Source organism: Pleurodeles waltl, chromosome 1_1 (assembly GCF_031143425.1).
Source record: "Pleurodeles waltl isolate 20211129_DDA chromosome 1_1, aPleWal1.hap1.20221129, whole genome shotgun sequence".
Taxonomy (NCBI): domain Eukaryota; kingdom Metazoa; phylum Chordata; class Amphibia; order Caudata; family Salamandridae; genus Pleurodeles; species Pleurodeles waltl.
Window position 1 is genome coordinate 213,518,418 of NC_090436.1, and position 144,179 is coordinate 213,662,596.

Below are 144,179 nucleotides of genomic sequence, written 5' to 3' on the forward strand. Positions count from 1 at the left end.
CGCGCTGGCCTACATTAGTCATCCAGAACACTTGCTGCCCACGTTGCTGGAAATCATGACCACATTCAGTGAGGGCTCTGGGCTGCAAGTCAACCAGTGGAAATCGTTTCTCTTTCCTTTGGCGAGCTTGGTGGAGGTAGATGCTGCAACCCTGCCCCAGACAGGGCTTGAATGGAATGCAGCCATTTTCGCTATTTAGGAATACAGGTGGCCCACACAGAAACTGATAACTATGATTTAACCGGTTCTGTGCCTTGGACGAGGTGACCTCGTCCAAGGCTACAGTTCCAGTGTGCCTTGGACGAGGTCACCTCGTCCAAGGCACAGGAACTGGGGGGAGCGCTAGCACGCCCCCCCCCCTGTGCACCCCACCCACCCCCCCCAAGGCGGGGATGGAAGGGGAAGCCCTTCCCCTTCCACCCCCGACCCCCTCCCACCCCACCTGTGACGTCAGCGCGCGCTGATTTGTCACAGGGTCTCCCCCATCGCGCTGGAAGCTCTGCTTCCAGCGCGATTGAAAGAGAAATGCTCAGCATTTCTCTTTCAATCACGTGGGGGAGGCCCGGAGAGGCTTCAAAGGGAAGGAAATGTATTTCCTTCCCTTTGAAGTCTCTCCCAGGGTTTCAAAAGCCGGATTGCTTGCAATCCGGCTTTTGAAACCCCACTAGACACCAGGTATTTTTCTTTTTTTGTTGGAAATGGACATAAGGGAGCGACCCCTTGGGCAAGGGTCGCTCCCAGGGGGGGCATTGAAACCTCTAGGGCACCAGGGATCTTTTTTTTTTTTTTTCTGTTTGTTTTGTTTTTTGTTTTTTTTAGGTGGCGAGCGACCCCTTAGGCAAGGGTCGCTCCCCTAGGGGGCAAATTATATTTAGGCCATTTCTGCCCCCCTTGGGGGCAGATTGGCCTATTTTGATGAGGCCAATCTGCCCCCAAGGGGGGCAGAAACCACTAGACACCCGGGAGTTTTTTTTGTTTTCATGAATTTCACCCAAGGGGAGCGACCCCTTAGGCAAGGGACGCTCCCCTGGGGGGGGTGAATTATTTTAGGCCATTTCTGCCCCCCTGGGGGGTAGATCAACCTATTTTGATTAGGCTGATCTGCCCCCAAGGGGGGCAGAAACCACTAGGCACCGGGGATTTTTTTTTTTTTTTGTTTTACAGATGAGGAGCGACCCCTTGGACAAGGGTCGATCCCCTGGAGGGGAAAATTGTATTTAGGCCATTTCTGCCCCCTATGGGGGCAGATCGGCCGTTTTTTGCTACGCCAATCTGCCCCCAAGGGGGGCAGAAACCACTAGGCGCCGGGGATTTTATTTTTGGTGCCAATGTCACGCTGGGGGAGCGACCCCGTAGGCAAGGGTTGCTCCCGCCGGGGAGGGAGGGGGTTGGGGCGGCACGTTTATTTTAGGTCATTTCTTCCCCCAGGGGGGGCAGAAACCTCTAGGCGCCAGGGCAATTCTTTTTTTTGTGTTCTTTTTTTTTGGTTTGTTTTTTTTAGAGATGGGGAACGATCCATTAGGCAAGGGCCGCTCCCCTGGGGGCAAATTGTATTTAGACCATTTCTGCCCCCCTTGGGGGCAGATTGGCCGATTTTAGGTCAATCTGCCCCCAAGGGGGCAGAAATCACTAGGCACCGGGGACTTTTTTTTTGGCACCAATGTCACGCAGGGGGAGCGACCCCGTAGGCAAGGGTCGCTCCCGGGCGGGGGGGTTTGGGGGGGGTGGGGGGTCAAATTTATTTTAGGCCATTTCTGCCCCCCCCGGGGCCAGCTTAGCTAGAGGCCAAAATCCACAGGTAGACACTTTGCAAAAAACACCTCTGTTTTCTGTGAAAAAATGTGTTGTGTCCACGTTGTGTTTTGGGCCATTTCCTTTCGTGGGCGCTAGGCCTACCCACAGAAGTGAGGTACCATTTTTATCGAGAGACTTAGGGGAACGCTGGGTGGAAGGAAATATGTGGCTCCTCTCAGATTCCAGAACTTTCTGTCACCGAAATGAGAGGAAAAAGTGTTTTTTTGGCCAAATGTTGATGTTTGCAAAGGATTCTGGGTAACAGAACCTGGTCAGAGCCCCACAAGTCACCCCATCTTGGATTCCCCTGGGTTTTTAGTTTTCAAAAATGCGCTGGTTTGCTAGGTTTCCCCAGGTGCCGGCTGAGCTACAGGCCAAAATCCACATGTAGGCACTGTTTTCTATGAAAAAATGTGATGTGTCCACGTTGTGTTTTGGGCCATTTCCTTTCGTGGGCGCTAGTCCTACCCACACAAGTGAGGTATCATTTTTATCGGGAGACTTGGGGGAACGCTGGGTGGAAGGAAATTTGTGACTCCTCTCTGATTCCAGAACTTTCTGTCACCAAAATGTGAGAATAATTTGTTTTTTTAGCCAAATTTGAGGTTTGCAAAGGATTCTGGGTAACAGAACCTGGTCAGAGCCCCACAAGTCACCCCATCTTGGATTCCCCTAGGTCTCTAGTTTTTATAAATGCACAGGTTTGGTAGGTTTCCCTCGGCGCCGGCTGAGCTAGAGGCCAAAATCTACAGGTAGGCACTTTGCAAAAAAGCACCTCTGTTTTCTTTTAAAAAATGTGATGTGTCCATGTTGCGTTTTGGAGCGTTTCCTGTCGCGGGCGCTAGGCCTACCCACACAAGTGAGGTATCATTTTTATCGGGAGACTTGGGGGAACATAAATTAGCAAAACAAGCGTTATTGCCTCTTGTCTTTCTCTACATTTTTTCCTTCCAAATATAAGAGAGTGTGTAAAAAAGACATCTATTTGAGAAATGCCCTGTAATTCACATGCTAGTATGGGCACCCCGGAATTCAGAGATGTGCAAATAACCACTGCTCCTCAACACCTTATCTTGTACCCATTTTGGAAATACAAAGGTTTTCTTGATAGCTATTTTTGACTCTTTATATTTCAGCAAATGAATTGCTGTATACCCGGTATAGAATGAAAACGCACTGCAGGGTGCAGCTCATGTATTGGCTCTGGGTACCCTGGGTTCTTAATTAACCTTCAAGCCCTATATAGGGTAACGGTATATTGCTTTCGAAAATCTGACATTGCAGGAAAAAGTCACAGAGTAAAACGTAGAGAAAAATTGCTGTTTTTTTCACCTCAATTTCAATATTTTTCTTTTTCAGTTGTTATTTTCAGTAGGAAACCCTTGTAGGATCTACACAAATGACCCCTTGCTGAATTCAGAATTTTGTCTACTTTTCAGAAATGTTTAGGTTTCTGGGATCCAGCATTGGTTTCACACCCATTTCTGTCACTGACTGGAAGGAGGCTGAAAGCACAAAAAATTGTATATATGGGGTATGTCCCAGTAAAATGCCAAATTTGTGTTGAAAAATTGGGTTTTCTGATTCAAGTCTACCTGTTCCTGAAAGCTGGGAAGCTGGTGATTTGAGCACCGCAAACCCTTTGTTGATGCCTTTTTCAGGGAAAAAACCACAAGCCTTCTTCTGCAGCCACTTTTTCTCATTTTTGTCTGTCTGGGTACCTCTAGAAACCCTAGGATGTTGGAAAAAAAGGACACAAATTTGGCTTGGCTAGCTTATGTGGACAAAAAGTTATGAGGGCCTAAGCGCAAACTGCCCCAAATAGCCAAAAAAAGGCTCAGCACTGGAGGGGGAAAAGGCCTGGCAGCGAAGGGGTTAAACATGGGAGCAGTGCTCACATGCCTTGAGACCTCCATCTAATTTTGGAACCATCTCCTGCTCTCCATCATGGAGAGGACGGTACTGAGTAGAATGGGCCTGCTCCCCGTTACCTCCATGTCTTGCAGAATTCCGTGTGCCACATTCCACGGGCATTCCATGGGCTACATTTAGCAAGATAACAGTCTCCTGATATCCCTGATATGGGCGGGCAGCGGAGCAGAGTGAAGTTAGATGTGCTGAAACTAGACATGGAATTAGGGGGCTCAGGTATTCGGGCCTGCAGATGTAATATTTTTCAGGAATCTTATAGTATGCTTCACAATGGTGTGCAGAAGGCCCGACGGGAGAAAAAAAGCCTCCTGGCGGGATGGGGTGGCATAGACGATCTTCCAAGATACCTGATTAGGGGGAGTAGAGTGCCAGTCAGAACCCCTTTTATAGTATGCCAGTTCGCGGAGGTGTGGGAATGTGCAGCCTACGCGAAGCTGCTCCAATGGAAAGGTCGCTGGGCTTTTGGCAAGTACAGGCAACGATGGTCTAATTCCGATGGTGTTCGCCTGGGGTTGCTCTGTGGCTGGAGGCTTGTACCAAAACGAGGTTTTCCTCACTGCAGATGAGGCCCGGGAGTGTTATCAACTACCTCCCAGCCAATTCCTGCAATACCCCAAAATCTCCCGCAAAGTCTGCGGATATGGCCCACCTTCCCCACGGATCCGGAGGAGCGCCATACACTGCAGTTTCTGTTGGACTCAGGCACCACTAAAGGAATCATATCTCACACTTACAAAGCCCTGGAATCGAATCGTAGAGTGGACGTGAAGCTAATCTGTGACAGGTGGTTGGAGGATGTACCACTCCCCCTTACAGACACTGAGTGGAGACCAGCGTTTGCTCAGGTACGAGAAGTGGCAAGCAATGCTTGGTTCAAACTTACACAGTTGCACTATTTACACCACACCTACCTCACTACCCAGAGGCTGCAGGAGATTTACATGATGTGCTTGTCGGGGTCCCCTGATGCGGGGTTAAACCGGCGACCTTGCTTCATATGACTTGGGAATACTGAAACTAAGGAACTACTGGGCCGAAACATTGAGCGTGCTGCACAAGATAACTGGGGTTCAGACTGAGACCTCAATCAAACACTGCCTCCTAAGTGTCTTCCGACACCCAAAAAGGGGACCGCAATGCGGTATAAGTTTGCCCTATTGGGTCTAGTGCTATCTAAACACCACGTTGCAATACATTGGACCCAACCTTGTCCTCACACTTTGGAAAAGTGGATGTCAGACCTACGTAAGTGGGGGATAGCTGAGAAGAGGAGACTAAAAATGGTCTGCACTGACGAGAAACAGAATGTCATCTAGAAATATAGATGATCTAGAGGCAGGGAGCTGCTGCCAACTGCACTAGCTGGGCACTCGCAGGAAACAAATACAGAGGCGACCCAGAGCAGAGACAAGAAAATCGCCTCAGTCCCCTGACAGGTGCGTGCATGAGTAATGGGAGTCGAAACCACGTGCTGATGAACAGAATCGGATGTGTGGCAGAGAAATGAGTGAAAGTAGAACACACACTGCAAGAATTATCCACAACCACCACTGCTAACACACCTCCCACAAACGGCGCTCGCCCCCTCCCCTGCCGCCAGGGGCCCAAGAGTATTTAAATGATCATGGGTGCTGGGGCTTCTGCCCCCAGGGATATATACCGCATCCACCGAATTCCCCGAAAGACAGGAATGCGCCTATAGGGACAAGCAGACAGCCGCCTTTCAGACCTCACACATTCCCCCATCCACACACCTGACCTGTCAACAATAGATATACACCCCATGGCAGACCGCTGCCACGTTTGTTAAAGTAAACAGTTATCTCTTTCACTGATTAATTGAAAAGCTCTGGTGTTTCTGGAAAATTATGTGGTCTTAATACTGTTAATATCCCATGGCCACACTTAAACCTTTAAATGGATCCACCATGTATGCTGTTCTATATGTGATTTGCTGTGAAATCATTCAATAAAGACAAGTTTTTAAAAGACGACTGTAATGTGGCCGATACCTAGCTGCTTCCATTTGTGTGTTTCATGTGAGTTGTAGCGCTGTGAATCCTGACTTTTTAATCCTAAACACTTTGCATGCTGAGACTAGTAGTTTTCTCTTTTCCTATTATAATCTATGGGCACACAAATCCAAGCATACAAAGTACATCTAGGTATAAAAAACAAATGTCTTGTGATCAGTAGAGACTTTTTATTTCAGGTGCTCTGCAGTAGTTTCAGGATCTTTTTTTATGTTTCTCACAGCTCAAAATTGTATAATTTCGAATATTTATCTATTCCTATGGAATTCATTGCTTGGTTTTACTTGTGAGAAAGTGTCACCCTAAGTGTCACACATTTGATCATTGAATGTTACTCTGAAAACTACTGAAACCATAAAAATGTCACGCATAAGCCATCTAAAAACTGACAGCTATGTTAAAATCAATTGGAGGATGAACAAGCCAACATTTGGGGCCAACATTTGGGGACAGGTATGAAGGCAAGATTTAATTTCTCCATCAAAATACCTTGGAGTGAAATATTTTACGTGGATTTATATGTGAATTACATAATGTCTTGCTCCCATTTCATGCCTGTAGCGTCTGGCATGAATGGGAGTGTTGGAGCGTAATCTTTAGTAATGCTTTTCGTGACCCAGATGTCAGCATTAGGTAACATTTATATTTACGTAAGAGCCTAAGATAAAGAAATAGCTGCAGGACACGTATTTTAAGAGTGCTCGCATTTTATTTCATGGTGGACATTGTGCTTACCAGAATTGACAATGAGCTAACAAGACTTAAAATAGTGATGAGTATTTTTTTTATATTGAAGTAACTGTTAGTAGAAATTAATCGGATTTATAATGATTAATATGATTTATTAGTGTACAATCATGTGCGCATTAAAATAAATGCACTTCTTTGTCATACTTAATGTGATGCTTTACCAAAGATTGCATTTATTAATTAAATGTTTTTACATATTCTGATGATATATTATTAATGCAGAACTTATAAGTTTGCATATTATGGCCCTCATTGCAACTTTGGCGGTTTTCCATGAAAACCGCCAAAGCTGCGGGCACCAAGAGATTGCCAGTGCTGGCGGTCTCCCACCCACCATATCACGGGTACTGCCAGATTTCCGGCACACGTTGGGCAGAAATCCAGCAGTAGTCGTGCTGGCGGGCGGAGGCGTTCTGGCGGTTCCACCACCGGCCCCGTCCACCAGTAGGACACCGCCCGGCCATATTATGGGCCATAATACGGCCTGGCAGTGTCCTGCTGGCGGGGTGCTATAAGCGGTGGAAGTGCTCCATCCCGTTCCCTGCTGGATAACCTTCTCTCTGGAATAGGTAAGGTGATTGTCCGATAGGGGAGGGAGGCGGAATGGTGGGGGGTGCTGTGTGTGCGTGAGTGTGTGGTGTCTGCATGTGTGCAGGAATGTGTATATGCGTGTGAGTATGCATGCTTGAAAGCTTGTATGAATGTAGTTGTGAATGCGTGTAAGGATGTTGTGAATGTGTGTAGGGATGCTGTTGTGAATGCATGTATGGATGCGTGTGAGTGGATGCGTGTACCCAAGTGTCAGTGAATGGGTGTATGCATGGTGCGTGTGGGTATCTGTGTGCTGGGGGGCGATGTGGCTGAAGGGGGGAGAGTGGGGCGATGTGTTGAAGGTGGGTTTGGTGAGGTCTAGTGCTTGCTGGAGGGGGTTTGGAGAGCCGTCTACCAGTGACAGGGAAGGAATTCCCTGCCACCGGCAGGCCTTCCGCCATGGTTTTCGTGGCGGTGCTACCGCCGAGGAAACCATGTCGGAAGCCTGGCACCTAATACCACTGGTGGTCTTCTGTGGACCACCGGGTCGGAGATGATCATCTCCGGCCCAGTGGTTCCGACCACCATGGCGGTATGAGTGGACATGTGGCGGGTTGGCAGAGGCTGTCTGTTGGTGGTGGGACCGCCACATTTACCCTGGGTTTCAAAAGACTACCAGGGTCAAAATAACCACCTATGTGTTTTGTTAAAAACAATATTAATGCAACATAGTTCTTGTGTTAGTATAACTAGGCCTGACGACGTCATATTTGCAGTCATATAAAAGTGATGAATCATTTTTTTCCCCCTAACATGAATTTTTTCATTAGGTTGTTTCTAGTGAATAGTAAAGGGTCCTATTGTTCAATATATAAGACTTGTTTCCCAATGACCTTGATTCTGGTATACTGAGACCCAGAGACTGAAAGCTAAAGCAGTTGGTACTGTTCAACTGAACGTTTCTCAACTAAACTCTTGAAATCATCCTACACCATGAGAAAGAATATGGATTGCAACAAGTGATGTACAAAATTGTTAGGCGAGACGACTTCTCACCAAATCTGGGAAATGACTGTCTTGTTGCAAACTTGATTTGCGCTAAGGTCCTAATGGGACATTGCCCCTTTTGCATGATGTGGACTCATCGAACTGACCATTTTTGGAGTATTTCTTGTTAAGGAATGGACTTTGTAAGTTTCAGTCAGAGAGCCCCTTTAGACTCTTGTTCTGTATACTTGCCCCATGGATGTCTCCTGTTTTCCCTGTGCAGCACATGTTCTTTACTTTTCCCTTGATAATGCTTCCGGCGGACTTTGCTGATGATCTACATGCTTTGCTGACCAAACTTAATTGAATGCTGACCCTAGGATAGGTATATTCTATTACAAATGTTATTTTCCCCTGACCCCTTCTTTAGAAGAAGTTAGCATGCTGGTACCTGCCTATTTTATTTTTCTAGTTAGTCTAATATAGCCTGAGATAGATGTTTTTCCAAATTAGTTTTGTCTTTCGTTTTGACTTGTGGCCTCATGTGTTAGCCCGTTCCCACACATGCTTATCCTAATTTGGCTAGAAGTAGGAATAACTTATGTCCAAAATCCTGATGTCTAAATCTTTGTAATCTGATTTGACTAATGTATTCACAGTCTGATTTAAAGAGTATTTCTGTTTTTCAAATTGTGTCTTTATTAATGTGCATTATTCTTCTTGAATGTCTCATGGTGTTGATGTTGAGAAGATTAAACTTGTTTCATAGATTTGGGCAACCTATGGTGTTCATTTACCTTTACAATTTGATTTTGCACACTATTTACGTTACTTTGGCTTTGTGGTTATGAACTAAAGCTTTGAAACTTTTATTGATTGGAGTTTACTTCTGTGGCTAAATGGGTCGTGGTGTTTAAATTTGTTGTTGGGTTTTAAATTGATTGTGTGTGGCTTGCACACTCTTCACTGGGTCCAAAGATCCCATTGACCTCGGGGAAGTGTTTTTGAATCCGGCGAAGGATGAGAAAAATGCGTTAGCAGAATCTGGTAGCAGAGTGACGGTTTTGTCTCATGAGGAGGGGAACCATATATTTGTGGCATGTTAAGACTGACAGATCTGGCAGCAGAGTGATGGTTCTGTCCCAAGAGCAGGGGAATCCTATATATTTGATTAGTGATAACAGTGACAAATTTGATAGTAGAGTGGTGGTTATGTTCCAAATTTCTGAGATCACACTCTAAGTAGTTATATGGCTTGTTGAGAGGTTGATCACATTCCAGCATTGTGCTACAAGTATACAGTGTATGTAAAAGTAGGGCTTTACGCTTGCGGTGATTTTTGCTACAAATTGCGGTGAAATGTGATGTTGTGAGGTGTTTGTGAAGTCCTCGTACTCAAATTGATTGTGGCACTTTATGCTCAAAAATGTCTGCTGTTATTGTTGTTGTTGACGGGTCCGTCGAGGTCTAAGACTCCAGAGTAAAGCACAAGTGTATGGAGACACTTGGTTAATTAATTGCCTGCAGTGAGGTATTGGTCATGAGGCGCCATTGACAGTACCAGTAGTTTTCCTTGAGTGTGTGTGAATTGTTCGTTGGTATTAGGTGAATCCTGAGTGCACAGGGAGGATCCGTATCAACCAGGGTGAGATTTGCTGGTCAAATCTCACGTATATATTTGTGGAAGCCACAGTTGGAAGTGTAGCCCGTACAGCTTAAAAGAATTTGAGTTCCTACCCATAGTAAGCAGATAGGTTTTTTATTAGTACTTGCAATCATTTGCATTTAGTGTATGTGTGAGTAATTGTGTAAGAGAAAATTATGAAGCATTGCAGCTGCTGAGTGAAGTGAATGTGAGGTCAGTTGTACCGTGCTGGGATAAGGTGGTTAGTGAGAAAGCCATGTACATATTGGTGGACAATACTGCATTGCCATTGGTTGAGAACAGTTTGCAAAAAGAATTGTGAGATTGAATTCACTTCCTGCTTTTAGTGAAATCCAGATTATTGATTGAAAATGTTGCAAAAATGAAATTTTTGAAAGCTTTAAGAAGTGTGCAAAGAGGAGATACGTTTATTCCAGTTAAGGAGGGTGACAGATAGCACCCGAGGGAACACCATCATATGAAGTGGCAGAGGCAAGAGGAGTTTTTTCATGCATTTGGGTTAAACAGTGGTGTAAATCACTGAGAAAGAAGGTTCATTGGCTTTTCCATGTTACGGAACCTTTCATCTGAGGATTTTAGAAAATTTGAGGAGAATATTGTGCACATTAAAACCTTCCTCAAGACCCACACAGTTTGAAGCTCTTGCTATTTGGGAACCTGTTGCTAGCCAAAAGGAAACAGCAGAATTTGACAATAGAATAAGGAGAGCAGTAGAGACACTGTTGGAAGCTAGATGGGATGAACAACAGAAAAGGTGGAGAACAGACATATAAGATAAAGTGGGAATGCTTCCAGCTATTACAGAGGAAGGTAATGGTAGTACAAAACCTAAAACGAAAAAGAAACAGATAGAAAATACAGAGCAGACAGCAGATGAGGGTAAAAAGACAGTTACACATGAAAGTGACTCAGAAGATGAGCTTATAAATCATCTTTTAATGAATCGCCCTGTCATATCATTCAGTTGAGAGAGCATTGCAGAATGTAGCCTCAAGTGTGCAGACAGCTCCAATTTCACAAAGCCCGATTCAAGTAGCCCCAAGTACTTCTTTCAGTTCAGTGACACAGGTGCCCATAATGTATCCACCAGTTCCTGTTGTCAGTACAGCACAGCACATTACAAGCCTAGTTATGAATCAGGTAGTGCCAAGTACAAGATGATTCAGATGGAATCTACACCTAACGTGACAGCACCTGTGCACAATTTTATTCAGAACCGGACCATGCCCATGTATACTACAGTGCAGACAACCCCAAGTATTACCCTGAATCAATCAGGGCAGACTTTCAGTACAGTATTAATAGTGATGGGTTGTCAATTCCTCATAGTCCGACAAAATTGATAGGACCTGATGCCCCGACGGTCCCTGTAACCATAGTTCTAGTTGTTCCATTGTATGCTTCAAGTAATTCTGTGAGTAACCTCCAAACTCCAAATCCTGTATATGCAGAGATCAGTATACTGAACTAATTCAGAAATGGAGAGGCTAGATTTGTGTCAAAGAGGAGCAACAGGTACAGTAAACAGTAGTGTCAGAAGAGTCCCCAGAAAGAGACAAAACAGTTAATGTAAACATAGAATTACATGAATTACATGAATTAATTGAGGTAAAACATAGAATTACATGAATTAATTGAGAGAACACTTAAGCTGAAATGATTAGATACATACAATAAAGAATTGCACTTCATGTGCAAAGATGCTACACACTGTGCAGGACTGATATATGAGAAATTAGTAGAATTGGCTGAAAAAATGTGATGTGGATTTCTTTACGATGGAGTTACAGGTTAGAATTTAGTTCCAAAGACATTGCAAACATGAGATCACTCAGCATAAGAATGCACATTAAAGAATTCATTACGAACATTCAAACATGGGGAACATTTGATAAATGGGAAGGAAGATGGGCAAAGAAAAGAGATCAAAAGAAATCAGAGCATAATTTGCCTACAGCTAGAGTAAATCAAGCTGAAGAGAGTGTAAACATTTTACCAACAAGGAAGATTCCGGGTGCAGGTTATGTACATGTCCAGTGGAGCAGAAGTGACATATTGTAATTCACAAATGATTACCCAAGATTGAGGGAGAAACCAGTGGAGTGGTATAAGCAGACAGAGAGGTTTGAGAAACGTTCAAAATGCATGTGGGAATATTTGAATACATTATTTGACCTTGTGATTCCAGTCGATTTATCGGTTGAGTGCAAGCGGAATGTTGAATGGCCAACTCGTGAATCACCAAAGGTTTCAGTAACAGGTGCGCCATCTGAAGAGGTGATGAAAGGGTATTACAAGGTGATTGAGTTTCTGAAAAACAAAGTTTCTCCAAAGATGTTGATTGGCAAAAGTTTGATAGGACAGCACAGGAAACAAAAGAGTTGATTCATGCCTATGGTGTAAGGTTGCTGCTAGCATTGAAACAGCATAGTGGGTCTGAAGTTAGTGAGCCAAAACACATGAGTAATTTTGTGTTTAGATTTGTAAAAGGATTGAACCCTAGAATTGGCAACATGATTCAGCAGCATTTGATTTGCTGGCAGAAAAAAACAAATGATGCAGAACTGCAATATGTTGGATACTGTAGTGATTAAATTGAGTTGAAGCAAAAACAGTAGAAGGAGAAATTGATGATGATGAAAATTAAATCTGCACAGATAGGAACACATAGGCCCTCATTATAACATTGGCAGTAAATACCACCTACCGCTGTGGTGACGGGCGCCAGCATACCGTCACAGCAGCTACCATCCGTCCGCGATATTATGCGCACTGCCTGAAATCCGGCACTGTTCATAGTAGCGGAAGGTGGTAACCTGGCGCTGCTAACACCAGCACTGCCACGCCAGTAGAACACCACCAGATGTATTATGAGCAGTAATACGGCCTGGCAGTGTTCTGCTGGCGGGGCCCTGCTAGTGGTAGCAGTGCCCCTTCCCATTCCCTGCCGGACGACCTACTCGCCGGGCAAGGTAAGTCGGGTGTCTGACAGGGAAGGGGGGGTGAAAGGGTGGGGGGTGCTGTGTGTGTGTGTCTGAGTGTGTGCATGAATGTGTGAGTGTGTGTGTGAATGCGTCTGTGAGGGTTGTGTTGTATGTATGGTTGTATGCGTGTGAGTGAATGCGTGTAAGAATGGTGAAGTGAGAGCGTGTCTGCATGTCAGTGTGATTGTAAGAATGTGTGAGAGTATGTCTGGAAGTATGCGTGTGTGAATGCGTGTATGCCAGGATAAGTGAATGGGTGTATGCGTGGTGCGTGTGGGTGTCTGTGTGCATGTCTGCGGTTGTGTGTGTATGGGGGTGGGGGGGTGTGTGAATTTATCGGAGGGGGTAGGGGGCGAGTGAGTGGATCAGAGAGGGGTGGGGGGTTAGTTTGTATTGGGGGTGGGGTTAGTGTGTGTATGGGGGGCTGAGTTTGGATGTTAGGGGGTGGGGGAGCCACATACCAGTGACAGGGAAGGTATTCCCTGTGACCGGTAGGGCCTACCACCATGGTTTTCGTGACTTTGCTAACGCCACAAAAACCATGGTGGTAGGCCACCTCATAATGCCATGGGCGGTACTATGTCAGCCGCCGGGCTGGAGATAGACATCTCCGGCCCGGTGGCTCATACCGCCTTGGCGGTATGAGTGGGGATGTGGCAGAATGTGGTAGTATGACACATTAACCCTGGTGGTCAGAAGACCGCCAGGTTCATAATGAGGGCCATAGTCCGCAAATGATGGTGAACACTTGTGGAATGCAAGGTGTGCAACAGCAGGTTAACAACATGCCTCAGTTTAGAGGTAGAGGACGTGGTGTTTGGATAATATGGTTGATGTTCAGTCAGTGAAGAATCTGCATCCATGTCATGCATGCAGATGTTTCGGGCACTGGAAGCGTGAGTGTCCATATTGTAATGTGAATAATTTAGTGCTGAATGGTGGTGTTGCTCAGACTATGGACAATAGTCAAGTTCAAACTCAGAGAACCCAAAGACCCCAAATTCAAAATGTGACTGTTCCTACAGGATGACAACAGATGCAGGACCCCAACAGATTCAGAAACAGAGAGAAAACGCAAATGTAAATCATTTGGTAACATAATACCCATTAATTGATTTTAGTGATGAGGAAGTTTAAGAAACATATAACAGTGACAGTTCCGAGTAGGAGGAATGCATGCTAGCAGCATCCTATCCTTAGAGGTGGATCAACGTGGTACCTATGTAAATGCCAATGTTATGGGGCATGATGTTTCCATTCCTGGTTGGCACTGGAGCAACGCATTCCACTGTCAGAACAGCAGAAGTACCAAATGTGTCCTTGTCCCAAAGAAGGGTTCAGGTAGTAGGAGTGGCAAATCAGCAGTTAATCTATCCGATTACAGAACATATCCCAGTCAAAATAGGATCATTTGAGCACCGGCACTAAGTGGTTTGCGATTCAAATCCTGTGAGTTTGTTAGGATGTGACCTATTGTGTAAGCTAAATTGTTCCAATAGCTGCACCCACAACAAAGGAGTAGCTATCAGACAAATAGCGATGATGAAACATCCAGCACAATTGATGAAATGTACCCTCTCATCTCACTGTTCCCAAAGATGACAGTTAAGGATTTGCCCACAAAAGTTATAAGAGAGAGTTATGGCAAGACGACAGGATTTTTCAGGGAAAGATATTGGACTCATAAGAGGAGTTAGCCAGTTGAAATCACAGTGAAGGCAAATGTAGTGTTTCCAAGGATACCGCCCTATAATATGGAATTCCTGGTTGGCACTGGAGCAACGCATTCCACTGTCAGAACAGCAGAAGTACCAAATGTGAATTGTCCCAAAGAAGGGTTCAGGTAGTCGTAGTAGCAAATCAGCCAGTTAACCAATCCGATTAAAGAACATATCCCATTCAAAATAGGGTAATTTGAGGGCCGGCACCAGTTTGTGGCTTGCGATTCAAGTCCTGTGAGCTTGTTAGGACGTGACCTACAGTGCAAGCTAACCTGTTCCATTAGCTGCACCCACAACAAAGGAATAGCTATCAGACAAATAGTGATGATGAAACATCCAGCACAATTGATTAAATATACCCTCTCATCTCACTGTTCCCAATGAAAACAGTTAAGGAATTGGCCACAGAAGTTACAAGAGACAGCTATGGCAAGAGTTGGGAATTTTCAGGGAAAGATATTGGACTCATAAGATGAGTCGAGCCAGTTAAAATCACAGTGAAGGCAAATGTAATGTTCCCAAGGATACTGCCCTATAATATGGCTCCAGAAGTAATCCTGTAACTGAAAGTTATGTTTTGTAAGTTGTCCTGAAAGAAATCATGGGAAGTCTCTGTAATTTCCCTTTTTTAGCTTCTTTGGAATCAGACCGATTTAAAATTTAAATTGTTCTGTGCGGCATTACAAACTGAGCAAAGATTGCACTGCAGTTGCAGACCAGAAACCTCTGGATTGGTCGAGCAGATGAATGGAACTTTAGAGTCTCGACTACCGAAAGTGTGTGCATCTACAACGTTGAAATCGACGGCTGCATTTCCACTTGTTCTAATGAACTTGTGTAGCACACCTGACAGAAAGACAGACCTGTTCCCACACAAAATTCTTATGGGACATGCTATGAGGTTACCAGCTGTGCCTGCTAATGCACTTGTGAACATTTCAGATGGCTTAGTGCTGGATTATAACAAAGGACTAGCTGATGTGGTTCGCTTTTTGTCTATCCAGGTTGAAGCCACTGTTTAGCAAGCACAAGAACAGTGTCACAACTTGAGCCAACGAAATTGGGTTCTGGTGAAGAAACATGTAAGAAAGTCATGCTTAGAGCTGCGCTGGAAAAGGCCATTCCAGGTTATCTTGGTAACCATGACAGCTGTGACGTGTGCTGGTCTTCCCAATTGGGTTAATGTGAGCCATACCCGCAAAGTTCCAAGTCCTCTTGAAGATACAGGCCATGTTCCTCTACGGTCAGAATCAGTGAGTGAAGGGGTCCAGGTTAGCCAAAACTGTGAGGACTGGACAAGTGTCTGTCACAGAACATGCACAGACTGGTGAAAATCTGACCATGTCAATAGCAATTAAAGGTGCAGGAAGGTCAATCCAGAATCATTCGACTCCTGCTAGCTCAGTGAACGTTGAAAACCTAGTTATGCCTGAAACGAGAAGTGTGAATGGAGACCGGTGGCCTACAAAAAGTCCAAACCCAATAGCAGATGTGCCTCCAACTATAGCTGAAGTAACCAAAGAATCTGATCAAAGTGACAGTGAACATTGTGCAGCAAGTAGAGTAAAAAGAAAAAGAGTGCCAGGTCAGCTCCTGAATGGACTTACTTCGCTGCTAATGAATGTGAGAAGGACAATTTAGGTTTAACTGAATATTTTGGAACTTGAAATTGCTTTAGAATTTAACTTTGAGATGTAATTGCTGCTAGATGAGCAGAGATATTATATGCTGGAAGTGCTGATAAGGGATTGCCAGATGGTTTATTACTAGAGACATTTGAACTTTTAGTAGTGATTTTGAACATTTGTAAGTAGAGAAAAACCTGATTAACTTACTAAAAGATCAATAACTTTGTAAATAAGTGCAAAAAGTCTTTGAAGAGATAATTTTGTTTTTGTTTTTTGCTTTGCTCACTTAAACAAAAAAAGAAAAAAGAGAAGTTACACATAATTGAAAGCCGCTTTACATTTTTGTTTTTGATTTTTGAACTTGATAACTTGGTCTGGCTCTATACAAGTCACATGTTTGGAGCGAGGTAAACAGAGTAAATGTAAGTATGTGTGTATAGGATTAGCAATAGTGTTTATAATTGTAAGCATCTTAATAATTGCAGGTTTAAGTGTGTCAGTGAAAGACATAGTTGAGAACCCAATTACATGAGTGTTGGAACAGTCACATACAAAACGAGTTCCCCTGTTTGACTATGAGAGATTGCTTCATCTTGACGACTCAAGAGGAGATTTGTCTTCAAATGTATACTACAGATTACTGTATGAATACATTGAAACTATGGATTTGCATGATTGTTATGTTTGTACTCAGATACCTACTTTAGTGCAGGAAGGAATCACATATCACAGCTTGCCACTAACGTATGGTATTTCTTGTAGTCTTTTACTGACTTGATTGTATAACTAAGCATATATACAATACTTCTATTCTAATGTAGAGTTAGTGTTTTCTTTTGTGTCTATTAATCAACATCTGGGTAGTATTGTTAAAATGAAAAACATTGACATTGTGGGTGTTTTCTTTGAACCAACTCTAACCTTTGGAACTGCACATACATGCAAATAATTTAACTTGCAATCTCATGGCAGTTGAGAAGGATTTAATTAATCAACTGAATGACAGGAGAAAAACAATGAAAACCAGAATAGATAAAAGAGTAGTTTTACAGAATTAGCAAAAGGATGCTACCCAGTGCTTAATTTGAGCCGGTGGTTACTGGTGGGAGGCACCCGCACTTATTTTTGGGGACCAGCACTTATAGCTTCACATCAGACATTTCGCAATGTCAACAAATGGAAAACCAAACAAAATACAAAGACGGAGTACAATAAATACAGAAAATCTGTCCCGTAGGGAGAAAGCAGGCACCTGTAAAAGTGAGATAACGAGGCAGGAAGTGCCTAGTAAAAAATTTAAGAGGCCTGAGGCGGATTCGGGACTGCACACCCTTGCTATTCACACTCTGACCTTTTATAGTGTCAGCCGCGGGTGTCTGAGCAGGGCTTTGGCCACCGGAACTTATTATTTACAAATAAAGCACTGATGCTACCCATCTTGCAAGTGGTGATACACAAGGATGCTTAGCTTTAGATTGGCAACATGTTGGGAAGCCATGTATATACAGGCTGCAGTCAAAGACTGACACAAAATTTGTAGGGACTAGTGAATGTAGATGTACTTTTGTTCAGGAGTGTTTGGAATTTTATGTTAAATGGACAAGACCCTGCCATACCGGGTGTTTATTTAATTTGTGGGAAAAATGCCTATTACAAACTGCTGAAAGGCTGGTATGGTACATGTTATTTGGGGCTATTTTTTACTGAAAATCTACCATGTGGGCAATTATAACAATCCGGTCTGGAAGGAGAGACCAAAATACAGAGAAAAGAGCGGAGCTAGTGCAGCAGAGATTACACGTGATATATTTGGTGCCATTATTCCACCAGTTGGTGTGATCTTGAATGATATCGAGATTAGAAAGTTGTCAGCAATTGGGGACAAGAGGTCTACTGATTATGCTGGAATAATATTGCTAATGGATACGGAGATGGATGCTGTGAGATCAATGGTTTTGCAAAATCATCGTGAGTTGGGCATTTTATTGGTGAAGGAAGGTGAAGTCTGTAAAGTTTTACAGGTGCAACATTGTTGTACGTTTATACCGAGCAATAGTAAGGAGATAAAGAAGTTTATCTCTAACTTGACAAATTTGAAAAATGACTTGAAAGACTTAAAGGAGACAAGTGTCTGGGAGTGTAGGACGTTAGCCTCTTTCTAGCCTTGTTACCCTCACTTTTGGCCTGTTTGTGAGTATATGTCATGGTGTTTTTACTGTCTACCTGGGATCCTGCTAGCCAAGGCCCAGTGCTCATAGTGAAAACCCTATGTTGTCAGTATGTTTGATATGTGTCACTGGGATCCTGCTAGCCAGGACCCCAGTGCTCATAGGTTTGTGGCCTATATGTGTTCCCTTTGTGGTGCCTAACTGTATCACTGAAGCTCTGCTAACCAAGACCTCAGTGTTTATGCTCTTTCTGCTTTTAAAATTGTCACTGCAGGCTAGTGACTAATTTTACCAATTCTGATTGGCACACTGGAACACCCTTATAATTCCCTAGTATATGGTACCTAGGTACCCAGGGTATTGGGGATCCAGGAGATCCCTGTGGGCTGCAGCATTTCTTTTGCCACCCATAGGGAGCTCAGGCAAATCTTACACAGGACTGCCACTGCAGCCTAAGTGAAATAACGTTCACGTTATTTCACAGCCATTTTACACTACACTTATAAGTCACTTAGTGAAGGTGAGGTGCAAAGTTACTTAGTGTGAGGGCACCCTGGCACTAGCCAAGGTGCCCCCACATTGTTCAGGGCAATTTCCCTGGACTTTGTGAGTGCGGGGACACCATTACACGCGTGAACTACATATAGGTCAATACCTATATGTAGCGTCACAATGGTAACTCCGAACATGGCCATGTAACATGTCTAGGATCATGGAGTTGTCACCCCAATACCATTCTGGTATTGGGGGAACAATTACATGCATCCCCGGGGCTCCAGCATAGAGCCCGGGTACTGCCAAACTAGCTCTCCGGGGTTTTCTCTGCAGCTACCGCTGCTGCCAACCCTCAGACAGGTTTCTGCCCCCCTGGGGCCTGGGCAGCCCAGTCCCAGGAAGGCAGAACAAAGGATTTCCTCTGAGAGAGGGTGTATCACCCTCTCCCTTTGGAAATAGGTGTTAAGGGCCTGAGAGGAATAGCCTCTCCTGGCCTCTGGAAATGCTTTGAAGGGCACAGATGGTGCCCTCCTTGCATAAGCCAGTCTACACCGGTTCAGGGATCCCCCAGCCCTGCTCTGGCGCAAAACTGGACAAAGGAAAGGGGAGTGACCACTCCCCTGACCTGCACCTCCCAGGGGAGGTGCCCAGAGCTCCTCCAGTGTGTCCCAGACCTCTGCCATCTTGGAAACAGAGGTTTCTGTGGCACACTGGACTGCTCTGAGTGGCCAGGGCCAGCAGGTGACATCAGAGGCTCCTTCTAATAGGCTCTTACCTCTCTTGGTAGCCAATCCTCCTTCCTAGGTAGCCAAACCTCCTTTTCTGGCTATTTAGGGTCTCTGCTTTGGGGATCTCACCAGATAACAAATGCAAGAGCTCATCAGAGTTCCTCTGCATCTCCCTCTTCACCTTCTGCCAAAGGATCGACCGCTGACTGCTCAGGACGCCTGCAAAACCGCAACAAAGTAGCAAGACGACTACTAGCAACCTTGTATCGCTTCATCCTGCCGGCTTTTTCGACTGTTTCCAGGTGGTGCATGCTCTGGGGGTAGCCTGCCTCCTCCCTGCACCAGGAGCTCTGAAGAAATCTCCCGTGGGTCGACGGAATCTTCCCCCTGCATCCGCAGGCACCCAAAAGACTGCATCACTGGTCCTCTGGGTCCCCTCTCAGCACGACGAGTGTGGTCCCTGGAACTCAGCAACTCTGTCCAAGTGACTCCCACAGTCCAGTGACTCTTCCGTCCAAGTTTGGTGGAGGTAAGTCCTTGGATCCCCACGCTAGACTGCATTGCTGGATACCGCGTGATTTGCACCTGCTCCAGCTCCTGTGCACTCTTCCAGGATTTCCTTCGTGCCCAGCCAAGCCTGGGTCCCCGACACTTCTTCCTGCAGTGCACAACCTTCTGAGTCGTCCGGCCTCCACTGTCCACCAAGGTGATTTGTGCATCATTATTTGGAGGGTGGGATGTAGGTGTGCTTGGCGGTGGCGGGTGGGGTGGGGTGGGGAGGTCCGGGATTTCCGCCAACATGGTCATGGCGGGAGTGGTGGTTTGGTGATTTTTGGCGGGGTTGGAATTTTCATTCATTATATGGCGAGTTTTCATTCACTGCCAATGGCGGGATTCTGTTCACCGCGCCACGGCAGTCAGCGGTGTTTCCCTCCGTGTTCATAATGACCGCCCAAATGTTTTCCACAGTGTAACTCTTCCTTGTTTTTCAAAAATGCCTTCCTCGAGCTGACGTGTTTTTCTCATCTTTCGCAGGATTCGAAAACACTTCCCTTGAGGTCGATGGGATCTTTGGACCCAGTGGAGAGTGTGGTAACCACACACAATCAATTTAAAACCCAACAAAAAATTTAAACACCATGACCCACTTAGTCAAAGAAGTAAACTCCAATCAATAAATGTTTCTAAGCTTTATTTTATAACCACAAGCCAAAGTCACGTAAATAGTTAGCAAAATCAACTTTTCAAGGTAAATGAACACCATAGGTTGACCAGATCTACGAAACAAGTTTAATCTACGCAACATCAACACTTTTAGACATTCAATAAGAATAATGCATATAAATAAAGACACAGTTTGAAAAAACAAATATACCCTTTAAATCAGATTGTGAATACATTAGTCAAATCAGATTACAAAGATTTAGACATCAGGATTTTGGGCATATGTGTACACATTGGCACACTTACCTATGATCCACCCTCTGTCCTCTTGGAGTTGTTCCATCTTCTGTGGCACACTACTGTTACTCAACACAAAGGAATCATGGACTAAACCTGGGAACATGGCATTCACATGTGAGATGTACTGGTTTGCAGTCCATACCAATTGGATGTTCATGGAGTGGGTATGATCGGTATGTGGGTGCCATCAATGGCACCTATAGCATGGGGTATGTTGGCAAAGGCATAGAATTCAGACTTGATGGCAGGGAGGTCAGTACTTTGGGGAAACCTCACATAGGACTACAGATGTCATACAAATGCATTCAGAAATCTTGTCAGTACCATGCTGAACATTGGCTGTGAAAATCCAGCACCCATGCCCACTGTCACTTGAAATGAGCCCATGGCCAGGAAATGGAGTGCGGAGAGCACCTGCACTTCAGTTGGTATGGCATGCTGATTACGATTTCCCGGAGTTAGTGCAGGATCCAGTAAAGCACAAAGTTCCTGAATTGTTGCACGTATAAGTCTGTAAGTGATTATGATCTGATGCTCCACCATGGTCCTCTTATCCACAAGTGGTGTACACCGATGGTGCCCTTCCTCGCCACAAGGGTCGGTACCTACGAGGGGTTTCAAAAAGGTGTGATGAAGACACATACATAGGCACACTTGTCATCATTTGTGCACTGCATTGTTCATTGTAGTGTCTCTACATTAACTGCTACCTGGCAGATATACATGTACATCACAAGGAGGGAACAGTGTATTTCATGTGTGCTATAATACTGAATGGACAGAGGTCTAGGTGCTTCATGTGGCTAGTAGGGTCTGCATTGTGAGAAGTATTTTATTTTAGATGCGTAGGTCATGGCAAAATGTCTGCCCACTGTAATTCTGCCCTTTTGTTGTGGAAGTGACCTCATACCACTAGCGGTTGACGTCACAGCGTAAGGCGATTTTTAACGCCTTTCACACCCTCATTGGTTAACATGGATGCCAATGGGGAATCCTGGCGTACCATGATCACCGCCAGCGGTGACGGTGCACACCGCTGCGGAACGTATGCGCGTTCATCATCGTTTATTCACTTGACTCCCTGATCTCGTGCGGACAGGTACTCCACTGTGTGTACTGCTGTGGCCTGCCTCTGGCAATGGATGTGCCTCATGTTGCAGGGGAAAGGGCCCCGGCCTTCACCCAGGAGGAACTGGAGAAGCTAGTGGACGGGGTCCTGCTCCTGTACGCAAAACTGTACGGACCGCCAGAGGTACAGGTGAGTCTGGGTTTGGGGGGCACTGTGTGTGTGTAGTGGATGGTGTTGATTGGACATATGTGTGCACTTCTGAGCCTGCATGGGCCATGGTACATGGCATGCTGCTTGCGTATGTCCTGTATGTCTGACAGTACTGTCCGTCTCATAGTGGACAATTAGCCAGCTGTTCCTATTGTGCAAGTGCCTGACCTCTGTGTTGCATTTCTGTGTCGCCCTTTTAGGTCAGCGCCCACCAGAAGAGGGCCCTTTGGCATGCCATCGCCAAGGACATGTGGACTTTGGGGGTCTACAACCGGCGGAGAACCCACTGTAGAAAGAGGTGGGAGGACCTGTGGCGCTGAGTGTGTAAAATCAGTGAAGCCCAGCTGGGGAAGTCCTCCCAATGTGGAACGGGTGCCCATCGGGCATTGACCCCCCTCATGCAACGGATCCTGGCGGTGGCGTACCAGACCTGGATGCGCGCTTGAAGGCTGCACAACAGTCACAAGGGGGTGAGTACTCATTTCACATACTTCAGTCTGTAAGGATGTCTGGGTGTGCATTAGGGTTCATGCTGCTTAGAGGCAGGGACTTTGACTGGTGTCCATCTACTTTATGGTCCCCAAAGGGTGTAAGGGTGTCTTTGTCAGGTCTCCCATACGTCGTCTCCTTAGGTATTCCCGGGGATGGGTGTAGAGCAGTACTCTGGTCAGTAGTCGGGGGCATGGCCATGGGCATAGTGAACGATGCTGCCTGTTGGGTGTGTCTTCTGGGTGGGTGTATGTCTGGCCATTATGTACCTCCATTCAGCTATTTACAAGTGTCTCTCCAGTTTTGTCTCCCCATCCCTGTTCTCTTGTGTTGGTTTGGTACATCAACATCTGGCGAGGGAGCTGAGGCACTGGCAAGTGGGAAGGCAGCGGCCCGCGGATCCTCAGAGGCAGAGACAACTGACGCCCAGGGGACCAGTGGGTGGGAGGGTGAGTGGAGTTCCACAGGGGAAGCAACTACCACAGGAGATAGTGACACTGAGACCTCCTCCGATGGGGGCTCCCCGGCGGTGGCGGACCCTAGTGGCCACACCACTACCGTGACATCTTCTGCCACCCCCATTCCATCACCGCCCTCCCTTCTGCTCCCCACCGAGTTGCCCGTGCCCGCCCACCAAGAAAGGTGGGCGTCTTCTTCGCCCCAGGCACCTCCTCCCCTGCCCCAGTCAGCCCTGCTGCCCTCACAGAGGAGGCTATTGACCTCCTGAGAACCATCTCTGTAGGGCAGACAACCATTGTCAATGCCATCCAGGGGCTAGCATCAGAGGTGCAGCAGACAAATGCCTATCTGGATGGCATTCACAGTGCTCTGTCTGCCCTACAGAGATCTTTTCAGGCTCTGGCCTCCTCTCGGACGGCAGCCAGTTTCCCTGGCCATTCCGTCCCCCCTCCAACCTCCTCTACCCCTTTCAGCCATCCAAGGCACACATTCAGACACGCAGTCAAGCGCTTCAACACACAAGAAACACACTTCAAAACCCAAGCACCACACCTCCCACTACAAGCATTTACACAGCCAACAGACACATGCTCACAGAACAACATCCACTTACCCCAGTGTGTCCACCTCTTCCGCCTTCCTGTCTGTCCCCTCTACATCCACACCCTCATGCACTGCACCTTCAGTCACTGTTGCTGCTCCTCTTACTGCACTCACCACAATAGCAGACATCCATACATGCACCCCATACACCACACCTGCACTCACCACAACTACTGTAGTTGACACATGCACAACACTCACCAGACTTGCAGATACCCACACAACATACATCCACACTAGCTGTCTGTCTTCTCCAACTGTGTCCACCCTCCCTCCTCCCAAAACACACAAACGCACAAAGACACCCACCCATCAGACATCCACCACACCACAGCATACTGTCCAGTCATCTGCACCCACTACACGCACCCCTACACCACATACATCCAGTGCCTCTGCCTCCACTCCCACGCCCTCATCCAGGACCACCACAATTGCTCCGAAGAAACTTTTCCTCTCCCGTTCTCACCTCTTCCAACCCACTGGCCCACACCGTCTTGTCCCCAAACGTGCTCACCTCCTTGCCCTTTCCACTCCTTCCACATCACAGCCCACCCCTGTCAAACCCTTCACATTCCTGTGCCCCTTCCCCAGATTAAAAAAAAAGGGCCAGACTGAGCCGAGTCCATCTAGCTCCACCAGATCTAAACAGCCCCCACCCCCTTCAAAGGACAAACCCACCCCCGCCTTCCAAACGAAAGCCCAAGGCCCACCCCCGTCGCAAATCCCCACCCCACCACCCCCCACCCCCGTTCCATGAGGTGCCTGGATGCCCATATGTTGCCCCATTAGGTGGAGTACCATGCACTTGTGGGAGTCAGGTTGGGTCCATTGTGGCCCATGGCAATTGTAGCCATACGGACTGGCCATTGACCCTGTTTGGACTGTTTGGCTCTGTGAGCTTCACATTAAAGTTTCTGTGTCGCCTGTGTTTTGGCGGCACGCTGTCGAACCCTGGTCTTTAGTTTCATTGTTAATGGGTGTGGGACATTTGTATGTACTATGGTCAAGTTGGATTAGCCTTGTGTCGGGTAAGTACCTCTTGCTGTGGGGTGTATGACGGGTGCTGATGTGAAGGGTTGGGGGGGCATAGCATGGTGGGTGTGTATGTGACGGTGCCCTTTTTTTCCCTTGTTCAGTAAGTTGCGGTGCTTAGCGTCGTCGTCTTCGTCTGCGGTTTCTGTCATGGAGGTATATGGCAAGGATCAGGGCTGGCATGATCTGCAGCTCTCTATCCATGTCTGCTTCGGCGCGTTGTGTGGCCCTCCATTGAGTGTTTCCTTATATTTGGTTAATTTCCGCCTGGCTTTGCCACGGAACTGGCGGCGGACTGGTGGTTCATTATTTGATGGGCGGGTTAGGCCTCTCTGTCGGCCTGTGGGTGGACTCTGCTGTCATCATCGCCACTCCTCTGCTGGCGGTGGGTGGTTTGCGGTATGCCTGTCTTTCATTTGGTTCATTATTTGGCGGTCCGGCCCGCTCCTTTGTTGGCGGTTTCTACCTCCGGCGGCGCGGAACGGACCGCCATGTTCATAATGAGGACCCTGGTGTCTAGAAGACAATAGATACAAAGCTCCCAGTTCCCAGGTTTATGCGTAAACAACTCATTCAGATCAGATTTTCTCTTTTCATTTTGGGAATGGAGAATACATGCCAATAGACCCGCTTCTGGTGATGGACTCCCGATTCTTTAAGCCAAAAATCACTTTATTTGAGCTGTCTCCCTACTGTAATTGAATCTGCTTCAATAGAAATTAATGGGGAAAACTGATTTCCCCAATTTCTTTTTTCAAAATCTCTCACTTTATTCTTCTAAAATGGTGGCATGTGTGAATTGAGTCTTCTATATTTGGATAAAGTGAACTACAAGTTCCAAAAAGCAAAGACAACTTTTGGTGGATAAAATCCTCAATGTGTCTCTGTTAGCGCGTCTGACCTTAATAAGTAAACTTACAAGGGGACGCGAATAGGTTGATGAATCTTTTGACTCGCAATTAAGATGTTCTTACCATAGCTCCAGTACGTAATCAATGATCAATACACAATAAGCAATAATCAACATCAATCAATAACATCAATAATCAATGGAGTCAGTAACTATCACACACGATGACCTTTCAGTCATGAATAACCACACCTTTTAGTAAAAATTAGAATATTTATTTCCCTATATTAACAATTCTAAGGTCATGTAGATTAATCTCAATATCAAATGAAACACATACAGAAACAATACTGGCTGTCCAAAGCGGCGGATGAAACGTAATCTAATCAAAGCTTGAACTACAACTACAACATATTCTAAGGTTATGGTGCAAATCAGTAACAGAGTCAACTGCGTCAAAGTTATTACATACATCAAGTTTAGCAGAGAAATTCATCAAGCATTAATTCTTATTAGCGTGATTTGTAAGGTTCCTTAACTAACACCAGATTAGCATCAGCATGTTGGGCTTCATGCAAAACAATTTAGTAACACAAATTTGGAAAAAAATCTAACTATGGCTCTATCAAAACAATGCAGTTGGTACCTAGAAAGAAAAAGCAAATATGCATAATAATCAACAGTTTAGGTCATAATACCTATCCTCAGTGTGGATCAGCAAAGCAGAGTAAGTCTTCATCTTCAGGACATCAGTCAATCAGCAAGGCATCAGGATTCATCATCAAAGTTCAGAAAACGCAAAGCCTCTAAGCATTAAAGTTAAGCACATCTCTTGTCAAGTCACATAGGGAAATATTGACCGTTCGGAGAGCAAGAAAATGGGCAATGAATTGTCTTCTCTCAGTGCAGTCCCTTTAAGTCAAAACTACTAAAACTACTTCTCAAATCCCTATTGGTCAGTTAATCGCATGTTCACACTTTGTCCAATAAAACTAAAATTCCAAATCTATGAATTTTACTATTACTCCATTCACATGTCATTGATTTGTTTGTCTTGCAATGTCCTCATCATCCGGCTTGTCAGGTAACAATATTGTTGCAGCTTCTACTCCAGTCAGTATCTCCATTGTTCTTCTCCTGAGAAAGTCGGTCTCACACACATTACACACAAAATATTAACTTAATAGAAACATCATCCGCTAACAGTCGGTTCTCATGAGAAGCAAGCTTCAGATACAAGCACATAATGTAAAATGGAAAATCACAGTTTAACTCTCTTGGACACCTATTTTATCAAACGTTAAGAAATACAGCTTTTACATGAGGCCTGGCAAGTAGGCCATGACATTTGCTAAATTAAGGCCTACAATTAATAAAGCTAAAGCATACTGCATAACCCTTAATATGTCATAGCACTACATTAGTCAAACATATACTCAACATTTCACAATATTAAATCATTAATACATTTCGTTAACATTGGTGGCCATTCTTCATAATCACATTTTGAAATGTGTGCATTTTTTTTCTGTTATTTTATTTTCTACACAAACTTATTATTAAGAATACATGAACGCTCATTAATAATTATTATTAAAACACCTGCACTAGCAGCCCTATGAAACTCGACAGCTCTACAAACCAGAGCACGTAAAGAAATATGTGTTAGTAGTAAAATGACCCCACTGAAGAAACGCAATAAGAGATTAAGGAATTGTATAAATGAACTAAGCTGTACTGTGCCAAAGAATGATGATGATATCAGGTGAAATATAAAAAGATGGATGTGTTTTACAATGTAAACAACCTAGTTTATCTGATTTATTATGCCGAACTCTTGCCCATTGCAAGATGGCCGCAGAAAAAGCCTATAAAGGTGATTAACACCCTCACTTCAATGTAAACGTTTCTTCACGCGGCAATCATTATCACGTCAATCATGCGCCGAGGACCTCCTAGTAAACATTAAAAGGAAAAAACACATGCATTGCTGGCGTTTTGTTGTTGTTATAATTGCAGTTCAACTCTTACAATGTGATCGAGAAATCTAAGTACATGCAGGCTGCCATTTTGCAAACCTGTATACAACATGTTTTCATCGGAATCGTTCACCTGCGTTAGAGAAAATACGACCTGCAGCATTGTAAGATGGCCGCCGTGTTGTTCCAGACTTTAAAGACTGTATAGCCTAGTCTAAGGCGTACGTCACGTTTGCGTGCGCGGGCGAGTTGGATCTGTGCTAGTTTGTTTCATTCTGGAGCGGGAAGGGAAATTGTAGGTTGTACAAGCGCGATCGGGCGTCGGAAAGATGCAAAGGTAAAGGCGGACTCGAGAAGGCGGGAGCAGTGTGTGTGCATGTTCCAATCCCGCCATTAACTTTTGTCGGAGATCTTTAATATTCCTAAACTACTGTCCGCGGGCGTTGGTTTCCTTGATATTACGCGGGCGATCTCTATGGGACGGGGCGATTGCATCTTATAAATACAGTGCATGTAGCAACTTGTGTTACGTGGCATAATCTGCAGAAAACTAGGTTATTTAATTTACATGGGGTGATAAAACATAATTTATTACTGTTGTCTAGGAAGACGTTCTTTGCATGGAGTGATCAGCTGGGAATGGGATGATCTAGTATTAGGCGCGAGGATGTGCTTGGAGGGAACATTCCTTATTACTCGGGGCACTTAATTGCAGATTGGGTTTTTAGGTCATCATGATGTTATCTAATGGGAGCATATAATGTTTCTTTTATACATCCGCCGATGAACCGGATATCCATAATATTTCAAGCTTTGCACTTCTGTGTGCAGTGCTGTTTGTGTCTACGACTCTTGGTGATGGGGCTGTAATTATGCTTTTTGGGACAGTACTTTCTAAAATTAGGGTGACCAGAGGCCAAACAAAAGTAGAGGTAAAGGGTGACAATGAAAATTGAAAATCCATATAGGAAAGTACTGTGTGTATATGCGTTTTTCAAATATGTATAGTTAGGTATGCATAAGCCACAGTTTCCATCCGAATAGTGTTTTTGTGTAGAAAAGTACTCCCTTTTTGCCCTGGTCACCCCCACACTTTTTGGACAGGTAATGGTGGTTACGGACTCTTGGCTGTGCCCTGGGTACTGCTTACCAGTCCCAGGGCCAGTACTCTGTGTAAAGTGGCTATGCAAATTAGGCTAATTATAATTGGCTAAGTCAGCCTAACTATAAGTCCTTAGCATATGGTAGGGAATGTAGGTTTAGGGACCACAGCATAGGTAGTGCACCCATAGGTGCACTGCTGAGGTACCCAGTGTCATTTTAAAGGCAGGCCTGCCTTGCAGGCTGCTTTTAAATTAAAGTTATATGCAAATTCGACTTTGGAATTAAAAGTAGTTCCAAAGTCTTAAACTACCTTATATTTACATATACGTCACCCCTAAGGTGTGCCCCTAGGGCTGGAGGCTATGTAACTATAAGCAGGGACCATATAAAAATAGTTTTATAAGCCCTGGTGAGGTAAAAACAGCCACATTTGTTTTTCCCTCATTGTAGTGAATGGCCTTCATAGGCTAGAATGGGGAGACTTTTTATTTTAATTTTAAAAGTCCCCTAAAGTGACAGATACAAAGAGTTTGGTAATTATTTGTTATAATCCCACAACTTCCAGTTGTTGGATTTAATGTAACTTGTTCAGGTAAAGAGTTTTAAACTTTACCTGAAAAGTTGCCAACTTCAGCCCTGCATTGTTTTTGCTCCTGTACTCTGGGTGGCCAGCCTCTGGCAGCCTGGCCAGGCTGTCTTGATGAGGTGTGAAGTGGCCTGGCTTCACACAAAGAGATGTGCCTGTGGGAGGAGATCTCCCCTCAGCAGATGGTGAGGCAGGAAGGGGGAGGGCTGCCAAACTGGTCTTCAAAGGCAGAGAAGGACTTTCGGAGCAACCCAGCAACACCCCCGCATCCTGCAACCCCAGACAACTAGGTGCCCCCTTGATTAGATTAGGAGAGGGGTGTGTTTATGATTTTTAGCCACACCAGTGGGTGGGTTCAGCCAGATGTAACCTCCAAAAACCACTTTCAGCCACAATGGATTTTTGAAGAATGTTGCCTCCTGGGATTGATTTTTGCCACAGTTCCCAGGAAGTGGTAATCACAGGGGGAAGGACCCTGCACCTGATTGGAGAATCAGGACCCCCTTGTTTTTCACCCAGGAGCAAGGATAAAACTGGCAGACCTGCACCCACACCTCAGATCCCCATCAGTTTTCAACAAGGAAGAACCAAAGGAGGACTGCCTTGCTGGACCCCTGTCCTGCACATGGAAACTGCACTCTGAAGGACTGCATCAGGTGCACACTTGGGCTTCACCGCAAGAAGGACTTTGCCTGGCTTCAACTGGTTCAAGGAGGGACTCCCTGTTTGCTACAGGTGAACAATTGCTAACCAGAGTCCCCTGCACCAACTCCTGAAGAAATCAACCAGCTGACCACTGTCCAGTGGCCAAAAAGGAGTTTGCGCCAGGTGCATTCTGGGAGTTGTAGTCCACACCCCCAAGGATAATCGCAGAGCTTCTGGAACCTTGGGGTGAGCTGTGGACCCCAAAAGAACCTTAAAGGAACATCTGGGAGAAAATCGAGGAGTTTGGAGAACTTTTGAAAAAAAAGCTTCATAGAGGGACTTACCCGCCGCGGCAACTAGCAGGCTTGCCTTAACCGCGACCTGGCCTGATTTGCAGGTTCATCCCGGTGAAGAAAATCTCAAAAAAAGAGATTACGTCCGAACGTAGAAAGTTGACCGGGATCTCCCAGCCAGCGTATCTGAGGAGGGCTTTACCCATAAATCGTGTTTTGTGATTGGTGTTAATCTGGTCAGATGTCTTTTGAGAAAGTAAGGGTGAAAAATAGGACTATCTGTTTTTTGTTTTTAAAAAAAGTTTTTAGATTGGCTTTTGAGCCCCTCCCCGTCGGCCTAGTTGGTACTGGAGGGCCCAGCGGTTCCAGGGTACCAAGGAGTCCGTCTGATCGACGGGTCGCACCATGAAGAAAAAAATGTTGCAGCCCCCCATTATAGAACACACTGACCGGGTCCCAGTTTCCTTAAGTAATTTTTCAAAGAGCACATGAGTGGGCAGGATAGGGGCACTCTGACCTGGTTGCCTTTGTTGGGGTGAGAGGACTGGCAGCCAGCCGTGCGTGGCTGACCGGTTGACTGGCTACAACGGAGAGTTGGCTACAGCCATGTGGTTATAAGATCTTACCTTTTTGTAAAAAAAAAAAATAAATAAAAAACAGAAATTCACTGGAAAAAAGGTGAAAGTGGAGTTGTACATACATAAGTAAAGTAGTAAAACTTTAATTTATGTAGAGGGAAAAAAGCTCTTGAAGTTTTTTTTCTTAAAAAAATGACTGATGTATATGTAGGTGTTGAAAATGACCCTTTCAGCAGAGTTATCCCCTTCTTCCTCCTATCCCTTTTTTTTTTTTTTTAAACCTTTTTGTTGGCTCTAGGACTCTGGGCACTTTACCACTGCTAATCAGTGCTGAAGTGTATGTGCTGTCTCTCCTAAAACATGGTATGGTTGGTTTTGACACGTTTGGCATATTTAATTTACTTATAAGCCACTTGTAAAGTGGTATACCATATACCCAGGGCCTGTAAATTAAATGCTAATAGTGGGCCTGCAGCGCTGATTGCACCCCCCCCCCCAGAAGTAGACTTTCAAACCTGTGTGCGCAGTGTACTGCTACCCTGACGTGGCATTTAAAACTACTTGCCAAGGGCATGCACCTTTAGGTTTTCCATGCCCTAATAGTGACAAACAGCCCATTTCGTTTTTCACTACTGTGAGGGCTGCTTCTCTCGTAGGTTAGCATTGGAAATTCTCTTATGTACTCTTAAGTGATAATTTCTGATCTGAAAGGAGTGGCGTTGCCCTGTTTGGACTGGAAGTGAGAAATCCTGCTTATTGGTGTAATTTTGATTTTACATTACTATTTTAGAAAGTGGCTATTTCTCTGTGCTTATAACTCTGTGCTTTGCAGCCTGACTCCAATCCACATCTAGGGCTAAGTGACAGTTGCACTTTGTGCATAATTTCCAGACAGTCACACCACAGGAAGGGCTGGATGTGACGGGGGTACTTTTGCATTCATCTACATACTGATAGATTTCCTGGGCAGGGAGAGGTTGTTCACACCTTACAGGTCAATAGGTTGTGTCCTGTCCTCGCACGAAGGGCTGATATACTCCCAACTGATGTCTGGAGCCAGGACTGGTTTGAAAGGGGGACCTGCGCACTTCAGAAGGATCATTTGAAGTCACCCCCTTGTCAAGGCACTTTTTTAGTATAAGTACTGTGGCTCTGACCCCACTGTAAAAAAAAAAAAAAGGTGCCTTTTTTGGCCCGAAAGAAACTCTGCTGGAGTAAAGGCTGCTGTGCTGAAAGGATTGCCACTTTTCTGTGCCTGACAGTTCCCATGTACTGCTGCCCTGAGGCCTGCTGACCTCTACCCTGCCAAAAGGGGAACCAAGGACTACCCCCAGAGTGACTCAGAGGGCTTGCTGGCTTTTCCCCTGTTCTTCCCTGAGGTCTCAGTGACATAAAAGACCCAGTGAGTGGCTTAAACCGAACTTGCCACATCATTCATCATGTACTGCTCTCTGCTTTGGGAGAGCATTCCTGACTGATCAGCTGGAGTACAGCGCATAATTGCCCCTCTTCGGGAGAAGCAGACCTTCCCTTCTTTTGTGATTCTTCTGGTGAGTGCGGGGCTTCACTGCATCCTGCACCCGACGAGACCGTCTGGTCTATGAGAACCACTCTGATGTGTTGGGTGCTCCTTTGCTGATCTCCATGCGTGCTGCTGGATGTGCACTTCCTGGTTGCCCTGGCAACTGCGACGTGCTGTATGCACCTGCGCCTCAGCCTGACACTGCTCTCCAAGTTGATGCTGCTTTAACCAGGTACTTTATTTGGTCCAGCCCACAGCGGTGCAATTCCTTGTTTTAACGTAGACCTGAGAGGTCCTGGCGTCGTTATGCAGCGCTCCTCGCCACAGGGGATACCTACATGTTACACATATCTGCAATACCGCCCCAATAGGGCTGTAGTTGACTTCCATGCATCGATCTTCAAAACAGCAATACTTAAGGCTTTCACCAAATTACCATAAATACTCTGAGTCCCAGCGAAAGCACTGCATTTGAAATCTTGAAAAGTGAATAGCCCTTATTTTAGTAAATTGGATCTTTGTTGTTTTGGTCTTATACAACTCAGATAAATATCCTCTATTTTTCCAGTCCTGTGTGGAGTCCTTTTTTTGTGGTGTTCAGTAGGTTGCTATCTTTGTGTGCTGCACAAATACTTTAGACATTGCCTCTTAAGTTAAGCCTGCCTGCTCTGCACCAAGCTACAAGAGGGAGAGCACAGGTTAATTTGAAGTGTGTGTATCTGACTTACCCTGGCTAGGATTGTGGTCAGGGTGCATGCCTCAGCCAACTCAAGACCAAATTTCTAACAGTAGGTCTCCAAATATAAACACTTAACGTTTAAAAACAAAAAAAGCTGACATTCCCCAAGTTACATTTAACTGACCTAAATATAACTTGCACTGCTTACGGTCTCCCACATTACATCACTGATAACATGTGACATCTATGCTGTGCAAGTTATACTTAGGTCATTTCTGTATAACTGGTTGATTTCAGTGTTTTTTTTAAAAACATTTTTTTTGGAGGCCTCTACCTAACTCCACTTTAACCTATGTTTTTTTTCAAGTGAATACACACACACACACACACACACGTGTGTGTGTGTATACACACATACAATCTGTGGCAGTGACCATAAAACACCCTGAAAGCTGTTCTGAAGGGTACAGTTCAAAACCATTTTTCACAGACTAAAGCTCAGCTATTTTTTTTTACATTTAAGCTGCCTTTATCCAGAGAATACGCTTAACCCCTTGATAAGTAAAGTTTTATGAATGAGGTGTATCCAGCTTAGCTGTGCCCAGCGCAGACTCGTTCTGAAAGTTTAATACTTTTGTTCCTTTCAAGCATTAATTTACAAAAAGGCTTCATTTTTTAAGTATGCACTATTGCAGCATGGCATTACCCCCTCCATGCCCACCAGTCCCCTTCTCTGCTGGGAGCATGAACTGTAGCTCCAGCTATCCACCAGCTGCATTCCCTGACACAAAAATTGTTACTTGAGTTGTTCCAGTCTTCAAAAGGTGTCCGTGAAAGTGAGGACAAATTCACAGTTGCAGTGCTGTTGCTTGGGATCACTCAACCTTCTTCCTAAAACCAGTACTTGTATTTAAAATTAAGAAAAGTGTCAAGGCGCTGGGCAGACCTTTGAAAACAGTGAGAGACAGTGGAAATCCAGGGCATCTGGTGCCCCTTCCTAAAGTATTACTAGGATTCTCTTCTAAATGTCGGAACCCATAAGGTTGCATAGGCGGTAAGCTTTGAATAGGGCTTCTTTAACATTGGTGTTCTGTTGTGGATGAGGTCTCTCAATATTATACTGAGTGATGGCTGGCGAAAGCGCAATCTGTTACATTGTCGTTTGCCCCTCTCCTTTTCATGGAGATCCATACTAGTTTTTTTTTTTCTCAATATGTTGCCTGGTGTCCTTACCATGATGAAATATCCCTAATGTTTTCAGCCGTGCTGTTCTGTAGAACAACACTTTAACACTATTGGCCCTTCCAGTCACTCATTGACTATCTTTGCCTTTGACACTGTATAATACTCTGCCTCCCTTGACTAGGATCACACTTTACAAGTACCACATACACATATTATATAAAGGCGTACCCTAGAGGTGAGGATCCTCAACCACATGGGGTAGTCTGCTTTGGACATGACACCTTCATTTCACCAGATGCTTTGTTTATGTTGGGCTCCCTTATATTACATGTTTGGGTGGCAAATAATGTAGATTTGTACATTTAAATGAGCAAGTTTGTGGGTAGAGGCATTTTCCTTTGTATTGTGCTCCTCAGTCATACACAGTATGATCTGCTAAGGCTTTTTAACAGTTCAGTGTTCCTGCCCTTGTGACAATATCTGCCTCGGGGACTTCTTACTGGATTGGTGCTAATCAATATTGCATTGGGAGCTCTGCTTGAGACATGATTTGTATGTTTTCAGGGGCACTGTTCTGGGGATATGGGGTCGATGCCAATTTTAACATTATTGGGAGACTGCTCTTTTTCAGTGTATGCCTCCTGAACATTACATGTGATGCTCTGCTGGGAAATTTCTTTTTAGTGTGTTTATTTTTAAAGCACCATGTTCCCCGTTGCAGTATGGAAAAAGGGATTTGTAACTTTGCTGTCCATCGTCATAGATCAATGAATCACTCAAGAATAGTTTGAGTGCTGCAATGTGATTATAATTGTTTATTTCTGGATTTTATAATGCATTACCTTTTGCTAATAGCCTGTGTGATGTGATTTTAAGGTCTTGAGAGATTGAGTTGAAGATCCTGAGAAAGGAAGATAGACCGGTGCAGTCTTGCCGGCTGATTGTCAGGGTACAGGGACTAAACTTGGTGTGAGAGTAGTCTGCAGAGGCGCCTGACTAGCTTTAGGGTCTTTATCAATCACATGGGGTTAGGGCATTAGGATGGCGTTGGTGGTAGCCTTTATGAGGTGTATATTTCAAATCCCTCACAGGCATGCCTTGGGCACCTGACAAGCAAGGTGAGGGAGAAAATCAAGGGTTGTGAGGATTTGGAGATGTGTGGATATTGTATTATCTGGGATTAGGGCTCATGTGATTCAGGTTGGCCTAGTGAAGGCGAAAAGACAGCAAGACAATATGTTTAGAGGGCTGTCTCTATTTATGAAATAGATGCTGTCTGACGAGGTTTGGGTGCCACAACAGCCAGTTAAATGGATAGAGTGAATGGGAGAATGTAGAGGCTGGACCACTGTAACTCGGTAGGGTCTTCATGTCCTAGTACGAAACAACAGCAAACTTCATGTTTGTTGTGCCATTCAGGGACTCAGTCTTGGATAGGAGGCACCTTATTCAGAGATGGCTTGCAGTTCTGTTTAGGCAGCGGGTTTAAAACTGCTATGCTGATGTGCAGACCTGCCTAATCATAAATTGCCAGGCAGATGAAAAGCCCCCCCCTTGTGCAGGGGTGTTTCATGTGGGTCAAGTGTAAATTGGTGCAGCACTCCATCGGATGCTAGAATATGAAGGCAATTTGGAGAGATGTGGTTGCCCTACTGATTTAGGCCATAATATTATATTTCATGATGGGTTGTTGGAATCATGAGCAGAATGTTTGTCTTCTGTCATTTTCCAGAACTACATCACGAAAGTCCAGCAGTGGTGGAATTCTTTTCAGCTTGGCTCTAAATAAAACTGAGAGCCATGCAATTTAGATATATGTTGCTTTATTCCAGTATACCCAACGTCCACTAACAAGATAAATCATTATTTTTTCATTCCTGGGAACTGATTGGCGGGGATCACAATAGTTTCCTTCCACACACAGGCACCAGAAATTGCATTAGGGTCTCAATATTGTTCTGGACAACATTGACATATTACCAGAACTATCTGCCTTGGTCCTTATTGGACTTTGAAAAAGCTTTTGATACAGTGGCCTGGTCGTTCCTATTCCAGATCATAGGACGTATGAACTTTAGACCCATATTTCGGGCCTACTTACATCCATTATACCCCAGAGCCCTGACCCGAGTCCAAGTCAGTAGAGTGCTTTCTCTCCCCTTCTCCATCACTAAAGGCAGTTGGCAGGGCTGCCCCTCTCTCCCTTGCTTTTCTCCTTGGTCATGAAACGCTTGGCTCAGTGAATAAGATTAGACATGCGTGTATGGAGTGTTGATTGAAGAGGGGGATGGAAGACAGAATTTAGCTATATGCTGACAATGTCCCTGCTATATGAGCAAAAGCCCCAGGACTCTTTCCTGAGATTAATTCACATTCTTGGTATTTGCAGTGGGGACTGGCGTCCGAGGGGAAAATTGGGATAAATGGAGTATTATCCCCCACACAAACATAGCCCATTTTCCACTGCAGACCTCTTCTACTTTACAGTTCAAGCCTGAGGCATTTAAATACTTTGGAATCCGTATTTATTTCAGTCTAGAAGAAGACTGGAATTTGAAAATCCGGCTTAGATTGTGCAAACTAAAAACCCAAATGGAAGCCTGGGGAATTCTGCCACTTTCCATAATGGGCAGGGTTTTTTTAAATATAAAATGATCTCCCTCCCTCAACTCCTGTATGTAATAAGGCATTACCCAAAAGACACTAAAATCCACCCCATCTCTTATCTGTGGAAATAGGGGCCCTCTGAGAGTGGCCTGCAATAAATGTGTGCAGTCAACATACGCAAGGGGATGGTCATTCTGGACCTTCAACCCTACTAGAGGGCTGCCGAGATGCTTCCATTTAATGACTGGCTATTTGGGGACCAAGATGCCCCGACTTTCTGGCTCAAGCTGAGGAGCATGCGGAGCAGGGAATCCTGGCCCAGTGATACATCAGTGCAGTTCTCTGCTGTCAATATTGTGGTACCAGATGCTGACTGAGGAGACTCCTCTATGGGCAAGCGATTGGATCCTGGTGTTGAACGGACTGACAGACTTCCGACAATGAGTTGCCATTAGAGTGTCCACAGACATCTTGGCCACGTCCCCTATGAAATCCTGTACGAACTTGCCTGCAGAATATGACCCATTCAAGTCCCAGTTCTTTAGATTCCTGCAACTACAGCATGCTCTGGACAGCTACAAATATAGGCTGATTCCTCTCACAGACTTTAGCCCCCTAGAGGCGAAACTGAATGAGACAAAGATCGATAATAAGGGCATCGCTGGGCTGTATCAAGCACTGGTGGATAATGCTCCAGGCCCTCTTCGAGCCAAATGGATGAAGGGCATGGGGGGGTACACAACAATTTGCAAGATTCAAAAAGAACTGCATGTGAATTTGTTAGCATGACTGCGGCTCATACAGTTTAAATATTTTCATAGTGTAATTCTCTCCCACCAGATTTTATCATATGGTGGGATCCTTATCCCCAACGGTACAAGGTGTGGCCGGGCATCGGGCTCTTTTTGTCACATGATCTAGGAATTTCCCGTCTTGGGTGAGGTTGTGGATATCTCTGAGGAGGAATTTCTCATGTGGGGGGGAGGGCGGGGGGGAGTGTCCTTCTGGGGATTTAGGCAGGGCAGGATGGCAACAAGGTAGACAAGACCCTGATCGCTTTGGGCCTCTTGGTGGGTAAGTGGAAAGTGGCCTGTCATTGGAGGGACTGGTAGTCCCATCTTTGTTGGAATGGATTAGAGGGAAGGCACCTCTACTGTGACAGTGGAACCAGCCTATAAGACCAGGGGATGTGCAAAGAAATTTACCAAGAAATGGAGGAAATGACAGGATTATTTTTAAACCACTTGAAGATTCTCAGGTTACTGGGGCCCACGCCTTTCAGTTGTCTGGGAACCTGGCTCTGTAATTTTCATGCCCCTTTATGGCAGGGAATCATCTTGTACCTCCTCATATTGTGTCTGTGATGCTTATTGTTACTAGCTTTTGATAGAGTTCAGTTTTGGTTGTTTTTATTAGGAAATAAAATAAAAGCTTTTAAAAAATAGATTTATATAAACTAATAGCAGTTTATCATATGCCAATATTTTGTTTTCTTAGGTGGTCAAATAGCACTTTATGGGCCAGAGCTTTAAAAAGTTAATATCTTGTATATTTGTACTGTGGCAGCAAGGAGCTCTTTGCAAATTAGTTCTTATTGGGTTCCTGAGAAAGACACTTTGAAACTAACTGAGCCAAAGCTGGAACAAGATTTTGGGATCTAATCTTTATTCTTTATTACATAAGGGACTCTATCTCGGTTAAAGCAACATTTAATTTTACACTGGGTACTCTTTAGTGATGGCGCTACTTCCTATTGCATTGGTGCCTCTGTTGGGGGGGGGGGGGGGAGTTTATTATCAAGTGGTAATTGGCTTCTGGTGCAGCGAAATAATGAGTTAGTGGGTGTATGTTGGGGTATTGGTCTTCCTTTTTTGTAACAATTATTATTATTTTTGTAATCTTATAAATCATCATCAATTATGCTTACATAGCATTAAAGCCGGCAGAGAATGTTGGACTCCAAAAGCTGACATTGGACCTGCAGTTGAATGTAATAAAACATGTTTGCATGTCCCTAATGGGGGTATGTTCATTCCAGTCTAACAAAATACTGCTTCTAAAGTATGGCTAAAAGAAGATCTAGTCTAAGTGATCCTAGTCCCAATTTTTTATTCAGGTAGGGGATATGTTAAAGTACGACGTGGCAAATTCTACACACGTTGATACACGTCGAAGGGCTGAGAAGTGGAAGGTAGGTAGAGAGGGATAGTTAGGATGGGTCAAAACAGAAGAAATAAGTAAGGGAAATCAACTGTAATTTGAAAAACGTAAAAGGATATATGGAAAAGGAAAGTGCTGTTGACACTGTCGTGGTCATGACCTGCCCCGTGATAGTCTTGGCAGTATGTGATCGCTTTTGTGGGTGTGTCACAGTTTGTGGCAGAAATCCAGAAAATGGATCAGGATCCAGTCAGATTTGACTGACTCAATGTTTACCTGCACTGCCAATAGAGATGTAGTGTTCAGTTGCTTCCACTGGTTGTAAACCTCTTTAGTCTTTCAGAGGTTGTATGGTACTGCCAGTCTTATGTTTCTCTTGAAGCAGTTACCACTTATGCCCCTCATTCCAGTTCACACCTCAAAATATTGGCACAGCCACAGTCCATAGATAATGTTGCAGTCTGTTTATTATAACAAAAGCTGCAGGTGGTATTATTTAGAAAACTAATTTCAGTCGGACAACAAAATAGTGAATCGGACAAGAAAGAAAGAAATCGTGCCAGTGCGTATGTTGTAAATGTTTTATTCCCATAAACAAACTTTAAATGAGACATTTTGAAATGCTAAAAATTATTCATAAGGTATTGGTGCTGAGTGCTCCTGTGATCACTCCGTGAACTCTCAAAGTGAAAAATTGTGTGTAACCTCGCATATATAAAGAGCAATCCTGCTCAATACAGCAAGACTTAGTTCATTTAATTTGCCATATGTTCATATTGTCAGTGGTGTTTTTGATTCCAAAGTGAATAGGGGATCATTAGAAGGGCTAAAGTTCATGGACTGTTGCCAGCCAGTCCAACATGTTGAAGCGCAAAATCAAATCTAGCAATGGTTCAAAAGTTCAAGAGTTTCATGAGTATGCTGAGGCAAGGAACAGAGAGGAACAGTACAATCATTTGAAACAGCAGCTGTTTCAAATGTCAGCAAAAAGAGCCCAGGCCATGGATACTGAACGAGCAGTTGAAATGTGTATACAACAAGAGTATGTTGGAAAGATCCAAGAGAACTTTGTGTTGTTGAGTGTGGGGCAACAACAGTATGATAGATTGAGGTGCAAAACCACTGCAGGGTGGCGATGTAGGCAGGCTTTCCGGTATCAGTTGCCAATCGCAGTCTGCAGATGAAAGCAGGAGAGCTACTAAGAGTGTTACTTCCAGAACTCTGTAACAGACTGTAATCCGCTTTATGTAGCCACATAAAAAGCTAAGTGAGTGTTCTCTCATTGTTCCTTGGGAAGCTGCTGTGGACAAAACCTGCGTAAAGTCACACATCTAGCAGTCTCAGTGCTTATAAAATACTGCTAAACTAGGCACAGTCATTCGCGTGGTAAGTCTTTTGTTTCTGGAGGTCAGTGAGCCTGTGGTTCCTGGAGGCTGGTGGAATCGGTTACTAATCCAATTGATGCCTCAGTAATACTAATGGAATGAAAGAGAGGGATTTTTGGGACCCAGTCATTCATGTATTCTGCTATGAGACTGGTAAGCGGGAAAACCTAAAATCTATTCAGCTTCTGTTTTCCTGGTATCACATAGAGGGCTGGCAGGACTGGGGAAATACCAGATGAATCAGATGAGTTCCTCTGAAATAGAGTTGTGCTAGAATCCATTCAGCTGGATGATGGGCCAGGGCCAGAATGTTGCTGCCTCTGCATCTGCAAAGGTAAATGGAGAGAGTTGGAAATGTAACAGTTGGGGATAATAATTATTCATGAAGCTGCAATACTTATTCAGTCCACTTCTCGGTGTTCTCTTAAATTAATTAATCTGCTATTCAGTTTCTATTTTATTAGTTTGGGAGTGCCAGAATATTTAGACTTTGGGAGCTGTGGTAGGGTCCTGAAAAAATGTTCTTTCACCAAACTGTACTAGAGTTTCTTGAGGTGGTGGGTGGTTTGTTTGTTCATGCAGTTCTAGCTTTGTGTAACCTACACACAAGAAACCATTGGGGCAATTCACACACATGATTAAGCCACATTTCTGGAGATGCATAGGAAACGTATGTATTTTGTAACCCTTTCCGGTTTGTGGTATCTTGAGTGTGTTCGAAGTCTGGAAGTGCTGGCAGGTTAAAACATCCTATTTGAATAGGTTAGGTAATTTGCATTGTACTGTAATTCCTTTAAAATTGTGTAGTTGCCTGAAGTTGAGGATGGGCTTGTGTGGGAAGAATTGTTTCAGTTCATTCTGCTGTTGAATTAACAGCAATCTTCCGTAGTCTTTCTACTCTGTATGTGACAGCATATAATACCTGATCTTGGGCCTTTATTTTTTGACTTGTGTTCCAAGAGGTTGCTTTTTTGTGCATCTAGTTATCCACAGTTCTTCGTGTTTACTCAGTGGTTTATAAAGTCAGATCCCACAGCCTTTATGATGTCCTCCTGATCTGCGGTATTTCAGCATATCCACTTACAGCTGAATGTTGTTACGCAGGTGGAAACCGTGACTCTTTAGATATCTAGCTTGGTTTCTTGATTTGCAGTAGACTGGTTAGTAGCTGGTCAGTTTTTGTTGCATCAGGGAAATGTATTCTTGATGTTTGGGTGAAATGCATTATGTCTTTTGTTGTCTTAAGCAGTAATTCAGAAGGATCTCATCAACGTTACATAGGTATCCTAATGGTATGTGGTCATAGGTGGCAATGAAATCACTTTCAGGCTGGACCTTGAAGTAGCCTGTCATGGTGGTAGTACCAGCCACTTTGAGATCTATCATTTTCAAAAGTGTGATAGTTGTGGGTGAATGTGTCTCTCTTTGCTACTGTGTCAAACAATGGTTTCTTAGCTCCTCTGGCTCCTTTACCTGCCAGTCAAATCTGTGTCTGGGATATTTATGTACAGCAACTCCATTAACTTCCATGAGGTTTCCAGCATTGTTACTGTTGGAAAGATAGAACCAATAGTCTCGGTGTTGTTTAGTGGTGTTTTGGATCTAACCGGGAGTGCATCTTTTTGGCACAGCCACAGTACATCAGCAATAAAAAAAATTGTAATGTACACCCTTTGTGGTGCGTTCTCTGGCGTGGTCTAATTGTTTTTCTGTAGTCCTGCTGATTTCTCTTTTGTATTGCTTAGATCTTCCTTCAGCTTCTCATAATTCCTTTTTCTAGAAAATTGGCTGCTTGCTTCCTTCTCGTATTCACTGGTGTTCATTATGACAGCTGCTGTCATCTGCTAGTTTAATTATTTATATGCTCCATTTTAGTGTGGCTAATATTTATAGTCCCATTATCTACAGCAGCACACCTATAGTCATAAAGTATTTACTGTGGACATATGTCACATATTTTGATGAACTTCTCTAGGATCTGGAGCAGTAGCTCTGTTTTTCCTTGAACTCGAGGAAAATAGTGCACCCGCCGATTACTGACCCCGGGCAATCCAACGATTTTGGACCACAGCATTTTCTGCTTTGAAATATATTTTTGTATTATTCCCACTGTGTGTAGGAGGCTAGAAAGTGGAGTATGTCACCTTATAAAAACAAGAAATGTTACATTTTTTCAAAGGTCTGCTTGTTAGAAAGGGTGGGTGGAATTGCAGCTATATTAGCCCTCTTTCCCCCCCTAAATTTCATGTTTGGGATGCCCTTAATTGTTTATTGGAAGCGAGGACAACTTTTCAAATGGTTTATTCATAACCATGACTTACTGTATTCTCATTTCCACCCCACCCTGGTACCTCCATTTGGTGTGTAAAAGCATCTGCATTGAAAAGAGACTATTTTCTCTGATGTATTTTTTTTTCCTTCTAGACGACATCTTCAGGATATTTCTGCTTCCAGCAGCAACATTACCAACTTTACATGGGCCTGGGATTCAAGCAAGACAACAGAGCTGCTCACTGGGATGGGGGTGTCACTTATCGACAAGGAGCAGCTGGACACAGAAAACACACCCCAGGAGCAGATCCTGTGTTCATCACCACCTCAGAAAAGGAAGCGCCTTGCTGAAAAGGATAGTGATCAGTGCTTTGTGATTGCACGGAGGCCCAGGCAGATCCGGGAGATAAGTCGTGGTATGTGTCATTTTTGCACTTAACAAGACTAGAACTGGGGCTGATAACATTAAATGGAATCGGTGGCTGTGACTTGTATACATATATCCTGTAGAAGTGCAAAAACTAAGATGCGCATTAACTGAAACATCTCCATAGAACATTCTGGGATAAATCTGCATCCTTGTTTACGTCTTGCTTACAGACAGCTTTTGGCTGCATGTTTTCAAAAAGACCTATTGTGGATAATACCAAAACATACAGTGAGCGTTGCTAAAGCCCAGTGATTGGCTTTCTTGTTGGTCTCGTTTGCTTGCTTCTTGTTTGGTGGATTTCTTTCCTATTTTCTTCTTTGCCATCCTTTTGATTGGATAACATGTGTATTTTCACTATTCACATGCACATTCAGGGAACTACTTTTTAGGTCGAGTGTGCTTTGACCTGTTGTAAGTATTGTGGGATTTTAACCACGCCCATCTCATACCCATCACTTTCACTCGTTTCTGGGCTTGCCTTTCAAAAATCACTCGATGTCATTGGTAAATGCTTTACGTTTGTCCTGCCTTGAGGCTGTTTTGTCACTCCTTCCAGACTTCCACGTTACATGGATTATTTCATGATTGCCAATATACTTCAGTGTGGGCGAACAATTTTCTTCTTTTGTCTCTCCCCTTCGTGCTGCATCACAGCCATGGCGCTCACAGTGCTAACAGGCATAATGGTGTGAACTTGATTGGCAGTATTGTAGCGCTGCTCACCTTGTTCACAGTTACCTAATCAAAGTAATTTCTTGTGGCTCTCCCTTAAAAGACTTGAAATTGGCAAATGCTTTACGTAAAACAGAAATCCTCAAGAAAGTCACTCCGGGCAAAGCAGAAGAGCCAATACTGCAACATTCACTTCACTCGAGGAAACTTGACCCAAAATACTTAGCAGGGCATTGCTTTTACAACACAGTTTTGCTCATAACTCAGCCTCTAGTGGTCCAAGGACAATAGGACCACCTACAAAACGTTCAGCACAACTTACTCTTTCTGTCTACATCCTCTATGGGTCCCCACATTAGGTTAGTGGGGACCCCAAAATAATAACCCCTCCCACCATTCAGTGTCTTTTAAGCGCTCTCATGGCTGGAACCTTTGATTTACATCTGGGATTAGCTTGTGTTTTAAAGGCCTTGTTTTTTATATCATTGCTGGAGGCCTGCTGTCCCTGAAAATGTTTAATGCAGTATGCCCTGTAGGGCTTAAATATATGGTTACACTGCATTATTTCATTCCATTTTATTTTTGTGTGGTTATGCCATACTTCTTACAAATGCTGTTTTCATTGTGGTGTCCTCTAGGGGCTGTTCTAAGCATTACAGTCATATCAACATTTTAAAATATTCATGGCACAAACTTGCCCCATAATGCTTTTCAGGGCATTACTTTTACAAAACATTTTTGCTCATAACTCAGCCTGTGGTAGTCGTAGGACAATGGGACCACCTTCAAAACATTGACCACTATGTGCCCTTCCTGCCTACATCAGCTGTGGGTCCACACTATGTTAGTGGGGACTCCAAAATAATAACCCCTACCTTTTGTGGGGACTCCAAAATAATAACCCATCCCACCATTCAGTGTCTTTTAAACTTACTCCTGGCCAGAACCTTGTTTTAACAGCTGGGAGAAGTTTTGTTTTAAAGGCCTTGTTTGCAATATCATTGCAGTAGGACAGCTACACCCTCTAAGTGCTAAGTATATGGTTACACCACATTGCTTCCTCCTGTTTTTTCATGAGGTTATGCCCTCTAGGGGCCAACAATATGGTTACATGACCTTGTTTCTTACAAATACTTTGTTATAGTGACTACTAGGGGCTGTTGTGCGCATTACAGTCTAATGCTAAAAGTTTATTTCTGATAAAGGTTTGTTAATTGTATGTTTTAATAACACTCCGTATAACAGTTATGACCATATTTCTGACCAACTTAACATCCTTTTTACACTATGACTGAGCACTCTTGATATGTCTGGGTGACCCCTCTAGTTTATTTCTCCTCTGTGGCTGTCTTGTGCCTATTACATTTCAGATGCTTGTTTTCTATTTCCTTGAGCACTCTGTGGGAGTGCATGTGTTGTCTTGCTGTTTGCCCATGTGCTGCTCATTTCCCCCCCCTCCCCCCGTCAACACCCCTTCCCCCCCATCAAATGCTGATTTATTTATTTATTTATTTATTTTGTTATTTTGTTCCTTTTCTCCAAGGACTACATGAGAAAAAAATTCATAGGGTTGAAAGGTCAAACACATTGCTCAAATACATTGTTTATTATATATTCATTGATACCATTTCATTCATATATAGATTTTTATCATCATTCTTTTGTGTATACATGATCATTTTAGTTTCCGTATGAATGTCCGCCCTGCAGTTTCTTTCATGGGCAGTGCAAGAGCACCTTTCCAGGCGACTTCATGACTGCCACTTTTTTTGTTTGTTTCTGAAAATAGTCTCTATTCCTAAAATACTTCAATGACCTGTTTACCAAGGGCCAGTATCTCTCACTAGCTGATTCATTCTCCTTTTGCAGTGCTTCTTCCCCAAGTGCAGACACTAAGAGTGCAAATTATAGTTACGTAAGCAAAGCTCATCAGCTATGTCTGGAAGTTGTGGAAACAAAGCCAGTAGTGTTGTTTGCTCCAAAATGCGTTTAGCTTTCAGTAATGCTTGTTGTTCTACCTGTGGAACTGTATATTTTTGACATACGACGTGAACCTTGAGGTGACCTGGCATTCTCCTGCTACTTCAAGCATTATGTAACTCAGTAAAATAAACTGTGCTGCAGAGAGCCTTCAAGACAGTATCAAATCACTCTTCTCCAATCTGAAGTCAATAAAAAAAAAAAAAAAAAAGTATACTGAAGTCAACAACTGAGTCTTTCAGCAAGAGTAGAGCCAGACTGCACAAATAAACTGTGAGGGAGCACACGGCAGAGGTGTCACATTATGTGTTGATTATTGCATGTATGTCAGTGGGTCAAGGTGCCTCACGTAAGTTAATTCTCCGAACAGTTCTTGTGGTGGAGGTTCACGTTTGGGTAGGAACTGTATCCAGATGCTTTTCAGTGACTTTAAACATTTGTTAAGTTCGGCACAGCCTTTTCTCTTGATTAGCTACTTTCTGTAGGCACCATTCATTCACATGTTTGCACTCTGTTGTCTGGCTTTGTTGGCCCCTAGAGCCTCTCTCCCCACCCCACATGCACACAGCACCCCCATTCTCGTGCACAAGTCTGGTGCTTGTAACTGCAAGCTGTCTCCCCAGATCCAGGTCTGAGTTACAAAACAAAAAGCTTCTGACTGGTCCTTTGTTTTGTAACGTACTTTAATTCCCCTCCTGCTTGTACTTGAGCTTCAACATATTTAATGCATGCTTGGTGCTCTGGAGACAGCTTGATAGAACAGTCGATTGAACTCCTCCTGCTGCAGAGATCTGTTTGCTACTTTCAGGTCTCTGGTTTGATTCCTGATGGGGAGGGAGGGGCACTTAGCCTTCCATCCTTCTGTAGTTGATAAACGTTTGCAACATAAGTCTAAGCCTGGTTTAAATTATGACACCACCTGGCACTTAATCACCTGGGTAAAGTTTTGTGGGTTGTACGATATACACTTTCACGTTAACTGAGTGGGTTCAATGATTGCTTCAAATCTGTGTTTAAACTGCATACGTAATCCCTCCAAAGTCAATGAAATAAGTACAGTGGAATCGGATAATTAAAATCCGTATCTCTGGCTTGCTGTGCTGCTAAGGGTTGCTATGTGTCTCAACCGCATCTCTCAGCCCTGAGCCTTCAGTGTCACCAGGGTCTCGCAGACCTGGCTCATCTTCCTGCCTCAAGGCTATCTCCAGCATCTACCAGCCTGAACCGGTGGCTAGCTTGGCGATCTGGTTTTGTCCTCAGCAAGAGGTATTGAGTCACTCCTCTAGAGTTCGCACCCTGAGATGATTTAAATATGTGTTTCACCACTAATGCACCTAAAAACTAGTAACTAAAGTAAAACCTGCATAAGCTATGCTGTTAACCCTCAGCCTGGCCTTGAGGAATGTAGTAGCTAACAGAGGCAGCACTACTGTCATGTGCTGCAGAGAACACAAAGCCTCCTTATGTACAAGAGCAGAGTGACCACCTCCTCCCAAAGACACTTTCCAGCCCTTGATTTTTGTGTAATACTCTAATAATTCTGGGTGGTGTTGGTCTTGTTAACTTCCATTTAACAAGACTATAAGAAACTGGGCTCTTTGCAGACGCTCCCAACTTTTGCCCCATTTAGACTACTGATCCTGTAGTTTCTGATCTGAAATCAGATCTCGTGCCAGTACTATTTTTCTTAAATGGTACTGTGGTTTGGTAAACCCAACTGGCAAGGACTTTACCACCGCTGTGGGGCCATAGTAAATGATACCAGTGGTAACCAGGACAGGGATGGTAAAGCGGTCACCAGGGCTGCAGCACTGATTGTGTCACCCTGCTAGGCCCGAGTAAAAGCAAAGCCTGCAGAGCTGCCATATCAGCTTGCATGAGCAGCTTGTCTGCTAGAGTTTGACTCTGCCCTCACCAGGAACAGTCCCTTCACTGCCCATAGTACAGGTCAGTCATCATCCCTAAGGCAGGCTTCCTATAGCACAGCAGGCAGGGTGCACTGTAATGAATGAGGGCATATATACATGAGCATTCCATGTGATAGCATTTAAAACTTGATGCTACAAGTGACCAGCAGGCCATAGAATAAAATGGGCTGGCACCTAGGCAAACCCCAAATGTTCATCTCCATGATGACCTGACTGATTTCCCCTGTGTTTGGTGACAAACACTGCTTTTTAACCCTGAGCATTATTCTTGTGCCCAGGATTAGCTAGCATGTACCCTGGTGGCATCCTTAGAGGATGCACACCAAGTTGCCAGCTTTCTCTTGCCTTGGCGTGCTCCCCAGAGCCATTTGCTGCCAAGACTAGTCTGCCCTCCTGCTGGTTGTACTAATACTTCCCCCAGCACAGAGACAAAAGACCTGGACTGGGAGGAGGTTACACCTCTACCCTCCCAGGATGGCTAGTGATTACAGTAATTAAGGAGGTGAGCCTCAAAGGCTTTCACCGCCCTTGATATGTAATCCCTTGTCCCCTATTTAAAGACAAAGCCCTTCTCACTCTGTCCAGGCTGACAGGTTAAAAAATTAGTTATTAAGGAGGCGTATTCCTCCAAGAGGCTAGTCATACCTTTAGGATGGGCTAGGAGGTCTGTACAGCTGAGGAAAGGTGCTGCCACGTTGGCAAACCTTGAATTTAGAGGGTTCTCGGAAAAAAAAATCTATCAATCAGGATTTATAAAGCGTGACTAAGCATCCTGGAGCTTGCAGGTCCCGGATACTTATTCGAACAGCAAGGTTTCGAGGGCCTTTCAGAATTCTGAAAGTGACATGTTCCCACAGAAAGTAGTCACCTTAGAGGCAGCCTAGCCGCCGGGACCAGTAGCCCATTGGCCACTGTCCCTCACACCCTTAATGCCCTCTAAACTAGGGTTTAAAGGGCTCCCCCGGCAGCTGAACCAGAGTTCTGACATTGAATCCGAGAGGAGGCACAGAGAAGACACTGTCATTGTCAGCAGGACTTTGGGCACCACCGCAGCGCTAAGAGAGGACACTTAAGCGCCCTGGGGAGACAATATACTGGAACTGTATGTTCGACGTGTGCCTGTGGCAAAAGCTTGTTGCTCCCAGTAAGAGGGACTCAAACCAGTCACCTGCAACCTGCAGAAGAATCGTGGTGCTGTCACAAGAAGTGTAATCTGTCGGGCCCTTCTTGAGTGAGCCCAAAGAAAATCAGTGGCCTGTGTTGCATTCCCATTCCAATAAGTTACAAAAAATTCTAAAAGTATAGTGCGGCTCTCAACAAATTTCAAGTCGCTACACCAGTCCTGTCGACCTCCAGCCAACAAAGTAATCGTGGATTACTTTTGCAACTCCCAAGGCTTGTTGGTCATCAGCCCGGTAACTGACCCGTCCACGGACGTCACCAACTCCAGAGCAACTCCCAGCAATAGTGTTTGACGTTGGCAACGACCCCATTGCTGATATCCTGCATCTTGAATAAGGCGACTTCAGCTAAGTGGCAAAGCATTTTTGGCGCAACCCTCCGGTGACTGACAGCTGCAAGGGTTTCTATGCACCTAGAGCCTCCGGTTGTGGTGGCGGAGTGCCAGCTGTGGAATCCAGGTCCTGGGGCCCAAAAACCTCTACTGTCCGAGGGCAGAGTATAACTCCATCTCCAAGTATGGTTTTGCAGAGTGCTGCATCTTTGACAGCAATTGCGGTTCCCAGTCTTTTCTAAGGAGAGCAAGGCTACCTCTTTACCTGGACTCCGTGGGCAAAGTAAAAAGGTACCGTGTATAGAAATTTTGTCTAGGGACTCCTGAAAACTTAACTCCAGGTGGGTTCCGTGGAACTCACCCCACAAGTGACTGATTGCACACTGTACTTTTCCCCCATTGACTTCAGTGGCATTGGTTTGACAACTAAAAGTGCATCTATTTTTAAATGCTTTAAAAAAAAAAAACACAACTCTGGCTGTTTTGTAAGATGCAGAGTTTGTTTTGGTGTCTAAATTAAGATAAACATCTGCTTTATTTTTCTACATTGGTGTTTGGTTTCTTTTGAGAAGTGTGATTACTTATCCATGTTGGTGTTGTGAAATGCTTTACACATGTTCTTCTAAGTAGCCTGAATGCTCTGTCACTCTACCAGAACAGAGCTACGGTTTACTGGTGTGAACCAGAGGTCCACTTCCAGGTAATGTTAGTATTACATGGCTAGACAGCCCCCCCCCCGCATACCACACAATACTGCCACAGTGCTACATTGACTAACACCAGAGAATTATGATTAGTAGACGAAGAGTTCCAGACTGAAGAGAATGCCTGTGACACCTGGATTGAGGTTGTCCTAATGTAAAGAAGTGTGCTTTTTTTTGTTTTTTTGTTTTTAGAAATAAAACTGTTGCAGTTTTCGGAGTGGAAATAAGTAGATGCATGGCACTAGGAAACCAGTAAATATAACATTTAAAAAAAGTTCAGCCTGTTTGCACTATATACGGACAGTGAATATGAGGACGACTCTTTCAACACAAGAACCGTCTGTGAATAGTCACTGAGCATATTGTAAATTTAGTAAAGATTCACCATCTTACAGGGTGCATATTCATTAAAACATGTTTTTCGTCTGCTTCGTTTTAGAGTTGAGCGCCTGTGGACATAACAGTAATTTCTACCTATGAATTATTCAACTAATTGCAAATGTTCAATTAGATCATGTGCATCTTGCGTACCAACCACGTTTTAATTGGGGATACTTTATCCCTTATATAATAAGACTGAGGCAATGCCAGTGTGACTTCACCTCGTGCACTAGGAGGGTGCATCATGTATTTTGTAGGTAGTCTTTTATGCTTACTATACATAAGGATCTGAACATGGAGTTACAGTTGTGGTGGTCAGGCTTTCAGCGCACAGCTGGTGCTCGTACGTGCAAAGGCTGCTTGCTTGATGTCACACCAAACTAGTAAGCCCAGAATTGGCATTTCTGTTTATAGTTGCAGTGCAAACTGTATTTAGATATGTCTGTTATCTGCAAGTTTAACATTTACTACTCGTATGTCAAGTACTTTTGACACTTCCTGTCAGAATGGCGAGATGTGTGACATTCCGGTCCTATTCCAGCAGGAACATAGATGTTTATTTCACTGTGTGCATGTGCAGGCTATTTGTTTGTATCTGTGCATTACTTCTGCATCCACCATAGAAATATCTAACCTATTTGCTTTCTCAATATTTGTTCTTCTTTTTTCAACTGCTCAACAGCATTGTCAAAAAGGTATTGGCAAAGTCCTTAGGCCTGAATTGGTAAAGCCTAAAGGTAAGGTGTGTTAACTTTGCCAGTGCATCCTTAGGTTTGGTTTTATGATTGCACCTTTCAGCATTATCAAGGCCAAATCTATGAAAAATGTGGGTGATGGATTTCCTGTTGGTTGCATGCAAGCAAAATGCAAAAATCCAACAATTGTAGTTCAGCTCTATGCTTGGGTGGAGTTCCCCGAGTTCTACTATGGAATTCTGTGGAGTTAGAAAAAAAAAAACTCTGGAGTTCTACATGTGGGGCAGAGAGCTCCCTGCTCTACTCACCTTGGCGTTGAATTCGCCTGATCTCAGAAGTGCTAAGCAGGGTCGAGTCTGCTTAGCGCTTCTGAGATCGGGCGCATTCAGGCACCTTGTGTAGACACAGCCCACCGACCTGGAACCTGCTGCTCTCAACCACACCTGCACATTTCCCGTCACCAGCTGCCCTCCTTCACAAACTTCCTGCAGAGGGCCAAGCACCAGCCTTTTCAGGCACTTCCACTGCACTTATGCACAGCCCTGGACCATCTTTTCTTTACGGCCCAGCATTAGCAGCAGCAAACCAGCTCACCCCAAGCAGCCTGATGCTCCCCTGGTCTCCAGCTCTGCCTGCTGGCCTCAGCACCATACCCCATAACACCACTTCCTTTCCCAGGGACACTGGGGAGACAGGTTATTTTCAAGGGGAACTCTCACGGTAAGTTTCCTTTTTCCCAGCACAGACACCGCCCACCCTTATGCAAATACTGTCCATGCCCCGTGCTGTCCCCCATGTGCACATGGAAGTGAAAGGGTTAAGAAAAATGATGAGGACTTACCTGGGTCCAGATGGGTCCCTGTTGCAAGCGGCCTGGCTCTCTGCCTCCCTCTGCCCCTGCCCTGCTCCCGGGTGGAGGACAGTGAAAGGAGGGGGCTCTGGATTAGATGCTGGCACCGGTGAAGCCACTCAGCAGCAGCACCATACCTGGCCGCCGCCGACGTCTTCTTCGAACCAAGTGTGCACTGCAGGCCAGTTATGGTAGGCCACATGGTGGGCTGTAATGCGCACATAGTGAGCTCCGCTGCTGGTTCTAGCGGAGTTTTTGGCCGAACTCCAAGCGGAGCGTGAAGTGCCAGAAACTCTGTTAACTCCGCTGGCGGAGCAGAGGTCACCGCCGACCCCTATTCAGCTAATTTGCTAATGAGACATGTTTTGTGTCCATTTGGGCACTCGCTGCAAAAAAAATCCAGTTCTGTCAAACCATTGAAGCCAGGTATTCTCTTTAGAAGTCAGACTTTTTAAACTTATTGCATAGAACCCGTTACATTTCCATTGGAACGTAACATGTTATTGATAACGTTACAAGTGTGAATGTGGAAGTCAAATTAATTAGGGCCAGACATACAAAGCTTTTTTTGTAACCGCAGTAGAACGTTTGCAATGTACCAACCCCATTTTGCTATTCAGGAACAGGTAACTGAAACGCAAAAGCGGTTTAAAAGGGCATAACGATTTGTTGTGGTACGACCATGTTTTGCAGATGAAATCCAGTCACAAACAAAACAAAAAATTTGACTCCTAAGATGGGATGGTAATCCATTGCCAAAAGGAAACGGGGCCCAAGTGTGCCTTTGTGAAATATTAAAGGGGTGGTAGTAGGTATGGGACCACTGTCTCACTCTTGTTTTTCTTTTCCTACAGCTCATTTTCCTTTATGGAAAAAAGGCAGCAATAAAGAATATACATAATATAATCACTTGTTTGCTCCTCTGCCAATTAGTACAAAGTCAGCCCTAAATGAGTTGAGTTTCAAGTATGACTTTAGCATCCTGCTTGGATAGTGGTGAGGCAGTCTTTCTGGTGATTGACTCTGACTCTGATGGAAGCTTTACAGTAGAGCTGAATATAGTCCATGATTGATGTATTTTGATGTTTTTGCTGGAGGGGGGAACATAGAGGGTGACATCAAGGAAAATTGGAATATCCTGCAGGTCATGGGGTTGAATAAGCACTTGATGAGTTCATATGGACTGGTTGGAATTTGTTGTTTCTGCAAGAAGCACACTAGTATAGAATGGTGCAGTCAAAAACCATTCTTATGGTGAGAACTTTGGGGATGATCTGATGGTCGGCATTTTGGAGCACAGCTTATAAGCAGAGGAGACTGGAGATGCCATTGGATGTGATCTGGTAGATGTTGAGGAGAGGGTTGAGGTTTTGGGATAAATAGAGGCCATTCACGCTGGCATGTGTCTGCATTAGTTGCTGTTAACTGATATCGCTGTCCAAAGATTATCTTGCAGCCCCTTGATTATATGCTGTTGTACAAGTCTAATAGTGAATTGTAAACCAAAAGAGCAGCCTAACAAATCAATATGCATTTGCCACTTTTTACCCTGATGCATGACTGGAGTTTTTGGGTAGTCTTCTTCTTGAGGTCATTGTATGTTTGGAGCATGACCACTTTCTGTGAATTACAGGTAGTTGGTGTATCTGCCTGAATTCTATTTCTGTAGGCTTGCAACATGAGATTTACCCATACACACATCTCTGCAAAGTATCCTTGTTTGCATTTTCTTGATGGTATGAATGTTCTTTTGTAAAAGTTGCTTTTGATTGCTGGACAAAACTAATGTCATTTGTCTTCCTCTTAGGGGTCTCTTGGGAAGCGCTCCCTGATGAGCTTTTCCTCAGCATTTTTTCCTACTTACCGCTGACTACCCTTCTGAAAGTTTCACGGGTCTGCAAAAGGTGGCATCGTCTCTCGTGAGTATTTGCATCCCTCCATACAAACGTTTGCAGAAGGAACTTTACCTTTTTTTCTTTAAAATAAAAAATAAAAAAAGACAAACATTAGAAAACAAGGAAATCTACAAAAAAAACTAGATTATACAAAAACACTGGGGGAAAAAAATCATGAAAAAATCTATTATGTATGCTTTTGGTAACTGATGGGGTTGGGGATTCTTAAGGGTTTGGTTTAGGTTATTGTTTTAAATCTATGATTAGAATAAAGTCAATGAATCCTCTCACTAATAATGAAACCCAGTGATCTCGCCAAGTATCAGCTTATTTCTCACCTATCCTTCATTGGCAAGATCTTTGAAAAAACAGTCTTCACTCAACTCCAACATTACATCAGTGTTAACTATCACCTGCACAACTACCAATTTTTCTTCAGATCATGCTGCAGAATGGAGACATCTACCTTACACAACATAGATGAAGGCCTCTCCGGATCACAGACAAAGGTGATCCCTGTCCCCTGATATTGCTGGACCTCTCAAATGCCTTCGACAGTCTCACATTCAACCATCACACACCCGTCCATACCCTGCAGCCCCAAATGGGATTTACTGGCAATGTCCTTCACTGGTTCCCATCCATCTTTCCAACCATCACCAGTTCACAGAGGACACCCTTAGATCCCCAAAGATCCTCATCAGTTGAGGAGTTCCACTAAGTGCTCTATTGTCCCCTGTCATCTTTAACCTCTACATGAAGCCCCTTTCGGCTCTACTCTTTGATAACTGCATCGAAATGCACTAATATGCCAACAACATGCAACTTTGCTTCAAACTCTATTCTGCTTCAGTCATCCAGCACCTCACACTGCCTGCACGTTATCCAGACCTGGATATCCATTGAATACCTGAAGATCTACCCCACCAAAACAGAAGTCCTGTTTTTTACCAAGATCAACAAGCAAGAAATAAATTCTGGCCCTTTGATGCAAACTGTGACTGCTTTGAACCCAAAGTTTTACCGAATGCCACGTTAATTAGAGTTCTCCAGGACACTAACATCTTCCTCAAGGAAAACATTGCCAAGAGAAGAAAGACTGCCTGGTTCCAGCCATCTCTTCTGAAAAAAGTGAAGCTGTTCTAGAAAGATTTAAGAACTTCTTTTCAAATCCTTATACTCCTAACTGAATAGTGGTAATTCCTTGCTCCGTTACTTGCTAGACCCCCCACATAAACTGCCCTCTTTAAGGGCATATTACATACTATAGCACATCTCATCCATGGCCTGATGAAATATGATCTTATCACCACCATAGTGATGGAACTCCTTTGTCTCCATTTGCCGGTCCGCGCCACCTTCAAAACCAGTTGCATCATTTTCAGAGCCATTACATCCGGTACCCCTGCCTATTTTCCAGGCATGCTCAAAATCTCTGGTGGCGCTCAGCAGACCTTCTGCCAAGGCACCATCAGACTGCTTAATGAGAATTATTTTAAAAAAAAAACAAGGTAGAAGGTCTCTTCTATCTATTGCCCTGAGAATATGGAACAGCATCCCTTTATCTATTAGGGCTGTCCCCAACAGAGTATGGTTTAGAGTTAGAATAATGATTGATATAAGGAAAAATGTTTTGGTTAAGGTCGGGTTTAATGTGAGGATATCAGAAATCAGCCTAAAGATTGATATTTTGTTGTGTACAATTCACAAATTTAGTGGTAAAAATTTAACTTTTCTACCTTTTTTTTTGTTTTTGTATTTTCCTCAGACATGCATGTTGGCCACAACTTTGACTTGTAATTTAGTAAAATCTACTCTTTTTGTTTTATTTACAATCTGAGTGCGCCCCTATTATATCAGATCTGTTATGTCCCGAAATACTACATCGGAAATAAGTTAAGTGTGGGGTTATTTTAATTAAATAAGGTAAACAAATAACATGGCTAAATAAGAATTGGCAAAACCACTAGGACTGGCTTGCATTTTGAGGCCTGCATAGCACGCATTAAAGAACAGCTGCATTGAAAAACAAAACAACAAAAAAATTACACTCTATATACAGTGCATCTGTGAGACCACCATGTGTGAATTTGGTGTAGTTTTGAGATGTTAAATAGACCCTCATTCATTACAGTAGAAGCACTCCATAGGAAGAATGATACACCAAACAAATATAGAAATACTCCTGGGTTGAGCCAAAGCCCACTCTATGTATATTGTAATATATTGATAATAGGTCTTGTGGACAGCTGTGCTATCAAGCCAGGACTAATAAAAAATTGAAGTGTGGTGTGCTGTTCTTCCTTCTCCCAACTTCTGGGGTCCCAGGATGTAATGGGGCGGTTTCAGTTTTTTTTTTTTTTAACACTAAGACCAAAATCAGTAGCTCTTTCCATTGCCACATTTGATCTGGATTGGCGCTACAGCTAGGATACACACTAAGTTGCAATTTTGCAGTTTCCTTACAACTACCTTTCCATTTTTTTACATGTTATTTTATATCAAGACTCCTGTTTTCTCGCCCTTTTCTAGCACTTAGCTGACTTCTGATTTCCTCCTTGGCTTTCCAGTCTCTTATTATAGTTTTTAGGTTACTTCTCAGCCACGTTATTTAGCTCAGTCTAGATATTCCGGTCTTGTGCTTTCCTACACTTACTTATGTTTGGAATCTGTAAGTGCTTGGAAACAAATCACTTCAGTGTAAGATGAGCAAAACAATACATCATGTTTGTGTGATTCTTGCATGAACACTGTTAAGAGGTTGTGACGCTCGTGAACATTATGTACATTTTCGTTTTCATTTGATGATCTTATGTTCCTTTCTGGCTAGGTTTGATGAGTCACTTTGGCACAGTCTCGATCTGACTGGTAAAAGCCTACTTCCAGGAGCTATTGGTCAGGTGCTTTCTGCTGGCATTGTTGCTTTTCGTTGCCCACGAGCCTGTGTTGCAGAGCCATTGTTTAAAAACTTCAGGTAAGGACACCAGGATTGTGGAACCATGAATCTTCAATTCATCTTTTGTGCTGTTTTGTTTTTGTTCGTTATAATTTACTGAGTAGGTAATCACTTTGTAGAGTTAAAGGCCTGTTGTAACGCACATATTGAAAATATATTTAGAAGTATGGCTCATCCAGTTTGAACTTGTTAGTATCTATCTCATCACAACGTTGTGACTCTCGGTCTTTGCTTGTGCTGGAAATAATCCGCTTCACAATGGTATGGTAGTAAACACAGGAATTTGGAATTTGATGGAAGCCAAAATAAAACCCTGCAACATTTTTCAGTCACCGTCTTCTGTGGTTGACCGTTGAAGGCAACCTTCCAAAGGGATTACCAATTTTCATTTATTTTCTCCTGAAACTTGGATGTCAAGAGTTTCTGAATTTGTGTTTGCCTCTTTCCTTATGAAATAAGACACTGTTTTTGATGCCCAAGGATCTCTGAATTATTTTCCGTCCTACTCTGAATTGATTGTTTAAGGACTTTCTGGTGTGGGTCATGCATTTATGATTTGTTGAAACATTTTGCTTGTTTATCATTCAATTACATTACACTTGGTTAGTTTTATGTTGTAGCAACCTGCAGGTCTAACTAAGCATACTATTTTATTCAAATGAAAGGGTGGTAATTGATTAAGGAGCCACATGAGTATGTATGAGGTAGAGGATAGATATCTCCTTTGTCAGATTTGGGGCTGTGTCACAAAATTACCACTTGGGTACTAAGTTAACTCTATCTCTGCCACTGTTATGGGCTGACAGTTGTCGTAAAAAGCACAAGAGCTGCAACAGCAGTATCTTACCTCCATAGGCAGTGGTAAATGGATGCTTGTCACAGGAACTATAAAGGCTTGTGCTGCTTTTGGCTTGAAATGTACCACGAAACCATGTAACACAATAAAAAACACAAATCACCATAGCAACACAGTTAAAACATGACCAGAGTACAATACAACAAAAGTGAAAATGGGGTGCAACACAACCACCACATTACAATATATTAACATTGCATTACAATAATGCAGCACAAAAACCAATAAGCACAAATATACATCTCCATCACAGCAAAATGCCTTGCAACAAGTATTTACACACTAAACTTTTATTCCACCTTTCTGCTGGGGAATGCTGGCTATTCCCTTGATTTCTGAGGTTAGTCTGATTGACTTGTATTTTTCGTTGAATGGTGGACCCGGGAAGATGGCATTCCTGGGCCAGAAGTTTGTTCAGGGTTTAGCCGGCTTTTAACTTTGACCACGTTGTCCTAACCTTGCTGATCCTGGGCTCATATTGCTCTCTCTGTCCGTCCACCATGAGCATTTTCTTTGGGCCTCCTGCTTTTCATGGGAAGCTTGATTTTTCTTGTGCTCTTCTCCTGCTTGAAGGGGGGGTCTTGTGCCGGCCTTCCGCAGACAGCCAACAAAGCACCCTCCCTGCCACATTCCCCAGGGCCTTCCAGCTGCCTTAAGGGCACCTCTCTGTCAGTTGAGTCAAAAGCCATTAAACAGAAATACTAAAGGAACCCTCCAGTGTCCCCCAGCAGATATACTTCCACCAACTGTTCCTCAGTTGCATAACGTAATCGGCACCACTGGCCCATCATAGTCCTGGGCCTCAGCTGTAGTCTGAGCCCCAAAGGCCATATGATGGCATTTCCTTCCAGCTGGGCATTCTTTTGGTAGGTCCAGTGTCTCTTAATTTCTTTTCCTGGTGCATGGGTTTTTAAATGGGGGTGGGAAGTTCTAGAAGCCAGGCAACTCTAGCCAATCATAGGGTGCCACATCATCACTAAACCCCTTTCTAAATCCTCCTGTACAGAATTCAGGAACAATCCAGTATGGTGGCATCTGCCTGATCATTTCCTCCAAAACTCAGTTATTTGCTCCATAGGTCTGGCCCTCCTCCTTTGTTTCTGTGAACAAGGGCTGTCCCAGCCCAGGTACAGAGCAACACACTAATTAACAGATGCAGATTCTCTAAGCAATACTATAGTCTTGCACTTGTAGGCCGCACATCTTGAAAGGCAGACACTGGAAGTTAGCACTGTCATTCCATTTACCTTTAGTGAGGCTCGGGTGGCGGGACTGGCTCAGAGTAAAGGTGGAAAAACTGGGAAGTCCAGTGTGAAAAGTCCAAAGGGACTAAATGGGCAGAGCCCATTTGCTACAGAAAAAGACAGCTGTCAAAAGCTGAAGTGTTTTAATTTCTCATTTACCCCGTCACCGTTTTCCTCTGTCCCTTGTTTCTCAGCTGCCCCCAATTGACCTATGGTTGTACAGTGCCTATCTCCTCCTCTCTTGTCTTTAGCCACATTTTTCATACTTGGTTGCCAAATACGTAGTATTGAGGTACTGAAGCAGTTAGCCTTGGTACCTAGCAACTACTGGGGTACCCAAGGTGCAACGAGGTAATGCTGTCTGTATTCTCTGCTCTGTCTCCATTTACTTGTGTGTACTTAGTACTGTTGACACATCTTGTGGCAGGTCATAAAGAAAAGGTCACCTCTGTGCACCCAGAGCCTGGGTTGTCTATGCAGGGGGGGCCAGCGTACCTCTTTTTTCCTGCATCTGGCACTTCTCTTTCTCTGAGGTGAATACGTGTGCTTTCAGTGATGCTTTTTAGTGAATATGCTTGATTAATTGAGTGTTCCTTTTATTCAATACAGAAGGACGGGTATCTGTGCGCTCTGTCATTTTAAAATTAAATGTTATCAAAGCTCCAGGGTCAGTCCATGTGCTAGGTTGAGTTTCCCCTAGATACATTTTATATTTGCGAGTGTTTTTTTTTTTTTCTTTTTCTGTTTAACGTTTTGGTGAGTGACTTGTGTGCTCCTACAAAACATTTTGCGGCTGTAAAGCGCTTGTTCTGAGGTATGCACAAAGTTGAAAAATTGGTTAAGACTAATTTTTGTTCTCCGTTTTCACTTTGTGCCTATTATAGATCAAACAAATTGTGCTCACTTTGAATGAATTACGTCCGTACCTCTTGCCCACCAAATAACTGCCATAGATACCTGCTTTGCTGACTTTGTAGCAGGCCTCAACAGGCCTTTGTGTCTTTAAAAGAAGTGATTATCTTTTTTTTTTTTTTTTTAAGCTGGATTCAAGATTCAATTTGTATGCAGCTGGCCTATTTTCAGCATTTAATTACTAAGTGTGTGTATATATTTCTACACATTCTAGGCAGATGTCTAAAGCATGTTGCTTAACCCACACATATGTTAGCTGCAGGCTTTTATTTTCTATTAATGTAATCATTTGTTGCAGGTTAACTATTTTGTACCTTAATGATTGTTGAAGTCTCTCTTTTCTTCCTTAGCCCTCTGCGCATTCAACACATGGATCTTTCTAACTGCACAATAAGTGTCGCTGCTCTGCACAGTATCCTTTGCCGTTGTCATAAAATGCAAAACCTGAGCTTGGAGGGACTGGTGCTGTCTGATGAAATTCTACGGTGAGAGGCCTTTTAGCATATTTTAAGGTGTTGCAACGGTTGCATTTCAAATATAATGTAGTTGGGATCTAAAATAAGGAATCCGTTCTCTCCTAGGTAACAAACATTGGCTGCATTAAAGCCAAACAACTTAAAGACTGGAAGTACAAGCTATACTGAAAGATCCCTTTTCTTTTTTACTGATCTGCTTTTGCTTCTGTATGAAATGATGGTCAGATGGCAGAGGAGCCTTCATTGTAGTCCTTAGTTTCTTTCAGTGTCATGGAAAAACAATAGGAGAACCAGGCTTCATCCTCACCCAACATTTATTTCACATAGAAAGGACTATAATAAGGGCAAGTGATCTTTATTTATCAACTTTACTTTTCGTTACACCAATAAGAGGGCGCTGTAAGGAACTGGTAGTGACGCTCAGGGAAGAATGAAAGTGAGAAAAGAAAGGTGTGCGCATGAAGGACAAGCGACACTGAAAACGAGGAGAGATAGACAGGGAAAAGACCGGTGTGGCAAGAAAGAATGAGACCGGGGAAGGGGTTTTTTTTGGGAGGGGGAGGGGGGCATCTCATACCTAAAATGATGTGGCGAGCAAGAACTTTACCGTATACGCAAGCAAAGCTTGCAGCACATTATGCTTCTGAAACCCCTTGAGCAAACCTGTTTTTGGAGGAGTCTGCATTCACACCTGTGCGAATTTGAGAGTAAAAGACCAAGTATGTACTGAGGCATGAAGATTTGGGGTGGTAAGTCCAAAAATCTGTATATTATTCTCGTTTTTGGTTGCGAAAAAATCCTATTTATCATTCCAGGGCACTCATAACTAGGCCCTTAGTCTATCTGTTCCATACATTGCTAGCCTGTTAGGATAAACAGACACGCCGAAGCTGCCGGATTATGTTGGCCCCTGTGTAGTATATTGAATAAAAATCTTCTTTCTTGTTCCAGATGCTATATATGCTCAGCATATGACTTTTTAATAAAATAATGTAGTGCCTTTGACAAAAGCTTGCATCCATGAACCTTATATACATAGTCTTACAAACCAGTTGTAGTGTCAGCAAGCCTTGGGTCTGTTTGATCATTCTGCTTGCAGTGCAGATTTTATTCTGTCCTTTGTGTGTAGGATGTCGGGCCCGTTTTTTTTTTTCTCCCTTTTTTTTTAATCTAATTAAAATAAATCTTTTACCGAGCTGTCAATACTCTTTTATTACGAGTTTATACAAAGGAGATTTTTGTGCAAACGTGCAAAAAATTAACCTCCCCCCCCCCCCCAAATAAGAAATGTTTGTGCAGATAAATAAACTGGCGCCATTTGTCTCCTGCTGACCACACTGTGCAGTTTGAGGGGCGAGTGGTTATGGGTTTTGACAAGTCAACACCTGCATCAATCCTATGCCATATAAGGGGGACAGTTAGATTTTGCTTCTAGAAAGAGAAGACAAATATGGGCTAGTCCTTAGTAAAAACACGCTGTTTCTCGAAGCCGGCCACTGAAAGATCATCAAGCTTGGAGGGTAGGACACATGAATGTGCATAGTTTTGGTTACTTGCAAAACCTTTTGTTAACGTTTGAATAGTTAGGCTAAAGTGAGATGCAGAAGGATCTGTGTATTTCATCATTTGTGTTATCTAAAATATATAATGAGAATCCTTAAACACTCGGGGGGGAAAAAATAATTATTTGTTCTTCTTTTAGATCAATCGCACAGAATACTGATCTGGTTCGTTTAAACCTTTCTGGTTGTTCTGGTTTCTCTGCGGAAACACTGGAGGAGGTGCTAATCAAATGTTCTCGGTAAGGCTTTACACATGTGGAAGCTCACTTACTTGTATTCTTTTGGACTTATGCTATTGGATATCTCCATTGTCACAACATTAGAAGCGCACACTTTATAGTAGCACACTTTTCTGTCTATAACTACTGCGCCTAACAACCGTCCAAAACCAAGTTGATGGTGGTTAATTTTGTGGAATTGTGAAACACTGTTTTTATTGTATCATCTTTGGACACAACTTAAGAAGGTGGTTCTCTTCTTTGGCAGGTCACTTTCCTGCATCCTCTTGTACCCTCTTGCTTTACATTGTGTTTGATTCATGATGTTGTTGACATTTAATTTTGTTTGTACTTTATCTGTGTGTGCTCTGGGCTTGCACATTCCTTATTTTGACATCACCTTTCAGTCTGTTTCTGAGTCGTAGTTAATAGTAGGATAAGAGTTCTCCTACATAGCAACTGCTACCCTTTCGTTTCTGACAACATGTCAACAGTAGTTCCACTCCTCTCAACTTGTTGCCCACTCCAGTTTTGCTTGTGTTAAAGCTTCCTACCTGTCTGCCTCTTCCTGTCTGAACATCTAAAATCTCTCTACTGAGGAGATCAATTTATTTGAAGAGGTTACTAGTGCTACCTACACCAACTGAAGCCCTTGAATGTCTTAGCATATTTCTGTAAGGTGGGTGCTTACTGGTGCCCACTTTTTTAAAATTAATTTTATTAAGTGTTTGAAGTATAAATAAAGATACTGAGGCATGAAGATTTGGGGCGGTAAATCCAAAAATCTGTATATTATTCTCCTTTTTGGTTGCGAAAAAATCCTATTTATCATTCCAGGGCACTCATAACTAGGCCCTTAGTCTATCTGTTCCATACATTGCTAGCCTGTTAGGATAAACCGACACGCCGAAGCTGCCGGATTATGTTGGCCCATGTGTAGTATATTGAATAAAAATCTTCTTTCTTGTTCCAGATGCTATATATGCTCAGCATATTACTTTTTAATAAAATAATGTAGTGCCTTTGCCAAAAGCTTGCATCCATGAACCTTATATACATAGTCTTACAAACCAGTTGTAGTGTCATCAAGCCTTGGGTCTGTTTGATCATTCTGCTTGAAGTGCAGATTTTATTCTGTCCTTTGTGTGTAGGATAACGTCAGGCCCGTTTTTTTTTTTTCTCCTTATTTATTCTAATTAGATTTTTAAAAAAAACTTTTACCGAGCTGTCAATACTCTTTTATTACAAGTTTATACAAAGGAGATTTTTGTGCAAACGTGCGAAAAATTTACCTTCCCCCCCCCCCCCCCCCCCCCCCCCCCCCCCCCCCCCCCCCCAAATAAGAAATGTTTGTGCAGATAAATAACTAACTTCCCACTTTTTTAAAATTAATTTTATTAAGTGTTTGAAGTATATATAAAGATTGATATTACATTCGGATCTTTGAGTTACATAGGCAATGTGCTTTTTTTTTTTTTTTTTAAATGTATGCATATGTACATCATTTATATAAGGCAGGAGTCTGTTCATTTAAGACTGAACATCAAAGAAACTCTGAAGTGAGTGCAGGTACAATAAATCATATTATAGCCATTAGTCCACTATGTAGTACTTTGTTTACATTCCCCAACACTATAGTTACCCTTACTTCCGTAGAACATGTCAGGGGGGGACCTTGGACAATATTTGTGGAGCAGTCCAAGTTGTTGGACCATATGTCCATGTATTGAGGACACATGGGGAAACCCAGTGGTTCTGCAGCCTACCAGTAGGTCAAGATCTATAAAGCGATTGGGCATCTTTGCCCTTTTTGGGTGTTTAAAAATGCAGAGCAGGGCACCTTCAGTGGTGTAGAGGTCTGTCTGTTCCGTTAGGTCTTTAATGGCTTTGGCAATGCCAGTACAGAAATGGGCAGGACCAAAACATGTGGGCTAGATCGGCGGTGGGGCTCCAACATCTGGGACATTACAGAGAGGAACCGAACATTTTATGCAGGCACCTTGGTGTAAGATAGGCCCCGTGCAATTTGTTGTGCTGAATGTATTGAAATGTCGCATACTGTGGAACTTTTCCTTATTTATGAACTCCCTGCCACTGTCATGTTCTCAGCTCCAACTAGTTTATAGTAAGGGATCAGGGGTAGTGTGTGCCAGTGCTTGGATGAACCAAGTGATCAGGCGACGACTACCACCTATAATGTGAAATGTGTGAATTAAAGGATGTTGTTCAGGTTCTGTGTCCGTGATGTGCCATAGATCAGTTAAGGCAGCTGGTAGCCTGCTGTGTGCTAGGAAATGCCAGGCTGATATGCCCCAGTCCATATGCAGTTGATCGAAGGGTAGAAGTGCTCCACTGTGAAACAGGGCTCCCAGGGTACTTATCCCTGCTACTTCCCAGTGTTGGAGGCCTGCCTGTCCTAGAATAACGTGGAACGTGTTGATAGTGGTGAGCCTAATTTCAGGAGAGTATTGTGGGGCAGGAGGTCATTAGTCTAAGTGTGCACTTATAACTATCATGTGCAACTTTTAATAGATTGCTGGAATGACAGGGTGGTGTGGCTTGGGGGAGGAATATTTCACGTACCATTCGTTACACACAATTAAGTGGGGTTTGTCCCACTTCCTTCAGTAAGCGTCTCGCCAACCATCATGCAAGTCCCTGAAGCTGGGCAGCCAAATAGTAGTGTTTGAAATTGGGCCTTTTCCAACTGGCAGTTGCAGGTTGCGTAGCACTATGCGGGTGCTACCCAGTGCAGCATGGAGATTATGGAAGACATGGATGTGTACAGGGAGATTATGCAAATAAAATAATAGGTAAGGGAGCATAACCATTTTAGACAAGGAAATCCTACCCTGTATTGTGAGCGGGAGTGTGCCCCAAAATGCCATCTGGGGCGGAGGGAAGCAATAGCCCTAGTGAGGTTACTGTCTATAATGTCCTGGGTGTCATGGTAGATGTGTATTCCTAAGTATCAAAAGATACAAGGTTCCCAACGCAGTACATGAGTCTCTATTAGGAAGTGCTACAGTGAACAGTCAGGATGCAGTGAGAACAGTCATGATTTAGTCCAATTGACTCCCAGGCCTGAAACTGATTGGAATTCTGAGAGGATAGCCATTATATCACCAGTGCCCTGCTTAATGTCCTGTATGTATATTAGAATATTGTCGGCATACAGGGAGACCACATCTGTTACTCCGTCTAATGGTATGCGCCACTCACTAGCTTGTTGGCATAATGCGCTAGGGACTTCATAGCCAGGGGGGTGAAGGCCAGCTCTGGGTGTCCCCCTTATCGCTGGAAATGAGGAGAAATGCATTGACCAGTCTTCACCCAGGATGTGGGGCCTGTGTATAAGAGGCATATAAGTCCTTTGTAAGTGACCCCTGATTCCCAGCGTAGTGAAGGTGGAAAACATGTATTCCCAGTCCAGTGTGTTAAAAGCTTTTTCTGAATCCAACACCATGCAGGCGGCGTATGGCCACTGTGCAGGCGAGTGTTCAATGATCTTGTGTAATTGTCGGATGTTGAGCGTAGTGAACCTGCCTGGAATGAAGCCATTCTGGCCTGAGTGTGCCGGGTATGGGCATATGCTGTAGGAGGCGGAAGGCTAATTTTTTGTTCAGTATTTTATAAATGCATCCGAGCTATGATTGCACCACGTATTTCTTGTTTCATGATGGGCATATTGAGTTCCTCCCATATCTGGTGGCCCCAAAACAGGCAACATGGCCTCTTGAAGGAAGGCGTTTATATTCTGCCTTCTAGTTTCAGGGGAAGGGATGTATAAAGTACGATAGTACACAACGCATTCACTGTGCATGTCCGTTTGATTTGTGAGTATGCCCTTGGAAGTATGTCTTATTACTGTGATAGGGTAAGTGGGAGTTAAGCTGCGCAGGAGCCACGCCATCAGTCAACCTAGGCAGCGTAGTTGTTTCACTAGGTGGGCGTGTATCTCTGGCCCTAGATAGCTGCTGGCGCCTCTCGTGTGGGTTGTCATTGTGGGAATTGATCTCCAATTGTCTAAACTTGTGTTCAGTTTGAAGTAGATCTCTGTGTAGTGCCTGTTAGAAATTGGGTCTTTGGTTGGCAGTCAGGTTACACCCTGTCCAAGCAAGGACCTCACTCTAGTCAGGGTAAGTCGCACACAATTCAAGTTATCCTGTGCCCACCCTCTGGTAGCTTGTAAATCATGCAATAACACCGTAGAACACCACAAAAATACACCACACAGTGTTTAGAAAAGTATGATATTTATCTGGATAAATGCAGGTCAAAACGATTAAGGTGCAATAAGTATATGTTGAGATATCACTGTAAAAATTATAGTGTCTTTAGTCTCTTAAAAGCAATAAATGACTCTTGCAAGCATAAAGTATCTGGTTTGCATTCAAAATCTCTGCCAAGAACCGCAGCGGAGGAGATGCGTGGAAAACAGGGAGGTGCGCATCGATTTTCTCGGGCCGCACTTGGCGATGCGTCCATTTTTCACACAGGGAAGGCTTTGCGTCGATTTCCTGCGCTCGTTCTCAGATCTTCTTCGGGTTGCGGGGTTTTCGGACTGCATTGAAATCCGGTGCTGACAAGACGAAGGCACAGGGGCTGCATCGATCCTGTGGCCATTGCATGCAAATTTCTACTGCATGGCAGACGCTGCATCGGTTCCTCTCTGGAAGTCAGGCTGTGTCGTTTGGGCTCAGCTGTGTGTCGAACCAGTGGGCCATGTGTCAAATTTCCGGTCACTACGCTGGCGCTGCGTCGATCTTCTCGTTGCAAAGCTGGGCTGCGTCGTTCCGGTTCGGCGTGCAGTGAATTTTTTGCCGCGCTGCAGGCTGTGCGACGTTTCTGGCTGGCTGTGTCGATTTTCGCCGCACAAGGTCCTGAGACTTCAGGGAACAGGAGGCAAGCTCTAGCCAAGCCCTCGGAGAGCACTTCTCAGCACAGCCATAGAGCAGCAAGGCAGCAGTCCTTCGGGCAGCCAGGCAGTTCTTCTTGGCAGGTTGCAGGTTCTGGTTCTGGTTCTGGTTCACTTCTCCAGGAAGTATCTGTGTTGGTAGGGGTAGAGGCTCTGTTTAAATACCCAAATGTGTCTTTGGAGTGGGGGAGACTTCAAAGAGTGGCTTAGAAGTGCACAAGGTCCCCTTTCAGTTCAATCCTGTCTAGATAGAGACTGCATCCTGTCTGTCAGGGTCCCAGTAGGGGGTGTGGCAGTCCATTGTGTGAGGACAGGCTACTGTCCTTTAACAAGTAAGTGTCAGGCCCTCCACCCTCACAGCCCAGGAAGACCCATTCAAAATGCAGATGTATGAAAGTGAGGCTGGGCATCCTGTGTTTGGGGTTTGTCTGAGTGAATGCACAAGGGAGCTGTCAACTGAACCTAGCCAGACGTGGATTGTAAGGCACAGAAGGATTTAACTGCAGAGAAATGCTCACTTTCTAAAAGTGGTATTTCTAAAATAGTATATTAAATCCAACTTCACCAGTTAGCAGGATTTTGTATTACCATTCTGGGCACACTAAATATGACCTTCCTACTCCTTTCAGATCAGCAGCTGCCACTCACAGTATATGAGGGTAGCCCTAATGTTATCCTATGAAAGGAGCAGGCCTCACAGCAGTGCAAAAACGAACTTAGGAGTTTTACACTACCATGACATGTAAACTACACAGGTACATGACTTCCCTTTTGTCTACCCAGCACCCTGCCCTGTGGATTACCTAGGGCCTTCCTGAGGGGTGACTTATATGTAGATAAAGGGGAGTTGTAGGCTTGGCAAGTACTATTTAAATGCCAAGTCGAATTGGCAGTGAAACTGCACACACATGCCTTGCAATGGCAGGCCTGAGACATGGTTACGGGGCTACTTAAGTGGGTGGCACAGTCAGTGCTGCAGGCCCACTAGTAGCATTTAATCTACAGGCCCTGTGCACATATAGTGCACTTTACTAGGGACTTCTAAGTAAATTAAATGATCCAATGTCATAATGTTTAAAGGGAGAGAGCATATGCACTTTAGCACTGGTTAGCAGTGGCAAAGTGTGCAGAGTCCTAAAACCAGCAAAAACAGCATTCAAAAAGTGGAGGGAGGCAGGCAAAAAGTTACAGGTGACTACCCTAAGGCTGTCCGGTCTAACAGTATCCCTCTAACCCCAACGGTCGTTTGGATGCAGTGACCCCGTAGCTCCTCCTTTAGAGCCTCCCTTTCCACCGCCGGGGATGTTGCAGTGCTCCAATTTTCTGTTAAAAAATTTGTTAATGCCTCTTTTGTGGACTCCCTGAACACCTGGTCCTCTAGTGCTACAGGTTGCAGTCGCCAACAGACTACCCCCCTAATCATAGTAAGAGTGCGGGTTGTGATCGGAGAAAATTTTTCCTAAATACTCAGCTGAGGTGACTTGTAGTTGAAGGCAATTATGGCAAAGTATATGATCTAATCTAACATGCAGTTTGTGCGGGAGTGACTAATGGGAATATTCCTTAACATCCAGATGCAGTTTGCGCCAGCTGTCCAATAGTGACCAGTGCGTTAGCCATTGAGCAAAATGAGCAGCTGTCGTCACAATGGGAGAGAGCTTTGAGGGGGTGACTTTTGGTCAGTGAGCGATCTAATTGCAAATCGAGTGCACTGTTAAAGATTCAAGGGATGTGTGCCCACTTGGTTTGGACAGTCAACAGGTGGTTAAAGAAGGCTAATTTCTCCACATTGGGAGTATAAATACTGCCCAGGACAAGGGCTTTACCATCGAGAATCCCTTCCGTAGAAACATAGCGTCCCTCTGAGTCAATTTCTACGGTGATGTGACAGAATGGAACTCTGGGTCGGATCCAGATGAGGGCTTCTCTGGCAATGCCAGAGTATGTAGTGCAGTAACATTGATCCCACCAGCGCCGCTTCACTTTAAAGTCTTCCCCTCGTTCTATATGAGTTTCCTACAGAAATGTTAGTTGTGCTTTTCTATGCCTAATGTATTTTTGTACTGCATGTCACTTATGGGTGGTTCCCAGGCCTTGGACATTCCACGTGAAGACTCTTATCCTCGCCATGTTTTTCTAAGGCAGCAGTTGGTGCAGATTGGGGTGGTCAAGTACATGATGGGCATGTTAGAAGGGAATGCAAGTTACAGTGAAAGACTACCATAGATTTACAAAAACAGTAAAGACCCTCAACCCCAAACCCAGGGTCATCCCGAAGCTCAAAACCGCCCAAACAATGAACATACAATCCCAAATGCAGGGTACTCCTATTTGCTCTGCAGAACAAACTGTGGCCGCCCAGGAGTGGGGACAGGGGTGGACAGCATTATGGGGCCAAACTAATGCAGTTAGTGTTGTTCAGGCAGCTTGTACAGTGTGTGTGCTACGAAACCCACAATGTCATCATAGCTGAGGAGTCCGGGCTCATGGGCAGTGGTGGTCGACGGGCTAATTAGGCTGCGGCTGGCAAGCATACGTAACGGAGAATGAGAGCACCCGTGACTGACCCAGCAGACTGTCATATCAACGAGTAAGCATGTTTGTGGGGTTACATCTGATAAAATCTCTGATGGGACAGCGCTATTAGAAGTGTTTGATTCATGATGTGAGGGTTGATCATAGCTAGCATGGGCGGAGAGCATCAGTCTATCCACAATGTGTATGCAGCTGACAATGCATGCATCTGCTCCTTTCTTGGTTGTGCTGGTGTGGGAGCACTTAGTATCTTGGCAGTTTCTGCACCCTGATTATTGCTTCTTCCCTGACTTTTCTTCTTGTCTTGGCGGGGGAGGGCGATGATGGGGTTGAGGCTTCTTACCTACCCTGGTCCACCAAGTCCCAGGCATCTGCTGTCTCAGTCAAGAAATAGCTAGTAGCGTTGACAGTGACCTTCAGTTTAGCCGGGAAGAGCAGAGAGTATTTCAAGCCTGCCTGTCACAGACTCTTCTTGACCCTCAAAAAGGAAGCTCTGTGGTACTGTATTGCTAGGGTACATAAAAACACAAGCATTTTCATATGTGAGTGGCTTGGCCGCACACGTTGCCCGAAATATAGCCTCCTTGTTCCTATAATTAAGGAGTCGGACTACTACTGGTCTTGGGGGTGCCCCGTAGGAGATTTCTCCATGTCCTTCACCGTGACAGTCTTGATTTGCCCCACTAGATTGGCTGGGTGGTTGTAATTTTGCTGTACGTTTACATAACCTGAGCGGATAGTTTGTTTTGATCATCCCTCAGGAGCACCACCTCGATAGCTACGGCATCAACACAGTTGCGTAAGTCGTGCCGGGTATCAGCAATGGCATTGAGGATCCTATCCAGGTTCACATCAGGGGGGGAGGACATTGGGGCATCTACGGGTGGCTGTGGTATTGGCAAGTTTGTATTGTCAGTAGGTCGCTCTGGTGGCACAGGGCCTACGCCTCCTTCCCTACCCGTGCTGGAGTTTCTGTGAGCAGTAGATTGTTGGGCAGCAGCAAGACAACCTATGTCCAGTGATGCACAGTCCTTTATTGCAGCCTACCGGCCGCCACACCTCCTTGTCACCTCCTGAAAGTGGGTGATGGGGGTGGCACGAGCAGTCACCGTTGGAGTTGGGCTTCAGGTTGGTGCATTGCTCTCGATGGCTGCAGGGAGTTTCATTGCCTAAACCCTAGGTGGTTTGTACTTTGGTCCTCCTCTTCCCTCAGTCAATGTAATCCAGGAGTCAAGGGGGACCTGAGCAGCCCAGGGTTTTTGTCAGAAAAGTTAATGCCACTGGCATTAAATCCCTGCCAATGTCAATAGCAGCTTGTTGTCCTGGGGGGCAGGTGTAGCCACCCTTTTGTTTAGGTTTGATAAGGGGGGAGGGGTTGATGATGTGTAACTAGTGTGCACTCTAATGGGTAGACCCCCCAGGACATGGCAGTTTCCTCAACTCTCAATGATATCATCAAGAGATTGGTGGAGGATCCTCTGTGGGCCAGGTGCCACTCACCGATGTCTGCTGCTGTGCGAGCCGCCATCAGGCCAATTCCTTGTGTCCTCGGCCCAAGTGATACAGTGCATCAGTGTGTGGTCCAGGAGGGAGAGCAGCTCTCGTGCTGCTGGGTTCAGAGCGGGTGGCCGCCTCCCACTTCACCCCCACACACAAGCTGGGTACACAATGACGTGGGCCCTGCATCCTGGCCACAGCTTGTAGGCCTCGAGCTAGACTGTGCGAGGTCCCACTGAGTACCCGGCAGAAGTCGGGCCGAGCCCGGATGGCGCTGAAATCCTTTGCCACCTTGCTATGAGACCCAGGATCCAATCTTGACTCTCAATGGCTTGCCCCTGTTTAGTGATTCTAAAATCCTGTCAGGTGCCGGAGTGTGATGGGTCTTATCACCAGATCTCGCTTTTAAACAGAGGTCATGGTGTGGCCCAAGACGCTGGCTAATAGATATAATCTTGATTAGTCTGACTTGGTTGACCCTAACCAATCTGGTTTCATGCCAGGCCGCACTACGAGTCATAACATAAAATGGATGTGGAATGCAATTGCCCTCTCGCAATCACCATGCCGAAAGTTCGCCCTTGCAAGTGTACTTCTGCAAACCTTTTGATTCAGTTGCTTGGCCATTTTTGTTCTCCCTGTTGACTAGGTTAAATTTCAGACTCCAATTTATTGGCTATGTTAAACTTCTTTACATTGAGCTGTTCGCTCAGGCCAGAGTGGTTGGGGCTAGGGGTGCCCCCTCTCTCTGCTTCCTTTTGCTTTATCCATCGAACCTTTGGCACGTTGGGTCTGTATCGACACACAGCTGCGCAGGTTTGAATGCGGGCTGGGATGCAGGAGAGGATTGCGTTATATGCTGATGACGTGCTCCTCTTCCTGGTGACCTTTGTTACTCAGGGTCGTGGGTACTCTGGATCCTTGACATCCGTAGTGGGGGTTTCAGGGCTCTGGGTTTACCCAGTGAGCAGGGGCGGTGGGGCTGTGCTGGTTGTCGGTCCTCCCCCAGGTTTTTTGTTGTTTGAGATCATCTCACTGTGGCCAAGGCCTGGGTGTGGGCCCTAAACATACAACCACAGTCCGGCGGATGGCTGATTTGAAACACTGTCCCTCTCTCTTCCTGGTAGATCGGCCATCTTTAAGATTGTTGCCCTTCCTTGGCTTTTGTACCACCTCTAAAGTTTCCTGTGCCCACGCCCCTCTTCTTCCACATTGATTCACTTTTGCAGGGCTTTTTATGAGATTCTGGTCCGTCACAAGTTGCCCTCTCCAAGTGCTATAAATCTACCTATCATAGAGGCATTGCCACTCCGGATGTGAATTCCTACTATAGGGCGGTGCAGTTGACTGTCTTGAATGAATGGTGGTTTGGGGGCTTCAGTGATCCTGCCTATATGTCCGAGGGATGGGTGCTGGACACGCAGACTGTTGCATCTGCTGTATGGGAGTCTGGTTCATAGGGATCTCCCCTGACGACTCAGGCTGTCTTTATAACGTGGAAGGTGGTGGGTCGGTCCATGGTGTGGGGTAATCGCCTCACCTGGGAGACCCCCTTCGCCACCCTTCAAGATGAGTTTCAACTTCAGCAGACCCAATTTTACAAATACCTGCAGCTCTACCATGTGCTTAAGCCTTATTTAGCTACATGGAGGATATCCCAGGTTTCTGTCCCCTGGAGGCCAAAATATCATTGACCAACATTCCACAACACACAATTTCAGTCATTTACCATTCCCTGGTGATCAGTGTCATGGACACTAGGAGGAGGACTAACACAAGGGAAAGGTTGTAGAAGAGAGCACTTATTACATCCGCCAATTGTTTGCACTATCAGACGGAGCAGGGAGATTTTCTGCCTACAGACTGATGCAGTACGATTCTTGCACCCTTTTGGAGCAGAGTCTTCCATTGTTTGGAGAAGGTGGTGTAATGCTTCTCTCTGCCACGATCTCTGAAGTGTACCTTATTGCACATCTCGTACGGCATAGATAGGAACAGATACCGAAGACAATCACTTTTGTAGGCGACTGCATGGGGTAGGGCCAGGTAGCCCTTCTTTTTTTTTTTTTTTTTTTTTTTTTTTTTTTAAACACAAGAATTAGTCCTATGCTTGTGGATGATCTTAAGCTTCCACCACTTCTCCTGGATTGAATTTTGGGGGAAATTTAAGAGGGAGATTATTTCTGAATTTGGCATGTGATATGGGTTATAAAATCCTATGGTTGTTATATTAGGGACACTGCCAACTGTTTGGGGAGGCCAGGGGTGTTTTTATCCCCACATTTGTTGAATAAAAGGGAGGGCAGTTGGAGCAAGAGTTCTTGATACTTGCATCAGCTGCTAGGGAGGCAAAGGAACTTGAGAAACCATCTTTGAGAGTTTTTATTTTTTATTTTTATGTATAAAGCATGTAAGGGTATTGAACCTTACCTTTCCTAAGTTCACAATGTTTGGGAAAGATCACTCTTGACCAGGTTCCGACTGGGCTCGTATCAGATGCAATCTGTGTTTCCCTTTGGGTCAGTATGACACAAAATGTATACTTGTGTGTCCTTAAAATGGTACCTCCCTTTAACCACTGATTAACATTACACTTAATTTTTTTGTTGTTGTAAATATTTGAAACCTTTTAGACACATTTTTCTATTACCTATTTTAAAAGCTTTGGGCTTTCGACAATGCAGGCCTGCATTTTACTATCTTTGTATGGTAGCCGATCCTGCTGTGGGAGATTTTTTTTTTTTTTTTTTTTTTTTAATGCATTACATTGGCATAATTTGGTGAACGTCTAATATTATTGTGTGTGGTTTTTTTTTGTTATTTTTATTCACCTATTTGATGTTCACTGTTTTATACGTGATGATTGTTATTTTACAATTATTTTTAATGATGGAATAAAGATAAAAGAATTGAAATGAAGTTGCACTATGCATAGCCCTGGATCCAGGTTCCAGCTAACTTTAGGAAGAAATATGTCTTGTTGCCTGATGTAAATTAATATGTACTCTGGTGGTCTGCTTACATGCTTGGACAGTGCTCAGGAACCTGAAGTGTTTGTTCAGACTCCAGACGTAGGTTATTTATCTGAATAAATATCTTTCTTGAACTGTCTTGCCTGGTTTAGACTTTGATTTGTGCAAGTACTTACATATTGTACCATGCTCTACTCTCAATGCTAACGATTGTAGTTTTGTAGAATAAAACCTGAGCTAAGGTTAACCAAGATGTAAGTATTTTGGTTGCATCATTGGCGTACAGGTAAAATGATATGTCCCTAGCTTGGGAAGCTGACCAGTATCCAGCAGACCCCTTTGGGAATCGTGCATCGTTGAGTAGTCCCTTCGTTGGAAGTGTAATATATCTAGTTCAGATGAGGTCCCTGAAAGTGTGTGAGCATTCTCGGCCAAGAGAAAGTAGAAATTTAGAAGGTACAGTCTACCATTTGTAATGTATATGCTACTTCATATTATAAAGTATTCTAGTTGTTGCCTGCTTCGTAAAATTGCCCTACTTTTCCCTTTTCTACTGAAAGTACTCTGTTTTTATGGCTGCGTATTGTGTTCTTTAAACAGGTTGGAAGAGCTAAACGTATCTTGGTGCGACTTCACTGCAGATCACATTAAAGCCTTGATGAACCACATTCCTCCAAGCGTGACACAGCTAAATGTCAGCGGATATAGACAAAATCTGCAGATAGCTGGTAATTAGATACATTCTCTATTAAAAGCAACACATGCGTAATTTCCTGACACTATGTGATTCCCTACAGAGCACTCCCAGATGATGGACGGTAGTCTTTTGCATTAGACTTTTAGATAAATATTTATTAGATCTGGAAACGCTCTCAACCTCCTACTAGATCTGCCATTTATCATACCAGACTGTGTGAAACTAGTTAGCACGAAAACATGTAGCTGCATGTTTGTTTTATTTATTTTTTGTTTAATTTTAAGTGTCTCTTTGCAACTGTATAATCTGCCAATATAAAAGACTGGGTTCCACCAAGTTGCTCTGATAAACGTTACATTATTTTCCACAAATAAGGAGAGCTGCATGTGTTCATGGCGTCTCTGAATAGCAATAGTCATCCGTTCTATCACCAGTACAACTTTTCTGTGTATTTTTGTTCAAATGCATCCAAGCACAGAGGTGCAAAGGGGCTTTTACAAAATGCTTGTATTAATAAAACAGTACAATATATCATGAGGTATTTACCACACTGAAATACTTCTAATAGTTAATCAGGACAAGGACAAACCGAAAAAGACCAATGCCATATTGAGTATCTTTGTTGCTGTTGTTGTTGTTAAAGAAAAGCACTACGATGGCCCTCGCTCTGGAGGGATTAACGTTCCAAGATGTGACAGCGTCAAAAAAGCAGTAGTGCTTTGTATTTAACATCCCTTTTACACCATCAAAGAACTTCAACTTGGTGGCCAAATTTGGTGTTGGAGTAGCATGAGGGCCCCTGAAGAGAGATAGGTGATCTCCAGTGGCAGGCTAGCTAAAAGAGTCGGCTAGTATCAGGGGCACACCAGTTTGACCACATCGGCCAAATACTAGTCTGCACTGACCGTTTTCATTTCTGTTTCCTCTGTAATGGCCCATTCCATCATGTCCTTCTCCCAGGGTTTCAAGTTTGTTCTTTGTGCCCCCAGCCGTTTAATTGCTGTTTGCCTTTTCATTACCACCAGTCCTAGTAGTACAAATTTATGTTGTATTCTCTTCCTCTTGGGTGGCAGCAGAAAACAAGTAGTGGCATGCGGACAGGTTGCTAGACAATCCAGTAACTCTGGTAATTTTACAACAGCTGCCTGCCAGTAGCCCTGTAGTTATCTTCATGTTCTACTGGATCTTCATTGTTGGTGATTTATCAGTTAAATAAACCTTGTTTTGTCCCCTCATTTCTGCAGATATCAAGTCGTTGGTTGAGCGCTGTCCTAATATCACCAACTTGGATCTAAGGTAGGTAAATTACCTTGCTGGATTAGCTAGTGTATAGCATATTAATGTTTTGCATATTTTATCTTCGTTTCTCCCTGCCTACCCCATAATCCCCCACCAAAAACAAAAAAAAAACTGAGTGAGCAAATGTATTTATTCAAAGGCCTTATAGTGTTGGCCTCCAAAATCTGTATGGACAGTATTGGGAAAAAATATAGCAAAACATACCAAAGCTGTCATTAAAGATCATAGTGCCTGGTGGGTTCTAGAAAAGGCCCAACAGGTGAGTAAGGAAACAAGCAAGAGGAGCATATGCTGACAGAAAACTGATGAAACAAGGCAGCAGAACAAGGGATCTTGAACGGCCCACGAATAGACAAAGGAGAACAAAGATAAGAAAGGACTAAAGTGTGACTATATTTGAGCACAAAAGAAAAATGCTTAGTAAAAATAAAGAACTGAAGATAACTAGTTTGAATCGTGTGGCACCCCAAATAATAGATGCTCCTGTGAGTTTTTACTGACAAGATATGGTAAATGCCATGGTTTGGGAAAGCCAGCATTCATAGATCAACAGTAATTCAAAGAACTAGAAATCTGAAGGTGTTTCTGCAAGAAATCTCTTTAATAAACTTTGACAATTGCAAGAAAGAAGTTTGAATGTAGTTCATGGATGAACTGAAAGCACAGATTACAAGAAGCTGTGAAAGAAAACCAGTGAAAATGCGTAATGGGGAGGGAGTGACACAAGCAAAAATATTAACTGGGGCAGAGTAAAACTGTGTTCTTTATCGGGAGGGAAAAGAGAATAAACTATAGTATTATCAAAAGGTGGAAAAGATGTAATTTGTCTAAAAGTGCACATGAACGCTAAATGATGGAAAAAAGAGTAGTAATAGAAATAGCAGGAAAACGCCATAATAAGTACATAGCCCTGCCAGATACTTTCACGAAAAGAGTTTCGCAACAGAATGTGACTCGGAGGTAGGAGCACATTTATTTCCACAAAAGTATTAAAATACCCACAGAAGAAGGCACAGCAATAAGAGTACATTTCTTCTTCTTAAAACATTCAGACTTTAGGAAGGGTGGCCGGGAGCTTCAAATGATCACATTTTTTATTTATTTTTTTAACGGAGAAAGGCTACTGCTTAATAAGGAAAACATTGGCAAAGCCAATATGTATCACCTTTTTGAACGTTCGACTTTGCTAATGCTTTTTAGTGATCCTGTGCAACATTGTTAAAGAGGAAACCAGAAAAAAGGTGCTATGCCACAGCAGCCATGTCATTTTGTAAACGTACCACACATGCACAGACCTACAAAATGAGCGTGCATAGTATTTTTATATCCAAATCAAAGTTGAATAGGTAAATTTGAAGGGGGGAAAAAAGTGTAGCAGCAAAGATTTTTTTGGGGGGGGAGGCGGGGAATCAAGGAAAGCAAGAAGCAGAGGTGGAAGCAACATTAAGGGTGCGGGTGAGGCAAATTATCACTAAGGACGGGGGGGTCGGAAGCAGCATAGAGGACATCATTAGTCCATAACATAGTCAAGAGAGCAATGTGGAGCAAAAGGAAAAAGAAGCACATGGGAAGCAGTGTGGAACAGGGAGGAGCACAAAGATGAAAAAGCAATGCGGGGAGAAGCACGGAAGTGCAATCATAACATGGTAATGTGTGGGGGAGAAGCACGTGGGCAAGATCAACATGGAGCATGTGGGGGGGCAAAGAGTAGTACACAAGAGGAAACAGTTGGATAGCACATGCACTCTCATAGAATGCTTGATTAAAAAGAAAAAAAGGAGTGTGAGAAGTAAGCTGTGGAAGGACTCCAATGCTCCAAGGGAGGTACAAATGCAAGAAGGATAGCCCACACAACCAGTATTCGAAGCAGGATTGACTGCGTAAAAGTGTGTGTGTGTGTGTATGTGTGTGTATATATATATATATAATACACGTATGTGAGAATGTTCTTCAATCTTTGATATGCCTTAGCTTTACTGGATACTTCGATGCATAATTTCAGTCGGGAACAAATTACTGCAAAGTTAACAAATGTAAACATAGGCCACAACTTTCCATGAAAACAACAATCAGGTAATAAGTTGAAAATTATTGTTTAAAAATGAAGAGCTTCTGCAGAAATTAAGAGCCATTTTTAGTGAAAGGAGGTGGTGGTGGTGGTAAGGCTGGCGTTGGTAGTAGTAGGTTAGTGGTGATGGTGATGGGAGGGTGGTGAAGGTGGTTAGGTTGTAGGTAGTTCAGGGTAGGTTTGGTGTGGATAGGCTGGTTGTACACCAGCCTGACTGCTGTTCAGCATGGCTAAAAGTTAGTTCCTTAGAGGAGAGTGGCTTGGAGTGCAACAGAGTGGTGTAGAGTAAGGTGGTGTATTGTGGGAGTAGAGGGGCACAGAGTGGAGAAGCATGGTGTGGAGTACAGCATCATAAAGTCTTGGAGTAGAGTGGTGTCGTATAGTAGAATGTCATGGAGGTTACTGGAGTGGTGTAGAGTGGAGGGGTACGGAGTGCAGTGCCTTAGAGTCTCATAGTGGAGTGTCAAAGAGGGGGAGGTCGTAGATGGCCAAAGAGTGGAGTGTCGTAGAGTGGCCTAGAGTGCAGTGTCGTAGAGTGAAGTTGGGTGGAGTATGCATGGTGTGGTGGAGCATTGCCATTACAGACAACACATTTTCAATTGAAATGACCATTACATTTGCAAAGATATCCAGTTTAACTGATAAAACTATACAGCACATGAAAAATGTATGGAAATGGCATCATCAAGTTTATTGATTTATTTTGATCGTATTAAAATATTTGTTTCCTCCATACTTCAGAATTACCAAAAAAAATTGCTTATCTAATTCAGATCTATTCTGAAATATTTGCACAGTTCATTTACAGACTTTAAAATGTTGTGTGCTAGACAAAATATCCTCCTACAGCCTTTCCTCCAACATGGGTAGTCTGCAGATTTGTCGCATTTTATCTCAGTCGTTTAATGCAGAGCAGATGTGTCCAGATAAAGGCCAGTTTGCAGAGAGCAAGATCTCATGGGAGTATACAGGAAGGGATGGTGAACAGGCCATGCGCCAAGGGAGGTACTAGCTCAAGCTGGACAGCCTAAACTAACGAGCTGATTACTAGGTAGCTCAATGACAGGCTGCTGCTGGTGTTGAAAATGCATGCTTGACTGCATGTCAGAATAATGTATTGAAGTGGTTGAGGAAGATAACTTGGGAACTCATACAAATTGTGACACTGTTTTAGCTTTCTAGAGCACTAACCACAATTTCTATGGCAAAGAAACCTTTAATTTACTGAACCCTTCATTTATTGCAGTGTACTCTGCAATAATTGCTTTCAGTTTAACAGATTTGATTCCATCAACATGGCGTTCAGATGTTTCACATGTTTTATTCAGAATGTTAGCACTCTAGTGATTCATTGGAACTTTATGGTAAAGCTGCAGTAAACTGACAGGTTGCTGCTGGTGTTGAAAATGCAAGTTTCAATCAGCATGTCAAAATTGCTCCTGAAATGGAGGAGGAGAATATTTAAGAACTCAAATGTATCCTTAGTCCTTAGTTAGCTTTCTAGAGCACTAACCACAATTTATAAGAACCCCTGCCCCATCTTGTTCATTTCTAAACAAAAAGCTTTAACTTTTACACCTTTTTTTTTTTTTTTTTTTTTTTCATTTTTTTTTTTCAAGGTGGCTTTAGGTGTGCCACAGTTTTGTTATCCATGTAGAATGTAAGCAGCCTAGTTGTTTAGTAGAAAACTAGCAGGCTGCAGTAGAATGCTTGGGAATTACCTGGCAGGCTGGTGTTGGTGTTGAAAGTACGTTTCAAACTGCATGCCAGTTTTAGCTTAGTACAAACCATAATTTCTATGACCGAATGTACCCTCATTTTGTTAATTTCTAACAATATTCTTCAAGTTTTACAGCTTTGTTCCTCGAGATAGCTTCAGGTGTACTGCAGGTTTGTCATAAATACCGAATGTTAGCACTCTAGTGCTTCATCAGAAAGCTGCTCTTGAACACTGAGGAATAGGCTGACCGCCTACTACTGGTGGTAGTACATCTTGTATTGAGAACATTATCTCTTATTCTCACTTGGCTGAGGAAGATAGTGTGAGTGTGAACTTACTCAAAAAAAAGTGCTCTCGTTTTCAGTCCTAGAGCACCTTCCATAACCTCTGAGACAATTGAGGGAAAGCAGTTTCCTCTCAAACATGATTCCTTAAATCCCAGTGGAGAGTCAGCATTTTTTCACATGGTAAAACCACCAAAATCTCTAAAATTAGTATATATAACCAATAAATTATTTCTATTGTGAGTAAACCCTGTTTTGATCCCACGGCTTCTTGTTTTGTCCATTCGCTACAATGCATTTAAATGAGAACCGTGTGCCTGAGTCCTGTGGGATCAGTGATAGTTCAGGTTATGGCCAGCCAATCAGGACTGATTAGTCCCATTTAAAGTGACCAGTGAGAGCATATATAGACACCAACAGTCTAGGTAGAACTATTATGTAATCCCTTCATGCCCAGCCTGGGCCTGTCTCTAAATGCTAGTTTCTCAAACAGCCTGATTTGTATACTTTCAGAGGAGAGTTCTAACTTTCTCCCAAATTTGGTTTAATTCTGTTCAGTCAGTTTTGTTGTAGCGCTTCCCAAAATATCATATGGTAATTAACATGGGAACTTGGTGTTCTACCACCCCCTTTTTTTTTTCTTGGCCCCCGCTTCACCCCGAAACCTTTCATGAAGAAACAGAGGTAAAAGAACCTTTTTTGAAGTTTCATGCAGATTAATCAAATGGTGCCAAAGTCATTAGTGAAACAAACACTCTTCCTAATGAATCCCTGCCCTATCTATTACACAGTGGTAACTGTCAATGTGTAGTTATGTTTCAGCTTCACGTTTCATTTAAATGCATTTTTTTTTATGTGCCTATGTTGGTCACATGGATGGATTTGGCAATCACCTTGTAATGGTGTAGTCAGCGAAGGTCTGGCATGCCAATTTTAATGAATATCCGTGCAGAGGAAAAAAGCTAAGAGGGAGGGGTTGAAATAATTGTTTTCCCCCATTTTAGCGCTCAGGTAATTTTTGGTATCCAGTAGGAACTGGATAACAGATATACACCAAACTTTTCATAAACATAGAATTGTGATCAAACTATTCTTTGTGGTTTGGTGTGTTTTTGGAGATACAAATTTTTAAAAACGTTGCAGGGTTGGTATTAAAGGGTTAACACTTTTGTATACTTGTGCTGTTGAAAATTGTGATTCCTGTCAATCACATTCCATTTTTTTTTTTTTTTTTTGGCATATGTGATTAGTGTGGGAGAAGGACTATGTAGCATTATTTTTGACACTTCCACAATTTTGTTTATGGCACTGTAGAAAAAAAAATCAACAGATTGAGTTGCAGGAGAAGTGCTTGGCCCCAGAGAGGTGTACGGAGGCAGAGGTATGGACAAATGCACCAAAAAAAGTAAAACGTTTGATAGGGCTAAAATCATGATAAAATTACAATACCACAGCTGCCATTTTGTGAATAGCAAAAAAGACACCACTTTGTGCTGAACGTCTCACTTTTCCTTAAAATCACAAATTCTCACTGAAATTAAACCATGTGAATACAGGGGAAAATAATTGTCAATTTTTTTTTTTTTTTTTAAGTACAGTTTTTTTAAAATAAAATTTTGAGGGGAATGAAAAACAGCCGAAGGACGTGCATAACAAGGTATAGCTGCTAGCGCTGGCAATCATTGGGGGAACGGCTGCCCAGTGGAAAGTGAGGGTGCACAACCAAAGGCCATGCATAGGTGGGGTTGGCCACCAGTGGCGGGTTAGGAGCAAGTCAGAGAGGGTTGGCCGCCAGCAGAGTGTTTAAGGGTCAGGAATGTGCTTAACCCCCAGTGGTGTAGACACAGATCTGGCAGAAGGCCTTTTTGCAGCATGAATGGCCACCCTTGGCAGGTTGGCACAGAGCCTGCAGCCAACCCCTAGAGGGCATTTCTGCATGGCATGCACGGGGTAAGAGGGGGAGAGAGTGGAAAGCAGCTCCTGCTCTGACAAGTGAAAAGTTCACATCTTGTTTGGTGTCATGATTTGACGATGAGCCCCGCACCTGGTTGATCTCCAAAGTTTAGCTACTTATGACCTAGAAGCATTATAGTCACAGTGTGATCTGTGCAGCCTGAGCCTTTAATTTGTGAAACCCGAGCTATAGTGCCTTTGTTAACAAGCATTTGCAATGCAATGGGTCTCGCATTTGCTCGGGTTAGAGCTATTAGTGTTTTAAACTCCTAACTGGACTTTTCCTGGTACATAAACTAAGTAAAATAGTTTTACAGAAGCGAGCGGACGGCTGCTATGAGTCCAAAACAAACACACAAAAGTAAACAGAAGTTTGCTTGCAATGAGACGTATCAGCAGAAGTGCAATTATACATGTAACCGCAATTATCCATGTAACCGGCAGAAGTGCAAATATCCATGTAACAGGGTCGATGTCATGCAAAGCGCTCTACTACTGCCCAGCGAGATCGCGCTGCCTACGAAATAGAGAAAAGGTAGTGCAGTGTATGTTTTCAGTAGTTGGCCGGTGCGCTCGAGGCGGGCTAAACACCAGAAAAGGCATGACAAATGCATGTCTTTCGGTAATTAAATCAAGCGAATTTTGAAAGGCAAGCCCACAAACCAACCAAACTGATGGGCTTGACGTGGGCGTGGGTAAAAGCCCACAGAGATTACATGAGGGACCGAGCGCTTTGCGCTTGACCCTAAATTATGAAGGCCTGCAGGATCTCATTAACCTAGGGGACATCTCTGCTGCTTAATGCTATTCCCAGAAAGAAATAATGAAATGTACCATTTCATTATATAGATGTTACTGTTTTGTTTTACTTGCAATAAAGTGCCACCCCTAGCGTCACACATATAATACTGAAATACCACACATAAGCATATTGGAAACGTCTAAATGTCACACATAGGCAAGCAGAAAACCTGGCAGCTATGAGCACGGCTGCACAGATAAGTTGTTTAAAACCGTTCTGTGGTCCCCAGTGGAAACAATTTTATTTTGTCATGAAACATGGCACTTGACTGTGAACAATGGGATTGCTGCATTTTATGGGAGTATGGGTATACCAAGGTTAGCGGGCTTGGAAGAAAAGTAAATTGTAAACCAATAATGTGCTTTGAGTATATTAACATAGTCTTCAAAAGGAGGGAGAGGTTATTGGACTTTTAGCTTACATGTAGATCGCATTGAGACTTTTCTGTTGACAATGGTCCTCTGTTGGATAGATACATAGATTAAAGTATTGTAAACAACTTGTTCTTTTTGACAGAACGTTTTGCATCCAAAAGTTAGTTTTTTAACCATGCATATTTTTATGTTTCTAGCGACAGCGTAATGCTGACATCAGAGTGTTTTCCAGACTTTCACCAGCTCTCTTACCTCAGTAACCTGTCGCTCAGTCGATGTTACCAGATTTCACCTGCCACGTTACTGTAAGTTACACGGATCCTTTACTTCCAGTTGCACAATTTGCTGCTGCATTTAACCTTTGGGTAGCAGTTTGTAAGAACCTTTGCTGCAGATACATGAAGTTTGCACATTGGTTTGTGGAATTCCGTATACATACTGTTATATTCAAAAGGAAGTGGTTTACTGATTTTTCTATACATGTAGATATATGCACTAGTTGGTTCATGAGTATTTGTATGTAGTCAGACAAACTCTTAAGGGGACTGGGGGCATGTATACCTTCAGGGGATTGTGTTACGATTAGGCTGTAGAATTATGGGCAGGAACATGGAACGTTTACAATAGAATGGACCTTGTAGGTTCCAGGAGAGACAGTTGGGACTGAAGGGCAGAGTTGAGGTGGCTGGTGGTTCCGGTTACTTCTGGACAATAAAATATCATTGTGGCAAAGAAACTGGAGTGTCCTGTGCTTCATCATAAGAGAGGTAGGAGGGAATGCCTTAGAAATCAACCTGTCGTCTTTGGTTGGAGATTATCTCCTATATCCTGGGTTTGAATGACAACAGAAGTTCTTTCTTTTTGCTTCATGCATGCTGTGAAAAGCTGTGGTGTGGCTTTCTTTCTTATTGACAGTCAGTTCCATAGTTGGTGCCTTTGGTTGGCCTGGCACTTGCCCCTGGTTCGGGGTATAGGTTCTTGTGGCAAATGCAATGTTTCCTCTAAAACTGTCTTAACTCATCCCCATCCACACACCCAGCAATTCTTCTCTGACTATCCTGGACCTTTCCACACAACCTTCAGCTCGACAGACATTCAATTCAAGATAGCTTGGCCAGAGAACCTTTCTCACCCTGCGGATTAAACATTTAAATGGATGTTTAAAATAAAATTAAAAGCCAAATAAGCGTTTGTATACGTGAAGAGGATTTTGGTGACTGCTGGAAAGTCCAAAAACAACCCTTGAGGGAAGGTTGTCTAATCAAATTGCCACACTTCTTCTCAAATAGTGAGTTTCTCAAGATTTGTAATAGTCACTTTTGTAGACAGTCCACATAAGTGCACACAGAAATAGCCGCCTAGAAGTGCTTTTAAGTGTTTATTCAGCATATGACTTTTCTATTTCATTCTTTTCTGATACATAAGAGTGAACTAGAGCATTTTAGCTAAGCTATTTTCCTTTTCCTCAATGGGCCCCATTACAAGTTGCCAGGAGCGTTGTCCTGGGGGGAAATACCGCTCAGGGCATCTGGTGTTCTCACCTACAATTATGCAGTCCACAAACTCCAGACTTGATAACTTCAGGCTCAGAGACCATAGGCCCAGACTTCCCTGCAGAGCTGTGGGAAGCTGCTGCACCCAGCTCCCACCTGCTGCATCCTTTGGCTGGGGGAGCAGAAGAAGTCTCTCCCCCCCCCCCCCCCCCCCCTCCATCTGATGTAAAAAGGAACCTTCCCTCATGCGGCCCCTGTCTCCCATTCCACCTCCCCACAGGCAAAAGAATACGAATAAGCCCCTGCAGCACTTTCACTATATAGGCAGGTGGGCAAATTCTTGCAGATTGAGTCCTTATTTTTGCGAGAAGGGTGAAAACGTGCAGAATTGGAACACGTATTACTTGGTCCGCCTGTTTTTCCATATTCTGGGTAAAATAATTTGGAATTTGTGCGAAGTCATGGGACATTGCTGCCCAATCTGATTAATTCCAGCCACAGAATCATCCAGCAGAGAGAACTCACAATGGTACCCATTGTGGTCTGCTGTGTGTGATTTTTGTATTAAATACATTTTTGTAGAGGAAAAAATGCCTGCTAAGAACAAACTTTTCAAGCCTATTGACTGTCTGTTGCCTTTGTAATAAATAGTGCACTGAAGCTCACAGAATTCTTTTAAAATGACAAAGCCAATAGGCCTTTTCTTGGCAAGATGATAAACTGGCTATTTATAATGTGAGCTTATGACTCTGAAGCATTTTTTCCCTTTTTTACTTCTTGTCTAAGCCTGGTACCTTAGGCTTGCAATAAACGTTTTAAATTTGAAGAAATTAAATATCACATTAAAAATTCAGTAGAACATAACAGGTGGTTCCTGTGGGCAAGGTGTACTTGAAACAGGTATAGAACCCTTTTTAGCTTTAATGCTAATCGCAGAAAATATCATTCTTATTCGATTAAAAAGTGTTGGCAAAGTGAAGTAATGGCCAAAAATCTTTGGAAGTAAAGTGCACTTTTTAGGCAGCTGCGCCCATTTAATCAGGACAAATACACCCACTTGCAGTACAAGAGAGCCAATGGCTCATAGCCATAATGTATGCTGTGCTGGACGGAGGCAAAATAAGGAAAGGGAGTAAACAAATGGATGAAGAGGCCTCATCCAGAGCCCCACTATGTATGTATAAATATGTGTATGTTTATATTTACAAAAACTCTCCCCCACACACACACACAACTATATCATTATTGTTTTGTTATTATTTTACTGATGAGGAACCTAAGGTGTAAACTTTAAGCAAATATTATACTACTTCATTTTCCCTTCCTGTTGTACACGTGGCTTTAAATGTTATTCTTTAGTATTCTGCTCTCAATGAAATACCTATGATCGGACAGTAAAAAGGCAGACGTCTTGCACATGCTGTGGCTTGCCAGATCATAAGTGATAGTGGGAAAAGATTGCATCGTTACTTACTAAAGTGACTGAGGAGGCTCACTTCCACACAGTTGAGACAAATCTAATACAAAATAAAGCAGAGACCTAAAAGCCAGAAGGCAGTGTATAGATTTGGCTAGAAGAGGCGTGGCCATTAGCTGGACATTTGCTGCAGCGCCAAGAAATCCTAGCTATTACTTCAAACTAAATAGTGGATTTCACGCCTTAGGCCAATGGATCGACGCAGCATCGGTTTGAGGGGATGTCAATGATGAATGTCATAGTAATCAATAATAATCAAGATAATCTAATCACTACACAATAACCGCACCAGTTTATTAAGAAGCATTACACATTTATTTCCCTATATTAACAATGCTAATATCACAAAAATAACTCTGAAACATAAATAAGCATATAGAATCAATAACTGCTGATTAGAGCGTCTTATAGATCTGAGTTTAATCAAAGCAAGCAAATTATCTCAAGTATCATAACATTGATTAACAACACCAATATTTGCAACAATGATATATTATACATTAGGGCAAAAGATCAAAGAATATAAATCATGAATATGTAAAGATAAATTCCCTCTCTAACCACTAATTAGCATTAACATGTTGGGCTTCATGTAAAAAGAATTTAGAAACACAAATTTAGAAAACCATACTAACTTGGGTTATAATAAAAATTATCATTATGCAGCAATTTATCTATAAGTTGCAGCTGGTATCTGTAAAGCAAAAGACACATATAACAATACGGTTTCATACATTACCCATAGAACAACAACATGCATTCTACTTCAGCAAGGGGACACCATCAGGTAAGTTTTCATAGGGTCTGGTCTACGTCGACAGCTAGCCCCACGTCGCTAATATGACTCGAACCTCCACTAAGAACTCCTTCAATCCGAAACTTCGACAGAAGTACTCAGGATAATAACAAGGGAAGATTGCAATAACAACTTCAACAACACCAACCATATCCACACCCAGAAGAATAGGTGACAGATCATTGTATTTTGTAAAAAGCTCATAATTGGTCAGTACAGTAGGGTGTTACACAATTCAGCCAATAAAACTACTATTAGATAACAATAAATTTGCTGACAACATTATTAGCTTAACACAATTATAACCGTTTTTTCTCTTCTTCCATCTCGCCTGCGGTTCCATTGTTCCATTTCATCAAAACTTCTCTTCTCAGGAAGAAACGTCTTACTAAGTATCATCTACTTCTATCCTCGAGGAAGAACCACACGTTAGCAACAATTTTAAACAATAGAACAGTCAAACTTGTGTAATGGCCTAATAAATCTGACCTTGTAAAGCCTAACGCAGCAACCCACTAGGATAGCTGTTTACACATCTATAAACTATTAATCACACTCTTTTAGGTAAGCATTGAGCAACAGAAAATAATTTCGATTTTAGCTGAAGTTTTGCTTAAACAGAACAAAATGAATTATGGTGACCATTTACGAAAGTCACCCGTTTTCCACATGTTAGTTCAATGATCAGTACATTATTGATTAATAAAGAAATCCTTAAAAATGTCCACTCCTGCACATTCACAAATGATGGAAAGGAGTAATTTTGTGGGCCCTACAGGAAAGCACTATATTTCACTTGAATAGAAAGAGAGGCCTAGGATCTGAAGAATTTCCCAGATATGGGGCATACTACTGTACTACTGGTGGAGCTTGAAGACCATTTGGGCACAAAGCAAGACAGACAAGAGGAAACTGTAATGGCATGACAAGCCTTGATGGGAGATGAAAATGGTGATCACAAAACTAACAATATCCTGTGTGACAGCATTTGGTACTAAGGTGAATAACCTCTTCAAAGATACCCCAAAAATGAATAAATTTAGAGACATCAGTCATAGAATAGAAAATAATTAGACACAAAAAGGCATTGAAGGAGACTGAAAATTTGGTGGAATAGCTTTAGTTTAGTGGCTAAGCATGTTTTATCATTAATGACTAGAAGGACTATACAGGGTGACCAAAGAATGGAAGGTTCCTGGAAAAGCATTATTCTTCTGTACTCTTATTTTGCTGTCTTAGAAAGTCTTTAAAAACTAATTACTATTTGTGTTTTTTTTTATTTAGTGAACTTGGAAAACTTCCCACATTAAAGACACTCTGTGTCTTTGGAATTGTGACTGACAGCTCACTCCAGCTCCTCAAAGAAACACTGCCTCACCTGAGTATAAACTGCACCCATTTTACTACCATTGCAAGACCAACTGTGGGCAACAAAAGGAACCGGGACATCTGGGGTGTGAAATGCAGGCTGACATTTCGACAAAATGATGGCTTGTGAATTGGAAATGTTGATAGTGTAAGTGGGGGATGATGTGGTCAGGATGGAACTTGTACTTTGAGCCTTCAAAATAAGGCCTCATCACCAGCTTGCCGTTTCTCAATTCTAATCCACTGATGTCCACTAATGTGGACTCCGCTCTCCATAAATGTTGCCCATATGCTGGCTTTCAGTAATGGCTGATACGCAGGTGCTTGTTCCTTGACTTTACCCATCAGGTAATAGAAGACTTACAGCCTCGCTAAACAGCTGGCACATGAATGGACTTGTTTCACATTTAGGCAATTGAAAGGTGCCAACGGTGCTTCTAAGCATTCTTAATTTCAGCGTAGGTAACTGAGGTAGATGGATGCAATATTAAGTTAGATTCATTGTTCTATGAGTAAAAACCTGGTGTCTCATCCAAAAATCCATGAGAGAAAATGGAAAGTTAAGTTAAATTACAAAACCCCAATTCCATACCAAACACCTTGCAAATTTTATAAACACATTCTCACGCCAGCATCTCACTCACAAATTTGATTCTCCTACTTCACGTCACTCATTAAACTGACACTTAAATCTCTGTGGCCTAGCACCTTTGGTGCATCACAAACTGCCGTGTAGATAAGTGAAATAGTTTCATTGTGAACCAATTTTAAAGTTTCAGCAGCTAAGAAAGAAGGCAATCAAGGAGCCCTAGTTGGACACCGGAGTGAAGTACAATGCTGGATGACATCTGGTTTACTGAAAGGTGATTCCAGTTTCATAGGCTCAGTATTCCCCTGTATAACCATATCCACAAAGGTTGGATTTTAAGATCTGCAAAGGGTGAGGGAAAGGGGTAATTTAGCCCTGTATTTAATCATTATCAGGAGAATGGGGAGGCAGGTGATGTAGCAAGGCTTTGAGATTAATGGTCATACCAAAGGTGACTAATCAGCAAGCAGGTAAGTCGTGCTTGTATAAATCAAATCTGTCACACAGCTAAAAACCTGGATTCTGTGTAAAGCCTAAAGGATCCTGCATAAAGACATGTCGGTAACAAAAGTCTACTAATCAAGGAAAACTGAATTTTGGTTTTCATATCTTTGCAAACTGTGCTGTCCAAGGTAGTAATTGTGAAATGTTAAGTTGGCCATTCTTGTATGCTCTCATTTGCTCTGAGATAAAGATGTCCTGTACCAGTCGTCAAAGCGGAATTTGATATCCTCTACTAATGAAGTCAATCTACATTCTTTAAAAAGGGAGAAAAAAAACGTAACAATTGTGCGGGAAATTGGATGTTGACGGTTTTAATAGTTATCAACAATATTCATCAGTTTTAGATCAAGGTTTTATTTGTGCATTTTTATCTAAAAGTGGAACACATTTTAAAATGGAAGTGAATGAAGTACATGCAACTTTGAGAAGCCTATTTTACCAGCTTTCTGAAATGTCTAAAAGAACAATGTTAAAAATGGTTCTGTGTTTCAAAAAAAACTTTATTGCAGGGGCAGACTTTTCAAAGAAAAAACGTTTGCACCTCTGTTGCCGTCTGACATGTGATGCATTTTTTATGGACCTTTGATAAGTAAACTGGCAGATGCAGTGTTTGCAAACACATCGATTTCATGTCTCTAAATCAAGGTTTATTATTCCTGTTTATTAATACACGCAGTCTGCATAATGTGCTTGAGTAGAATGTGCCTAGCTTGAAGGCTTCGGAGTTTCTTGTAGAGCACAATGTGATTTGAATCATTTAAGGTTGCATCAAAAAAGCCTACAGGAAGAAACTAGCATGACTGGTATGGAATCAAAACAAACCTGTTCAACGTTTTTTTTCTTTTTCTAAGGCATAGGAACGAATATGACCTATATACTAGTAAGCAGGTTCAGGGCAGCATCATGAAATAGTCTGCCTGCTAGGAGTGAGACTTCAATGTGCCTCATATTTGACTAAACTAAACCCAACAGTGAAAGCTTTATGTGGTGGCATCCACATAATCCACGCAGGAGAGACCTTCACAGATGTAAGGATACGTTTATTCTCCTTTACAGTGTCTATCCACAGCAGCACCTCTTCCCACAGCAACGTCTTCTCCAACTACCACCCCACATTCCACCCTCATACATTAACCTCACTGGATCCTTCCTCACTGCTGATTCCACATTCCAGACACTCCAGGACACCACACATCTCCCTCCTTATTTTACACTCAGTAATACTATTATATATATCTATGAAAGTCAACAACATAGAACAAACATCATTCCAAAACTATTACATGACAAAATCGTCAAATTTTGTGGGGGAATTTATTTCCTCTCGTCATCTTTCAAACGTGTTCCTTCCTTTAATGCTTCTCTGTCCACATCATTGTACTTATTGTTTCCTTTCTGTTTAATCCTTATCTGTTGCTCTCGCTTTTTGCACTCACCTTTCTTAACTCCTTCTATTTCTCCATACCAACTCTGTTTATGTTCCAAAGGCGCCCATCCTCCGTTTTTATGGCATTTGTAAATATCTTCACAGCTCTCATGGGCATGCTAAATTTCGAATTAACACTGAGTCACAGGAGCTTTAACTTCCACAATGTCCCCCACTGACACTTTCACAAGTTTGGCAAATGTCCTTTTATCCACATATTTTTTCATTTTCATGATCTTGCGATTTACTCTCATTCCAATTCTCATCAGTTTTCTCGTCTAGTGTTGCACTGCACAGCTTTATCCATGCAGGTGACAAAGTAGAGTTCACACACGTTCCTCCGAACAATTCAAATGGTGGTTTCCCCGTAGTGGCATGAGGTGTCACTCTATGTATTTTCCACACATTTATTTAAATTGTTAAACCAATCTTTACCAGAATTTTTCACTAACTATATGGTTTCTTTTATTGTTCATACCATCCTCTCTGTGGTACCATTTGTTTCAGGATGATACAGAGCAGATTGTTTTTAATGAACTGTTCCCCTATTTCTTAAAATGTAATCCATTTCTTTAGAAACAAATTGAACACCATTGTCAGTCAACATAGACTCAGGCAGCCCCTCTCTTGAAAAAACTTGTGTTAAAAATTCCATGACTTTCTTTTAAGTAATCCCATTTACTACCTTTATTTCCAGCCACCTGGAGTACAAGTCCTCCAGTACTATGATGAATCTTCCAAGTCCATGACCTTCCAGAGGACCTGTAATATCCAATCGACACTTCACTCCAAACACTTTTGGGTAACCCCCTTTCTTCCATGGGCTGCTCCCTTGTTTTACATATTTTGTTGCTCACGCTACACTCATTACATTCTCTCACTACTCTGTCTCTGTCCATTGCTGGCCACCAATAATCCACCCACAGTCGTTCTTTGCACCTCAAAATCCCTTGATGCCCCTCATGTGCAACACTGAGCAATCTTTTCCTAACTGCTTTGGGAGAATCATTCTCATACCCCTGTGAACAATACCATCATTACATGATGGCTCCTCCTTGACCTTAACCTCCATGCCTGAGTCCTGTTACTCCCCAGCCAGTCTTCCCAAGCATCGCTTCCTGCAACACTTTTTTCCTCCTGCATTTCTCTTTTCCACTCTTCCATACTCACAATACCTCCATTTATAGCACACACCTTTCATTTTTCCCCACCAATTCCTCTTCATCCACTCTCACTTTAACCATTCTTGATAAGCAGTCAGAAACAATGTTGCTTTTCCCAGGAATATACTCTACTGTGAACTCAAATTCTTGTAACACCACAACCCATTGTGCTATCCTTCCCGATACATTGTCAATAGATTTTCTTTTCATAAAAACCTCCCTCAAAGGTTTATGATCTGTCCTTATGGTGAATCTTTTTCGTCATAGAAAACATTTAAGTTTCTTCACTGCCCAAAATATGGCATGAGCTTTATGGTCTGTCACAGAATATCTACCTTCTGCCTTTCTCAATGATCACGATATAAAAGTAATTGTTCTTTCAGTGTCATCATGCTTCTGAATATCGGGTGCCTCTAAGCTTTTCACACTAGAATCTATGAAAATAAAATGTTCTTGACCAGGACAATAACTTTTCAGATTGTGGACACTTTGCAATTCTTTTTTCCAACTCACAGCTTCCTCTTCACACTTTTTGTTCCAGTGAAACACCACCTTCTTTTTCAACAATCACTGTAGATTGAAGGTTTTCTTGGCAAAAGTCTCCACAAATTTACTATGAAACTCCTCAAGCACCAAAAATAAAGCTAACTCATCCTTATTCTCTGGCGCACAATTCCACTATACTTTGTACTAGATCTCTTGGGTTACAAACCATCTGCCAGCAAGGTATATCCCAGAAAATCTAACTCCTTATGAAATTTACAGTTCTCCACATTTAATCAGAATCCCGTTTCACTCTTCAACACAGAGTACACTCTAGTATCATGTTCTTTCAGGGTGTTTCAATAAATTAAGATATCGTCTTTATATACTTTGACCTCAGCCAGACCTCCTAGAATATTTTCCATGGCCCTTTGGAAAACAAATGACACAGATACCAACCCCAAAGGCATTCTTTTAAACCGATAAGTACTGATAAATGTTACTAATGCGATGAGATCCATAGATTCATCTTGTAACTCAATTTAATGGTACGCCGAAAATAGATTGAAGGTGGAAAACCATTACGCATCACCTAACGTACAAACCAAATCATGTACACTCGGAATTGGAAAGTCCTCCACAATCACTGCCTTATTCAAATTCCTCCATTTTGCTTCCTCGCTATCACGACTGGAGATTATCATTCAGTCCCTTCCACTTTCTCAATCACACCATCCTTTTCCGATTAATCCAACTCTTATACTACCACTTCTCTAATCTCAGCTGGAACCTTCCTTCCCTTACCCACTACTGGTTCAGACCCCTCCTTCATTTTTATATTGTGCACATGTCCCTTCAAACGTCCCAGATACCTTTTGAATACTTTTGGAAATTCCTCACAAAATGTACTTCTTTCTACACTCTTTACATACTTCCTGATCATCGCACTATTTTTTTTTTTTTTTTTTTTTTTTTTGCAACTGTCACCATCTTGACACCCAGATTTTCTCTTAACTGAATTGGGGGATCAGAGTTGGGGCCTAAAATCATTCCTAGGTCACGTTGGTTGTACCAGCTTATCACGGTGTCCTCTTTTGCTGCAACATAGATTTTCCGACTGTTATTCTTCCCAAATATTCTAACATCCCTTGAAAATACCCCACTGTATCCTGTGGGTCTGTCAGATTTACACAGACACACCTTATGATTTCTACTTTTGGAGAGACCTTCACAGGTTTAAGGATGGGTTTATTCTCATTTACATGCTGTATTCACAGCAACGTCTTCACTCCAACTGTCGGCCCACGTTCCACACTCGTACAATAAATCTCGCTGGACTTTTCCTCAATGCTGATGCCACATTCCAGTAACCTCTCAAGGATATCACACTTTAGTTTTAGAAGAAAAAAAAAACAGGTGGTTTCCTCTTTTAGTGTAAAATATTTGAAAGTTTTGTAGGCTTGTATGGACTGCTCCGTGACTAAAATATGCTTGTGAATTGGCTTCAAAATAAAGATGAAGAGTTGGAGCCATACCTTGCATTTATCACACTTTTGGAGATATCATTAATAGTCACTTTAATTTCAGATTTTTCTGAGTAGTTAAATAATAAAAGGCAATATTTAATGTTTCTTGTAGATGTACATATACTGTCTTGTATGTCTGCAGTGCCCTTAGTTAATGGGTTTGCAAGGGTGCAGGCCAGTTCTGCTCTGAACGCATTGGGCTAGAGCTCAGTGCTTTAAAATGTCAAACACTACAAATGTTGAGTTCTAAAAAGTTGGTCGGGTGGTGGTAGTGCTGGGTGCATTTTATAGGTTGTGCCCTTTCCAGACCCAAGGTTATGTGGTGACACTGATTGTTAAGAATTTCTACTGTGTTAGTATACATAATTTAACTAATATCTCTCACATGAAATGCCAAAGTAATTTAATGTAAAACTCCTGTTGTCTGATTTGTGAAGCTTTTTTTTTACCTCCTTTTTTTTAAAATTAATTTTCAAGACAGATAGCAACAGGAACTTGCACAAATCACAGCTGACTGAACAAGAACAGCATGGAAAATACAGAACAGATTAGTGAGGGTGGCCCCAACAGTCCCACAGGGAGCTTCCCTGCTAAACAAAAATACCCAGCCATCAGTTCCAGGTTCCAGACAGTACAGCTCCATGCAGAGTCCTAAGTCCCCATAGCCAAGAGTACCTCCTCCTGAAGCTTCTAGCTTTAAAAACAACCTCTTCAGCACCATAACATTGGTCCATACTTCTGAGCCACTCATTAAGAGTTGTTGAATCACTTATTTGCCTTCTATGGGCGATGTAACCCTAGGCCACCAGAAACCCAACTCCTGCTAGTGTCCATGAGACCTCACCTTTGTTTTATCCATCCATCATGCCCGGTATTACCACCTTGGAGTCTTGGATCATATGGAAACCCAATACTTTGGCTTTAAATTTACAAATCCTCTTCCAATAGTTACTCAATTCTGGGACACTCTTATATGACGTTAAAAAAAAAAAATTAAAAAAAAAGAACCTGTGGGGTGGTGGCATCTCAGTTGAGGAGGGCTTGACACTGTCCCCATACTCGAGTCTGAAATGGTGATAATAAACTCTTTGGAGATTTTGTGAAGCTTTTATAGAAGACTGAGAAGAATGGTGATTGATCTCTGCAGTTCCTTTTGCAATGGCATAGAGATGTATATTATGTATGTCCTACTTTTCTAAATTCAGAATTGGAAAGTAGACTTAATTATTATTTAATGAAATTGCTTCATAAGTCATTTGTTCTTGTCTCGTCAGTGGGATGGCAGATTGTGATTGGGTGAAGGGTCTGAGGCACAGTTAAGTTTAGCTTAAACAGACTGTAGTTTGATTAGTGAAAGCAGTCTCTTTACAAATTGCACCCATGTGCTCTAAAATAGCTGACGCCTCTTTTCCTGCACAACTTTCTCTGCTGGTAGGTGGTAATTCCTCACGTGAGGGCTGGAAGACTGCTGTGTTGTAACTTTAATATTCAGTTAATAGAAAAAAATGTTTATGCACTGTTCTTCTGATTTTTTGTTTTGTTTTGTTTTGTTTGTTTTTGTTTTTTTATTTATTTAATTATTATTTTTCTTTTCGCCAGTGGTGTAATTCTGCAAAAAATTGGCATTGACTTCAGGTTTTGCCTACTTCGAGGTACAAATGCAATTGTGGCGTGGTTATAGACCTTTTTTTCCATTTGTATGTGGTTACTCCCGCTCTGTAAGAGGAAATACACTACACAGCACAACAAAGGGTATTGTTAAAAATATTTGGTTTGAAGTTCGACCACCTACTCTGTGGGTCAAGAATATATGGGTTGATGTGCAGTTCAGGTAGCTGTGGTAAAAGTGTGAACTCCGATTAAAGGGTCACAAGGGTCAGCACTTGCTGTTGCTAGCCATGTGCATTCCAGTGCAAGCTGCCTCACTGTTAACCCAGGCAATGAATGTGAAAAAAGTTCACAAATGAACTTCATAAACTAGTGGGTATTTTAAGATCTTGCTTTGACTTTGTTCAAATGAAATAGTTTCCTGTGAAATTTGTTTAAAATTTAATGAATTGTCTTCTTTCGTAATGTCCTGCTTATTAGGTTGTAACTGCTGCCTGTCTCTCTTTTTTTGGGGGACTTTTGGAAAAAAACAACCACCAGGAAAGCAGTGATTCTCAATGAGATCTCATTTTTAGGTTTGACCTGCACAGGGCTTGCGTTGTGCCTGTGAAATCTATTGTATTTAATATAAATCTTAAATGGGGCTTACATCCATTTTGAACCCCCCCACCCCTTTGCTTATTGGTTTCTGTGCTTTCCACTTACTTTGCCTCATTTTCTATTGGCTCAGGCACTATTTCCTTACGTTTACACATGCTTGTTCAAAGTGACTTTGCTCTTATCAGTGTCCTGAACCCCATGTCCTGTGCTCATCCGCTTTGGTTTTGAAGTTTCCTTTCTTTTTTGATTTGCTACTTTACACATACCATGAACCCCAAAGATAGTATCTGCGTGCTTCGCAGGCACAGAGAGATTAGGGGCATCATTACAAGTGTGGCGGTCTGGGAACCGCCACACTTGGGGTGACGGTCAGACTGCTGCAACCACCACATTACAACCCTGGTGGGCGGACCTGCCAGGAGACTGCCATCACTGCCAGAAACACTGTTCCCGACAGGCTGACGCCATGCTGATTACAACTCTGCTTTCTGCCAGCCTTGCCATTGCGGTCATCCCACTACATTCTCCCTCTCCCTGCTCCTCTACAATGTGCATTCCGTTGGTGCTGGTGTGCTACAGTATTGATCTCGGCTACCTTAAGGAGCAGATACTGATACCATACCCATGTCCACATGAGGCCCTAAGCGATTTGCACAGAAACGCTCAAACTGAGACTCTGCACTCACCAGTCCCAGAATAGGTCCCCAGTAGATTTGGTCTCTACTTAAATCTATTGTGTTTTTCAAATATATATATATATATATATATATATATATATATATATTTAAACTTAAACTTGAATACATTCTGCAATTAGTGCTGCTGTGTGACATGTCTAAAAACATTGACAAAACCAATAGATTTCGTAGAGGTGAAACCTGTTGGCTGTGCCGATGCTTGGCGTTTATGTGCCTCTATGTCCTAGAGAATAGTTATCTGAAACCTAGTAATTGGTAGCATAAAAGTTAAATTTCAAAACATTGTCTCATAAAGTATCAGTTTAACATGCAATATTGTTTTTTTTTTTTCTTGATAATTGTATGGAGTGTGGTTTTCTACTGGTAAGTCTTATCTATTGTCACCTGTTGTGTAGTTCTGTCAACTTTATGAAAGGTTCTGCCTGTCCTCAAATTGACTAAGAAGTAGTTCTGTTCTTTTGGTCTGGCTACAGAGGAAATGTTGTCACCAACACATTTCGCTTTTGGTACAGCATGAAGTGGGGAAGTGCAACATATTGCAAATCCAGTCAATTGAGATTTAACTGTTAGTCACCAGGTGCTGTGTGTTGTTAGACTATTCGTAATCCAAGAACATGACAGAAGCCAGTGCTCCATGTTTTATTTCTTGATATTAGAGTATGCTTTCCCACAGCTGTTTACCTATTGTATTGATGCTAAAATCAAAACATTTAAATAAAATGCCACATATCAAAAAACCTTACAAAATAGTTTTCACCTTTAGCGGCTGGTTTCTCGTTCTGGGGATTATATATCCGCTTATTTATTTAGATTGTTCATAAAACTCAACAGACTAGGACGAGTGTAGCACACCACTTTACAAAGGCAAGGCATAGAAGCACAGTGAGACAAGCAAAGAGCGTGTCCGAAAACATAAAATCTAGGTCTTCAACCAGAATGGATTGTCTTTGTGGTACAGGATTTGAAAAAAATAATTGTCATGGGTGGGTAGAGATTACAAAAGGGTTTTTAAATTAAAAAAAAAAAAAAAACTTTTTTGGGGGGGGGGCCCCTTTTAAAAGCGGAGATTAATGGAGCCTTTCTAAAGTATGACTGTCAGGGTGCAAGATGTTTGGAATATGGGGGGTGTCCAGCTTGATGGGGGCTTTGGTTCCTAAATACTTATTCTCAACAATGTTAGCTCTTTAGTAGAAAAATAACTTTAAGTATGTTCAAATTCATCACCTTGTATGAAATGCATGCAGCCTTAAGGCAGAGAGATGGTGCTTGAGAAGCCATGTGTTGTAATCTGTTACGCAGTTGAATCGGTCACTGAAGCATAAGATTAACTTTCTCTGTTCTACTGTTATATATCTATTGAGTGTTCAATTACCCCCTATATATCTTGACCAAATAGTGGTCTGTTGCTCCTTACCTGCCCATTCTCTTTTCCTTGGGACCCTCCCAGGGCCCCTCGCCCCTTTGTGACCTGGACCACTTCGAAGGCTTCTTTAGAATGTTGAGAGTGCAGAGCTTAGTGGAAGTGTGAGGAACTGGTGGCGGATGAGGAGTCCTGCCTATGAATAAAGGTTGTGCTACACTGCATTTCTTCTCATCCTATTTACCCACCTCTTTTTGTGAGGAGGATGGGATATGCTTTGCACAGGGGGCAGTGATGGACTCCTTACCCCTGTGATATATGGCTCACCTTATTCCACCTCTCTACATCGAATTCGGACTATAAGGTACTCTGGCTCGCAGTCGCACTGTCATTTTAAATCGCTTACCTTACAAAATTATCCGGAAGCAGCTTATAGAGACTGTGGTTCTAGCGTGCAAAAGTTGCACGTAGGACATGCTTTTCTTAGTTTCTTTGCTGTTCGTGGCTACTGGTATAGAACATAGTGTGAATGGAGATCAACAAATTGGCTGTGGCGTGGTCATTGAGCTAGTGTAGTTTGTAGGAGCTTTTGCACCACCTTTACTAAATAACAACTGTGCAATTTATATGAGGGGGTGCTGCCTGGCCAAATGCCAATCGTCAAGGCTCGGGACTTTGTAATTCCCGTAGCCCCTTTCCTCAGTAAAACAAGTATAGTGTGTGGAGTGGGCCGAGAGCACTCACACATGTCCAGTCTCTCCGCAAAAAGTTGCGAGTGGATATTTGGAGCTGTCGGCATCACAGGCGATGTCTAACGGCGAGGAGCAGAGCTGGGGGCAACGTCGGGCACCCATTCGACAAAAAGCTGGGAGCAGCAACAGGTGTCTTTCCTACGTTTGCACTGTTTGGTCGAAGGCGCGAGAGCATCAAAGGAACCAGCCCTAAAGCGGCTTCATCGAAAGAGCCTGGCCGCCTGATGTGCTGTGTCCAGGAGAACCAAGGAGCGTGGATCCCAGGCAACGTTTTCTCAGGAGAGGCTTCGCATCATGACATACAAAAGGGAGGTTCAGCTGCAATGAAAAATCTAGTCTAAATGGTGGCGCTATTAACTCTAATCCTCCATCCCTCTTCAAGGAAACGTTGTACTGGAGACTTTCTTAAAGGGTATAGTTGATTTATGGTGGCAGAGGGGTTCCATGTATATTGGTTAATCATGTTTCTTTCAATTAATTTATTCCTTTTAATGTGGAAGCTGGGTTCTATTTATGTTGTAATGCATGTTTCTGTCAATTGATGATTCTATTCCACATAATCCCTTCTTACTGTTGTTACTCCTATAAGGTTTAATTCAAAAGAGTTTACCAGCAACACTATTGTATTCAGTCAAGTGCGGATAAGGAACAGAATATTATGATGGCTGTGGCCAGCATGTTACAGCTACCACCTTCCCTTAATGACATAGGAGAGCCCACTCTCCCCTGGAAAGAATGGGCAAAGGTATTTGAATCATACTTAATCGCAATTGGAGGGGGGAGGGGGGGAATTTTCTCCGGTCAGGAAACCGTATATTCTGTTACATAATTTGGGCCTACATGGAAGGTCTATGAAAGCTTAACAGAATTAGGGTCAGATCTAGACAAAGTAGATGACGAAGGACACTCCAGATGCTTTATCATAAGACCTTCCTCAAGGTGAAAGAACATTTTGGACAAAATGTAAATGTTTTATTCGAAAGAGACAAATGCTTTAGCAGAATACAAGGAAAAAATGAAAAATTAACTAGCTATATAGCTAGTTTAAAAGGGTTGGCAAACACATGTGAATTAGGACTCCTAAATGGTTCTTTAATAAGAGGCCAGTTGCTATGCTGCACCAATAATCCTTGTATACAGGAGAAACTCTTAGCATGCAATCCGGATTTAAAGGAAACCATAGACATTGCCAAGAGTGTGGAGCATACGGCAGAATGAAATTAAACACAGATTCAGACACTAGTATGGCAATTGGCAATGTGAGAGGTCTAGAAGACCCCACACTTGATAAGGACATGGAACACAAATTACTTGAAGTACGCAACAAATAGAACCTTATTGTTGACAGAGGAATCAAAGGCAAAATGTTATCGCTATGGAAGTGGTACTCAATGGGCCAATAACGGCAACTGTCCGGCAAGGCAATGTGAATGCAGGAAGTATCACAAAAAAGGGCACTATGCTCAAGTGTGTAAGAATACAAAGACTGAAAGAAAAAAAAAAACTGTACAAGTGGTTGAGGATGTGAACTATGACGAGTGAATTTGTGTTTCAAGTGGGTGACAGTGGGGAAGGCACGGCATATCCTACCTTTGAAATTGCTCAAGATGGAATTAAGATTTCAGCATTTGCTGACTCGTGTTCTCCCTACACCTTCATTAATCAAGAAGTATTTGAGGATAAATTTGTAGATACAAAGAGCAGACATACAATCTGGGGGATAGAAGAAGGACCCCATACCTTTAATAGGATTGGTTACTTTTAAAGATCGCCACACTGTAGGCAAATTATATATAATGTAAAAAGGGTCATACTTGTCGGTTTGGAAGCACCACGAGGCACTGGGAATAAAGTTAGACCCTAATGATGCTGAACAAGTCTTCATTGTGGAAAAGTACTTTAAAGGGAAGCAGATTTGCAGGGAGTTCCCTAATCTAGTTAAAGAAGTCTAGGGCTTCTAAAAACAATTTCCAACATAGCATCAAGTTAATTGAAGGAGCTGTACCTGTGGTGCACAAAGCCCTATACTGTACTTATTACAAGAACCTTTGACGACCAAATTTGAAAAGTTAGTTGACCAAGAAGTCATAGAACAGATTGAGAACTCTTTGTGGTTGGCCCCTATTGTAGTAACCAGGAAACAGAGTGGGTGTAGATTTGAGGGACCGTAATACCAACATATGGGTTAATCGTTTCCCCCCTTCCTAAAATAAACAAAATGATCAGTATGATAGGGGAGGCCAGTTGGTTTTAGTGTAATAGATTTGTCATCGGCCTACCACCAAATAGGATTGTATCCGAAGCCCAAAGCCCTCACATCCTTTATAACTCCTTTTGGTGCGTACCGGTTTTGCAGGATGACCTTTGGATTAGCCTTGGCACCAGCAATTTTCCCTGGGAGGTATAGAACGTGATGGTTTTCCAAGATGATATTTTGTTCTATGGGGGTGGGGAACCCTCACATAACCACAAATGAAGAAAAGTTTTTAAAGTTCTGGATGAGTCAGGATTAACTCTAAAGTTGGATAAATGTCAAATAGGAGTAGGGTCTGTAGAGTACCTCGGCCATACTATTTCAAAAGATGGAGTCAAACCCAAGTTAGATCTTGTGGTAGCGATATGGGATGCTCCAGCACCCACCAACAAAGAGGAACTTAAATCCTTTTTGGAATTAGCAGAATTCATGTCCAAGTTCGTTAAAAACTTCTCTGATACTTCAGAACCCATGAGATCTTTGCTAAAAAAAAAAAAAAGAAATTTACATAGGACTCAACGTGCCAAATGTCTTTCGTTAATATCAAATCTGCCTTAGAAGATGCTCCCAATCTAGAAAATTTCGACAGCAAAAGAAAGACCATCCCTACTACCAATGCAAGTGGGAAAGGGCTTGGTGCAACCTTGTCACAAGTAGTAGAGAGAAAAGAAAAAATAGCTTTGCTTCAATGGCCCTCGAAGTGGCTGAATGCAATTATTCTACAGTTGCAATTATTCTACAGCATTAACCTTAGCCTGCTATTCGCCAATGTCGCACTTTAAAATCTTCCTTTGGGCTTTGCCACAAAACTCTCACTTACTTATTCTCTCCAAAAACAGCCACAATGGTGTCTGTTGAATCCCCGCATTTTTTTGTGATACTTCCTGCATTCACATTGCCTTGCCGGACAGTTGGAGTTATTGGCCCAATGAGTACCACTTCCATAGCGATAACATTTTGTCTTTGAATTCCCGCATTTCTAAATGGTTATTAGGTCTCAATGGTTTCAATTTTAAAATTGAATATGTTCCTGGTAAGAAAAATCTGGTGGCAGATTGACAAAGGGGATCTGAGGAGCCAGGTTCCAATATATTGGGTGGAAATGCCAAACCTGCTAAATGAGGATTGGGTTAAAAAGGCTAGCGAATATCCTGTTTACGATTTACTCATAGAAGATAGTCAAGGGCTGGCCATTACAAAGAAAATGTTACAAGAGAAACTCGGGGGCTATAGGAATATACGCTTGGAATTGAGTAATAGTTGCAATTATATTGTGAGAGGCGAAAGAGTAATACCACCTAAAGCAATGTGGGACAGACTAGTAGACATAGCCCAGGAGGGACACATGGGTAGGAGAATCACCAAGTCCAGACTTAAAGACAAATACCGGTCTGCCATGGATCACATGGTGGAGACTAAGGTAAAGGAATCCGTGCATTGTGCTATGAGTGACAAAGCGAAAAACATCCACAAGACACCCATATCACCTGTCAATGTGCCACTCAAACCTTGGGACAAATTGGGCCTGGATATAATTGGCACATTGAATATTTCCACTTGGGTGGGTAAGTACATGTTCATTTTGGTAGATCACCATTCTCACTGGATTGTCAGGAAAATAGTGAACTGCGCAAAATCTGATTTCCATCTAGTCTAACTCATTCACAACTGAGGGGATACCTATTGTGTTAATTATCGATAATAGGGTACAGGTCACCTCTGACCCCATGAAAACTTTGTTGAGGAATTTATCTATTCAACATCTTAGAGCAGCTCTATATTGTCTTAGAGACAACGGTCTAGTAGAGAGGATAAACCGGATAATAAAGGAGTGTTTACATCTAGCTTTTACTTCGGGTGATCCTTTAGAGCTAGCATTGAAAGAAATGCAATGGGTGTACCAAACGCCTCCAAACACAATCACAGGAATTTCCCTCTTCTTGTCTCTGAATGGAAGAATCCCCTGTACAAAACGAAATCACAGTTGGTTGAAAGGGGAGGGGAGGAGGGGGGAAGAACCTAAATGGGTGGTAAGAGAGCAGGCCAGAGACAAAATCCTACAGCATCAGGGAAAATGTGTTGAAAGATACAACTAGAAACATGGTCAAGGAAGGAAGGTTCAAGGTGGAACAGTGGGTGGTAGTTAAGTTAACTGGGCCATGCCAAAGGGAGGATAGCAAGTACTCCAAACCACTAAATATAATAGATGTTCGTAAGAATGTGGTCAGGGGCTGTCGAAGTGGAATTTTCCCCCACCACCCAACTCTCCGATTGAGCGTTCTGATTCCCTGGACACTTCTAACATAGAACAACCAACCAAGCTAGTAAGGCACCATAATCACCCAATCTGGCACAAGGATTATAAATTTCCTTAAGGTAAAGGTGGAGGAAGTGTTGTAATCTGTTATGTAATTGAACTGGTCATTGAAGCGTAAGATTAACTTTCTCTGTATTACAGTTATATATTTGAGTGTTTAATTGATATACCACTATATGGCCAATATATATATATATATATATATATGTTACTTGACTGCCCCTTCTCTCTTCCTTGCGCCCAACCCCCTGCCACTTTGTTACCTGGAACACTCCAAAGGCTGCTGCAGAATGTTGAGAGTGCAGAGTTTGGTGGAATTGTGAGGAACTGGCAGCTGATGAAGAGTCCTGTTATGAATAAAGGTTGTTCTACACTGGATTTTTTCGCATCCTTATTTACCACACCATCATAATGAGGAAATGACTAGTGTGATGCACTGAGGTCTCTGTGGCAGAGATCATACAGGATGCTGAGGGGGAAGACTGCTTGGATGGGAGCTAGGTGACATTTTTTATGCAGCTGCACGTTTCTGGAGTCTATATGTGAGATGGCATTGGTTTGGACAGCCAGCTTGAGGTCTTATTTTGGAAGGAAAGGTATGAGGCTACAAGAATCTTTAGTTTGATTCAGGCATTCTTGTCCATCTCTTTGATACGTAGCTCAAGGTGGAGTAGTTAAGCCTTGCGCCAAGTAACTTAGCTGAGATGATCGTCTTTGCTGTTAGGCCGATATCCTTGTGTTTGCTTGACAATTCAGCTGGAAATCCCTTTTCTTTGTGTAGGGAGAGAAAGAGAAATTCAATATTTAAGGTTTCAATTTAAATTTGATGTTTAATATGCAGGTCTGTATATCCAGAAGGGAGGAGGTAAGAGTTGTGTTCCTGCAGCATTGATTATCAGCAAGTTACAAAACAGAGATATTGTTTTGCTAGCATATCGCCTAGTGATTTTATCGAAGATCAAGTAAGAGAGACTGGAGCCGTGAGAGCCGCCAAAAGGGACTTTGATAGGGCTAGAGAGTTGCCTATTTAGGTGCTTGATGTTCTGCCAAAGAGTGTTGGGCGTTGAACCACTGTTTATTCTTCTCCCATTCTGTTTCTGATATCTAAAGGCACCGAATTTTCTTCATCAAAGAAATGTAGAGCACTATCCCCAATTATGATTGGGGGGGGGGGGGGGGGGGGTCAGTGCACAGAACCCAGATCGGATGTTGTCTTGTAGATAGTTGATTGGTGTATTCTAGCTGACTGGTTACACATCTGTCAATAATATTTGAGACTGAAGGTATGCCTGCGATAGGTTTGTAGTTTTCAAGCACATCCTGATCTGTTCTTGAATTCATAAGCAGGGGAATTGATGTGTCCTATTTTGAGGAATCTGGGAGAGAGAGATAGAGACTATGTTTAGAGAGTATAGGAAAGTGCTCCTTTTGACATGGTCACTCCTTTTTTTTTTTTTTTTTTTTTTTTTTTTTTTTGCTGTTGGTGCTGAGGTTTTAAGACTGAAGGTGCACTGGGTTCCTGCTTAACAGGTCGTCAGTTCTCTTTCCTTAAAATATGGTAAAAGGCCTAATTGTGTACAGTTGGCACACACATCAGTAAGTCCCTAGTAAACCCCTGGCACCTAGGGCCCGGATACTAGAGAGGATCCCTTTAGGGCTGCAGCATGCCCCCCTATGGGACCACCCGCCCCCAAACAATATTACACACAGTCTGCCATTACAGACTGCGTGTAATGGTGCAAGCCATAAGAGGCCCTTACCAATAGTTTGGTCAGACCACTATCTAATCCCCTTCTCAATCCTGTAATAGGAAAGCAGGGCTCCAGTATTAAACATTCTAAAGTCTCACGACAATGGTCTAAATTAGATTTTTTTTTTTTTTTAAATTAGCTTGGAGCAGGCATTAGCTAAGACAACCTCAAGTTACACCAAAGATGATGATGCCGCTACTCTATGGGTGGTTCAAAAGAGTAGGTTAAAAAGAACTTAGACAAGTTAGTTACCTTGCATACTGATTAGAAAGGGTCATCGCGGAAGAAGAGGGATTTTTTGGTTCCCACCAGATCTAAAACATCTAAAAATAAATTGTAAAAAACCTGAAAGGAAATGGAGAGCTGGAAATGATGAAACAAAATATTACCATCAAATTCAGAAGGCTCAGGAAAATGATATAGAAAAGATTAAACAATTAGGGAACTCCTCCAGAGAGGTATAGAAAATAATAAATGTGTTTCTGGAACATGAAGTTCCAAAATCTGGGGCCACAGCATCAGTGGAACAATGCAAAGCTCTAGCATGTAATTTTCTTGGGAAAGTGAGCGGCAATAAATCTAATCTAGACCCAGAGGCAATTGGAAACTATAGACCTGTCTCCTTACTGCCAGAAATTAGCAAAATTCTAGAGAAAATAATCAATAAGAAGATTACTAATCATCTAGAAGCTAAAAATAATCTCCACCCTACCCAAATGGGTTTTCGAACAGGATATAGTACAGAAGCGGCTCTTTTAAGAGCCACAGAGGACCTGCAAATGACTATGTATCATGGTGGATCAGCAGCATTAACCCTCTTGGATTAAAGCACCGCCTTTGACACTGTCACATACTTCACCCTCTATCAGCTCAATAGAGTAGGCATTTCAGGGAAGGCCCAAAGTTGGCATGTTTCATTGTTGGAAAATCGTACTTTTTTCAAGTCAGCTAAGGAGCTGAATTCTCATCTAGTTATTAGCTGAAGTGTGACATACCACAGGGCTCTTCTCTAAGCCCTATCCTTTTTAATATCTATATGCGCCCACTTGGAGATATCTGTTCATTTGGATTTAAGATAGTATCCTACGCAGATGACACTCAGATGGTTGTTACATTATCATCAGATACTGACTCACTCTTTAAGATTGAACTGCTGCCTGTAAAGGATGTTTGAATGGGTGAAAGCTAGCTGCCTAAGGCTTAATGGGGGAGGAAACGGAGGTGATTGTGCTGGAACACAATACCATTCTCTGGGAGAAGATTGTATGGCGAACCTACCTCGGGAGTGACCATCCCCCAAGGAAGAAGTAAAGAGTCTATAAATGACTGGATAAACATCTGTCTATGGCCCCAAACGTGAAGGTGTCCAGTTGTTGTTTCGGCCTTTTGAGAGCACTTAGGAGGGTGTTGAAGTGGCTCCCAATGGAATCCCACAGAGCGGTGATCGAAAAAGTGATCTTGTTGTGCCTTGAATACAGGAATGCTCTCTATTTAGGGAATCCTAAAGCAGTAATAAACAGGCTACAGATTATCCAGAACGCTGCGGCTCATATGACTAGGAATACCGAAAGCACAGTTGGCAACCACTGCACTAAAAATACTTCATTGGCTGCCGATAAAGTGCAGAGTACCATTTAAGGCACTATGCATTCTACACCGGGCAAAGCATAGAATAGGCCCGGCTCTCCTGCAACATATGGCGACGCCCTATAATGCATATAGGGACCTGAGATCCAACAACCAGGGGCTGTTGGTGGTTCCCAAAATCCAAAGAGCAAGAAGTGGTGGGGAGGTCCTTTACATACCTGGCACCTAAAATATGGAATGCATTACATGGAAGTCTGCGAGGAGACAATGACCACCTGAGTTTTAGAAAAAAAATAGACCTTCCCTTTTCCTGAATCTTCTGGTTAGGCTCTTCACTTCATCCAGTCGAACAGTGCTGGGAAACCTGAAATGCAGGTAGCCATGCGCTCTACAAATGGTTTAGAATGAGTGAAAACGCAACATGGCACACTCAGGGTGTGCCATGCCCCCAATCACTGAATATGTAAGTCACCTTTACTGCAGGCCTTAGAGCCCTTAGCAGGGTGCATTACATTTGATGTGAAGACATACCTGCATGAGCAGATATGCCCCTGTGATGTCTACTTGGATTACTAGATGTTACAAGTGAGCAGGGAAGCCATCTTAAGGTATGTGCTGGATACTTGTCACTACCAGTTACCCAGCTACAAAACCTATAGGGTCATATTTATACTCTGTTTGGGCCGAATGTGCAGCAAAAATGAGGAAGCACATTCGGTGCAAACCGTGCACCATATATAAACTTTGACACCTGAGCCCACGGATGTCAAAATTCCTCTGTGTGTGTCATTTTTTGGATCCAGGCAACTGCCTTGCGTTAATGACATGCAAGATAGGCGTTCCTGCCCAAAAAAAGACTAAGGCCTGTGTGCCTTATTTATACTCCTGCGTCATTTTGACGCACAGGAGGGGGCGGGCCTTAAAAAATGGTGCACAGCCTGATGTGCGCCATTTTTTAGTGCCTGGTTGAGGGCAGGCGTTAAGGGACCTGTGGGCTCACTTTCATGGTCTCTGACACCCCCTGCCACCCTCGCACACCCCTGGAGGACACCCATGGTTGGGTGGGGGGGGGGGTGGGAAAGTAAGGTAAGTACAGGTAAGTTGGGGTATTTAAAATAAATACATTTTAAAGTGGCATGGGGGGGGGGGGGGGGGACTAATTTGGTCCCCTCTACATGCCACTGTGCCCAATGACCATGCCCAGGAGACAGAAGTCCCCTGGACAATGGGGGCATGACTCCTGTGTTTGCTAAGACAAGAGTCATTTCAATGGGGGTTTTGCGTCAAAAAATGGCGCAAGTCCGGTTTGAGGCATGATTTTTGCCTCAAACCTGACTTGCACCATTTTTTGACGCACAACCCCCATTTTCCCCTACGCCGGCACTGCCTGGTTTGAGTATTTTTCTTTTTTTTTTTTTCACTCTGACCAGTCCGCAGCACCGGCTAACGTTATTCCTTAAATAAGGTGCTCGCATGGTGCATAGGAATGGCGTTAGCCGGCGGTAAAATTTTTGCTGCAAACCAGCGCTGATGCTGGATGTAGCGGGCCTTCCTCCATCAGAGGATGGCCAACTGAATGAACGCCTCTGTGAGTTAAATTGGACTACTTTGGGGGTATTGGTTTCTGGAGGAGATGTTTGTCTCCTTGGAGAGCGCACTAGGAGCCTTCTGTGACACTGCACTCTACCGATTCTTCTTCTTTAGGATCAGGGCCATGCTGTGAGTGTGGTACTCCTGCTTTCCCGCAGTGCCCACGGTGTGTTGAGTACTAGAAATAGTAATTACTCATCACAAATCTATATGTTTGTATGCAGCATATGGGGCCTTCTGTTAAGTCTACAGTCATGGTTCATTGGGAGGCGGATCTGGGTGTGTCCATTCCGGATAAGATATGGTGATACTGCTGCGTGCAGATGTGGGAGCTCTTCCCCAATTACAGATTGCACCTTATTAATTTAAACTTTTTACACCGCCTGTACTATATGCTGAGCAGATTAAAGAAAATGGGCCTTAGAGCGGACACTAGATGCGAACGTTGTTCTGACCCTGAAGTGGACTTTCTACATCTGGCGTGAGACTGTGGGGCACTACGGGGCTACTGGTCTGCGGTGTTGCGAGCGCTTGAAGCGATAACTGAGCTTGTGCTACTGCGTATCCCTGAGGTTGCCCTCTTGGGATACGGTGAGGCTGTCCCCGCTGCATGCAGAGGGTTAGTGGGACTGCTGTTGCTGCTGGCTAAGTGTAGGGTGGATCTGTGCTGGGGGAGGAAATGGACTCACCGGTGTGATGAATGGCTGAGGATGCCGCGTACTGCCAAGAACAACCAGTGATTTACTGGGAACCGATGCCTGAGGGTTCCCGCAGGTGAAATATATAGGCCCCCCTGAGATCCTTCCTCAAGACCAGAACACAAGGAGGTGAATAGCTGTTTTTCGCATTTCCCTTGGTTATGGAGTTGTAGCTGTCCCCCCTCCGGGGTAACAAGTTATTGCTCCCCTTATATGGGATATAGGATAGCTGCGCTGACCCCTTCTCCCCCCCTTTCTTCCTCTCCCCTCCCCCCGTTCTGTTTCCAATGTTCAATTGCGACTTGTAAGCATGGTTCTCCTATAGTGAGTCAACCTATTTCACTGATTGCTTTTAAGCTTGATCGTTTGTTGTTATCAATATGAGGCCTATTACCTGACTATGTTTACTGCATTGTATGTGACGTATGGAGCTCTACTCTGGCGGTGTTAACAAATGCGATAAAATAAGTAAATACATACAAATATATATATATATATCTTTTAAGTGCAGTTTCCCATTGGGAGCAGATCGAGATTTGGAGTTTGGGGTCTCTAAACTCACAATTTAAAAATACATCTTTTGGTAGAGTTGGTTTTCAGATTGTCTGTTTGAAATTGCCATTGTTAGAAAGTGGGCATTTTCTTACTTAACCATTCTGTGCCTCTGCCTGCCTGTGGAATCCACGTCTGAGTCAGACTGACAGTTGTGCTGTTTGTGAATTCCCCCTAGGCAATGACAAAGGGAGCTGAGGAGTGTCCTGTATATCCTGATGAGCCTCCTGGGCTAGAGTGGGGAGAGAGGAGCTGACACACCTGTGCCTGTCCTCACACAATGTAGACTCCAACCCCCTGGAGTGTGTCTGGGCCAGGCCTGGGCAAGGCATGATCTTGTGAACAACAAATACTTTCCTTTGAAGTTTGCCTACTCCAGAGGCAGAAAGGAGTATAAGTAGTGGACCCAAAACCCCAGACTTCAGAATACGTATGGATCAAGAGAAACTTCTGCCAAGGAGAAGAGCTTGATGCTTGAGGACCTGCCAAGTTGCTTTGCTGTGCTGGCCTGCTGCTGCCTCAAAGGGAAAGGACTGGACTTTGCTTTCTAAAATCCTGCTTGTGAAGTTTCTCCAAGGGCCTGGACTGAGCTTGCCAGAAGAGACTTCACCTGCCAGCACCTGGGTACTCCTGCGGAGGACCCTGACTAGCCAAGTGGTACCAATCCAGTTCCTGGGCCCTTGGAAGTGAGTTCTGGTGAACAAGAAGATCCAGGCACATTGACTCAGGACAACTGCAGAAACGGCACCACTGCATGACTCTCTGCCGCAACCCGAAGCCGTGGTCCCTGCTGGAGTGCAATTACCCCAACCGACGCCGCCTTGCTGAAATTCCTTGACTCCGTGAGTCCCCGAAGTACTGTGTCAGCAACACCCGTGTCACCTGACTCTGCTGCTGCGCCAGCAGCCCCATGGTGTGGCCGCGGCCCGTGAGGTTGCCCAACACGTCTTTACCACTGAATTCATTGAGCCTGCCGGATCATCGGGAACCAATGCCTTGCACTGATGCCGCATTGCCTCCCCTGCTCTGCAGTAAGGAACCGACGCCGCACCAGATCCAGCGACATCACATCTCCCTGACTCCGTGCTCTGGCTTGTTTCCTCGTTTACCAAAGGTACTGTACCTGGGGGTCCGTGCAATTCTGCGACCAGCACCATTGGTGTCGTATTGATTTGGTGTTATCACGGCATTGTGACTGAGTCATTCCCAACAGTCCATTTGTGTTTCTAAGTGCTATATTGAAGTTTAATCTTTAACATTCATAACTTTGCTTTGTTTGATTTTTTTCATTTTAGTCAGATAAATATTGGCTAATTTTCTAAACTGGTGTTGAGTAATTTTGTGGTGTTTTCACTGTTACTGTGTGTGTGTTTGTACAAATACTTTACACATTGCTTCTGAGATAACACGGACTCCTTGTGCCAAGTTACCCAAAGGGGTGAGCAGGGGTTATCCTAGATGTGTATGTCCTTTACCTTGACTAGAGTGAGGGTCCCTACTTGGACAGGGTGTAAACTGACTGCCAACTAGAGGCCCCATTTCTAACATTTGGTGATCAGTGGTGAGGATAGGACTTGTATTTGTACTTGACATACAGTGATTTTTGTACACTGCTGTTTTATTGCAGACCATTACACAACCACATACTGTTTTTCTCTGGGATTTTCAGCTTTTCCTTTTTGGGGGGATTTCCCTTGCCTTCTGAAACTCTGCACCTTTATTAAGCTTATTCACAATCATGTCTCAATCTGGTGAGCCATTAGTTGGAGCTGCAAAAGTAGTGTTTGAGCAGGAGAGGCTAGAGACCTATGTGGTGCCTCAGCTCAAAACGTTGTGTAGAGAATTAAAGTGTCCTAAAAACAAACACTAAAAAAAGAGGAGCTGCAAAAGGCGCCAAGGGCCTGTCTGGCAGCCCATCAAGTTATTTTCCTGTGGTCAGGAAGGGCACATCAGAGGGAGTCCCAAGCGGGCACAGCCCCCCACCATTGGGCAGTCACTTGGGTCATCTAGTGTCTCAAGAGCAGGTAATCCCCAATGTGGTCCACCAACTTGTAGCAGTAGACAACAGTGAGTGCCAATGCATGGTAGCTCAGGCTCGCTTTTGAATGGGGGTGTGGTCTCCGGTTCCTTGAGGGTAGCTGTGAGTCCATCCATGCCTGTTGACTGACTGCTAGGGAATGACCTAGAGCATACTGCCTTGGAAGGAAGTGGAGCTCGGATCCCATTTGGAAATGTTGGGATTCCCAGAGTGGGCATGCATGACCACACTGTCCATGGCCGCCAGAGAGGGTGATCAAGAGGACCTGGAGACTGAAACAGTGGCCCAGGTGGCTGCCAGGAGAGGAAGGGGTAAGGGGCGCGGGAAACCCACTACTGAAACTCTTACAGTCCGGGAGGACGCTGAACCTGAGGGGGACGCGCCGGAATATACAGGGAAAGAAGTGGCTAAACGTGGGGACCTGTCTGAGCTGACCAATTGGCAGCAGGAAGGAGGCCCTACCAGGGAAGAGTTCTGTGCAGTGCAGAAAGGATGTCCCACCCTTGAGGGTCTTTGGAAACAGGCCAAGGCCCAGGCAGCTGGTGACCCCTCTAGAACTCACCTGGTTTACTGGGAGAATGATCTCCTGTTTAGTGAACCTAAGGTTGCTGAACCTGGGGAGCAGCCTGTGTGCTAGTGGTACCCCACTATTTCAGAGCCTTCCTACTGGGTCTGGCTTATGATGTGCCACTGGCAGGTCATTTGGGGCAGGGCTAGAACATGGACAGGCTTGTCACCCGCTTTTACTGGCCTAAAATGAGAAAGAACTTAGATGCATTCTGCAGGACTTGTCAAACCTGCCAGGCAAGTGGCAAATCTGGGAAGAGCTGCATGGCTCCTTTTCAACCCTTTCCTGTTGTGAGTACCCCTTGTGAGAGGGTGGGCATTAAAATTGAGGGGCCTCTGGATCCCAAGACAGCCATGGGCAACAGGTGTATCCTGGTTTTGGTGGACCATGCCACCCAGTACTCAGAAGCTATATCTCCCCGAGGACAGTGACTGCACCCACAGTGTCCAGAGCACTGATGGAGATCTTTACCCATGTGGGTTTCTTCAGAGGTGGTATCTGACCAGGGTACTAATTTCATGTCACTGTACATGAAGGCCAGGTGAAAGGCATGTGGTGAAGAGGCACAAAGCACCACTCATGGTTATCTGGTTTGCTGGACTGGGCAGAAGTAACAAGTTCAAGGTGACCATGATGGAGTGCGGGTCAGATGCAGAGGCCAGATTAGTCTTGCTGTAGAGTTACCTTCAAGTCTGGCATGAAGATTTCTGTTCACAGAAGTGGCCATAAGGAGGAAACCTTCTGCTCAATAAGCTGGTGAAACGTTGCGGGCAGCCAGTGCTGTAGCACGAAGAGCCGATCATCACTGGAAAGTAGTGTTGCTTGATCACCATGTATGGTCACTGTCAGCGTGAGGTATGGATCTTTCATTTACCTTCTCTGTTGGTGCAAAGAGCAGGGCCCGCTAGGGATTTGCCTTGGTGGGGAAATGCAGGTGGTCTATTCACGGGGCTAAACGACTACGGCACAGTTGTAAGGAGCCCAAACCTCAGGTTTTCACCTTTTTCTAGAGGAGAAGTTCTCACTGATACCAGCCAAGGAGCCATGACCTGTTGGCACCTCTTGGGGATTAGGATTCGCGCCAGCAGTAGGGCTCCGGCTCGTCCAGTTGAAGCTGGTTAGTTGCAGGGAGGCCTCTGGAAGCTTGTGGCCCTGTAGCTCACACAGGGAGTCAGCCAGCTTACCTTTGGATTCACTCGGGAATCAAGGCAAGTATGTCCAATCTTCTTTCTTCAGAAAGCAAGCCAGTCCTTCAACCATCAGGGCAGAACTTCTTCTGAATCATCCACAGATCTGGCAGTGTTCTGATACGTGGTTCTGAAAGTACTATTTTTATACATGGTGCCAACCTTTGTGTAGGGGGAATTCCTTGACCTATTCCCAAAACTGGCTCTGGTCAATTTTTCCCCTGGTCCTGGCTCCAAACTGTCTAGGGTAACAAAGGCAAGGGAACGCCTGGCATCAGGTTCCTTTGTGTGTGGTGTAGACAGGGCCCTTTGAAATGAACTCAGAGCAGGGTACAGCTCCTCCCTACCCATCCTGTCAGGAAGACCCTTCCCCTCACAACTATTCTTCCTTTGTGTCACTTTTTGGAAGCAACCCACAACAGTAGAGCCATTCACAGTCATGGCAGAATGGCACATTTGATATGGAAAAGGAAAGGCCACCTTTCTAAAAGTACCATTTTCAAAATTGTAACTTAAACTCTGACTTTGTCATGGAAGAGGATTTTAATAATTCATTCTAGTGTAAACAGACAATCTCTTCCTAATCTGGAGTTAGCGCTTATTTAAATGTAATAAGGTAACCTAGTGTTAGGCTATGGGAGAGATAGACCCTACAAAAGTGAAAACTACTTTTTCACTGTCAGTACATTTAAAAACCTAAAACCACATAGCCCACTTTTTAAAACACTATGCATTCTTCCCTATAACGTCTACCTAAGTGTGACTTATAAGTATTAAAAAGGAAGGTTTAGGCCTGGCAAAAAGGATTATTGGGTCGAAATAGAATTTTAATAACTGGACTAAAGGCAGGCCTGAGACATGTTTTACAGTGCTACTTTAGCAGGTGGCACAGTGAGCGCATCTGCCCACTAGTAGCGTTTAATCTAAAGGCCATGGGTACAGGAAGTACCAGCTCCTAGGGACTTACAAGTAAATTAAATATGCAAATTAGGTGTAAACCAATTTGACCATGTTAAAGGAGAGCTTGTACACACTTGTTAACAGGGATAATGTGCAGTCCTAATGCCACCAAACATAAGTTCAGTAAGTTAAGGGAATAATGCCAAAAGGTTTGGTGTAATATCACCCCAAGGATGTTGGTTCTAACTGCACCCCTATCTATTTCACTGCAAGCTCACCACCTCTGCCCTGGCTGCTAGTAAATCCAGAGCTACCAAAGTTAGATTGCAGAAGTGGTGCATAAAAGAAAAACAATGAAGCCAAATTAGCCTTTCCCATCTATGTAATCAGAATTGGGAACAACATTTCTCAATCCATCAGGCTTATGCTCTTTAAATGGCACATACATACAAAGACTGTTTTGTGGTCTTATACATTGTAACATGCTAAGGAATGCACCCATAGTGAAACACAAGACATTCAACGCTGACCAAAAAACCCACCCTTATGGTGGGAAAAAGAGGGAGTTTGGTGGGGACAGGATTCAGGTTTTCAGATGGGTGGTGTCATGTACATAGCACAGATTTATTGGCACACACTACAGGTTCAGCCTCCTGCCATTAGTCAGTGTGAACCCTAGTTAAGCAACAGCCATAATCCCTTGCAGGGTGAACCTCAAAAAGTCACTAAATTAACTTGAGCTTAAACCTGAGTAGGTTGGCACAAAAAGCAGCCTGGCTTAACTTGGAGGCAACGTGAAAAGTATTTATGAGGCACACAAACAGTAATAAAGTGAAAACACAACACAATAAAAATCCCAAACCAATTTTGCAACAGAGAGAATTTTAATAAATTCGTTGTCACCAAGACAACAAAAATGTAATCAGAAGTAGCAGAGTTATGAATTTATAACCATTTTAGTGAAAACTAGTGCATAAAAGATCAAAGCACCAACCACAGACATCTAATCCCACAGGGCCGGTAGCAATTCGCGACCAATTGTGAATGGCTACAATCACGGGGATGGTGGCCTGCTGGGGTCAGCAGACCACCATGTCTGTGATTGGTTTTTCAATAAAGCATTTTTTTTTTTTAAATGCTGCCCGTTATCTTTAAAGGAAAATGGGATGCATTTAAAAAACAAAAATGAAAAGTTTCCTTTTCATTTTTTCAGAGTAGGCAGTGGACTGTGGGGCCACTGCCTGCTCTGCAAAAATGTTTGCACCCTCATTCACAAAGGGGAAGGGATCCCTTGGGACCCTTCCCATTTGCAAATTGGTTACCACCAATTTGAAATTGGTAGAAACTATGATTGTTTTGCGACCTTATTCCCATTTGCGACCTTATTCCCAGTCTCATAACAATCATACATTCACCTGTGAATCACTATTAGGAAGGGATGCCCTTGGCACGCTCCTTTCTAATAACTAGTTACAACCCCTATTTTGAGAGTCGGTAACAGGTTACTGACTCACAAAATTGGGATGGTACATGCTACAAGGCCATTTTGCAATTGCAAAAGTCAAATTGCCATCGTTACTGCAGAGAACATCATAATGGGAGAAGCCTCAAATTCAATTCAACTAGCAATGCACCTGAGGCAGACAGGCAAGCAGATTGGTCCCAGTCTCCTCCTGCTTCTCAGAGCAGATTTTAAGTCTTCAATTTTGGGGAGTGGCCATCTGGGAAGCTTTTGCACCTTAACCCAGGGTCCAGGACTGGTGGGCCACTTCTCGGAGGTTCAGGATCCACTCAGGCTGGGTCCAGGTATGAGCTCAAGATGGTAAGGGCCTTTTATGTCCCAGTGGCTCTGAACAGGCAGCCAGCAAATTGGAGTCACTTGGTAGTCCTGGGTGCAGACAAAAATGTAGGGCTCAATAGCATGGCTGGCCTCTGAGGTTCAAGGCAGGCTCCACACAGCAAAGCAGCCCTTTGAGGTACAGCAGCAGTCTGGCAGACTGCACAGCAGGTTACAGCAGCAGGCAGTCCACAGAGTCCTTCTGCAGGTCCAGTAGTAAACTAAGTCCTATTTTTTATACCTTGTTGCCTTTTTTCTGGAAGGTGGGAGAAACTTCTGAAAAGGTTCTTTGAAGTGCATGGAACTTCCTGGCTCCCCCTGCCCTGGCTGCTCCAAGCTGTCTGCAGTGACAATGCAGGTTCATTAGGCCTTTTGTGTGAAGGCAGAGCATAGGTTATTCAGTGCTCAGCTCTGCCTCCCTCATCCTGCCAGCAGATGTCCCATTGTGTCTGGGAGTAATTCACAAAGTCTAACTGCCACCTGCACCCAGTCATGAAACCCAAGACAGGCTGCAGGCACAGAGGGCAGGAAAATGCCAAGTTTCTAAAAGTGCCATATTCAAAATTGTCTTGAAAAATCAGACTTTACCATTAAGAGTTTATCATTACAATGTCCTAGATACCAAACATGATATAGCCATCAGTTCCCAATTGGAAGTCACAGCTTAATAAATGTAATAAGGAATCCCCAATGTTATCCTGTGGGAGGGGTAGGCCTCACAGTAGTAACAAACTAATTGTTTTCACTACCAGGATATGTAAAACTTAAAAGTAAATGTCCAACCTTTCAATTACACAGCACCATGCTCTATGGGCTACCTAGTGCCTGTCTTAGGAGTGACATGTAATACAAGGGGAGTTTAAGGCTTGATAAGGGGGTTTCAATGCCATATCAACACACAAGTTTAAAACTGCATTCAGGACGTAGTGACAGACTAGGGACATGTTTAAAAGGCTACAAGTGAGTAAGTAGCACAATAAGTGCTGCAGGCTCATTGGTAGCATTTAATTTACAAGCCCTGGTTATATGATTTATCACCCTACAAGGGACTTATAAGTACATTAAATATGTCAATTGGGTATAAGCCAATTTAACCATGTTGTAGGGAGAGAGCAGAAGCACTTTAGCACTTGTTAGTAGTGGTAAAGGGCACAGAGTTTTAAGGCCAATAAAAACTAATTCAGCATAAAGTGGAGGGAAAAAGGTAAAACGTTTGTGGGTGACCCTGCACAGATGACCAGGCCCAACAGTGCCTCCTTGGCATCTGCACCCAGCTGTGATGTTATGTTTTACAGCTCGGCAATGGGAGTACACTTGGTGAGTACAGAATTGTGCTTACTGAGGCGAGGAAACACACATTTACACTACAACATATAAAAGGACAAGGTAGCATGACTTTTAGAAGTCATTAAAATAATTTTCTTAACAATAGGGAGGTTTCAGTAAGGTGACCAATAATTTAGAGCATGGAAGTAGTGGAAGCCAACAGGTATTTGGGGGTTTGGCTGGACCACAGGGGTTGCACCTCAACTCATATCCAGGCCCAGCAAGCTGCTGCAAACTCATTGGAGTGGGCCTTTCGTAAACTCTGAAAATCATTGACGATCCCGGACTTAAGACCCCTGCTAAAAGTGATGGGCTGTAGACTACTTCCAACGTGGCATAATTGTATATAGACAGAAATTGGTGTGACAGGACACAATCAATCTGTTATCGAGTATTTAACAAAAGAAGGCACATTAAAACGTATATTTTGGGAAACAACAAAAAAACATCAAACTAATTGGTACAAGTATTTTAGTCAAACACTGGACACCCTTGAGGCCAAAGAGATTTGGGCAAGTGGCCTCCAGGGGCCAACAGTCTACAGACTAATGATCAAGCAAGCAATACCAATCTCTAGGGAACAGGATTAGACTTTCCTGTTTTTAATCTCTGCTTTTAATCATCAATCATTTTTAAAGCTATTTTATGGCCATCCTGAATGGTCTGTGCTAACTTGACTCTGAACTCCCAAGGAACTGCTGGCAAACTTTCAGCCATGAAGTCCCAAAATGCATGGGAGTAGCATCCCAGCAACCCGCCAGCATTGATGGCCAATGCTGGAAGAGGAAAACATCCTCACCCCAAACGCTTCCATTTTCTTCAACTCCCTATCTGGCACGGTCGTAGGGAAGGAATTAGGGATGACTGTTGTTGGATGCCTGTACTGTAGTGTAGCCATTTGTAATGTAGCTTTTTGCGCGTTTGCTTAAGTATTAGGCCTCTGATGCATTTTATTTAGCCTCGCACTGTTATTTTACAACAACCAGTTTCACAGTCTTGTTTTATTTTCTTCTATCACACTGTTTAGCTTACTTCAGCACTGAAGTTCTCAAACAATACATTCTTGCTCGCTCTGTGCTTCAGTCAAGAATACAGTCTGGTACATTGCCGATAGACGTGGTAGAAGTTTAGTCTTTAGGGTTCGTAGAAAGTATACATTCTTATGTAGGGACGTTTCTTAGAACACCGGCGTGTTAGTTATAAAAACACTTCCTAGTCCTGGTACACGTAAGAGGGAGATTCTGACCAGGAACCCACAACTAGACGCTGACTGCCCTGTTGCAGATGCTGATCCCGATCACAAGCCTTTGCTCTGGTATGAGGGTCGATGTCCTCCCAGGGGAACCTAAAAGGCAGGCTTAGAGCTTAACATGCTGTGCTCCAAATAGAACTTAGAAGAGAGAACGTAATCTAGTTGCACTATGATAGCGTTATTCTTATGTTTCACTCTCCTCGTTACTATTTCAATCCTACTGTGTTGTATGGTTCTGGTTATTGCGGCTCACGCCTTGTTATCTAAAATGCAGTCGTTTTATTAAACCAATCTTTAAAACTCAAACTGCCTTTGTCATTTGTATATGAGACCATACTGTGTATGAGAGAACTGGTTGGGACCTGAGTGACCACGACTTCCCCGGGAAGCACTAAGATGTCATGCGCTCGGCTGCCCAATTGCCTCTTCCTTTTGGGAGAGATAAGGCACTGCTAGTTACCCGGATTTGGGGTGACAAGGGTCCTTCGCCGTGGGTTAGACTTAGTCCCCCACACTGTGAACGATCCTGCCGCCCAAAAATCCAGTAGTCTCATTAGGATAATGAGAGCCTACGCGACATGGCGCCGCCAACGATTGGTCTGGCTCAAATTTTCGGGTCCACCAGCCTCTCTTGGTCTCATATGTTATAATGATCCCTCAGTTCCTTTAACAGAGACTTCCGTGGCACTGAGGACTTCCACCACCGCGATATAGGTAACCCTAAATATAGCAGATGGTTGTTCAAGCTTGAACTTTAATAGGAAAGACCCCGTTTTGGTGTGCCTTCTCTGAACCATCGCTGTTTTTCTAATGGCGAATCCCCAGGTAATACAAATAGCTCTTAATATGAGACAGCCGCTCACAGCACATTTGCTTGCACATGGTCTTACGATCCAGGGTGGTCCAGTCACGTTTGTGGTGGCCACCCATGCAGCCTATAGAACAGAACTTTTCTACTCCTGGGTCACGTTTCCAGCAGTTGATGGGAATACAAATACATTTCACTCATATACGATTGCGAACGCGCCTGGCCAGTACAGGGCATACGCATACCTAGAGATACCTCTATCTTATCAAAAACATAATAATTGGCTTGATGGCGCCCTACCTCATACAATATTGCCAGTAAGGTTAGGTCCACTGAGAAATGATGGTCCAACCTGGCCTTTATTGGCCACATATACACCACATCCTGCGGTTGCAAATATGGCGGTGGCTGAAGTTCGTCGTTTATATACAGACTAAACTACTACATATAGACGCTTGTACAATTTGTGATGCAGACACTAAATACAAACCCAGCGCGTGCTGCTCCAGCACAACCACATGCAGTAGCACCAGGTATAAACCCGGTGACTGCACACTCTATCATGGGTAAAGTTCCAGCAAAACAGGAGGAGACTGCATTTTGGCTGGCACAGAAAATTAATACACTGGAGGCGGTATTATCCATACGGGACCACAGGACAAACATAGAATATTAACTATGTGTTTAACATTTGGCATGGTTCCCACAGTGGAACATTGTAATACATGGGGCACGGTGTTTGCCGCGCTCTATATAACGGCACACGGTACACCGACCTTGGCCGACCTACCGGAAGTGCTTAAACAGATTCAGGATGAATACGGGGCTGCCCCAGCCCTAGATTTAGGAATGCAACTGATGGGCAACTTTGCCACGGTTTCTTCAATAATACTAAGTAATCTTAAAGGGGAGGCAGTTGCACTTGCGGTGCGTATGCGTCTTCGTGACGTCCCACAACTAGATCAGGAGTGGGAACTGCCTTAAATAATAGCGGAAACATATTCCAGTATCGGTCGAGATAGCCTAGGGGCTAGACCGCAAAAAACACAGTTTCAAGGAAAAATTTGTAAAGACAATGCTAAACAGCAACCTGAGGGTAATAAGCGCTGGGAGAAAAAACAACAGACACCTAAAAAAGAAAGGGGAGAATCTCTGCGTACAGAGACCCCGCAGAATAGGTATAATCTCAGTAATAGGGATAATTTGAAGACGCCTGATAGATATCAATACACTGATACACGCCAATCTCGTTCCTTTCATGATTCATCGGAAAAGAGAAATGAGAGAGGTGGGCGGTCAGAGCGGAGAACAGAGTACGTGAGACCAAGACAGGAATCACAACGCTATTCGGAGGTTTCTGTCAAGAAGGAAGAGAAACCGATACAACAAAAACAACAGTTTAAAAAGAAAAAGGTGGCGGCAGTCTCAGTTAGACATGCCATACAGGAAGAGAGTTCTCTTGAAGAACAAGACATGGGCACTAGCACTGCTAGACAGCGCGGCAGAGGTCACAATAGTTCGCCGGAATCTTCTAGCGCATCTAGAGGTGAAAGCAACTGATGACTTCATACAAGTTGAAACAGCAGATATGCGTGTCTCTGAACCCGATAGGGTGTATACAGTGACTTTACAATTGGAAGGAGACATTGAACGCACTATAAATGCAATCTTTTGGGATCGTGTAGTCAAGATATGACATTTTGCTGGCTGAACAGGATTGGCCGCCCGACTTTGTGCGCACCTGCCCAGTTGGGGAGGAGGTTATTAAACCTTCGTTCTCACCACTTGTTCCAGGGGAACTCGCAGAGTCCTATTGCATCAAATGGGCTCTAGCACAAGCACCTGCCTTATATAGAAATCACGTAGGGTGGGATAGGGATTCTCCATATCATGTAATTCCGATTAAAGGTGAACCTCAGCCACAACCGCAGTATCCAATAAAATATGAAGCAAGGGCACAGGTGAGGGAAATACTTACACAACTGGAATACCAGGGGGTAATTGAACCCTGTGTCTCACCGATGAATAATCCCTTATTCCCTGTAGCTAAACCGGACCATTCATGTAGAATAGTCTTTTGAACGGACATACACGTACATATGCTAAACAAAATTCACATAGCGCCGCACTGATGAACAACATTGTGCAGAAAAAATATATAACAACTTTAGACATCTTGAATGGATTCTTCTGCCAGAATATAGTACCCAAAAGCAGGGATTTGACAAGCTTTAGCGCGTTAGGCTTCCAGAAAAAATTCTTTTGTTTGCCTCAGGGGTATAAGAATAGCCCGGGACTGTTTGCGGCTCGTGTGACTGCAATTTTACACGAGTTGGACCCTGAAGCATTGTCATATGTAGATGATATATATCTCACGGATAACGAGTTACTACAACATTTAAGACTGGTAGCCCGCATTGTTGTAGGGTTTGACAACATTGGCTACAAATTTAACTTCAAAAAGTCTAAAATTGCCTTCCTCAGCGTCATATTCCTGGGATATGCGCTGTTGAATGAAGGTAAGGGCCTAGCAACACAATTTTTAGAAAAGTGTGCACAATTGCAACCACCTAATACGATTAAGAAACTGCAATCATTGTTGGACTTTCAAAATTTTGGCAGAACATACATTCCTGATTATGCTACACGCATAAAACCTTTATCCGAATTAATCCATCCTGATTTTTCAAGCAAATTCAGGACAATTGAACATACAAATACTGTTCGGGAGTTACAAGCAGACCTACTAGCAGCAAAACATTTACATACACTGGACAATAAGACGCATTTGGTCATCAGGGTGATAGCTGGCGCCATTGGGTTTACGTATGTCACAAGTAGTCATGTACACCGATGGCTCTGCGCAACCGGCGGTGGAGACAAAACACCAATATTCTGCTGCATGTGCAGTAGTGAGCGGCCATATGGAGGGGGAGAAATTCTGCCCCCAACGTACTTATACACAGACCTTAGGGGATTGTACGGCACAGTTGGCTGAGCTGAAGGCTCTACTGATGGCATTAGAACATACCGATCCAACGCAGTTTACACTGATTGATTGTGATTCATATTATTGCGTCCAGTCTTTTAATGAATACCTACATTGCTGGCGCTTGAATGGGTTCAGAGATTAGAAAGGTAACACCATAAAACACAGACTACTGTGGGGGAAGGTAGCAGACCTGAAGGAGACACTACCCAAAGTCCATGTTGTACATACTCTTGGACACCAGCGCGTTGGAATACACGTTGCTGGGAATACATTGGCTGATGAAGCCGCAAAGTCGGCAGTGGCAGTTGCCACTGTGGCCGCAGTGACTCGTTCGAGTTCCAAACCAGACACAGAGATTTTGGCTGCCATAAAAGCTTTGGTTGATGGCATGCCCTATCCTAAAGGATTTTGTAATAAATATCAATACTTCATGGGAGGTATGCTCAACGCTGAGGTTAAAATACCTAGTGTAGGCATATGCGAGATCCCCAATAAAGTTGTAAGACCACAATTGATAAATGCAGCGCATGAGGGAGTGGCATCTGCATATGCTGGCGTGGCCGCCACAATTTCACTATTACAGGCCCGTTACTGGTGGCCTGGTCTCTATAAAGAGACTAAGCAGTATGTCCTTTGTTGTGACATCTGTCAACAAATTAAAGTTTCAACTGCCAAGCGCCCGCCGGAGACACCCCTCTTAATTTCCAACAGATCATTACAATGTGTGTACTTGGATCATTGCGGCCCACTAACACCAGATAGTGCATACAAATATATACTAGTCGCTGTTGATTCTTGCTCCAGATTTGTGTGGGTGTGGCCACAGCGCTCCGCTGACGCTCGAACTGCTATTAAAGATTTACGTGTTTTTGTCGGTACATATGCACTTGCGGCATTCCATTCGGACCAGGGCCCTGCTTTTGCCTCAAGGGCATTCAGGGACACCATGGCTTCGTTGGGGGTCCAGCTCCAGTTCTCTTCTCCATTTCATCCCGAGGGAAATTCTGTCGTGGAGCGATTAAACCGCGATTTAAAGCCATCCTTAACAGCCAGAGTCTTAGGTACGGGTCGTAGTTGGCTAAACCACCTGTATAGAGAGCACTAAGGGCCATATTTATACTCCGTTTGCGCCGAAATTGCGTCGTTTTTTTTGACGCAATTTCGACGCAAAACTAACGCCAACTAACGCCATATTTATACTATGGCGTTAGAGGCGAATAGCGCCAAAGTTCCCGGAATGTGCGTAATTTTTTAGCGTGAACCCCTTCCTTGCGTTAATGATATGCAAGGGAGGCGTTCCCGTCTAAAAAATGACTCCCAGGACTTTACGTGGTATTTATACTCCCGGGCAAAAGAGACGCCCGGGAGTTGGCGTGGCTAAAAACGGCGCATTTGCGCCACTTTTTAACGCCTGCTCAGGGCAGGCGTTAAGGGGCCTGTGGGCTCAAAATGAGCCCACAGGTGCCCTCCCATGCCCCCAGGGACCCCCCCTGCCACCCTTGCCCACCCCAGGAGGACCCCCAAGGATGGAGGGACCCACCCCAGGGACATTCAGGTAAGTTCAGGTAAGTATAATTTTTTATTTTTTATATTTTTTTTTGGTGGCATAGGGGGGCCTTATTTGTGCCCCCCTACATGCCACTATGCCCAATGACCATGCCCAGGGGACAGAAGTCCCCTGGGCATGGCCATTGGGCAAGGGGGCATGACTCCTATCTTTACAATGATAGGAGTCATGTTGATGGGGGATGGGCGTCGTTAAAAAATGGCGCAAGTCGGGTTAAGACGATTTTTTCGACGTAACCTGACTTGCCCCATTTTAAGACGCCCATGCGCCATTTTCCCCCTACGCCGGCGCTGTCTGGTCTACGTGGTTTTTTCCCACGCAAACCAGGCAGCGCCGGTCTGATTGCGCCGTCTAACGCCATTCCATAAATACGGCGCCCGCTTGGCGCTTCAGAATGGCGTTAGACGGCGCAAAACTTTTTGACGCTAAACTGCGTTAGCGCAGTTTAGCGTCGAAAAGTATAAATATGGGCCTAAATAACCTGCCTAGAAGGTCCATGGGGGGTCGTACTTCATATGAGTGCCTGTTCGGAACATGAATGTTTGTTCCGGATCTTGATGGTCCTGGTGTGAAGGCAGCGGAAACGCCTTTTGACAAATGATCGTGTCACTGTTTTGCAGGAATTACAACAGTTCCGTGAAGATAACTCTTCTAAAAGTGCTGCCTCCACAGGAATAAAGGATGTGCCAGTAACACCTACTGGTTGGATTCCCAGAGTTGGGGATCTTGTGCGTGAAAAGGTCACAGTGAAAAAAGAATTTGGCCCTTCTTATCGAGCACCAGTCCCTGTGTTGGGGATACACGGAACGAGAACTGTTATTCTACTCCCGTTGCCACGTGCCAAAGAAAATCGCTTTGTTTCTATTGACAATGTCAAGTTACAACATGTGGCCGCTTCTGCACAGCAGACCAAGAGGAACGTCCAGTAGTTCCAGAATCCCTCTCACTACTGGGGAAGATGTTCCGCTCCAAGTTATTTATACCAACACTGTCTCCGAGCTTGGGGAGGGTGGGGGATGATCTCACTTTAGTTCGACTAACAACAAATAACTTGGAAACATTTGATCGAGTCACTATGACTACTGACGTTGCGTATGGTGCTATCTACAGTGTACCACCGCGAGAAACACCAACTCCTCCATTGAATACGGCAACACCTTTTGCACAAACTGCCTCTGGGTACTTTGCCAACAACAACGATGGTCTATCGGACTCGTTTGCCTCTTCAACTACTGACCCAGGTCCATGTAAGCTGATGTGTTGGCTTAAAGATACGTATTTTGTTTTTCCTTGGAACTATCTGTGGCTCTCATTGACTATGTCAGCATTTTTTCTCTGGATAGGGTTTGTCATTACTTTTTTATGTTGATACATGGTCATTTTCTTCCTGAGAGATCAGCGGTTGAACAGGTGAAGGAGGTGTTGAATCCACATTTTTCATCACATAAGGTTCGAAGAGACTTGTCCTTTGTGAACATTTCTGCAGTGCCAATTCCGGATGGGATTGTGTGGGATAAAGTAATGTTTGATATATACGGTCCCACTGAGATAAATACTGTATGTCCTAAAGTTATCTATGAATGATATAGTAATACCAGGCATTGTATCTGATGATTGGGATGTGAAGACAGTTGATTCCATGATGACTGAATTACAATATTATACTGTCTATGAAAATGAAGATGTTTACCAGTTTAAAGACAAATATGGTGACATGTTTTGCTATAATTATTATGGGCACCATTTCATACATAAAGCACAAGCAGTCCGAAAACGATATTTGACTATACGCAATGGGAGCATTGCCCAACTCCCCCGCAAGGGAGTTCCAAAACTTATTCTGACAAATTTACGTAGTTTTCTGGGCATCATCAAATGAATGCTAAGTCATATTATTTTAAGTTAACTCAGTCTAAAGATAAGCAAATGTTGTTGATTAATACGAAATTCATGTACTCAGAATCCTTTGTTTCCCGACTGTCGATTGGAGGTTATGAATATTGGTCAAATAATGTTGATTTGAAAAGTGTTTGGAGAACAAATAATTGGCAGACAAAGGGTAGAGAAACATTGTTTAGAGCATGTCTCATTCCCGTCCAAATGATTTTTTTTAAATGAAACAGTACAACAGACTAACTGTTTGGGCTTAGCAACGATTAGAGACTTGAACATGCCTAGTATACCTGTCCCTACAAAGATTAATAACTGGCAGAAATACATAAATGCCACTTTTAGTGAGCTTACAGACTGGGTCCAGAATGGTACATTTAACACTTCATTGACACGTGTGGGCGGGTGGTTATTGTGGCCTATAGACACCAATGGATGTCATCAACGTTTTTTCACCTCCTTGGGGGTTTCAGGACGAGTCGGACAGACCCTCGCTATATATCACCAGAACATGCTGAAATTATTACTACATATAGTGTGGGAAAATTGTGCCAACAATGGTTAAAATCATCCTCACTAGATGCAGTCAAGACACATCTCACTCTCCTGTCTAATAACACTGACTTGCAAGATTTTTTGTCAGGCCTGAAAACACCACGTAGGAAGCGTTTCTTGTACGAAGTGTACAATGAAATATGGAACCTTTCACAACAGGAGGCTGCAGCCCGGTTAAGGCAAATCGATCAGGAAAATTTGAAAAAGGCATTAGCTGTTGTGGATAATGGAATTCACACCTTGTCTGACCGCATATATACGATTAACAACATTGTTTCTTCTGCTATAGACATTATACGAGCTGATATGTCTTCTTTATATTATGGACAAAGTCAGACCCGGTCCATTATGCAGGTGGGTTGGACGCTCCAGACATTGAAGGCGGGTCGCGTTCCGTGGCAGGGAGATATTTTTTTCCTTTAATTTAACGCAACAACAACAACAACTAATGGCTACGAAGGAGGCGACCTATGTCATGCTTAACATTGAAAAATTAGAAAGATTGCCTTTTACCGTGGCCGAAATACCGTCTGCAGAGTGGTTGATACACGGGGTTATTAATCTGCCTATTTTTATGTTACAATTCACTTCTTGTTTGAAGCATGTTCCGGTAGGCAGATATGAGAAGCTGGGGGATAGTTATATCCATGAGGTGTGGGAGCTTCCCTTCTTGTACAAGTGTCTCAATGGCATGAAAGAGGTCTTTCTTAGTGGTAGTGAATGCAAGACTTCAGTCAGCCATTCGATGATTTGTAAGCAGTTGTCCTTGCATGGGGCATGTAATGCCTCGGTTGCGAACTTGGCTTGCTATCTGAAGGGAGTTCCAGTCCCCTTGATTAAACGCACGTTCCAGGTGCTTTCAAACGGCAGCTACGTCCTCCTCAATAGTGAAGACTGTTGTGGCATGCGGGCCGGAATAATTTACGTTGTTTCGGTCACCAAGGTCGTTACTTGCTGCGGGAATGTGTTGTTTCCCCCCACTAAATTAAGGGAGGTAGCGGATAGATGGCCTCACATTGCTACTTCCGAGTTGAATTTTGACAAGTTAAGTAGACTAAAGGCTTTGTTGTTTCAGAAGCATGTGGCCCTTACATTTGCAAGCGAGACCTACGCACTTCAGGTGGCAAGGTCATCAGCAGAAATACAGTCCCTGTTAAACACAAACTTTCCGAGCCACTTTGGTGAACTCGTGGGATGTATATTTAATGCGTCCAGCACGGCTGGAATAGCACATTTATTCAAAGCCGTTGGTGTTGATTTCGTTCACACCTTCTCTTCCATATTTGGTTTAATACCTTCGGCTATTCATTCAATTTTCGGAAGCATTTTTGGGGGATTTCCGATAACTTTGGCTTTATTAGTCGGCATTTGGCTGTTGCTGTTGTTTTTCCGCAATGGCTGTCCCGCCGCACCAAGGACAAATGTGGGCGCTCCCATCAGTGCAGCTGTGTCATGAATGCATGATGCAGCACTTTGGAGCAACACTCCTGGAACATTTGGGGTGTGACTGGTCTCTGTCATTCAGACCGGTTTTGGATTGTGTGCAGCCTGTATTTCGGCGCCGTTGGTGCTCTTTTGAACATGCCCTAGACGTCTGTCTCTCACAGCAGCGCCCCCCAGTGGTTGATGCTGATCTGTTGATGTTCCCGATAAGGGCTCATTACCAGACATGCGCGCTGCGGCTGCGTTTGCTTTGTGAGGCTGATTACGAGATACACTTCCTGGAGGAAGTTGATATTAACTCGTTTACGGACTCTGTACAGGATGCCGCCTTGGTTGACACTGGGGCTTTGGAACACACCTGCTCCTTGATAGTATTTGGCGTGGATTGTCTTGTCATCTGCGGAAGTGGAGAACCTCCTGCTTTCCATGACCACTGCTTAAATTGAATCTGGTCTAAATTAACACTGTCACATGAATTTGGCTCTTAGCAGCATTCTTATTTCTAAATTGAGGATTAATGTGCTTTGGTGACCTCTTGAGTTGTTAAAATTCTGTACGGTTTTTAATTATTTTTTAGCTTACGGCATTTTTAGCTTCAGCTTAAACCACTTTCTACTGACAAGGGTAGGGTGTAGGGTAGCCATTTTTAATGTAGCTTTTTGCGCGTTTGCTTAAAGTATTAGGCCTCTGTGCACTTTGCCCTAGATGCATTTTATTTAGCCTCGCACTGTTATTTTACAATAACCAGTTTCACGGTCTTGTTTTATTTTCTTCTATCACACTGTTTAGCTTACTTCAGCACTGAAGTTCTCAAACAATACATTCTTGCTCGCTCTGTGCTTCAGTCAAGAATACAGTCTGGTACATTGCCAATAGACGTGGTAGATGTTTAGTCTTTAGGGTTCGTAGAAGGTACACATTCTTACGTAGGGACGTTTCTTAGAACACCGGCGTGTTAGTTATAAAAACACTTCCTAGTCCTGGTACACGTAAGAGGGAGATTCCGACCAGGAACCCACAACTAGACGCTGACTGCCCTGTTGCAGATGCTGATCCCGATCACAGGCCTTTGCTCAGGTATGAGGGTCGATGTCCTCCCAGGGGAACCTAAAAGGCAGGCTTAGAGCTTAACATGCTGTGCTCCAAATAGAACTTAGAAGAGAGAACGTAATCTAGTTGCACTATGATAGCGTTATTCTTATGTTTCACTCTCCTCGTTACTATTTCAATCCTACTGTGTTGTATGGTTCTGGTATTGCGGCTCACGCCTTGTTATCTAAAATGCAGTCGTTTTATTAAACCAATCTTTAAAACTCAAACTGCCTTTGTCATTTGTATATGAGACCATACTGTGTATGAGAGAACTGGTTGGGACCGGAGTGACCACGACTTCCCTGGGAAGCACTAAGATGTCATGCTCTCGGCCGCCCAATTGCCTCTTCCTTTTGGGAGAGATAAGGCACTGCTAGTTAGCCGGAGCTCAACCCGGATTTAGGGTGACAAGGGTCCTTCGCCGTGGGTTAGACTTAGTCCCCCACACTGTGAACGATCTTGCCGCCCAAAAATCCAGTAGTCTCATTAGGATAATGAGAGCCTACGCAACAGTACCATCATACTTTTTGGGGTAGAATGTTATGTAAAAAAGGCAGGATCATCTGGTGATGTGCCACTTGTTTATTAATCGATGGGCATGAGCAAGGATTTGCCCAAGTGCCCATGAGGATATCAGAAAAAGCTGGTAGCAGAAATTCAAAGGAAGATTGGGTTTGCAGGTCCTTTTTCGGGACATTAGTCTTTACTTTGATGGACAGAAATTGCTAATTTAGGACTTTGTTTGCCTTTGTATTTACCATGGCAAAGGACACAGACTCTTCTGCAGAAGGACCGGTGGTAGGTGGGGGACACAAGCCTTGTGTCATGTCAAGTCTGTATCCTACTGGCCTCTTGCAGGTCGAAATAGAAATTATTATTGTATTGTGGAGAAAAATCATCCTCACCATTACCAGAATCTCCATAGTCACAGAATGCAGGTTGACTATGAGCACAGCCAGACCCAAAGAGTTGTTGAAGTACTGGAGGCTGGCCTCTGGGCAAAGGCATTGCCTTGTATAAGTGAGGCCTAATATCAGACAGGTAGGTAGGAACTGAACTTGCATGGCTTAGTTTGACGTTGGGACTGATTCGGTTCGGAGTCAGACAGAACTAATGACTTGACATCCTCTCTGGTGGTACCGGAGTAGACGAGGCAGGAAATGATATGGACCATGGCACCGGATGGGGAGTCTGCTACTGAAAGAAGTTTGGGAGGCACAGCCAGTGCTGAGGGTGGACCCACCAGCAGTAATCCAGTTAGAGGCCTTTGCAGATCAGTGGGGACTGAAAGCACACCAGAGGGTATTAGTAAGGTGCCGAAGGTGCAAAGCATGGCTTCCTTAAATGCCTCAATTTGTTGCAGTGTCACTGATGGACTCAGAAACTGAGGGTGATCAGAACCAGTTGCACAATGCGCTCTTCATTAGGGGGACCAGGAGCAAGACCAAGGGGCACCGTGACTTCCTTCTGACTTCTCAGAAGGCGAGTGGAGAGGCTGTGATGAGTTTCACTTGGACTTTTTGGGTTTGTTGTTCGATTTGGACTTACCCAATGACTTGAAATATGATGAAGAGCTTTTGTGGGACTGGGCCCGAGAATGGTATTGGGTCATTGCTCTTGACTTCAAACTTGAAAGGTCGTTAGGTGATTTCCAACTAAGCTTAATGGTGTACAGCTTGGCTTCATGGTCCTAGATTGCCTTCTGACAGGGTACACTGCCCACATGTTTTGTAGTCGTGGCCCAACACATTGTGGGTATCCATCACAGACACCAGGTAGAATCTCTATGACACTACTTCACAATATCTGACTTCTCCCACCAGAAGAGGCGCTATTGCTTTCCGACACGGTCCGTAAACTTGAGGTTGTGTTTGACAATAAATTGTCACTGGATAAATAATGTAAATAATAATAAATAAATAAGACATGTTTGTTGCAATCCCTTCAAGGATTAAAGCCTATAGTTTTAGGAGGTGACATTTCTCTTGCACACTTGAAAAAGTTATTTTGGCAAAGCTGATCTCTAGAGAACAGGATTAGACTTTCCTGTTTTTAATCTTTGCTTTTAATCATCAAGCATATTTAAAGCTATTTCATTATCACAATTAAGTGGTTTAGGTAAACATTATCTTGTAGTGCTGAAATATGAAAGAACGTTTATGAAAGTATGTTTATTGTATTGATTTTAAATAATTGTAAGATAAAGAAGTATCTATGTTACAGAGCATTGAGATCTGAGAAGCCACATCTGCCTATTCATCATGAACATCCTTTTTTAGTGAAAATCCCGAAGAGCATCTTGGAAGCAAGTTTCCCAGTTTTGGACACCTTGTTTGAAACAGGAATGTCAGGAAATCTACCCTGGTCGCCTTATAAATACTTCAGTTGATGAAAGTTATACTGTGATATACTGCTAGACTCAAAGCTATACCTTGGTGTGCTGGTTGCAGAGGAGACTGAGGTCATGGCTTTGGGCACTCTAGGGCTGTCCATGGACATATGCATCTTCCTCATCTGCATTAGAGCTTTCTCTGGTGGGTCTGCAATGACCTTCTCGCATTAGACACCTGTAAAAAGAGGGCCAAAACTAGGTAATGACAGTTTGTATAATTTGTTGATTTAGAAAACCTCGTTTGGGTTATTTGTTTCTGCCCTCAAGAATCAGATTGATTTTAAATGGCTCAAGAACAACTGAAGTCTCTGGGAATCAGCAGTCGCTGGCATTGACATGTGCATGTTCAAATCAACATGAAGGCAAGATTCCCCTCACTAGCAGAAGCTGTCACTAAGCCCTCATACCAGTTGGCTGTGTTGATGCGAGCAAGTTTTGCGCTGGAAAGATAGTTAAAGGAACAGTTTACAGAGGTTTGCGTCACTTTTTGTGATGGAAACCCAGTGCAAAATGTTTGTTAAATTGTGGATTAGTGTGCAGAAACATGACATTCACATTTGCCTTGCGAAAAGAATGTCTAAGAATTGTAATCGATTTTGGATCATGTCACTGTCACAGTGATATTTTGAACTAGAATTCAGTTTGGCAGGTGTCCTGAAAAGGTCTTGGAGAGATGAGCACAGTATATCTTTCTTACTGCCTCGTGACCACTATTCAAAATAGACTCTTGGAAGTCATGTAAGCCTGTGTATTTGCTTTAAAGGAATATTAAGCATACGAACTGTACATATTTACAGATACTGCGACATTTTTTTGTTTAGAATGAACTAGTGTATAGATTAGGCCTTTGACCACAGTATCCTTGTTGTAAATGCTCATTTAGCTGAGGTTGATATGCCTTTGCCTGCCTTGTTCGATTTGCTACACAGTAAAGGCCACTGGAACATTCCTTCTCAAACACACAATGAATAATCTTGTGAAATTTATGGAAATTAAAGTTGAAGGGGAAGCCGAAGTTCCTAGCCATGCCTCGAAAGAGGCGAAATTTGTGTGGTTACTGCAGGTGTAGAAATGCAGTTGGGAGTACACAGTTGCTCTGCTTTCTTTAGAGCACTGGAAAGTGTGTGGCATGGGCATTCCAGAAAAGGGATGGACAAGCCCCTCTGGACAATTTGTAGAACCTATTTGTCTGATGTTATGCCAGTGGGGCAGCTGATGGCAAATCCTGTCCCCACCTCCACTGGGTGCCCATCTTGGTACAATTTAATGTGCTTGGTTGACTGATGTGGCCTCTGGGTGGTGTCCCTAAGTGGCTTGTGGGAACCACATTCATGAAAAGGCTGGGAACCTGTCACCATTGGTGGTTGTATATTATAAACCACAGAGGGTAACCCAAAAAGGGACCCAAAGGGGCTGGGTAGAAGCTTATTATGAAACTACATCGCCCCCTTGGGAGACAAGCTGACATTATTACTTTCATGCAGCATAGGTCCATAATTATTTGAAAAACGTCTTTATTTTATATACAAAAATATATTCTATACTTATAAAAATCAATACAATGAATCCCCTATCGTAACACCGAAAAAGAAAGACAAAATAAAAAGTGAAAAAAGATCAAGTGCTTGTGATTAGAAAAAAGAGATAATTAATCTTCCACCTATCCATTCAAAAATTAAACTTAAAAAACAGCCTGTTGGTTTGTGGAATCACATTCTCCTGGATCCATTTTGGGCCTAGTAGGCCCTGTAATACACAATGAAAATACAGGCCTGTTTCTTTTGAACACCTTACAATGTTGAATTAGCTAGGCCTTGAAGAAATGTCTATTATGCTTGGAACGCATCATGTTGCAAGGCTTGCTAAACTGACGGCCATCACAAGACACCACCGCATGCTAGCTTGCGAAATCCTCACTGCTAAAAGTACTAACTTATGCACTTATGGTTCCTCTTTCTCCACATATAGATGTATCACAAGACATTTGATTCTGAGGACGTTGTGCAAGCTTCTTGTCTATGATTTTACCCTTATATGGAGCGATATGAAGAATAAATGATAAATCACGTGTGCTGTATAGAAAAATTAATCATACATCAATATCAAGAACCAATGAAATGTGTTAATGTGTCTGCGGTTTAATGCTATAAAAGATCATGCATTACTTCCTTGTTCAGACTGTTCGAGCTGGACTTAGGCTGCTCAGTCTCCATGTACATGTGTTTCTTATTAAACCTTATCTAAGTAAGAGCGGGAAGGTCTTTGGTTTGTTTGCTGAATTGTCTGGATCTGATTTACATCTGAGTTGGCTTCAACATTTGGTGGAGGATTGCGGTTGGATTTACGGTTTTGCCGGCACGGCTCCTGCCTCCCTGTGGGTGGGGGGAGGTGGGGTGGGACAACGGCGCTTAGCCAAGGGTTTCTCTTTATCCAGCGAGGCTACATGTGTGAGACTGTTGATGGTATGGTCTCGGTACACAGTGGGAGGCGCTGTGTGGCCACAGCTTCCAACCGGAAAGGGTTGGTGTGGCATTTTCCAGCCGGAGGAGCTGGGGAAGAATACTCTGGCCGGAGGGGGTGATAGTTGTCCACCCCAGCAGTAAGGGCAGGTGGTGCCCAGCGATTATTGAGTGGTAGTTGTCCACTCCAGTGGAGCAGGCAAGCAGTGCCGTGTTCTTGCATATTTTTCTGCTCTGATAGCGTTGAAGTGTTGTGCTCAATGGGGGTGTCATATTGATTTATTGTTTTTCCTGCTGGTTACATGAGGAGTTGAGTGAGATGAATGGATGAGGTGTAAGAAAGGGGTGTTGGAGGATTCGACGGTGTGCATGACTTCTGTGTTAGGACAGTAGTGAGAATATAGTGAGGTAGGAGTGTGGGTTCCTGGTGGACATACCGACATAAAATAAAAGGGGTGTACTGACGTGTATTAACTGACTGACTTAAGCTGCTATTCTACCAGAACTCAAGAGAAGTACACGCCAATACCATTACAGTGACTGATTACTACAACTGACAGGGTCTGCCTGTGCACCAAACTCTGCTGTCACCACGCACTAGCACAAAGGGTAGGAGGCACGACCATCACTTAGGGCAAGTACCTGTTTTTGTCATATTGTCCTATATGTGATTGAGTGCACTGTTCACCATTGTTGCATTACCTGTGTGTCACCCGCCACAGATCTGGTCCGGGTTCTAATCCCATACAGCCGCACCCTGCCTCAGGGCAGGAAAGCAAGGGTGTGGGATCCCTGCCTTTCTCTCTCGACCTTTCTGTCATCTTTTATTCGCTAAAAGGACGCCGGTGTACGCTGTCAACAGCACCTTGGCACTGTTTTCATTCCAAATTGTGCATGCTTGCGGTGGACAAGGCTGCGTGTACTGTTGTGTGATTGAAGACAAGCTCTCCGCTCCACTAATATCAAATGCGGTTGGCAGTGCTGATATGAGTGCGTGTCTTCCTCATGTGTCATTGGATATGAGCGGCAGGGATAGCCGACTCCCTGGTGTTTCCTGGTGTGACCGAACTGTTTGCGTGAAGTGGTAAGGGAAATCGGTGACCTCTTATTTAGCTATGGGGAACCCCTTTAGCAAGGAACATTTGAACACACACCAACCCACACCCCCTATGGATAGTCCTGCAAACCAAGCAGCCGTTAAGCAAGGACTACATGCAATAATGTTTCTTGACAAATGGCATAGACTGACTGCCAGGCGACCCGACTTACAGTTCCCAAGTAATGGCACATATGACATGAACAAGTTGTCATACTTGAGACAAAAGCTGATTTCTAAAGGGATGGAAAATATGTAACTTAGAATGGGACTCTTTCTATTCCTGAGACTTTTGCCTAAGGGAGCTCAGAGCAACCAAAGCTAAAGTGTGCATGGAATTGGTCATGCTGAAATACGGATTTTATTCTGAAAAACAGAGGAATGACAAAAGGGAGGAGCAGAGGGATAAAATGCTCAAAGTGGTAGGAACATTCCCATGTCTTCCTGTGGTAGGTGCACCATCACAGGAACACAGTATGCAGGGAACAACGAAGGAAGAGACTGAGGACGCACTCATTGAAGACATACTGATGGGGAGGTTAGGTAATGAGAATAAAACAGTGAGGTCGGGGGAAAAAGTGCACGTTGAGCACTTAGTGACAGGCACAGAGCTTCCTGAGCTATCCCTGGCTCAGAAGGCTGCAGCCAGTGAACTCGCACATGGTTTAATAAAAGAGGAACTAACAAAAATGAACCTTGAACGAGTAACAGACTTTCAAACGCTGCAGTAAATAAGAGAGGAAGCGGCCCACATTGCTCAGAAAACGAACAAGATAAGTGACAGTTTGTTGGCACAGGCTACAAAGAAAGGAAATGGACCAAAATTGTTGAATACACATTGGAAACTGCAGTTCCAAGATGCCTCCAGGGACAGTAGTGTAGGGACAAAGGGACTGCATGAGATAATATGTGAGATATGTGTTTTCACACACCACACGAAGCATAACATTGATATTATGACAAGGTTTTTAGACGGAAGTCTGTCAGGGAATAGGAGGAACAGCCTCACGGGGCACAGGCGAAGGGGAATTTACCATACAGTACACAGAGTGGTTCGCCCAACACACTAAGAAAGACTAAGTTCCTGAAATCAGACATAAAAAATTGTCGTGCCATACTCACAGATCTCATTGATAGAAGATAGACGTTTGCGGAGGTAGAAAGAGATAACAATAGGGAATACAGGGGGGAACTACTGGCCATGGCGCTATCAGAACTGATGGCCCTAGGCCCTGAGATACACCAGGTATATGCACAATACACCAACAGCACGAGTCCCCTGCCAACAGAATACAGTTGGGACACTTCTCAAATGAGTTTCACAGATGCAGATGTGCCATCCTGGGGTAACGATAAATTGTCTGAAAAACTGGAATACGCCATATTAAAATTACAGAAATGGAAGGAATTGAAAGAAGGGTTAAAAACAGTTCAGGTCCTGCAGAGCCTAGAGAAAAACAAGGAAGGGACAGAACAGGTACAGACAAAGATGATGCCTCTGAGAGAAGTACCTTCGTCCTCCATAGGAGAGGATGGCCATACCCCATCATATGTCTATTTACCTTGGCACAAAGCTGACCTGTTTTCCTTCACCAAAGACTTCCCAAAATTACGCGGAGCCACACAAATGGTACACAGAATTGAATAGAATAGTGGCAATGGGAGAAATGTTCTGGAAGGATTTGAACATGTTATTCAGTATAATAATACCACAAGATTTATGGGAGGATTGCAAGAAGGTAGTAGGTTGGCCGGCAGAGGAACCAGTGAGGGGGAAAGGGGGGGGCACCAGAACACGAGGTAGAGGCAGCAAAGACAAGGTGATAAAATACATATGAGAAAAAGTACCAGAGGAAAAGGTAGATTGGTCTAAAATAATACATACAAAACAGGAGAAGAAGGAGAGTGACACAAGTTACTATGACTGCCTTCTACAGGTCTACCAGCAGAGTAGTGGAATGAAGAACCCACTGGGTGAGGCGATGCCTGCGTTTGTGACCAACTTTGTATATGGATTACAGCAGCCAATATAAACTCATTTACAGACGTCTTTTGTGTGCTGGCAACAAGAACCCATTGACAAAGTGTTAGCAGCAGCAAGGTATTGCGCAGACTATCAAACAAATATCCAAAAGGCAGAAAATTGAAAAAGGATAAGGTAAAGCTAATGGTGGCACAAGAACGATTTTACAACAATAATCAAAGCAGGGGTAGGGGAAGGGGCAGGGGACAGGGTGAACGGGTACCTTTCACGCCCCACCAGGTACCACCTGTTTACACTGTAACCAACAGGGACACTGGAAGGCAGATTGCCCCCTTTTAGCCAGGGGACAAAGAGGCAGGGGTCAGGAGAGACAACAACAGGGCAGTATACAACACGGGACACAACAGTTACCCCCACCTTATACTAACAATGCGTATGACGCAGCCACTGTAAATGACCCGGCTTGTGCGGGTTGGGGTACATATCAAGACATACCACAGGCCCCTCAGGGGGGCATGGGTTTCCATATCCACCTCCTGTTGAGATGCATTTCACAGGCCCAGTACTGTCAGTTGATCAAGAAGGTCCATATGTAGATGGAACAGTGCTAAGCAGAACTGTGCCATTCTTAGTTGACACTGGGGCCACTAGGTCAATGCTAAAGGCCTCGGATGTACCCAATGCACCATTATCAGCAACTCAAATAACAGCCGTAGGTTTGACAGGACAACCTATGAATAAATACTTAACACAACCATTGAAATTCAAAGTAGGCCCTATTACTGTAAATCACCAATTCATATTTTGGGAGAAACTGTCCAGTAAATTTGCTAGGAAGGGATCTCCTATGTAAGTTACAGTGCACCATCAGCTGCTCACCTGAAGGGATCTTCCTGGAAAGCAAGGAGAATGGGATAGCATTGCAGGCTTTCATGAGATGTGACCCCGGAGCAAGGGGCAAGAGCAAAGTCTCCCACAAGGGTTACAAGACTCGGTCCCCAGTGAAGTGTGGGCAAGGGGGCCAAATGATGTGGGAAGAATATTAGATTGTTCCCCTGTGCGAGTGACACTGCGCCCTGGAGCCTGTCTACCACAGGTGCCACAATACAAAATAGCCAAAGATGGAGAGGAGGGGATAGCTCCAGTAATAGAAGAGCTTCTAGAGAAGGGAATACTGCGGGAGGTACGACACAGCCCCTGCAACACCCCTATTCTCCCAGTGAAAAAGGCAACGAAAGGGCCAGATGGGTCCCTGGAATACCGATTTACTCAAGATCTTAGGGAACTGAACAAGGCAGTTATACCATCATTCCCTGTGGTTCCCAACCCGGCCACCATTATATCAAACACACAGTACAGCTACGCACTTCAGAGTACTGGATGTCAGTAATGCATTTTTTTCAGTGCCTCTTCATAGGGAATCTCAGGGTCAATTCTGTTTCACATTCAAAAATAGAAAGCTAACATATACCTGTCTTCCACAGGGGTTCTTAGATAGCCCAACATTATTCTCTGATGCTTTAAGAGCAGACTTGGCATCATTGCACTTTGCAGGAGGATCAACTTTGATACAATATATTGATGATTTGTTGCTAGCCTCACCATCACGGGAAGCGTGTGTCCAGGACACCGTGGCCCTACTTTGTCACCTTGCCATAAAAGGACATAAGGTCTCCCCAAAGAAGTTGCAGTTTTGCCAATCAAGAGTGAGGTACCTAGGGCACGAACTGTCACCAGGGTCCAGGAGATTGCTACCAGATAGTATAGCAACAATAACTCAGTACCCCAGGCCACAAACACAGAAGGAGGTGAGAACTTTCCTTGGGGTGGCAGGTTACTGCAGGCATTGGATACCAAATTTCTCCCTGATTGCGCAACCACTTTTACATTTAACACACAAGGATGTGCCAGACAAAGTACCATGGTCAGAAAACTGTGAAGAGGCTTTTCAGAAATTAAAGTTCGCAATGTGCGCGGCACCAGCATTAGGCCTCCCAGATTACACCAAAGATTTCCACTTATTTTGGCATGAAAAGGGGGGTTGCTCCCTAGGGGTTTTGGCACAAAAACACAGCACCTTCTATCGGCCAGTGGCTTACTATTTGGCCACCCTGGACCCAGTAGCAGCAGGTCTTCCCCGTGTCTGAGGGCGGTAGCAGCGGCCGCCTTAGCAGTGGAACAATCAGAGAACATTGTCCTGGCTCATACTTTGGTGTTACATGTCCCATGCGCAATTGACATATTACTAACTACCACTAAGACCCAGCACCTGACAAATGCTCGCAGCTCACGCTATGAGTTGACCGTATTGGCACCACATATAAGGATAAAGAGATGCACAACATTGAATACCTCCTGCCTGTTGCCTACCGAAATGGATCACGATGATCCCACCATAGATAATTCTTTCCACGATTGTATTATGGAAGTCGACACACACACCAAGGTGAGGCCAGATCTCAGAGACACCCCATTCCCTGAGGCCGAGGGCGATTTGTTTGTGGATGGTTCATGTATTAGGGACCACACTGGGATGCTACAAGTAGCCTATGCCGTGGGGACAGCCAAAAGACTACTTGAAGGAGGAAGGCTACCACAGATTAAAAGTGCCCAGGCAGCAGAATTAGTAGCACTAATCAAGCATGCAAATTGACGGCAGGAAAAACAACAAACATTTACACAGACAGCCAATATGCATTTGGGGTCACTCATGATTTCGGTCAACTGTGGGCAATGACAGGATTTCTCACTTCAGCAGGCCAACACATACAACATGCTTCATTGATTGTTGCCTTGTTGCAAGCTCTACTACTGCCCAGAAAAGTTGCAATTGTAAAATGTGCAGCCCACACCTCTGCTAAGGACTATGTTTCTATGGGAAATGCTTTTGTTGACAAAGAGGCACGAAGAATAGCACTCAGTGGGTGTGAGTATGTAATGGTCCAGGTTAAACCCACCACAATAGCTAAGGAGGAAAGTACATATTTTGATCCAAAATGTGTTCAACAGCAGGCTGACGAGTCAGAACTAACAGATTGGGAAAAGGGCGGTTGCAAGACAGATGGGGAGGGTGTGTGGTGGGACCAAACGGTAAAATATGTCTACCATTCACGTTACTGTCCTCTATGGCACGCCTTTTCCATGGCCCCTCACATGTGGGTAGGGATGGAATGATACAACTGTTTTCACAATGTTGGTTGAAATACCAAATTTCGGCAATTCCATGCTCCACAATGGGTCTTCTTCAGGACTAGTCGATAGAGGACCCCTAAAATAATCCAAAAGAATAAATCAGCCTACCTAAACACCTCTTTTGCAAATTACCACTATACTGCAAAACTATCAACATCAATACTCACCCTTATTTCAACACATCTCATGAGGCAACAGACTCACCTCACAAAACACTTAAGTTATTACAACACAAAAAGACTGACAACACACTCTTACCCGAAATATACAGGGTTTATTTTTCAATTTCCTCCTTTGATTATGTTTGCACCAAGTTCATTCATTTACCATTTCTTCAAATTTAGTTTCTTCCCTTCAAGGAAATTAAAATCTCATTTATACTACCATAAAAAATATACCACAAATCAATAACTGGACATTCTGTATATATTGTAACTCACTGGCTGCATCATACTTTAGACCTAACAGAAAGTAACATCAATTTCCGATTATCAGTAGAGCCCCACATGCTGTTATCTTTCCAAAATCCACTGCTTCTCAGGTGGAACCGCAGCCAGATTCCCAAGAGTATGCCCTAACAGCTTTTTATCAAAGACCAAATATAAACCATTACAAAAGAGGTCCAATTCTGGCTTCTAAAAGCCCATTATCTTTAGACCGCAAATGTCCTACTTGTCTGTCTTATGAAGCCTCTATTGCCAAACAAAAGACGCGGCAAGTGAACAACCGCGTTTATATATCCTCCATCCGCGCGCACGCTTATGGTGCATAAAAGCATGTCTAGAATGCCAAACGTGCTGCCCCTCGTCAGTCCGCACGCATAGCGCGCCCGTAATCACGTATGGAAAGCGAAGGAGATCATTTCCGTTCTGCGTTCCTCTTTGAACATCTATGTGAATGGCTAAATTCAGAGCTTCCCAAAGGCGATGCCACAGCTAACATTCGGAATTCAGTTACAATGTATCCTCTTGAGCAACCATAGATTGACACTCCGTCTTGTTATTCAAACCACTAAATCTATCACACATTCCTCTCGGAACGGCTGCTATAAACAGCTAGCTTTGAAGTTTCAATTAACATTCGGAAGTCCGACGTTGCATGCCCAGTGCTCCACCTCAGCATTCCAAATCCAATATATCCACGTATGTAATCATATTGGCATTCCGCATGGTCATTGAAACAACTAAATCTATCACATGGTTTCCAAGAAACCCACATATATCATCAATCAGTCCAATTCACAATACTTGGTCTCATCATCTTGTTTATAATACTCTTACCTCAAACATATTTCTGGCGAGCCATTAATGTTTGTGAGCTCAACCTACAGCACTTATAATACACTCCACTTCATGTTTCCACTGATTATTTAATATCAAATTCTTAATTGTCCCTTATTGCTTGTGCATCTATGTATGTGTTACATTTGTGCTTTCCTAACTGTTAATATATTCTGAACTATTTGTACATTCATTTACAGATTTATTTTGTGTGCTAGAAAAAATTACATCTTGCAGCCTTTCCTTTCACACTCCCTGTACCCAGCAAGATTATTGCATAGTTCAACTTTACAAGATCCTCTGTGTTTACAGCAGTCAGAAAAAGAATAGAAGACGTCCTTTTTAAAAAAAATACACAGCAATTTGTCAGAAGACCTCCTGACATTTGACCTCTTTCTTTCGACATACATGGGCCAAGATAAAAGCAAAATTTAAAAGAATCTTTATTGCTCATTCGCCTTCTGACTTTCAGCATGGTCACAGGTTGGTCGGATTGATGAACTTGTAGTGCCAGAAATAAGCAGAATCAGTCATGCAGAAAGTCTGTGAGGAAAAGAAAGCTACTTTAAAACAGCCAAGAGGAACCTGAAGTGGCTTGATATGAGTGCTGAGCACAACCAGTCTAGAAGCAGCAACTGCTCAGTGAACCAACATACAAGGGCACAGCTAAAAACACAAGCACTCTTTTGAAGTGCCTCATGAAAAAGAGAAAAAAAGAGTTCCCATAAAGGGAGTACTCGTGAAAAAATACAATAAACCAGTTAGGTGATAATGAGGTATTGCTCAATGGAAGAGACAAAGACATGCTGGATGGTCTAAAACAAATATAGAAGGTGAACAAAACCCAATCAAAAGTGAGTTACAGAGCAAATTGTAAGTATTGGGCAGAATGCATTCCCAAGTATGTTTTCAGCATGTCCCTAATATGTGTTTTTTTCATCTCTTTTTATTGAAGGTTTTCTATTTAACACAAAGGCATATTTTGCATGAGTACAATACAGTTGAAAATCTACTGTGACATATAAGAGGGTCATAACCCTTTCTTCTATCACAACACATACTATTTGTAGTCAGTCTTGTTCCTGCACCAATATTTTCCTGCATTTCCTTGGTTGATCCAGGCGACAGAACTCTAAATGGTCATGTACCATGCTGTCAGTCTCGGCAACTTGGGGCTGTGAAGATGTAGCCCTCTGTTGTGTCTGGAGTGGTATCACTGGAGGTTCAAACAGTTGCAGGAATTCACTGTGCCAGTACTGTTGTGGCCACACTGGAGCAATGAGAATCTAGGTCCAGTGACCTGTCTTCTCAAGAAACCTGAGTATACAGGGAAAAGGAGGAAAGCTGTAAGCAAAGACGTTGACCCATTTAATCGAAAAGCATTACCCGTGGCTGGTGTAGCACCAGCATTTCCTGTTGCTCAGGGTGGTGAACAAGTCAAGTGTGGGGTTGCCCCACCTATCCACTTGTTCCTGCTAGAGCTCCCACTAGTGGTAGTCCGACAGTGTTTGACTGAGTGCGTCTTCTGATCGTGGGCGTGCCCTGGTAGATGTTTTACGACTAGGTGAGAAATTATCCAGCCGCAAAGCAGTTGAACCTCTTCAGAGAAAGGCTGGGTCCTCGTTCACCCCTGCCTGCCAATGTAATCACTGATGTTGTGTTGTCTGTTTTGATGAGGACCACAAAACCTGCCAGTATTGGGAGGACTGCTTGTAGGCCCTGTCCTATAAACCGTAGCACCAGCACATTGATATGGAGCGTATTTTCTGCATTTGATTAGAGGCTCTGGTTGACAGTTCTAGCATGCAAGGTGCCCCAATCGTCTCTAGACGCATCCGTTGTTAGCATTATTCTGTCTGATAAAGGATGGACAAATAGACCTACAATGAGCTTTGAGGCAAATCTCCAACATAGCAGCACTAGCTTCAGCCATCTTGTGAATTGGACCATGTTGTCCCGTGAGCTGTCTGTTTCTTTCCATTGAATGTCCAGCTCTTGTTGGATAGGTCTTACTTGGAGCCAGCAAAAGGGTTGAATGCCATGCAAGAAGAAATCAAACCAAGCAGACATTTGTGCTGTAACTGTTTGTCTGGTAGAGGTTTGTTGCCTTGGCCTGAAGCTTCATCATGCTTTCCAGTGAGGGAAAAGCATTTCACAATTGTGTGGCCAGTATCACTTCCAAGGACTGAATCTTCGTGTGCAGTTCAGTGGAGGATTTCCTGCTGTTTAGAGTCGGTCCCAAACTGTAAAAGAGAAATATGCATGCAGTGGTCAGTCAGGGCCTCCATGATGAGGGGCTGTATGCTTGGGGTCTGTGTGAGCCGGGACATCAGTACTGCAATACTTTTAGGTATCTTGCCATATCCATGTCTGTCTTAATGCTCTGTAGGGCATCAGTCATGTTTCCCAAATGGAGTGGGCCTCTCAAATGGTATATCAAGGATCTTTGCTTGGACCACTGGACGGAAAGCTGTAGACCTCAACCATCCCTCCCTTTTCAAAACAGCTGCACCTGCTAGCTGACAGAATGATGGATAAGCCACGTCCATTGCAGCATCAATCATTTATGCAGATGTATTACTCTTTCTTTAACAGTTGCCTTCGCAGTTTCTTTTTTTTTGTCTTCTTGGATGAGGTTAAGTAGTTGCAAGACATTGTAACACATCTGGCTACCGTAACAGCCTTATAATGCTAATCCATTAGCAGACTTAATGGATGCTGGCGTCATCAAATTAGTCCTGTGGCCCA

At 43.5% G+C, this 144,179-nt stretch overlaps 1 protein-coding gene across 1 annotated transcript; it reads left to right on the top strand.

Annotated features, from left to right (window-relative positions):
• Window positions 1-27,802: 27,802 nt before the first annotated feature.
• Window positions 27,803-89,827, top strand: SKP2 (S-phase kinase associated protein 2). The gene is made up of 10 exons (XM_069221003.1): window positions 27,803-27,912; window positions 42,744-43,006; window positions 53,551-53,662; window positions 56,469-56,612; window positions 59,957-60,091; window positions 61,785-61,883; window positions 74,385-74,512; window positions 75,726-75,777; window positions 83,179-83,286; window positions 88,032-89,827. The coding sequence occupies exons 1-10, from the start codon at window positions 27,905-27,907 to the stop codon at window positions 88,243-88,245; spliced, it is 1,263 nt and encodes a 420-aa protein (XP_069077104.1). The 5' UTR covers window positions 27,803-27,904; the 3' UTR covers window positions 88,246-89,827.
• Window positions 89,828-144,179: the final 54,352 nt, after the last annotated feature.

Excerpts from the sequence above, each read along its gene's own strand:
- SKP2 (XM_069221003.1), top strand. Across the intron at positions 61,884-74,384 it reads GTGCTAATCAAATGTTCTCG|GTTGGAAGAGCTAAACGTAT; the intron begins GTAAGGCTTTAC and ends TTCTTTAAACAG. Across the intron at positions 74,513-75,725 it reads ACAAAATCTGCAGATAGCTG|ATATCAAGTCGTTGGTTGAG; the intron begins GTAATTAGATAC and ends TCATTTCTGCAG.